This window comes from Acartia tonsa, chromosome 6 (assembly GCF_053477335.1).
Source record: "Acartia tonsa isolate MP-2025a chromosome 6, ASM5347733v1, whole genome shotgun sequence".
Lineage (NCBI taxonomy): Eukaryota > Metazoa > Arthropoda > Copepoda > Calanoida > Acartiidae > Acartia > Acartia tonsa.
Window position 1 is genome coordinate 1,304,817 of NC_137265.1, and position 140,615 is coordinate 1,445,431.

The 140,615-nt window shown below is 33.1% G+C and overlaps 9 protein-coding genes and 2 long non-coding RNA genes across 53 annotated transcripts; 2 read left to right on the top strand and 9 right to left on the bottom strand.

The window, feature by feature from the left end:
• Positions 1-32,811: 32,811 nt before the first annotated feature.
• Positions 32,812-48,957, bottom strand: LOC145321554 (uncharacterized). Of its 3 annotated transcripts, none has more exons than XR_013880310.1 (4): positions 48,660-48,957; positions 34,100-34,207; positions 33,497-33,622; positions 32,812-33,272 (listed from the first exon to the last, which is right to left on the bottom strand). It is a non-coding gene; the product is annotated as an uncharacterized LOC145321554 (long non-coding RNA). The 3 variants fall into 3 exon arrangements; XR_013880311.1 differs by having other exon boundaries at positions 33,509-33,622; positions 48,660-48,954; XR_013880309.1 differs by having other exon boundaries at positions 32,812-33,622; positions 48,660-48,939.
• On the bottom strand, positions 35,143-36,633 carry LOC145321553 (uncharacterized). Its single transcript, XM_080162975.1, has 2 exons — positions 36,262-36,633; positions 35,143-36,213 (listed from the first exon to the last, which is right to left on the bottom strand). The coding sequence occupies exons 1-2, from the start codon at positions 36,608-36,610 to the stop codon at positions 35,168-35,170; spliced, it is 1,395 nt and encodes a 464-aa protein (XP_080019101.1). The 5' UTR covers positions 36,611-36,633; the 3' UTR covers positions 35,143-35,167.
• Positions 45,554-48,230, top strand: LOC145321544 (uncharacterized). The gene is made up of 3 exons (XR_013880277.1): positions 45,554-46,292; positions 46,479-46,544; positions 47,366-48,230. It is a non-coding gene; the product is annotated as an uncharacterized LOC145321544 (long non-coding RNA).
• Positions 48,958-55,861: 6,904 nt separating the features above from the next.
• LOC145321547 (uncharacterized) lies at positions 55,862-61,530 on the bottom strand. Of its 2 annotated transcripts, XM_080162964.1 has the most exons (4): positions 61,451-61,530; positions 60,821-60,896; positions 56,528-57,989; positions 55,862-56,262 (listed from the first exon to the last, which is right to left on the bottom strand). In XM_080162964.1, the coding sequence occupies exons 2-4, from the start codon at positions 60,893-60,895 to the stop codon at positions 56,237-56,239; spliced, it is 1,563 nt and encodes a 520-aa protein (XP_080019090.1). In that variant the 5' UTR covers position 60,896; positions 61,451-61,530; the 3' UTR covers positions 55,862-56,236. The 2 variants fall into 2 exon arrangements, with proteins under 2 accessions (XP_080019090.1, XP_080019089.1); XM_080162963.1 differs by having other exon boundaries at positions 55,862-57,989.
• Positions 61,519-67,114, bottom strand: LOC145321461 (uncharacterized). The gene is made up of 3 exons (XM_080162882.1): positions 67,029-67,114; positions 65,267-66,377; positions 61,519-62,753 (listed from the first exon to the last, which is right to left on the bottom strand). The coding sequence occupies exons 2-3, from the start codon at positions 66,344-66,346 to the stop codon at positions 62,001-62,003; spliced, it is 1,833 nt and encodes a 610-aa protein (XP_080019008.1). The 5' UTR covers positions 66,347-66,377; positions 67,029-67,114; the 3' UTR covers positions 61,519-62,000.
• Positions 67,109-80,513, bottom strand: LOC145321462 (uncharacterized). The gene is made up of 3 exons (XM_080162883.1): positions 80,153-80,513; positions 77,658-79,105; positions 67,109-69,094 (listed from the first exon to the last, which is right to left on the bottom strand). The coding sequence occupies exons 2-3, from the start codon at positions 79,068-79,070 to the stop codon at positions 67,517-67,519; spliced, it is 2,991 nt and encodes a 996-aa protein (XP_080019009.1). The 5' UTR covers positions 79,071-79,105; positions 80,153-80,513; the 3' UTR covers positions 67,109-67,516.
• Positions 71,066-77,280, bottom strand: LOC145321548 (uncharacterized). 3 transcript variants are annotated; one of them, XM_080162966.1, is made up of 2 exons: positions 77,204-77,274; positions 71,066-72,764 (listed from the first exon to the last, which is right to left on the bottom strand). In XM_080162966.1, the coding sequence occupies exon 2, from the start codon at positions 72,720-72,722 to the stop codon at positions 71,220-71,222; it is 1,503 nt and encodes a 500-aa protein (XP_080019092.1). In that variant the 5' UTR covers positions 72,723-72,764; positions 77,204-77,274; the 3' UTR covers positions 71,066-71,219. The 3 variants fall into 3 exon arrangements, 2 of the variants coding, with proteins under 2 accessions (XP_080019092.1, XP_080019091.1); XM_080162965.1 differs by lacking the exon at positions 77,204-77,274 and adding an exon at positions 73,845-73,909; XR_013880278.1 differs by lacking the exon at positions 71,066-72,764 and adding an exon at positions 73,909-75,704 and having other exon boundaries at positions 77,204-77,280.
• Positions 80,514-82,625: 2,112 nt separating the features above from the next.
• LOC145321550 (NEDD8-conjugating enzyme UBE2F-like) lies at positions 82,626-87,388 on the bottom strand. Of its 34 annotated transcripts, none has more exons than XR_013880306.1 (9): positions 87,287-87,388; positions 86,258-86,387; positions 85,789-85,887; positions 85,394-85,468; positions 84,899-85,027; positions 84,253-84,332; positions 83,426-83,512; positions 83,097-83,127; positions 82,626-82,832 (listed from the first exon to the last, which is right to left on the bottom strand). XR_013880306.1 is itself a non-coding variant. In XM_080162972.1 (8 exons), exons 1-7 carry the CDS (start codon positions 87,304-87,306, stop codon positions 83,473-83,475), a joined length of 573 nt encoding a protein of 190 aa, XP_080019098.1. In that variant the 5' UTR covers positions 87,307-87,388; the 3' UTR covers positions 82,626-83,127; positions 83,426-83,472. The 34 variants fall into 34 exon arrangements, 4 of the variants coding, with proteins under 4 accessions (XP_080019098.1, XP_080019097.1, XP_080019096.1 ...); XR_013880308.1 differs by having other exon boundaries at positions 82,626-82,750; positions 83,095-83,127; XR_013880303.1 differs by having other exon boundaries at positions 82,626-82,854; positions 83,095-83,127.
• Positions 87,389-89,221: 1,833 nt separating this feature from the next.
• On the bottom strand, positions 89,222-113,762 carry Ube4B (Ubiquitination factor E4B). 5 transcript variants are annotated; one of them, XM_080162960.1, is made up of 28 exons: positions 113,619-113,762; positions 104,834-104,905; positions 104,597-104,656; positions 104,251-104,319; positions 103,380-103,506; positions 102,730-102,881; positions 102,296-102,402; positions 101,635-101,785; positions 101,267-101,319; positions 100,747-100,979; positions 100,312-100,382; positions 99,704-99,838; positions 99,273-99,397; positions 98,797-98,945; positions 97,970-98,109; positions 97,605-97,687; positions 96,187-96,228; positions 95,045-95,171; positions 94,252-94,329; positions 93,815-93,909; positions 93,217-93,426; positions 92,670-92,793; positions 92,098-92,263; positions 91,241-91,431; positions 90,677-90,814; positions 90,173-90,238; positions 89,787-89,812; positions 89,222-89,493 (listed from the first exon to the last, which is right to left on the bottom strand). In XM_080162960.1, exons 1-28 carry the CDS (start codon positions 113,760-113,762, stop codon positions 89,352-89,354), a joined length of 3,276 nt encoding a protein of 1,091 aa, XP_080019086.1. In that variant the 3' UTR covers positions 89,222-89,351. The 5 variants fall into 5 exon arrangements, with proteins under 5 accessions (XP_080019086.1, XP_080019088.1, XP_080019082.1 ...); XM_080162962.1 differs by lacking the exon at positions 89,787-89,812 and adding an exon at positions 89,847-89,872; XM_080162956.1 differs by lacking the exon at positions 89,787-89,812 and adding an exon at positions 89,907-89,932.
• On the top strand, positions 111,037-113,575 carry LOC145321545 (uncharacterized). Its single transcript, XM_080162955.1, has 2 exons — positions 111,037-111,241; positions 111,834-113,575. The coding sequence occupies exons 1-2, from the start codon at positions 111,237-111,239 to the stop codon at positions 113,179-113,181; spliced, it is 1,353 nt and encodes a 450-aa protein (XP_080019081.1). The 5' UTR covers positions 111,037-111,236; the 3' UTR covers positions 113,182-113,575.
• A 15-nt stretch (positions 113,763-113,777) lies between the features above and the next one.
• Positions 113,778-120,522, bottom strand: LOC145321549 (uncharacterized). Its single transcript, XM_080162967.1, has 16 exons — positions 120,391-120,522; positions 120,117-120,185; positions 119,772-119,849; positions 119,308-119,402; positions 119,159-119,223; positions 118,859-119,012; positions 118,517-118,631; positions 117,736-117,843; positions 117,076-117,149; positions 115,991-116,072; positions 115,421-115,533; positions 115,239-115,322; positions 115,034-115,070; positions 114,531-114,589; positions 114,249-114,365; positions 113,778-113,902 (listed from the first exon to the last, which is right to left on the bottom strand). Exons 1-16 carry the CDS (start codon positions 120,475-120,477, stop codon positions 113,839-113,841), a joined length of 1,401 nt encoding a protein of 466 aa, XP_080019093.1. The 5' UTR covers positions 120,478-120,522; the 3' UTR covers positions 113,778-113,838.
• Positions 120,523-140,615: the final 20,093 nt, after the last annotated feature.

Here is a 140,615-nt window from a genome sequence, read left to right on the forward strand (position 1 = left end):
TGTTTCTTAGCCTAACAATTTGATATATTTTTTTAACAAAAAATTTTGTGGATTAAATTAAACTTTAATACAATAGAAAAAAATCTTATAGAATCATATAGAACTTAAATCATACTCATTGTAATAAGTTATAAATATAACTCTTTGTAGAATTTAATTTTCACATCGCCATAGTTGTTCATTCAATTTAACAAAAAAGGATCAAAGATTCAGCACTTTTTCCATTTCAAATATTTGATTATGAGTCATGTGATTTATCTATATTTCATGTAGTGCCTGTATACCAAGCAAAGAAATCATTCTGTACAAAAAAAAAATTTAAAATCTTTCTTTATAAATCTTACATCTTTAAAGTTTAGAGAAGTAGCCGAAATTATGTATAACAAATATAGGATGTATGTCTGTGTGTGCGTGGGAATTGAATAGAAACTTCATTTGAAACTAATTAAGGCCATAATATTTTTTTTAATTCAAGCTAAAAGAACGATTTGCTGTTTTGAAAAATAACCAAAAAAATAATAAGGAAGTACAGCCGTACTACAGTATAATTAACCAATAGATATAATAGAACTAGATGGTCAATCGGGATCCATAATTTGTGAGACTTAATCCTTAACAGTTGGGCCCCTTGCCGCACCTTTATCAGTAGTTCAATGCTCCCCCCCCCCCATTATCTCAGCTCCTATTAAAGCTAGAGTGCTAAAAAAAATTGTGCAAGTCCCCTGTTTGATAATGAATTTCCGACTTTAAGTGAGTGAGAGTCAATTTTAGCTTCCTCCACACTTTTATTCAACAACCTTTGTTTTTACATCCTTTTTTACTTAAGGGGGGGGATCACCAAAAAAACATAAAAAAAAACTTGGGACAAAATACAACTTTTTGGGAGATATATTTTTCATCCCCTCCATTTTATTTTATTTGGGGTAGGGATTCCTGAACCCCATAAAACATCCCCCCAAACCTGTAGTAGTACATCCTCATCCTTATACTAAAGTAACAGGATGTTTGTGTGTCTGTCTGTGTGTCTGTACCAAAGGATCTCGCTAACCGCTGAACCGATTGGGTTCTCCTTAACAAGGTAGCTTCTCATAGGTCCCGGGAAGGTTTATAACTATTTTCTTGGGGGGTGGGATACCCCCAACGCCCCCAAAAATGAAAAATACCCCCCCCCCCTAAATTTTTTTTATTTTTTTAAATTTTTTAACTAAAATTAAAAATGATGATGGAGGGCACCCGGCACGCCCCCCCCCTAAAAAAAAAAAATTTTCTACCCCACAAAATTTTTTTTTTACTTTTTCTTATAAAATCTAAAATAAGAAATTGGGTTATCAAATTCGACTCCCCCTCCTCAAGTGCCCCTAGAGGCCTCTAGGGGCGTAGCCGCTGGTAAGAAATATAGGCATACAAGTCAATTTCAGGTTCCATGTATGATTCTGAAGGTACTGATCCTCCAAGCATAGACGTCCAAGGGGGGGGGGGTGAAGTGGGGATTACCCCCCCAAACAATTTGAGGAGGGATAAATACCCCCCCCCCCCCAAAATAAAAATCTCTAACAAAAAAATTTTTGCCGCGCTTCCCGCACATTTTTAATACTAAATATTTAATAAAATTTAAATTAACCCCCAAAAAATTTTACCCCAGGAGTAAATTTGGGAGGGGGGTGGGGTAAACAAAATTTACCCCTGCAAACAGATTTCAGTTGGGGTAATTAGCAAATTTTACCCCCAGGGTAAAAATTTTAAGGAGGTTAAAAAAAATTTGCGGCACGCTTCGCATGCCATTTTATCCCCCCTTAAAAAAAATTCCCCCCCCCCCCCCACAAAAAAAGCTTGGCCGCCCCGCTCCAGGTATCCAGAAATTTTTTTAAAACTCCTTTTTTGAAATGAAAGAAACAGAATTTAAACAAAAAAATTGTAGAGTGTTGTGCAAGGTTGCCCCAACCCCCAAAAAATTGAAAATTGAAGAAAAAAAATTTGACAAGAAAAATCTTTTTAGTGAGTGTGGAAGGTCACCCCTTTTCCAAAAAAAAATAAATTTGAAATTGAAGACAAAACATTTTTTAAGAGGGTCACCCCATCCCCAGAAAAATTAAAAGTGGAAGAAAAAAATATTTGTACCCGGGGGTGTGGGAAGTCACCCCATTTCATGGAAGAAAAATTTTAAAAAATTTCAGATAAAATTTTTTTAAGGGGGTGTGAGAGGTCACCTCACCCCCAAAAAAATTCAAAAAGAAAAGAAATTAAAAAATTGAAAATGGAAGTTAATTTTTTTTTTAATTTAAGGGGGTTTGGGAGGGTACTCAACCCCCAAAAAATATAAAATAAAAGAAAAGTATTTAAAAAAAAATTTAAGGTGGTGTTGGAGATCACCCACCCATGAAATAAAAAAGTTGAAAAATTAACAAATCTGTAAGGGTTAATTTCTTATTGCTCTATATGTATGACAGAATTTGGTGCCAGATAGACCATCTAGATCTTATATATCTATTCATTGGATGTCAAAGCTCTTCCCACCTCTACCTGCTTTCTTTTGAATTAAGAACCCTTAGGCATCGCTAACTTTAATGTAAGCCTACCTTAAAGTTGTACTAAAAAAGCTTACATAAATTTGAAAGTAACCTTTATCAAACCACCCCCCCCCCCCCCACCACCACCCTTCCCTATTAATTTCTACCTGCTTTCTTTGCAAAGAAAGGTTTAGGAATCCCTAACTATTTATGTAAAGGTAGCTTAATCCCCTCCCTATTTTCGATGCCCCTACCTTATGAATCATCCCTTTTGATCCACTTCTCCAAGTCAAAAATCCTAGGGTATCTTATCAAAAAAAGGTACCTTAACTAATTTTAAAAATAATAAGAAATAAAATTCTTTCTTAGGATGACAATTTGATGTTTTTTCAACAAAACTTTGTGTGGATTATTTTTAATTTTACTATAATAGAAAAACAAACTATAAGGATAGATCATATAGAACTAAAAGCTACTCTTTGTAATAAACATATAAAATTTGTTAACATGTGACTCTTTGTAGATTTTAATTTTAACATCTATATAGATGTTCATACATTTTAACAAAAAAGTATCTTAGGTTCAACACTTGCCTATTTCTAATATTTGATTATATGTCATGTGTTTACCTATATATTACATGGTGCCTTTACCAAGCTAAGAAATCACTCTCTACAAAACGTTTTTTTAACCTTTCTTTATAAATCTAACAACTTTAAAGCTTAGAGAGGTTTTAGCTATTAAGTATAACAAAGACAGGACTTGAATAGAAACTACTTAAAAACTAATGAAAGCTATATAATTTTTATGATTTTTAAGCTAAAAGAACAGTTAGCTGTTTTAAATAATAACCTTTAAAAAAATATTCTACCAAGAAAGTACACAAGTATAGTATAATGAACCAATAGATATAGTAGATCTAGATGGTAAATCGAGCCCAATAAGTTGTGAAACTTAATAAGGAATATCCAAAGAGGTAATTATCCCAAGAAAGTTAACTATTTAAAGATGACTTCTTATATATGGTATGTCATATGCTTTAAATCATGCGAGGGAATAAATTTTTAACCATATGATTAACCAAAGCAAAGGCTTATCCTATGAAAGACTATTTATAGATGATTCATTTTGCGAATGATATCAAAGGATAATTGCTCTTTCTAACCAAATTTTGTTTACTTTCTAACCAATATATGGTAGATTGATCCTCCCCTGTATTCCTGTTGGCTGAATTTGGGAGTATGTTTCTAGATTATACCTTTTAATAATTCTTACTTGATAATTTCTTTATTGGTGTTCCTTTTTTTCTTCAAATCTTGAATGACAGCTTTAAATGACTTATTTTTTATTACATTTTTTTACGGCAATGCTTCGCCTATCTATTATGAAGTGTTGATTTAGGGAAAAGAGAACACTGAAAACATTTTTTACTGTGCTAAGAAAATTGCTAATAAAACATCACATGTTTTATTTTAATAGAGAAAGAGGGGACAATGGGCTATTTATTACCAGCTTATACCAATAACGAAATTAATTTGAAAAAATCACAAACATTAACACTTGTATAGTGTCAGAACTGAATAATCAGAATATAAATGTATACGAGTCGAAGCAAAATTGTAAGTAAATTTGTTGAAAAACTGCTTGATACAGAATAATGTTTATGGACATACTTACATTTTAAGGACTTGATAGAGTTGCTTTGCTTATAATATTGTTCTTTGTTGTCCCAGGAATCAATATATCAAAAAGCAGATCAATCGGATAATTAGATCACATAAAAAATTGTTATTAAAAAAGTAGAAAAATCAACATGTTTAAAATGGACGTACGGACATTCTGGTGATGATTATAGAGTTGCTATGCTTTCTAAATCGTACCTAACTACTACAGGAATCATCATGCAAAGTTGGAAATCAATAGGACAATTCTAACATGCCTAAATTAACGAATAAAAGCTATCTATCTTGGACGGACCGACCCTAATTATAGAAAAGCCTCGCTTTTAAAAATCATCCTGTACAAAACATTTTGAAGCAATTCATATAAATATAATATCTTTAGAGGGGTAGCCAAAAGATATGGTGTATGTCTGTCTGTGTGTGTAGGACTGGACTAAGAACTACGCATGAAAACAGTTTTTAGTATCTTTAAAAGTTTTTTAAAGCAAGAATAAGTTTCCTTTTTTTAAAATATAACTAATGGCATATAAGAAGCTTCCATGAAAAGAAACCTATTCATTCCAGAAGCTTGCAAGATATTTTAAACATCCTTGATTATATCTCTTTTTTTATGACCATTGTATTTACCTTCACTTTTACTTTATTTCTAAAATAGCGGCTACGCCCCTAGAGGCCTCTAGTGGCACTTTAGATGTTTTTATTTGTTAAAGTCTCTACATTACTTCTTTATTTTACGATAATTCTCTTTATGTTACAATGAAGTCTCCCATATATTTTAAATATTATCGATTTTTTGTCATTTCTCTTGGGAGGTTGGTTGTACCCTCAGCGTTTAGCGAGATCCTTTTGTACAGACACACAGACAAACAAACATCCTGCTACTTTAGTATACGGATTTTAGCGCATATGAAGGAACATAAATGAATATATCAATCAGTTAAATGTAGATGAAATCAGGGATCTAAAGGGATACGACAATAGTAGATAAATTGATACCCCGCCCAAATTGAATTTTGGGATGCCTAGGCAAAATTTTTGAATTTTGATCTCCCCCCCCCCCATATAAAAAAGCTTGGACGTCCTTGTCCTGTACAATTAGTGGTTGAAACGGCTGGATATTAAGATTAATGAACATACCAATTAAATTTCGAAAAAAAGTCCCAAAAGTTATTAAGCTATTGAATAAGAAAACGTTATAATACAAATTTGGGGACTAATGTAATATTTTAGAAAGCCCAATGACCCCTCCCTCCCTGGATTGAATGAGAATTTGTACTTGCTTTCTACCTGACTTAACTAGATAAGATACCTTTTATATGTTAAGTATACCTAAGTAATTTTATGTAACCCTAATTAAATAATTAAAAAATAAAATCAAAAAATATGAAAGATAAGTCTTAATTAGAGTAAAGTTTTTTTCGTCTATATAAATAGAAAAAAAGAAACATTATAAATAACTAAAAGTGTACTCATTGTAATAAAATTTGAATTATAGCTCTTTAAATGTAGAATCAAATAATTACATCTATTTTGTTGTTCATTCATTTTAACGAAAAAAAATAATTTGCAAATGTTTAGCACACCTGCCCATTTCCAATATTTGAATATGATTTGTGTTTTTTTTATATATATTGGGGAGGTTAATTTACCATATTTTCTACTAAAAAAATCACCCTATAAAAAATATTTTTAAGTAACCATTCTTTATAATTATGAAAATAAAAAAATATCTTTAAAGAGGCCTTAGATGGTTAATTGCTATTATGTATAACACAGATAGGATGTATGTGGCAGAATTTACAAGGAACCGTGCTCAAAAACTTAAAAAAGATAGAAATATTTTTTAAAATCTTTAGTTAGAAAAACAATTGGCTGTTTTAAGACATAACCAAAAAGGTACTCGTGTATCAAACCTGCTTTTTCTTGACATAACTTAATGTAACTAAGAACAAAATAGGAACCCCTAGTAAACTTCATAAGGTACCTTACAGCTTCCCTAAGTCTTACTTAACATTACTACATTTAGGAATACTTAACAATAACTTAGAAACTTCATAGGAATACTTAACTAAAAGCTTACATAAGCCTGACATAAGAAAATACCATTAGGGACACTTATCTTCGTTCGTGATTCACACTATTGGATCCAAATCTTTATAGGGTTTCACTAATTACCCCAAGTTTAGATATCTTAAAGTCAAAAACAAAAAATGTCGAATTGACCGCCGTTTTCAGCCGCCGCCGCCAAAAATTTTATTTTGCATTTCTCGCCAAATTAGGTGATTTGGAATCATTTGAGACCATGTTGTTTGCTTTAAAAAAAAACTGCAGAGGGACCGCCGTTCGCCGCTATTTTCCGCCGTCGCTAAAATTTTTTTTATTGAATTTCTGGCCAAATTTGGCGATTTGGAATCATTTGAGACCATGTTGTTTTTTTGGCGGCGTACGGCGGGTCCCGCCACCGTTTTTTTTTTAAGATACCTAAACTTTGGGTAATTAGTGACACCCTATAAAGATTTGGATCCAATATCTTCAAAAGCATGGGAGGAGCACTGAATTTATAATATACCTTGTGATAAACGAGAATTTGAAGAAAGTCCCACGCAGGGTTGGTTATAAGAGAAAAAAATTTTAGGAAAACAAAACATGGTCTCAGATGATTCGGCGAGAAATGCAATAAAAAAAAAATTGACGGCGGCGGAAAATGGTGGAAGCGGCGGTCCCGCCGCCGTTTTTTTTAAAGATACCTAAACTAAACATAACATCAATTTAATCCATAAATTGGCTTTTATTTATACTATTGGCTTTAACTATATATCCTTATACTAAAGTAACAGGATGTGTGTGTTTGTGTGTCTGTACCGAAGGATCTCGCTAACCGCTGAACCGATCGGGTTCTTCTTAACAGGGTAGCTTCTCATAGGTCCTGGGAAGGTTTATAACTATTTTCTAGGGGGGTGGGACACACCCAACCCCCCCGAAATTTTATTTTTTTAACTAAAATTAAAAATGAGGGAGGGGCTCCCTCCCACCAAAAAATCTAAAAAAAGAAAATGGGTTAATAAATTCGACTCTCTCCTCCTCAAGTGCCCCTAGAGGCCTCTAGGGGCGTAGCCGCTAGTAAATATATAAGTTATGAAAAATCATACGTAAATTTGTTGCAAAACTGTTCTGTTAAAGGATATATTGACATTTTTAGGACTTGATTATAGAGCTGCTTCACTTATAATATTGTACATTATTGTAATAGGAATCGTCTATACTCCAAAAATCCGATCAATCGTATGATTATATTACATAAAAAATTGTTGTTAAAAATCTTAAAAACTCAACATTTATAGATAGACAGACAAACAGACAGACAACAATATATGTATATAAAAAATGTTGTACTTTATACAAAACTATTGATGCGCGCTCTAACACACACAGACATACATACACATACACTCCTTTTGCCTGCATGGTGAGAAAGAAATGTACTCGGTTAAAGCAAATAGATTTTCATAATTTTCTCCTTACCATGTTCTGAACTCATCTTTTACTTTTAACTTTTTAACTTTGATAATCTGATATTGCTGCTATGGACGTCCCAGGGGGATGTAGGATATTTTGTAATCCTCCAACCCCCCCCCCTAGATATACCACACTTTTCTGGGATCTTGCTGAGTCAAGTATCAACTGTTGGGAATATCAAAGGATGACTCCATGCAAAATTTGAGCCGGATCCGGCCAAAACCGGCCGTGAATTTTATGAAAAACCGGTTTTTTCCGGTTTTTAGGGGGTATCTGTAAATCGATTCAGCTGGAGCAAAACCGGTTAGAGGTACAAAAAATTTTACTTCACATGAAATTTAGCCAATGCAATTGCCTACAAAAATGTACTTCATCATCAACTTGATTGGACAACTCTTTCCCCTCCTAAATGTCCATTAAAACCTCGGAAACGGCAAAAATCGCCAAAAATCACGCCTTCGGCGGCAAATAACGGCTAAACGGTCAGCCGGAGGCGAATGAAACATAAATAAAGAAATGTCTGCCTCAAAAAGTTGTTCAACATCAAAGAGATGGTTGAAGTCTCTAAAACGACTCCTTCCCCTCCTTTAAGGGGAAAAACTGAAAAAACGTGATTTTCAAAAGTATGCCCACTTCGTGGGTGTGGGGGGCACTGAACCCGTCACCCCAGGGTCACCAAATATAAAGTCTAGGCGGCCCACAATGCTGAATTTTCACCAAGTGAAAGTCTTGTGTCATTATCTCTTATGAGAAAAAAGTTATTAATTAATTAAAATTTCAAATTGTGATTTTTTGATGGATTTCTTTGATGAAATGACAGGCTGGTCAATTTTTAGGCCATTTTTTGCGGTTTTTGGGCCGTCACGCCCAAACGGTTTGAGATAATCTCACGGGACCTTTTGCCCGACCTAAGCCTGGTTATTTGTGAGGTCTAAGAAAAAAAAAATCCCGGATTGGATGAAGCACGACGTCGCTGCGTGCCGTCAAAAATCGCTGGTCGGCTCATTTTGCCCCCTCAATCCCTCACCTCGTGCCATTTTTCTGTGTAAAGATTATAATCATAATCTTTTGCGTAAGTCTGTTTTTTTTTTCCTAGACCTCACAAATAACCAGACTTAGGTTGGGCAAAAGGTCCCGTGAGATTATCTCAAACCGTTTGGGCGTGACGGCCCAAAAACCGCAAAAAATGGCCTAAAAATTGACCGGCCTGTCATTTCATCAAAGAAATCCATCAAAAAATCACAATTTGAAATTTTAATTAATTAATAACTTTTTTCTCATAAGAGATAATGACACAAGACTTTCACTTGGTGAAAATTCAGCATTCTGGGCCGCCTAGACTTTATATTTGGTGACCCTGGGGTGACGGGTTCAGTGCCCCCCACACCCACGAAGTGGGCATACTTTTGAAAATCACGTTTTTTCAGTTTTTCCCCTTAAAGGAGGGGAAGGAGTCGTTTTAGAGACTTCAAGCATCTCTTTGATGTTGAACAACTTTTTGAGGCAGACATTTCTTTATTTATGTTTCATTCGCCTCCGGCTGACCGTTTAGCCGTTATATGCCGCCGAAGGCGTGATTTTTGGCGATTTTTGCCGTTTCCGAGGTTTTAATGGACATTTAGGAGGGGAAAGAGTTGTCCAATCAAGTTGATGATGAAGTACATTTTTGTAGGCAATTGCATTGGCTAAATTTCATGTGAAGTAAAATTTTTTGTACCTCTAACCGGTTTTGCTCCAGCTGAATCGATTTACAGATACCCCCTAAAAACCGGAAAAAACCGGTTTTTCATAAAATTCACGGCCGGTTTTGGCCGGATCCGGCTCAAATTTTGCATGGAGTCATCCTTTGATATTCCCAACAGTTGATACTTGACTCAGCAAGATCCCAGAAAAGTGTGGTATATCTACCCCCCCCCCCCCCAAAAAAAAAAGATAAAAAGTTTAGACGTGAAGCAGCTTATATGTAGAACCTATAAAAAAAACGTCATACAATACATGTGACCAATGATTGACAGTATACATTTTAATTGACTAATGGTAGGCCAGTTAAGAAAAGTAAAATTAAGGGCGTTCACATGATTTGGCAAAATAAAATATTTGGGAATTACGGGATTTGAGAAAGGGGGGATGGGGGTAGCATGAATAGATAGAATCTAACAAGGAGGGTAAAATCCATAAGTATCGGAGCAAGAAAATTATGTATCATAATTCATTGTCAAAAGCAAGAATATTAGAGAGAGAAAATTCACGAAACCTTTTAACATTTTTTTTTATATTTATATTTATTATATTTATGATGACTGTCAGACTGACGGTTAACATAATTACATACTGAATTTTCAAAACAAGGGGCAATTTTATTCTAATACTTTAAACCATAAGAATTTTGAAAATCGAACCAAAACCACCAAAGATATAGAGAAGTATGTGAAAAATAGCAAAAAAGATGCCTTAAACCAGTCCGACTGCCCTGGATATTTTATGCTTCATAATGCTCCATATTAATGAGAATGTTGACAAGAAGTTTCAGCCGTATATATTTTATAGGAGATATGAGGAAATATATTTTAAAAAGCCGTCCGACCGCCATAGATGTTTCATACAAAATTATGTTTCTTACGGACAGACAGACAGACAATTTAAATATCAGAGTAACTTAGCTACTAAAAATTATAGAGTAGCTTCGCTAATAAAAATATACTCTCCAATATGAAGTTGAATATTAAAAAATAAAGTGGTTATCATACATGGGACATTTTATATAAATAGGATAATACCTAACAATAATGTTTCATAAGCAGAGATGTTATATGTACATTCTTAATATATGCAGGGATACATGGAAAGGTTGATTAAATATAAATAATGTTCTCGCTATTTTAGCCCTGCAAAATTATTTATTAAATATCTTTTAAAAGAGCAAAGCATGATAATTGATTATTAGATCTTTTCATGAAAATACCCATTCTCGAATTTCATTCTTCTGCTAACCTAAAAAGTTACTTTAGGGGCCTAGAAATACATGTACAAAATTTCAACTCTTTATCTCTACTGGCGACCTAGCGCCAGGCATGTAAAATATCAACAGATAACGGTAGCACGGCGGTTTTAACAATATCTCAGTAATGTGCAGGTTTTAAGCTCTTCTGCATATTTCAATTTAAACACATAAGGCCAAAGATATTATATCCAAAAAATCTTTTGTCAAAGTCTACTCTACACCTAGCGCCAGTCAGTTTTCTAAAATCATGCATTTTATACCTGTGAAAAATGAAATCGCCAGCGCTAGGTGTAGAGTAGACTTTGACAAAATATTTTTGGGATATCATATCTTAGGCCTTATGTGTTTAAGTTGAAATATGCAGAACACCCAAATTCACCTTCCAAGCCAATTTCTATGCATTTTAAATTTTTTTATGAAATAACGGGATTTTAAAACTGCCTTTTGAAAAGGCCTAAAAAGTATCTTTTTTTGTCCCTTTTTTCACTGTTTATAGTTACAACTTATTAAGATATTATTCTCAGTTAAAAAAAATCGGCGCTTCCAGCACCAAAACCGGCAAAAACAGGCAGTTAAACTTCTGTACCCCTACTTAACCCCCTAACAGAACCCCCCCTCTATCTCGGCTCCTGTTACAGATAGAGACTTAAAACTTTTTTCTGGTGGTTCATGTGTATTTTTAGAGAAAATTACTTTTCTAGTCATAGCGGTCAGACCGCTCCTTATCCGCTTTTTAGCGGCCAGCCGCTAAATATTAAAACTGCTGTAGAGCAGCCAATTTTAAAGCTAAGAAAACCAAATTTTATGACGAACTATTATTTTTTATAACAAAAAAATACCTTTCTGACCATGGCGAAAAACGACAAATAACGGAAATCGCCAATTTTGGCGGTAAAAGGGCGGTTGGCGGCGCTAAAGAATATTTTTATCTGTTTATAGTTACAATTTATTAAGATATTATTCTCAGTTTAAAAAAAATTGGCGCTTCCAGCAACAAAACCGGCAAAAACAGGCAGTTAAACTTCTGTACCCCTACTTAACCCCCTAACAGACCCCCCCCCTCTATCTCAGCTCCTGTTACAGATAGAGACATAAAACTTTTTTCTGGTGGTTCATGTTTATTTTTAGAGAAAATTACTTTTTCTAGTCATAGCAGTCAGACCGCTCCTTATATGCTTTTTAGCAGTCAGCCGCTAAATATTAAAACTGCTGTAGAGCAGCCAATTTTAAAGCTAAGAAAACCAAATTTTACGACGAACTATTATTTTTTATAACAAAAAAATACCTTTTCTGACCATCGCCAAAAAACGACAAATAACGGAAACCGCCAATTTTGGCAGTAAAATGGCGGTTGGCGGCGCTAATTAATATTTTTATCTGTTTATGATCACAATAAAAGAATACAAAAATTGGCTGATTAAGGTCCAGAAAGGGGCAACACAGTTAATTGTTGAAACTAATGTAATAGATTTTTATTTTAGTCAGATGCCAGACGCAGGCAATTAAATAAATTAACATTTAGAAATAGGAAAGAAAACAAAGTCATTCCTAATTAGGACAGAAGTCACTGGAAATTGATCTAATTGATCTAAGGAAGGCTACTTATGTCCTTCATCTAACAAAATCTAACTTAAGGGAGATGACTTATGTCCTTTGTCTGACAAATTCTTACATTAGGAAGGCTGCTTATGTCCTTCATCTTGCAAAACTTAGCTTTTCTGTCCTTCACATAGCAAAACCTCACAAAACATAGCTTTTCTTTCCTTCACATAGCAAATTCTTGCAAAACATAGCAAATTCTTGCAAAACATAGCAAATTCTAGCAACACATAGCAAATTCTTGCAAAACATAGCAAATTCTTGCAAAACATAGCAAATTCTTGCAAAACATTGCAAATTATTGGAAAACTTAGCTTTTCTGTCCTTCACATAGCAAATTCTTGCAAAGTATAGCAAATTCTTACAAAACATAGCAAATTCTTGCAAAACATAGCAAATTCTTGCAAAACATAGCAAATTCTTGGAAAACTTAGAATACCCAGGTGACACCAAGCGTACCTACTGAGAGGACACAAGGTCGAAAATATTCTAAGTGTCAAAAAATTTTTGGACTTTGCCAAATTTACTAAGGATTCGAACCCTTTCCCAAATCTTACTGTCGGTACCAAGGACACCAGGTCACTGTATCTCAAGAACTGGTGGTCAGATCACGCTGAAACTTCACTATTGAGATTGGGACCCCTATTGCAAGAATTTGCTATGTTTTGTAAGAATTTGCTATGTTTTGTGAGAATTTGCTATGTTTTGTAAGAATTTGCTATGTTTTGCAAGAATTTGCTATGTTTTGTAGGAATTTGCTATGTTTTGCAATAATTTGCTATGTTTTGCAAGAATTTGATATGTTTTGTAAGAATTTGCTATGTTTTGCAAGAATTAGCTATTTGAAGGACAGAAAAGCTAAGTTTTCCAAGAATTTGCTATGTTTTGCAAGAATTTGCCATGTTTTGCCTGAATTTGCTATATTTTGCAAGAATTTGCTATGTTTTGCAAGAATTTGCTATGTGAAGGACAGAAAAGCTAAGTTTTGCAAGAATTTGCTATGTTTTGCAAGAATTTGCTATGTTTTGCAAGAATTTGCTATGTTTTGTAAGAATTTGCTATGTTTTGCAAGAATTTGCTATGTTTTGTAAGAATTTGCTATATTTTGCAAGAATTTGCTATGTGAAGGACAAAAAATCTAAGCTTTCAAATAATTTGCAATGTTTTGCAAGAATTTGCTAGGTTTTGCAAGAATTTGCTATGTTTTGCAAGAATTTGCTATGTGTTGCTAGAATTTGCTATGTTTTGCAAGAATTTGCTATTTTTTGCAAGAATTTGCTATGTGAAGGACAGAAAAGCTATGCTTTGTGAGGTTTTGCTATGTGAAGGACAGAAAAGCTAAGTTTTGCAAGATGAAGGACATAAGCAGCCTTCCTAATGTAAGAATTTGTCAGACAAAGGACATAAGTCATCTCCCTTAAGTTAGATTTTGTTAGATGAAGGACATAAGTAGCCTTTCTTAGATCAATTAGATCAATTTCCAGTGACTTCTGTCCTAATTAGGAATGACTTTGTTTTCTTTCCTATTTCTAAATGTTAATTTATTTAATTGCCTGCGTCTGGCATCTGACTAAAATAAAAATCTATTTCATTAGTTTCAACAATTAACTGTGTTGCCCCTTTCCGGACCTTAATCAGCCAATTTTTGTATTCTTTTATTGTCATCATAAACAGATAAAAATATTAATTAGCGCTGCCAACCGCCATTTCAATGCCAAAATTGGCGGTTTCCGTTATTTGTTGTTTTTTGGCAATGGTCAGAAAAGGTATTTTTTTGTTAAAAAAAATAATAGTTCGTCGTAAAATTTAGTTTTCTTAGCTTTAAAATTGGCTGCGCTACAGCAGTTTTAATATTTAGCAGCTGGCTGCTAAAAAGCGTATAAGGAGCGGTCTGACCGCTATGACTAGAAAAAGTAATTTTCTCTAAAAATAAACATGAACCACCAGAAAAAAGTTTTACGTCTCTATCTGTAACAGGAGCCGAGATAGAGGGGGGTGGGTCTGTTAGGGGGTTAAGTAGGGGTACAGAAGTTTAACTGCCTGTTTTTGCCGGTTTTGTTGCTGGAAGCGCCAATTTTTTTTTAACTGAGAATAATATCTTAATAAATTGTAACTATAAACAGATAAAAATATTATTTAGCGCCGCCAACCGCCCTTTTACAGCCAAAATTGGCGGTTTCCGTTATTTGTCGTTTTTTGGCAATGGTCAGAAAGGTATTTTTTTGTTATAAAAAATAATAGTTCGTCATAAAATTTGGTTTTCTTAGCTTTAAAATTGGCTGCTCTACAGTAGTTTTAATATTTAGCGGCTGGCCGCTAAAAAGCGGATAAGGAGCGGTCTGACCGCTATGACTAGAAAAATAATTTTCTCTAAAAATACACATGAACCACCAGAAAAAAGTTTTAAGTCTCTATCTGTAACAGGAGCCGAGATAGAGGGGGGGGTCTGTTAGGGGGTTAAGTAAGGGTACAGAAGTTTAACTGCCTGTTTTTGCCGGTTTTGGTGCTGGAAGTGCCAATTTTTTTTAACTGAGAATAATGTCTTAATAAGTTGTAACCATAAACAGTGAAAAAAGGGACAAAAAAAGATACTTTTTAGGCCTTTTCAAAAGGCAGTTTTGAAATCCCGTTATTTCATAAAAAAATTTAAAATGCATAGAAATTGGCTTGGAAGGTGAATTTAGGTGTTCTGCATATTTCAACTTAAACACATAAGGCCTAAGATATGATATCCCAAAAATCTTTTGTCAAAGTCTACTCTACACCTAGCGCTGGCGATTTCATTTTTCACAGGTATAAAATGCATAATTTTAGAAAACTGACTGGCGCTAGGTGTAGAGTAGACTTTGACAAAAGATTTTTTGGATATAATATCTTTGGCCTTATGTGTTTAAATTGAAATATGCAGAAGAGCTTAAAACCTGCACATTACTGAGATATTGTTAAAACCGCCGTGCTACCGTTATCTGTTGATATTTTACATGCCTGGCGCTAGGTCGCCAGTAGAGATAAAGAGTTGAAATTTTGTACATGTATTTCTAGGCCCCTAAAGTAACTTTTTAGGTTAGCAGAAGAATGAAATTCGAGAATGGGTATTTTCATGAAAAGATCTATTGATTATAATTGTCATTGTCCTTTCCTTCCCTGGAGTTACTTAACCATAGAAATGTTTCACCTGTGTTTCATAATTAACTTTTTTAGCTGGTTTTCCCATGACTAATAAATCTCGTCTATCTGAGCCCGAGGCAAAAAAGAGAGAGTTGGTTGGCTTAGTTTTTTCTGTGTCGTGATCTTGTTTACTTCTTCAAAGATTTTTAGTAGGGGATAGGACAATAGTGATTAAATTAATCTAGTATGAATTATTCTCCTTATTTGTTTCACAGCATCTCTATGATTATTAGTTTTTTAGCAAAGATAATTTATTTGTAGGGATTATATGACTAAAAATTATTAATTTCAATATTATAATGTTGAAAACTCTTTATTAAATAACTAGCGGATTTGCTCCTAGCCTCTAGGGGCTTTGCCCCAGGAGGTGATTTAAAAAAAATTAAGCTGAAATTCGTAAAAGGACCAGGGATATATTAAGCAAATTCTTTAAAAAAATAAAAATAGGGGAGGATTTTTTGTTTTTTTGGGGGGGTTGGGGGTGTCTAGGAATCGATCTAGCACCGCAATCAATAGACAAATCTTTTAAAAATTTGATTGAAATATGTAGAATATGAGCATATTCAATCCCTGATAATTTCAATCGTCCATCCTAAATAGTAATCGAGAAAATCACGAAAACCTAAAAATCTATGAATCGATCTATCACCCCAATTAGTAAACAAGTCTCAATAAAGATTGGTAAAAATATGTACAATGTAAAATTAATGAATCTCTGAAAATTTCAGCCCTCTATCTTGAAAAGAAGTAGGGAAAAAAACGAAAACTTGAAATCTAGGAATCGATATAGCATCCCAAATAACAGACAGGTGGACAAAACAAAGTATAGATTATATGGGCATATATTATAGGAATCTTCACTAAAAATTTCAGCTGTCTATCTTGAAAAGGAGCCGAGATAATCACGTTTCCCCCAATGTGTCTTTTAAGGACAGACAGACGGACATTTTAAATTATAGAGTAGCTTCGCTACTACAAAAAAGGCTTTAAACCATGTGGTAAACAGAAAAACCCTCTTTTTTTTATAAAAGGTTGTTTTTTAGTGGGGGGTGGAGGGAGTACAGTGGGTTGGGTAATATAAAAAAATACTTCCCTTAATTAAAAATCTGTTAAAAAATTGGGGTTGGGGGTTATTGATAGGCAAGCACTTTGAGGGAAAGTAACAGCTTTTCTTTTATTGATGTTGTCATCCTTGTTTGTATTGAAATTAATGAATTATTCTAAAATTTATTTTATTTCAGACAATAGGACAAAAATTACCATTACCAAAATTTGTTCTTAGAATTGAGATATGCATCTGAAGGTAAACATAAATAAATAATTAGATTATTAAAAGTGAAGTTTTTCTGTATTTCTGGTAAGTCAGTCAGTCCATAACATATTATAGCCCTTGTTGTTAATTTATACATGTTGGAAGTAGTGTGATAATTCTTGTAACATTTCAGAACAAAGCGTATCTATAATCATTACCAGATAGTCTGTATGTCCATTTTAACATTATGATTTTGTTTTTTTAAACAATAATGTACGCAGGGAGGAGTTTTATTAGCCTCATAACCCACTCTATAACGAGGTCTTGCTAGGTGCTCAAATCTTCAGGGGTTAAAATATAAAATTTGTTTTTCTAGGATTCAGATAAGAAACTATGGTATGACGCAGAGTCAAGAGACAAGGATTCTGACAATCAATTGTAAATGAAGGATTCTATCCTCCTTTAACTCTACCATTTACACTAAAAGTTGGTCACTTACACAATCATGGATTGTACTTTATGAAGGTAATAACTGAATTCTATATAATAGCCTTTATCATTCTTTCTATTTAATTAAGCACAAAATTCCAAAAAGTCTGTATGTTAATTTCAAATAAATTGTCAAAGTGTAAAATGATCTCTGGCTGTGTGAACTAAGGCTCTCATTGGCACCTTAACTTACATGGTTCACCTTTACAATGTAGCTTCTCCTAGAAAGATTTTAAAAATATTTTGGGGTAAGGGGTGTGGCCTCAAGTTCTAATATATTCTAAAATTATATTATGATCTGCAGCATTAGTAGTGTGGCCAAATATCACCAGTATCACATGGTGTCATACTAAAAAAATATTTCTTTTATTTATTTTATTTTTGCTAATAACCATTTTTCTCACAGTTGCAAAATTTAAGCATGAGATTGCATGGAAATGCAATCTAAAAATTGTTTCATATTTGTTCTTTTTAAACATAGCTGTAAAATACAATAACTTTAAATTAATTTAAACTAGATCAGAGACTTAATTTATTACAATTATCAAAATATAGCTTTAAAAGTTTTGTAATTTAGGGTTCAAGTGTGAAAATTGTATGAAGCAACTTATTTCCTAGAAATATACATAAAGGTAAATAGACAGTTTTTATCTCTTGGTATATCTTGTTTAATCAAACATTTTAGATTTTTATTATGAATTATTGGTTTTATTACGAGCAAAAATATATATATTTATTATTTTTATGACATTACCAGACATTACACGTAAAAAAGTTTATACTAGAGAAATGACAACTTATACAAGTAACAGGGTGTTTGTCTGTCTGTACCGAAGGATATGCTTCTTCTTTGCTGGGTAGCTTCTCATAGGTCCTGGGATGTTTTAAAACTATTTTAACAAGGGTTTTTTTGAGAAAATTAGATTTGAAAATTTCAAGTTCAATTTTTATCCCCTAGGAGTTAAAGCATAATCATGACAAGAAAAGCAAAGATTATTTATTTAAAATTTTGAACAACTTTGCTTTCATAAAGTCTTTCATAAAACCTCTAGATATATGATTTATTTAAGGCTGAATTTCCGTGACCTTATCGAAGCAACTGATAAAAATGGCCATTAATTAACTCCGTTCAGAAGTGGTTTTATGAAGAACTTTTTAAAAGCACAACAATCTTTGTTTTTCTTGTCATGATTATGCTGTAACTCCCAGGGGATGAAAATTGAACTTGACATTTTTAAATCTAATTTTTTTTAAAAATCCTTGTTAGAATATTTTGAAAATTTCAGGATTTAATCTTGATATAAATGTCTAAAACTTTTGTTTTCTTCTTATAGGGCAGACATTTTTTGTTTTCCCTTTACACTTCAAGAAAGTTGTGTGAGAAAAGAATATTTAGCAGGGAGGGAGAGGACAATGGGCAGTTTATTTCACTAGTCCCCAAAGTATTTTTAAAACATTTTCTTATTTGTTTGTTAGAACTACTATTGGAACTTTTACTGAATTACATTGGTTAGTTTATTAATTTGAGTGTCTTTTGGCCATTGTCTTTTTCCTTTAGATCCCTAAATATTTAGTATAAAAAAAACATTTTAAGAAGTTTTACAGATAAGATTTATTTCAACTTTTATGATTTCAAAGTTGGTAAGAGGGGAAGGGGGTGGGTTGGGTTGGAGTTGCATAATATCTATTAGTGATGATTTCTAATTTCATAGTAGATGCAAGAGTCAGAGGGTAATTTGGATTTCCAAGATATTTTTGATAGCAAGGATGCCAAAGGGGGGGGGGGGTAATTACCCCCCCCTCAATTTTTTTTTTCATTTTACCCGCTCCATTTAAAATCTACTCCTACCTTGGGGGTGCCCTCGGCACCCAACATTTAGGAGGGGGTATTTTTACTACTAAATATTTAATAGTATTTCATAATTTGGTAGGTACCTTTTTACATATTTAAATAACCCCCCTCCAAAAAAATTTTACCCCTGCCAACAGATTTACCCCCGGGATAAAAAAAATTGGCAGAGTGCTTCGTACGCCATTTTACTTCCCTCCAACAACAAATTACTCCCCCCTTAAAAATGTTTTACCCCCCCCCCCCCAAAAAAAAAGCTTGGACGCCCCTGTTTGATAGGGTTATTTTTATATCTTCACTAGGGGCTACGCTCCTAGAAGCCTCTAGGGGCACCTAAGGTAGGAGAGGGAAAAGTTGACCTCATCCCATTTAATAGTTGAGCTTTTAAACAGTATAAAATATTTTTTGGGTGTAGGGGGGTGAAGACACCCTCCCAAAAAATAGTTTAAAACCTTCCAAGGACCTATAAAAAGCTTCACTGTAATGAAGACAATATTGGTTTAGCAGTTAGCAAGATCCTGTGGGACAGACAAAAAACGCTTACTACTTTATATAATAGGATTAAGGATTCCGAATCAGTAATAAGGGGGTAGGGGAAATGTTGTAATTACACACACAAAGTGCCTTATTGTTTTGAGGGAAATAAAGATTTTAAAGATAGTTTTGATGATCTTAATATCTATCTCTTATAAAAATAATTATTTTAGTGTGAGAGATGGAAAGAGCTGGCCCAGCAACAAACTTTTCCTGCACCTGTGGCCTTCAACTTGGGGTATATCCTCTATCTTCACAAGATTCTCAAATCTTGAATTTGACTAAAGAATTAAATAACCTAAGTATAAACTTTCATGGCCCTGCAGGAGACAATAAAAGAATTTTAGCTAAAGAAAAGATTGAAGAGATAAAACAGAAAGTAGCTGATTATTATTATGATCCAGACTGTAAGGTTATAGCTATTCCAAATCATTTTGTAACACCCAAGAAACCAACTGTGCTAGGAAAAGAGGGCAAAGAACAGCAAGATGCTCAGATTTTGGATAGACATCTAGAAGAACAATTACACCATGAGCTTGTCAATGCAGCAAGAATATTAAAGATGGAATCATTCATAATGAATAACTTCCAGGCGGGGGATTGTATTCAACAACTAGTTAAGAAAGGAAAAGACACCAGAGGAAAAGATCAGACTGCAGACTTTAATGAGCATGAAAAAAGAATAAAGGCATTGTTGGACATTGAAGATATTCCTAAGAAAAAACTAGATTTATGTATAGAGGAACATTTAAAATGGAAAGAAAACAAGCTTGAATTAAGGGATTCAAAGAGCTGGCTGTTTAAAAAGGAATGTTTTATAGATATGAAAGTTCATTTGGAGGTGGGGATTAATAGCAGTTTCCTTTTAATTCATATTTCTTGTTATTTATTTTTTTCATGTAATATGCTATTTAACCCTTAATGGTCAGGCTATACCTTAATTATTTGTTGGGGGGTATTACCTCAGCTCCTATTAGGGCTAGAGGGCTAAAAATGTTTGTGCATGTTCCCTGTTTGATGAATTTCAGAAAATATGTGAGTCAAAATCAAATTTCACTTCCCTTTTATTTAACAACCTTTCTATTAAGGTCCTTTCTTAGGTAAAAATTTCAAGTTTCCAAGTCAAAAATTGCAGTCACAAGAGTGTTTTAAAGATTTCTGGAAACCAGGAGGATCATACTTGGCACCTGAAATTACATTAAACACATTTCATATTAAGATACACTACTAGAGGATATTTAACTATTTTGGTAACAAAAATTGCTGTTTTTACATAAAATATATTTGCCCTTTACCTGGATGACACTGCAAGGTTTGCTGGCATCCTGTGCCTGCCAGAATGAGGATATTCAAAAAATTTGAACTCTCGGTTTTGTGTCATACCAATATTTTAAAGTCACTCAGTTATTTTTCCAGAAAATGAAATAGAAAAAAACCGTAGGGGGGGGGGGAGCGTTTTAGGCCTCCCCTCCACATAAGGAATATAAAACATTTAATATCACAGGTGCTTAAACAGCAAGGAGGCAATAAGAAAAACAAAATTGAAAACACATTCTTGTATAAGTTTCCCACCAGAAATCTAGAGAAATTTTATACCTATCAATACTTTAACTACAGTCTACAAGAATCAAAAACAGAATGGGATTCTCTAATCATTATTCCAGAACACAGTACTATTATAAATATAGAGGTAAAACTAGGACCTAAAGATAGTGGTGATAAACTCAAACTACTAAAAGATGCTTCAGACCAAACAAAGCAACACTTTTCTTTCATGCAGAAATTATTTGGAGGAATGCTATCTAAAGATTGGGTGTTTGTCAGAGCTGCATGTGTTCCATATTTGAAGATCATTAAAGATACAAAAAATCCCTGTGTCAACTGTCAAAAATTCATTCTTCTAGAAAATGATATTAATGATGTATCACTTTGGTTAAAGCAACTGATAGAACACAAGTATTTTACTTCACAGAATAAAGATCATTCTTGGTTGAAAAAGATAAAGGATAAAATAATTACGTCTAAGAAACTTCACAAAAAAGCAAATGTAAAAACATTTAATAATTATGATCAGACAGCATATGAAGAACTCTTAGCTGAATTGATATATCACATTTCAATAAAGGAGTCCAGTAAATTTGATAAACTAATATTAGATCCATTGACAGTTAGCAGAGAAACTGAAAAAGCATTCACTGGTAAAACTGATGGAATTTCAGGAGAAAGCTCTATTCCTAAAAATATGCTAACTGATGAACAACTAGAATTAACAGGAAAAACTAATGGAATATCAGGAGAAAGCTCTATTTCTAGAAATATGCTAACTGATGAACAACTAGCATTAACAGGAAAGGCTGAAAAAATATCAGGAGAAAGCTCTATTCCTAAAAATATGCTAACTGATGAACAACTAGCACTAACAGGAAAGGTTGAAGGACTTTTAGGAGATGGTAATTTTCCTAAAAATATGTTAACTGATAAACAATCAAAATTAACAGAAAAGATTAAAGAGATATCAGAAGAGAGTAATGTTCATATGTACATGCTCAACAATGAACAGCTGCAAGCAGTGCACTCACCAGCTAAATTCCTTATCATAGATGGTGACTATGGTACAGGTAAAACATATGTACTAAAGGAAAGAGCTAAAAAATGTTCAAAAGATAATAATAAAGATCAATTATTTTACATTGATATGACAGCACTTTCACCTGATTCTCAGGAATTTTATGAAATAGCTGAATCTTCTGTAATGGGCAATATAGCTGAAGTAGATTTTGACTCTTATCCCAATATTAAAGTTATTACTACTAAATATTTAGGGATCTGGCAAGCAGTCCCTTATCAAACTGATGTAATAAATGCATTAAACAGATTTTTAAGAAAGAATCACTGTGACCATTTATTCATTGATGAAATGATAATTGGAGAAATTGATTTTCCTGATGCTATAAAGACAATTTGTGTTAACATAAAAGTAGATAGATACAGATTAGACATAGATCTTTATATTAAGAAAGAAGAGTGGTTGGAAACTATGAAGGGGAATCATAATGCTGTTCATGTTATTCTCACCAAAAATATGAGAAATTGTCAACAAATTATTCATGTAGCTAAAGCTTTCAGTTTGGGTCATACTCAAGAAATGCCATGTTCTCCTGTTACTAATGTCATAGGTAACCATAATTTTTACTACAGAAATATCCATGACATTAATTTGTTGCTGCTGTACAAAAATTTTTCCTACATAAACCAAAAGAAACTGTTGTTGTATTATCAGAAATAGGATATCGTACTGATGTGTTTGAATTGTTACACAAACACTTTTCCTCAACTACATCACTTGTCACAGATTTTAAAGAATACATACAAAAACCTGAAGGAATATTCGTAACAAGTATAGACAAATTCCAGGGTGCTCAAGCAAGGAACATTATCATATGTGAAAAAAAAAGTAAAAGATTCCATTATGCTGATTTAAAAAATGCTATTTTTAGAACAATGTCTTTTGCAATTATTATTTTGGAGAAAGATAACAATAAACTAAATAGTTCTGTAGCAATAGAAGATAAAAATCTACATAAATTTCTTCGAAGATGTCATCATTATCACAATAAAAATAAACATAATATTAGTTCCTTAACTATGGCAATATTAGATAAATACAAATTATCAGACCAGGCTGAGAGTATTGCAATCATAACATACTCAAGAATTTCTAAAGATATTATCAGAGAGGCAAATACAAAGGAGTTTCTTAGTTTACCTAATAAAGAAAGAAAGGCACTAATTGAAAAGAAAATTGAATTAGAAAACAAAGGACTATATGAAGATGTAAAGAGAAACATTTCTAGAAATTATGCTGAGGTTTCTTGGAGCTACTACAACATTGACAAAAGAGAATTAAAAGATATAGTAAACAAGCCAAGACATATCAATTTTTGCAATATTGTTTATTTCTCAGATTATAACCATTTCAGTGAAATAAAGAATATTATTGTATTTGCTGATGAAAATATTGATCATAAACATGAATTTGCAGCTTGGGGAGAATGGGAGTCACTAGATTATTCAAATAATAAGACAGGTATGCATGTTTGGTGGAGTAATAGGAAAAGAAGTAAATATGAGACATTTTGTAGAGAGATAATTATGTTATCCCAAAAAAAGTTTGCAATAGTTGTACATGATGACAATTTTCAAACATTAAATCTTAAAGAGACTCTAAATCTAATTGAGGATGATAATCTACATAAATACATACCTGTAATAAAGAACACTCCAGTGGCCAGAAAGAAGGGTAACATCTTCAGAACCTTGAATTCAGGTCATCAATATCACAATAAATATAAACATGATATTAGTGCCTTAACTATGGCAATATTAGATAAATACAAATTATCAGACCAGGATGAGAGTATTGCAATTATAACATACTCAAGAATTTCTAAAGATATTATCAGAGAGGCAAATACAAAGGAGTTTCTTAGTTTACCTAATAAAGAAAGAAAGGCACTAATTGAAAAGAAAATTGAATTAGAAAACAAAGAACTATTTGAAGATGTAAAGAGAAACATTTCTAGAAATTATGCTGAGGTTTCTTGGAGCTACTACAACATTGACAAAAGAGAATTAAAAGATATAGTAAACAAGCCAAGACATATTAATTTTTGCAATATTGTTTATTTCTTCGATTATGACCATTTCAGTGAAATAAAGAATATTATTGTATTTGCTGATGAAAATATTGATCATAAACATGAATTTGCAGCTTGGGGAGATTGGGAGTCACTAGATTATTCAAATAATAAGACAGGTATGCATGTTTGGTGGAGTAATAGGAAAAGAAGTAAATATGAGACATTTTGTAGAGAGATAATTATGTTATCCCAACCAAAGTTTGCAATAGTTGTACATGATGACAATTTTGAAACATTAAGTCTTAAAGGAGCTCTAAATCTAATTGAGGATGATAATCTACATGAACACATACCTGTAGAATGGAACCCTGAAAGAAGTGTAACATCTGCAGAACCTTGATTTCCAAAAAGAAAACTCAAGAAAAATGCATGGACAATGCATTACAGGCAGTATGTGCAAAAATCTACACGACCTCTGAGACAAAATTGACTGGAATATTATAGAACTCACGAAATTTTTTTTAATGCCTAAAAACCATCCTAAATAATTAAACATACATAAACAATTGATAGTCTTTCAAAAAAAAATTCATTTAGTCATTAAATAATACAAAATTAATTTTTTTCGTTTTGACTTTAGCAACGCCATCAATTTTAACACATTGAAGAGGAGATACTAATTTTGTTCTAAAACGCACAATTTTCAGAGTTAAAACATGAGTAATACCTTAATCTCTTCCTTTAAACTTGCTTGAAAATCGAAAACCTTTAAATCAACACATTTATTAATGTGTAGGAGTACAGCTCTTCACAAGTCATTTTTACCTGGAGGTCGATTGTGGAAAAACCCCTGCCTAATATCAAATTTTTTTTTCATAAATGGAATAGTCTATACTTGGGTAAAATATGGCATCAATTCTAGATTGGAGACGTTATTCAAACTAGTTCTATAACTGATTAATCTGTTTCCAAAAATTTAGCTTTCTTTCTTTACACTTCTTTGTACTTTTTTTTTCTTTTCAAAATGATAAAATGTTTTAACAAATAGTCTTAAATATATAAGGTAATATAGATAGAAAAGTATATCCAGGGAGGTTGGCTAAATTTTCCCTTATTACCTCTTGACAGATGAACTATCCCTTCCTGTTAAACCTACATAAATGGGACACAAAAAAATACATTATGCATGAAAACAACTTTACAGTAGCGAAGCTACTTGAAAATTAATTTTGTTTAAACCATAGGGTGTGTTTTAGTTAATTATGAGAAAATATATCAACAGTAACGAAAAACTGCTGAGCTGCAAAATTGTTGTAATATTTATTAATAGCCACAGCCAGCGGCTGGTAGTTTGCAGCTCAACAGTTTTTTGTTACTGTTGATATATTTTCTCATAATTAACCAAAACAAACCCCCCCCCCCAAAAAAAAAAAAAGATTGCATGTTCAATTTTACAAGTTTAGCTAAATAATTGCACCAGTGGTCAGCCGCCAAACCGCCAAATTAAAAGTTTTGCAGAATATTTATAGACTGACCCATTGTATTATAATTCAGAGCTCTATCTTGAATATGTGCCTCAGAGCGCACTGTTACTGTGAAAGTGTACAACCCCCTTCCCCTTATTTTAAAATCTATTCTGAAATAGACAAACGGACAAAATGAGTTATAGAGCTGATTATCTGTTATCACAAGAAAGAAAAGAAAGAGCAGTCTGACCGCTACAGATGTGTTCTACTTAATTATGCTCCATATTTATGTGAATAGCTACAAGAATTTTCAGCCTTCTATCTTTTACAGGAGCTGAAAAATCACGATTCCACCCCCCCCCCCCATCCCCGTTTTGTCTCTAACAGATGGACATTTCAAATTTTAGAGCAGCTTTGCTACTAAAAGAAATAATACATTGAGAAAATTAGTTGTGAAAAATATAAGCGGCTGAACAGCAGTCCGACTGCTATGGATGTTTTATACTTAATTATGCTCCATATTGATTGAATGTTTACGAGAAGTTTCAGCCTTCTATCTTTTATAGGAGCTGAGAAAATGATGTTTCCCCCTTTTTGTCTCTAAAAGACGGACAGACATTGCTACTAAAAAAATAATACATTGTTAATTTTTATTTAACCCTTAACGGTTGGGGGGGGGGGGGGCGTTGAACGGTATGATCCTGCAGGTCCTGATCCTCCAGGTCTCCATAAATCTTTAAAAAACTCCTGTGGCCGCAATTTTTGACTTAGAGACGTCAAATTTTAAACTTAGGCTTTTCTTACATGTCTAACGTATTAAAATTTCATAAAGATCCGCCGCCGTTTCCGCCGACCACCGACTGCGGCGGCTGGCAGCTGCAAAATACAGCTGCGACCGCTGAAATTTATGTTTTGACATTTCTAATATAAAATTTTACATAAAGAAAAAATTTCCTAGAAAAAAATGTTCTTCTAGCTTCAAAAATAAGAAAATTACAGCCGTTTGAAATTTTTAAGTAAAAAAGGACCTAAAAACAAAGGTTGTTAAATAAAAGGGTGAAGGAAGCTAAAATTGACTTTGACTTATAAAAGGTCGAAAATTCATTATCAAACAGGGGACTTGCACAACAAAAATTACCCCTCTAACTCTAATAGGAACTGAGATAATAGGGGGGGGGGAGCCTTGAACGCCCCCCCCCCCCAACCAATTAAGGTACGGCAAGGCGCACGACTGTTAAAAGTTAAAAGGATGACAATAATTATTAAAGCAAAGCTCTTAAGATCAAAAAGAAATTGATGTAAAATCATGGTTGCCGTTTAAGATTTGTAATATTTACTACTAGTGGCTTCGCCCCTAGCCTCTAGGGGCTTCGCCCTATATAGTTATGGGAAGTCAACCTTCCTTAATAGACATATTAAAGAAAAAATATTTTTTTTTTAATTACTCTGTGGTAAAATTAAACCCAGGTTGTGCGCTTTATGCATAAAAATTTTAATTTGTACAAATTAAACCCAGGTTGTTTGCCGTATACACAAAAATTTCAATTCGTAAAAATTAAACCTAGGTTGTTCGCATACACAAAAATTAAAATTGAAAAAAAAATATTTTTATTTTTTTTGTTGGGGGGGGGGGGGGGTGGATTCATGGGGGCTTCGCCCCATGTTGCAGTGGGGTTCCCCCACCCCAATTACTGGTTTTTGTTTACAAAAATTATAAATTTTGGAAGTTGTGATTTTTCTTATTTTTTGGGGGGTTGGGGTGTCCCACCCCCCAAGAAAATAGCTTAAAACCACCAAAGGACCAGTAGGTATATTCCCAGAAGGGTAGAGCCCAATTTGATCAGCAGTTACTGAGATTTTACAAAAAATGTAGAAAAAAAATTTTTTGGGGTTTTTTTTTTTTATTTTTTGGGGGGTTGGGGGTGTCCCACCCCCCAAGAAAATAGCCTAAAACCACCACAGGACCATTAGGTATATTCCCTGAAGAGTAGAATCTAATCGGTTCTGTGGTTACCGAGATCTTAAGGGACAGACAGACAGACGGACAGACATCAAGCTACTTTGTATTATAGATACCTTATACATATTGAGCTGTGAAGCATATCATGGATGCTTATATTCATCACAATCATTGGATCTTCGTTTAGGAAGGCCTAAACAGCTATTTGTTAAATCATTTTATCATTTTGGCAAGAAAAAAAAGTACAAAGAAGTGCAAAGAAAGGAAGCTAGATTTTTAGGAAAAGATTATTCAGTTATAGAACTAGTTAGAATAACGTCTCCAATCTAGAATTGATACCATATTTTACCCAAGTATAGACTATTCCATTTATGAAAAAAAAATTTGATATTAGGCAGGGGTTTTTCCACAATCGACCTCCAGGTAAAAATGACTTGTGAAGAGCTGTACTCCTACACATTAATAAATGTGTTGATTTAAAGGTTTTCGATTGCCAAGCAAGTTTAAAGGAAAAGTTTAAGGTATGAATCTCATGTCAACTCTGGAAATTGTTGAAATGAGAACAAAAATACGGTTTTAACATTTTTGTGTTGGCAGCCATGGCTTCACCATAGACGCTAAGAAAAATATAAAAATCTCTTTCAATTGTTGGAAAAAATATTTTTTTTCAACACACCATCATTTCTTAATGTATTTTTTATAATTAAGGATAGTTTTTAGGCTTTTTCCGTTCATGCGTGATTTTTTTGTATAAGGAAGTAAGAAGTGCTCCTCTAAACCACGTTGAGGATGATAACCTTCATAAACACATACCTGTAACAAACACTGACCAATCAAATCAATAATAACCCACATAGTACTGGGTTTCATATTTACTCCTATAATTTATAAAAAAAATATTGTTGTGCCATATTTTTAACTATAATGTATAAATACATTTAATTTAGTATAATAAATAATGATTATTTTCAGTATTTTTATTTATCTTTCTAATGCATCTACTCTATAATTAATTATCTTGCAAGTAAGATTTCAGAATAAAGATATAAATTCTTATAAACTCAGTAGTAAGGTTTTTTTTATCCTAAGCTTACGATTTCATACTAAATTAACTGAATTTTTTTTCTTTAGGGAAGCTATATATAGTTCAAAGGGTGGTTTTAGGATTTTATATTTATATTTAAGCCATTAGATTGTTTTAAGCCATTTTTTGCCCATTTTTACAAAGTTGTATACAGAGCCATTAGATGATAGGGTCGCAGACGCTAGTCCTACAATATAAGAAAGTAAGCTTTTTGTCTGAAGCTAAAAATCTTGGGAAATGCTGGTTATAATTTTTTATACACTTCAAGAAACCTTTTTAACTGTCTTTTGATTGTTTTAGGCTATTTTCCTCACCTCCCCGGCCCCGCCCTCTACTATAGGCCAGGCAGCCAGTATTGTAATCAACAATGAGATAAAAAAAATTTTATGCAAATAAATTGTTTCTCTATAATTTATCTTGTGAGTAATATAAACATAAGAATAAAGGTATTTATAATCTGTTACTTAAATAGTAAGCTTTTTGGTCTTAAGCTAAAGATCTTGGGAAATGCTTTTATGGGAACCTTTTTAATTGTCTTGGGGTTGATTTGGAGTATTTTCCTAACCTCCCCCGCCCTCTACTAAAAGCTAGGGGCAAGGCAGTCAGTATAGTAATCAATAATAATAAATTAATAATATTTTAATTCAAATAAACGGTTTTGTATTGTTAAAAGCAAAAGATGATTCCTATAGAAGTCAGGGGCAGTCCGTCTCGTCAACAATTCTTCAATAATTCTTCAACAATTCTTGGAAAATCACCAAACCTACCACGGTAATTGTCAGCTGATATAGCAAAAAGAAAGATGCAACTACTTCTATTATGTACTATTGTTCATTTCAGATAGTATAAATCATAAGCTATCACCAAACCTCATTAGCTTAGAATTTTAGAATTGCCGTCTGCTGGTGGAATCAAAACAAAGATTTCTTACTAAAGAATTTAGAATTAGGGAGATTAAAAAAATATTTTTAAAAACTTCTTAAAATTAAAATCTTTACTTATCCAAAATATTTGTAACTGTTTAAAATCAAAAACAAAATATTTTAAAAAATTTTTAATCCTAAACATTTTCAAGCACTTTGTTTAACCCCCTGAAGTAGGTTAACGCAAAAGTTTCAAAATGATTCAATAACTAATTAATATCTCACTTTATGAATCTATAAAAAATAAAATAGGACAAATTCAATCAAAACAATTTGGATCTTTAAAGAAAAATTGAAAATAATTAGAAAATAATCAAACTTATGCCTAAAGCTCAAAATTAAATTCATTTTTCATTATTTATCAAACAAGGATGACAACATCTATGAGAGCAAAGCTCTGATACGATAGGACAAATGGACATGAACTCTTATAGAATGTCAAGAACTGAATAATCAGAAGTGAAATGTATAAGAGTCGAAGCAAAATTGTTAGTAAACTTTGTTGAAAAACTGCTTAATACAGGATAATGTTTATGGACATACTCACATTTCTAGGAGTTGATTATAGAGTTGCTTCGCTTATAATATTGTACTTTGTTGTCCCAGGAATCAGTATACCAAATAAATAGGATAATTAGATCACATAAAAATTTGTTATTAAAAAGTAAAAAAAATCAACATAATGTTTAAAATGGACATATGGACATTCTGGTAACAATTATAGAGTTGCTACGCTCTCTAAATTGTATCTAACTACTACAGGAATCACATGCAAAGTTTTAAAACAATAGGACAATTCTAATATGCCGCCCTTTTGATCGTTTTCAATTTGTTTTACATTAATGGTAGGGAAAGGGGGGACTCTGTGCTCTACAAGGCACTTTGGGGGAAATTACCCATATCTTAAATGATTCAAATGTTTGTAAGTTGTAATATTCGGAGAAGATTAGAAGTTTTTAGGTTTGATTATTGCAGTACTTATTAAATCATGATTTCAGGAAAGCTTTTTTATTTTACTTCCCTAATTCGCCACTTTCCTCCAACGTGTTTAGCCATTAGAGACAAGAAGTTGCCAAGAAAGTCAAAATTAAACTACTACAAATATTATAAAATGTATGATTGTGAAAATTCATAGCTATGTAGTTCAGAATTTTATTGCTAGGTGTCGTAAAAACCTTTTTTGAATTAAAATATGTATATGAGATAAATTTTTAAATAATCTTAAATATTTTTCAAAGTATCACAGCTATTCACTCTTTAGGATTTTTTATAAATTTATTCACTCTTTAACATATAATTTACGAGTAGTTTATGATTTAGATAAAATACCTAAATATTGTAAAAAAGCTTTATTTCTGCCCATGCATCTTTAAACTGGACGTGCAGGCAAACTCTGTCTATCCTTTTAGCATGGCTTTCAGTAAACAAAGCAAAAAGTGTTATAATAATGCTTGAGTTTCTTATCAAATTCTGCCAAAAGTTGCTTTATCTCATCATCAAGTTTAAACTGGAAATCTAAGAAATCAGCTCTAAAGCATTGTTTGCCAGAATAGCCTTCCCTTGTCCCTGTATAGAAGTTAAGTACAATTAAGGAAGCGTAGCAACCTTATAATCGTTACTAGAATGTCCGTTTAAAACATGTTTATTTTAACTTTTTTGATAACAATTTTTTCATATGTTATAATTTTCTTATTCACACTATTTCTGGAATACTGATTCCTAGAACAACATAGTGCAATATTATAAGCGAAGATTCTCTATAATATTAATCAAGTACTTAAAATGTAAGTATGTTCATAAACAGTGTTCTGTGTTTTTTCAGTCTTGAAGCAAATTTACTTACAATTTTGTTTTAACTTAGAAATTAATATTCTGATTAATTAGTTCAGACATTTTAAAAGTGAATGATCGTTTGTCCTTCCATTTCAGATTTTTGCTTTTATGACTGTTATCAACCTTATTTAGTTTTTAAAATATTAAGAATTTTCTATAAGCTGTTAAGTAAAAGCTGATACTTTATTTGTTGTAACATTATTTATTGTTGAACAAACGTTCAGTTGAGCATACAAAACATATTTATAGAATAGCTCTGCCCATAATAATGATCGTAAAATAAAGGCAAGACTAAAAAAATAAATGATTCTAAAGGTTTCAGGGTTGTCGAATTGGGCACTTTTTTTGATATTGGGCGGCCCAATTGCCCAAAAGGGTTTTGGGCACCCTTTTTGGGCAAATGTCGTAAAAAGCATATAAAAAGGATATAAAATAGCCTAAAACCATACCTAGACTTATTATTAGAAATAAAATAGCCTAAAATCATCTCAGGACCTATAAAAGCTCCACTGGAAAGTAGAACCATATCGGTTCAGCAGTTAGCGAAATCCTCCTCTAGATACAAAAAAGCTTACTAATTTGTATAGTTGACAAGCGGCTACGGCCCTAGAGGCCTCTAGGGGCACTTGAGGAGGGGAGAGTCAAATTTGATAATCCAATTATTATTGAAAAATTGAGGGGGGGGGGGGAATAATTTTTTTTATTTTTTTGGGGGGGGGGGGGTAGGTTTCCTCCCCCCATTTTTAATTTTTAGTTTAAAAAATTTTTTAAAAAGTTTTTGGGGTAGTGTAATTTTTTTCCAGGGGCGATTTCTCTTAGGAGGGTGGTGGTACCCTCCCCAAAATAGTTATAAAGCTTCCCAGAACCTATAAGAAGCTACCCTGTTAAGGAGAACCCGATCGGTTCAGCGGTTAGCGAGATCCTTCGGTACAAATACACAGACACACAAACAAACAGACACACATCCTGTTACTTTAGTATAAGGATATCATCCAAAAAATAGGCCCCCCCTCTTTTTTAACCCCCTTCCCTTTTTCTCTTCCCCTAAAAGGGGGATGCCCAAAACTTACCAAAAGGACCTTATATTGGGCGGCCCAAAACCGCCCGCCCAAAACTGCCCGCCCAAAAGCGACCGCCCAAAATGACAACCCTGAAAGGTATCCATTAAAACAGATAAATATGGTGTTTGAGTGTATGTATGTACAGAAATCTAGTATAGAGCTGCAGAGATCATTTAATCAATTTAGTCAAGCAGACAGGCAGACAGAAGAACATAGTACAGGATTATTTATATAGTAATTCATTAAAAAAGATAATACTTAAGTATATTTTCAATTAAATCATTTATAAAAACATACATTCGTGTAAAAAATATAACAACTACTTGGATATTCTGAGTATAAAAATAATCATAATATCAAAACTAAATATGATAAATACAAAGGTAGAATTATGGAGTTCAATGTTTACACCAGCAATAAATACAGAAAGTCTAGATGATCAATCCGTTAGTTGGAACAACAGGAACACATTGTAAGAACATTCCGACCACAACATTGGTTAGAAAGTGTATCTTTATGTACGTAATTTTCAATCATCCATAAAATATATTGCTTATGACTAAACAAAAACAAAAATCTTTTTTCAGCTAGAGATTCCTTTTAAAAATGAACGGAATATTGTGTCTGATTAACCATCTAAAGGGTGTGCAAAAAAAATGCGAACATTATCTAAATTCAAATTGCGCGGCTGGTGTTAATAGTAGAAAACTTTATGTATATCGTTAGAATCGTCATAAACTCTAGTTTTTAGAAATATAAGTACTATTTTTGTGCGTTTTTGTTTACGAAGCTTCATTTAAAATGTGTGGAAATGTTAAAAAAAAAGTTTCAAGTCAGTTGGGACATTTTTCCACGTAGCTCCTTAACTATACGTCGCACATGAATCGTTTTAAAAATTTTTTTTAAAAATTGAGTTCTTAATGTTTCTTAACGGTATGCATAACATTTTTCTACTATTAACACAAGCCGCGAAATTTGATTTTGATCCTGGAATGTTTGTGAGAAATCAGAGATCACAGAATAAATGGGAAAATCGCTTTTCTTGTTCTCGGATATTCCTAGAAATAAAAATAATATTAACTTTTAAAATCAAAGCTTTTCTACATCAAGCGACTGACCGTCTGTTCTATAAGCTTTAAGTGTTGATTTAGGCATGTTAGAATCATCCTAGCTATTTAAAACTTTATGATGCCTTAAATGGTTAGGTACAATTTAGGATGCGTAGCAACTCTACAGTTAAGTTCTAAAATTTATTGAAAAAGGAGCAAAACCAAGGATGACAAATTCCATAAAAGCAAAGTTTTAAATTCAGACGGCAGGGCAAACGAACACTAAAACTTGACGAGTGTCAGATCTATATAAGCAAAATATTGAATTACGAGTCTAAACTAAATTAAATGTAATTTTGTTTCTAATTGTAAATTTAATCTAAATCGAATATAAATTTTTTCTTAAATTGCTTAAACAATATTCTGACTTGTTATACTAGGAATCATTATTACAAAAATCAGATTCGTTATTAGAAGAAATAATACCTTAAACTGTTTGTTGTACCAGGTGTGTGACATAAATGCGGCTACAGTTTGGTTGACACACACCCACACCCAGACAACAAGCATTTTGGTGTGGGTATATCCTAGCAACTAGAAATAATAATATTTACTATAGTTTGGTTGACACACACCCACACCCAGACAACAAGCATTGTGGTGCGGGTATATCCTAGCAACTAGAAATAATAATATTTACTATAGTTTGGTTGACACACACCCACACCCATACAACTAGCATTGTGGTGTTGGTATATCCTAGCAACTAGAAATAATAATATTTACTATAGTTTGATTGACCCACACCCACACCCATACAACTAGCATTGTGCTGTTGGTATATCCTAGCAACTAGAAATAATAATATTTACTATAGTTTGGTTGACCCACACCCACACCCATACAACTAGCATTGTGGTGTGGGTATATCCTAGCAACTAAAAATAATAATATTTATCGCATTGTATTATAGTGTGAAATTGACAGACTTACATAAGTTAATGATAGAGTAGACTTAATATTCAATTCAAAATGCAAACAGATTTTTAAGTATTTATTATATTGGATTAAATGCAGTTTTTTGAGTAAATAAGATTATATATTGATACTATATTTAGAAATGATTAAATATGTTAATAAGTCAAAACTACTGATTATTCAAAGCTGGAAAGTTCTGAAGTAGCAGGATGTCTGTCTGTATATCAGGACACCAAGCAACAGGATGACTGTCTGTTTAATTAATACAATGTATTAATTAACTATGCACTTTGAAGGGGTAGAATATCTGCCTATGCAAACTATCTAAAGTAGTAGGATGTCTGTGAATAGCTGTATTGGTCTTAATAAAGACTCGAACCCAAACCAGATAATGTTCTGTGTTAGGACTCTCAATATCAACTGACTTAAATATATTTTCTCTTTATTCTTTCTGAGAGCAACTAAAGAGTAATTAAGAGTAACAACTAACATATGTCTGCAAACTTAAATATATGACATCACAACATGAATATATGACATTTACCCCCTTCTGAAACCATCCAGCTAAGCATGGTTTCACCATCCATCAGGCTGATCCAATAAACTGGGATCAATGTCTTCACTGGGTGAACCTACATCGAAATTAACCCCGGCCTCAAGTTCTTCCTCTCCTTCACCCACTGGAGGAGGAGTGTTCAGCGCCCCTCCACCAACCTCAGCCGAGACACCCACTGTTGCCGCCATGACAGCATTACTCGCTGCAGCAGTTACGGGCCCTCCTACAGCAACCATCACAGCATCATTTACCGCTGAGGCGGTATCATTCGCAACAGCCACCTCTGCAGCAACCGCTGGCCCATCTGCCGGCATTGCCACCTCCATCTCAACACCACCAGTGACCTGAACACCTCCCGAAACCATCATCACCCCGTTGTTAGCCTCAGCACCGCCAGAAGTCCCAGCCTGTTGCAACTGCCAATATGCCGCCGCCGGTAAGTCATTGTTTATTCTGCGCCGGATTTCGGACAGCTCGCTAAAAATATTAGACAGGTGCCTTTGCACTTCAGCCTCTTTTTGCGCCATCTCAGAAATAGCCTCTTGAACCTTAGTTCCCTGCCCTGCCAAAACACTTTCCACCTGTTGGCCCACCTGCTGTCCCAACTTGGTTGAACTACTTTCCCAATTATCAGTCATTGCTGTCTGTACACGCTGTACCAGATAAGAAGCCTTTTGCTGTGCAGTAGTAGCCACCATTTGCTGCACCTCCGTATCTACCTTCCTTATACATTCCATTAGATCCTTCTTATGCGTGGCCAACATATCTTTAATCCGTTTATGACCGTCCGTCTGCCAAAGTTTCTGTGCAGTGTTCAAACTTTTGACTGATTCTTTTACAGCCTCACGAATTTTTTCCTCAACCATAGGCTTTAGAGTCACAGCAACAGAATTACTGATTCTACCTATATCTTCATCACTGAGCGGCGCCAAACCACGTCTGTCATTCTTGCGCTCAGCCTTATTTCTCTCAACCTCAGCACGCAAATCTGGTAACTCCCTCTTCTGTTTAGGCCCAAGAGAATCTGCCCCAGCAGGCCGCTTGACCACGCCCCTTCTGGAAGTACCTTCCCCAGCATCATCATAAGCCTTGCTGGCTCCCCTTCTGGACGTACCTTCCCCAGCATCATCATAAGCCTTGCTGGCTCCCTTAGTCCTGACCGACCCAGCAGCCTGATTTGGCACAAACTTACCAAACCTGCGCCGTCCCTCACCAGAACTAGTATCTGCCACCTTTTGTTCAGGCTTGTCCGTTGGAGGCTCAGTCCAACTGTCTAGCTCCGAACCACTCTGTTCACTAGGCAGACGATCCCTGGAATCAAGCTCAACCTCAAGGCTCACGTTGCCAACATCGTCTTCATCATCATACCCAGGCTCATACCTGGGCGATTCTACATCATACTGCCTCCTATCATCTCTTCTATACACAACATGCCGCCGATTAGCTCTACCAGCATCCAGCATCTCAACAGACGGTTCACGCTCCTCCCGCCGACCAGACGCCCGCTGATACCGCCTCTCGTTTCCATCTCCATTTCCTGATAATAATCAATAATTAAATATTAACATTTTAATATTTTAATATTTTAACATTTTTCATATATAAGACGACATTCAAAACGAAATACTTTACACAAATTATATTTATCAGGGATGCCAAATTTTAATTACTGTTTTCCCGATAACGCGAAAATTTAACGCAGTTACACAGTCTGCCCAAACAACCAACACACAGCAATCCAACAACCACCCCCGCAGCACCCATCACAGCCATAACAAAATGCTGCCAACTATTAGTCAACCAATCAATCGAGGTATTATACAAATGTACAAACCAATCTTCTGTAACCTCTACAACAAAAGCATTTGAATTAGCAGCCAATTCCGAAAGTTTAGCCTCTTCCACAGACTCCAACACCTGTCCTTTCTCTCCCTTATCCAACAGATGCTCAAAATTCAACGGTACTTTCAACCAACTATCCTCCAGCCGTTTAGTCTGAACCAGCTGCATTCCTGCCCCCTTGTTGCCTAGATATAATCCAGGTTTAACTCTCACAAATACTGGATTTTTCCTGCACTCGACAACCATCAACAAGGAAACATTTTTAACTAATCTTGTGAACGGTTCTACAGCAACAATTCTACCGTCCATGAACAAAGAAAAATGACCAAGATAACACGGCAAATTTGCTCCTAAAGTCACATTCAACCATTTTTTTTTACACACAGACACAAGTTCCATTTCCCCTAGATGTTGTACCAACAAATTTCCGACTTGTTTGATGTTAGAATGAAACAAATTATTCTCCCAACACCCCTGTTCTGCCTGCAAAATCCTTTCCACCTGATGGTATGAAGAAGTTAGCTGTAGTAATAAAGCACCATCCTCCTCCTTTCTTCGCATCCAAGGAAAAAAATTCTTTTTAGCTGTTGTAATCCACAAAAATACATCCGGAACGTTGGTATGAAAATAATGCAAATCAGTCAGAAAGTCAGAAAACTCCACTTTTTTCCCCAGTTTCAATCCCAACGAAAACTGTGGAGAAATCGCCAACCAACTTTGGCCACCCTGATTATTAGCATCATCCGCCATATTAGAAAATGTAAACAAAGTTAAATTTACAATTTCAACAGTCCGAAAATAACTAAAATGACGTCTATCTTCCTGTGATTTATTGTGAACTATCACTCGATCAAGCCCAAGCCGCAGATCAGACTCCAGACAATGTGCACCAATGAACTGATCCTCAAGAAAACAACTGTTATCAGGTAACATTGAAATTTGTATATTTTTCAAATAACTTGTAATTTGAACTTCTTGAAAAGTATTAGGCACAAAGGTATTATTTAAATAAATACCATCCCCTCTGCACTGAGGGTCAATCCCATACGTCATCATATCCTCATACAGAATGGTACCATTTATGAAATAAGTCATTGACCGGTCATAAAACGCTACAGGCAACCGTCGTCCATCTATGTCTAACACCCTCTGTTCCTCCATCCTTTTACAATCTTCACTAGAAATTAACTCATCACTACTAACCACAGCTGGTGCCCCTAAATGTATGTGGCTATATTTGCCACAATACCAGGTGTGAACCGTTCTGTCGACGTGACATTGTACCGCGGGCAAAAATCTCACTCCTACTTTTTTTAACAGATGACCACTGATTGTTCCATTAAACTCATGCTGTCCAAACACTGTACATTCTGAAGCCCTCAATTCAGGACCGTCGCCAACACACTCCTTTACTAGCACAGGTATCACATCAGCCCCACAGGGTATTAAACACAATCCCCAAATTAAAAAATATTTACCTGATTTGAATTTATTATTATGACCAGACATTATTAGCTGATAACTGTTCACCAATTCACCCGCAAATATCAACTGATTTAGCCTTTCATTGTAGAACAACTCTCCACCTACTAGCTTTGTCAGCACATATTTGTTATTAAAATAATCAAATAACAATTCATGAACTCTTATTATAATATACTTTTATAATATTTATATATATTTATATAATATTTTTTTCAAAAATAATTATTATCAGCTCTCCTTTCCCTACTTTCTCCGTCCTCGAGTTCCTATCTGAACATGTACCACAGGACCCCCTACCTGAGATCTTAACCTCCTCCCAGTGTCCCATAAATATTTCGCCACCCGTGATCCACTTTTCTTAATTGTAACTAATCTTTCAGGTGAAGATTGCGGCGGCGCCGTAGTCAAAAACGACTGTTCCGATGGAAGCTCAACCTCGTCAAAATTACCCTCAACTACAGGAGCAGGCACCACAGATTCATCTGTCACTCCCACCTCTACTCCTTCCCCTACAGGTATAATTTCTCTATTAACGTTCCACTCATTTCCATCCCCTGAAACTCTGTCATTATCAACCTCAACCTCACTCTCCTTCTCCTGGATCTCGTCACTCTGTCTTTCCTCTGCCAATTCAAAACCATCATTTTCAGATGACAAATACACAACATCTTCACTCTCTCTCTCCTCTACAGTTTCCCTCTCTACAGGCATATTATCAACCTCCAAAAATATCTCATCGGACGGACAAATTTCAGGTAAAGGAAAAACGTTAAAATTAACCTCCTCTCCTAAAACTTCCGTTCGAGCATGAATTTTTCGAATTTTATCTCTAGCCACAACCTGATTTTTCTTGATGGGATTATTCCCAAAAGGTGCCAACTCATACAATGCATCCGAAAATTTCTTAACTACAATAAAAGGTCCTCCATAAAAAGACTGTAATTTCTTGGACACGTCAGTCTTCACAATATTAAAGAAAGCATAACAAACATCTGTCACCCTCAATGCTTCCTTCTGTACTCTGTGTTTATTTTGAACCTCTAAATATAACTTGGATTTTGTAGAAATTCTCTTAATTACATCCTCCATATTTTTCAGAAATTCCAAATACGACCGCGAGGATGAAGATTCAACAGACGGGACTGGTGATAGAAAATCGAGGGGAATACGTGGCTGCCGACCGAAAACCAGAAAAAATGGAGAATAGCCAGTTCTAGAACTCTTGGAGCAGTTAATCACTAACGTAGCCAAAGGTAATTTTTTAGCCCAGTCCTTTGTCACAGCTAGCTTAAGCCAGGTACAGGTTTACCTGAGCACGCCAAAGAAACTGACTAGCAGGGGTGTTCTAGGAAGGTATTGTGAGTTCATAACCACTCTTACTTAAATCGTAGCTGTAGCTTCCCTACTATGATTTTTTTCAAAATACATTTTCTTGGCTGCTGGGTTTCAATATTTCTTTCATGAAATGAATTGCTTGTTTCAATGAGCTAGTTTACAAAGTTTAAAGAGCAAATCTATCTGTTAACTGGATATTTTAGTCATATAATCCAATCTATCAATGAAAAATAATAAAAAAATTCATATTCTTTTACTAATTATAAATTTTAAAGTAGATACTTTCAAGTTTATATAATCTACATTTAGGCTAATAAACCATCCTTATCTTTAATTTAATTGATGAAAGCAATGATAAAAGCCTGGTGAATCTGTATTGATTGTCCCAGAATATTTCTGAGACAATTCTGAAACACCTAGTATATTTTTAATTTCTCTACTGCAAATTATATCTTTGAAGTCAAAGATAAATAAGATTATTTTAAACTTAATCATCTAAACTATAATATGTCTGAAACAAGTAAACTGAAATAATCATAACACAACAAGAACAAACTTCTTAGTAGAAATTATATTTTGATTTATTCAAGCCTGCAAATTATATCTTCAAAGATAGATGAGATTATTTTAAACTTATCATCTAAACTATAATATGAAACAAGTAAACTGAAAAAATCCTTACACTAACAGGCAAATATGGCATGGTCTGTGTCCATTGTGACAAAAAAAATAATGAGAGTAGGTGATACTGAAATAGTTTACATGGTATGTTTATTTCTCAAAAAACGCGCGGTTAGAGCTATACTACACAACAAGAACAAACTTCTTAGTAGAAATTATATTTTGCTTTATTCAAGCCTTCTAAATTCTAATCATTTGAGAGCTTCTGTATATTTAGTGAATGTGAACTATAACATTAACAACCCTGTGTTTCCAACTGGCAAATGCAGTACTTGTTGAAATATCTTAAGTACTGCCAAAAAATACTGGTAATTTAACTGAATTACTTGCTAGCCTAATAATAAAGATCTTATTCTGCAAAGAAGTACCTGTTCAGATGATAAAACGGAGCAGAAATGCAATTGTAATATTTGTTTGACTGCAAGATTCCAAAGATAGAAAAATGCAGGTCTGTATAGATCATCTGAATTAGTTTATCAGATTTTAAAAAAGAAGAGACCTTCTTTAATAATTTGTTCAACCAACAAGAAATTGGTTCTGGTATCAATTATCAATGTAATTTGAGTCAATTATCTGATCTATTGTTAAACATGTACTGATATTACCAGTCAGTAACTCTCAAATGATCAAAATTGAGAAGGCTTGAATAAATCAAAATATAATTTCTACTAAGAAGTTTGTTCTTGTTGTGTTATGATTATTTCAGTTTACTTGTTTCAGACATATTATAGTTTAGATGATTAAGTTTAAAATAATCTTATTTATCTTTGACTTCAAAGATATAATTTGCAGTAGAGAATTGAAAAATATACTAGGTGTTTCAGAATTGTCTCAGAAATATTTTGGGACAATCTGATACATATTCACCAGGCTTTTATCATTGCTTTCATCAATTAAATTAAAAATAAGGATGGTTTATTAGCCTAAATGTAAATTATATAACCTTGAAAGTATCTACTTTAAGATTTATAATTAGTAAAAGAATATGAATTCTTATATAATTTTTCATTGATGGATTGGATTATATGACTGAGATATCCAGTTAACAGATAGATTTGCTCTTTAAACTTTGTAAACTTTGTAAACTAGCTCACTGAAACAAGCAATTCATTTCATGAAAGAAAAATTGAAACCCAGCAGCCAAGAAAATGTATTTTGAAAAAAATCATAGTAGGGAAGCTACAGCTACGATTTAAGTAAGAGTGGTTATGAACTCACAATACCTTCCTAGAACACCCCTGCCAGTCAGTTTCATTGGCGTGCTCAGGTAAACCTGTACCTGGCTTAAGCTAGCTGTGTTGTTCCATGATTTTCATCTACTTTCAAAGCAGCATACAAACTCTGATTTTGCCTCTCTACAGGATTCGAATTTGGATTCCTGGGGGGAATTAGGACAGTATCCACCCCCAATCCTTTCATCACACCTTTAAACACACTGCTTGTAAAATTTGTACCTCTATCCGATCTCAAAGCCCTAAATAAACCATAGGTAGGTACAAAATTTTCCAATATAGCCTTTACAGTTGTTTCAGTTTTAGCATCAACCAACGGACATGTAAAAACATATCTAGAAAATAAGCAAACCATGATTAAGACAAATTTAACCGTCTGTCCCTGATGATAACATGGAGTCCAAGGACCAACTAGATCCACTGACATATTAGCAAAAACTTCACTACTTTGAACAGAATGAGTTATAGGTGAAACATGTTTAGGATTACTTCCAGCCTTTTTCAAACATGTAATACAACTTCGCATTCTCGATTCCACAAACTTGTTCACGCCAGGCATAAAAAATCTCTCATTTATTTTACGTATTGTCTCCTGCACACCTCTATGTCCAGAACCATATCCACCATGAGCTGAATCAAATATATCATTGTATAAAGAAAGAGGCACTACAGGCCTCTCGACAAAACCCCCTTCGGCCAAAGGCTGTCTGAAAATTACAACCCCCTCTAGCACATACATATGGCCAATAAGATTGTACAATAGTTCTTTTCTGCCCGATAACTCCGCCCTCTCATAAGACGACAACTGTCTCCTTTCCAATATCCATAACCTTATTTCATTTAGGATCTCGTCCTGCTGAAGACTACTTTGCCAGACAAACTCAACATCCACCTCATCCTCTGCAGAATGTACCTGCATAATGGAATAGATTTGATCCAGAAATGGTGAATCATCCAGGTAAGGATCCAAAATTTTATTATCTGTCTCTCTACACTCCTGACAATCCTTCAGTCGATGTTCCTTACAATCTAACTCAGTTCTCGACAAATAATCTACATTCACATGCTTAGTCCCCTGTCGATGGATAACTGTAAAGTCAAAACTTTGCAAGAAAGTTATCCATCGATAGGTGACACCGTTTATTGATCCTTTAGCCCAACGTTTATAATGCACTAGTGAAATACTGTCTGTCCGAACCAAAAATTCACGAAACCTACAAAAGTGTAAAAAATTCTTTAATGCATATACTAATGCACCTAATTCTCCTTTATAGGAAGGATAATTTTGTTCCGCAGCATTACACTTTTTACTACAGACACCAAACACTCTCTCTACACCATCCTGTTCTTGCGAAATAATCCCTGCAAAATACTGAGAACTATAATCTACATCCACGATAAAAAGATTAGGATTATCCCATTGAGGATAGCCTTTACACATCTCAGTCTTGAACATTTCCATAAATTCAGTCCATACTCTATTCAATTCTTCTGTCCACTTTATTATAGTGTCATTCCTGTGACTATCCAACATGCACGACCTCTTGGCATAATCAGCAAAATATCCTCTGTAATAATTGGTAAATCCCAAAAACTTCTGCAACTCCTTCCCTGTTCTAGGCTTGCCCCAATCCTTAATCCGTTCCAAATATGCAGGATTCATTTTCAATCCATCGGCACTAATAATATGCCCCAAATAATGGCATTCTCTAGTCAATAAATCACACTTATCTAAATTCAATTTCAGGTTGACCTGCCTAAGAACTTGAAACAGTGCCTGCAGATGCTCTACATGTTCCTCTGGACTTGATGAAAACACGATCAGATCGTCCAAGTAACTGATACAGAATCCATACATACCTGGCAGGATAGACAGCACCTTATCCATCAGAGCACAGAACAGGCTGGGTGCATTACACAACCCAAATGGCAACCTGTTAAACAAATACATCCTGTTTGCTGCACTAAAAGCTGTCAACGGTTTAGAGTCTTCATCCATAGTCATCGAATGGTAGGCAGCTGTCAAATCAAGAGTACTGAACACCTTGCCAGAACCCAGCTTCGTCAGATTATCAGAAATCAGTGGCAGCGGCCACGCCACCCGCTTAGTCACGTTGTTCAAATTGCGGAAATCGATGACAAACCTCAACTTAGCCTCTGCTCCAGGTGCAGCCTTCTTTTTCACAGCAAAAATAGGACTAGACCAATCCGAGAAACCCTCTTCAATAATGCCGGCGTCCAGCCATTTGGTTAACTGTTCTTTCAACTTAGCATCGTACTCTGGATTCAATGGAATATTTCTGGCCTTCACAGGTTTAGCTCCAGGTAACAATTCTATATTATATGTCATTAATCGACAATCACCAATATCTGAATCATTCATTGAAAAGATATCAAAATTTTCCAAACAAATTTTAATAATCCTAGGTTTCAATTCTGGATTTTCCTTAATCATCTGGTTTTCATCTAACTTCAATTTTTGAATAATAAACTGTACCCGTTCATGCATTTTTTGCCCCGACAACTTTTCTGGCTTATCCAACTCATTAATTGTTTTATTACAGGTGACATCTTGATTATCCATGACGAATCTTCACATTTCTCAGCAAGGTAATAGGTTTTATTGACGCATTAACTACATTAACCACGCAGGACCCATCTTTCCGTGGCTGATACACCCCCTCAATAATCATAATCCCATTGCCACTTGTCATCTTAGAAGAATTAGGGGACACGTACCAAAGCCCATCATTCTTTAATCCAGTCACATGCACCACAGCTGTAGATCCTCCAGGATAAAAAATAGTTTTGTCCAGCAACTTCACATTATACTTCGTTGAATATAACTCTCCAAACCCACCCCCCTCCTTTATCCCTGGCAAGGTAGGTTTAGATGGAATTTCAGAATTCATTCGTCCGGACAAAATAGGAATTTTCTGTACCTCCGCCACCACCTGTTTCTGTAAACAGGAATTAATAGGAACAGATTCCCCACAAAATTCAAACTTATCCTCATCCAAACAAATGTTAATTTTATTCTTTTTCAGGAAATCAGATCCAAGATTCACCAACCTACTCGTCACCTCAGGTACATAAAATGTCTCCGTAAATACAGCTTGAGTTCCAGCAAATCTAAATTTCAACTCGACATATCCAATAATATTAACTTTCTTTAAATCTACTGAATATGCTGATAATTTAGCAGGACAAAACTCAATTCCATGTTTATCAAGAATTTCTCTAGATATTAAAGAATTAAAATTATTCCCTGTATCAATAATTCCTAACTCCTTCACCGTAATATCAGCCCCTGGCACAAAGAAATCTAAATCCGCACAAATAGGCATTTTAGTTATCTTCAAAAACTTCACAATCTCTTGAAAACACTAGTCATTTCTATCCATATATCTTCGAATTAAAATCTCCATGCAGGATTACAAATAATTAATATATCCATGTCAATTAATTTCAAATTTTAGATATACATCATTCCACTACACAGCAGTCAGCTCTCCATCCGTTACCAGCCGCCAACATACTGTTCGATTTATGAAATCCTGTACACCTTCCAGACTACCAGCAACACACAGCTACACACCAAGCCTTTTGCCATCCAAGTAAGTACCTCTCAAAGTTTTTAACATTTACTTCAACTTTGCATAGGTACCTATCAAAATATAATATATAGAATATATATATATATATATATATATATATACATATATTGTTTTCATTAACACGATCACACCTTGACTGAAGAATAAACAAGACAGTAATACTTTATAAAGTTGAGAGCAATTATCTGAATACAAAACAGCAAAATTAACTAATTACACATAGCAAACGCAGAAAAAATCAACTACAGTACTATAGCCTATATAATGAATACGAATAAAAGAACGATCTATAAATTTCATTCATTTCAAATGAAATTTATATATCAAATCAATCATATCCATTACATAGGATATTGCTGAAAATTGTTCCTAGCTATGTCAGCAATCATAGCCTCATACTGTTTCTCATCTCTGCTCTTTTCAGAATCCACAACAGGCCCCACCTGATTGACCGTCTTCTTCAGAAACTGCTCAGGTATTACCCTATTATTAGGCACCCCAGGACCTTCTTTCTTCTCGCTACCCGCTGAGAAAAACCTAGCTTTGGTCTTTCCTATGCGAGAATCAGGAGCTGGCGGCTTACCGTCTCTCTTCTGCCAGCAACTAGCCACTACATGACCTTTTTTCCCACAATACCAACAAATCATAGTTTTAGCCTTCGAATTCAAAGCCCCAATCACGTTCTCAACCTGATCCCAAGGAATATCATCATCCCCTTCAATCCACGCATTATTATCGCCAATCTCAGTCCTGCCCTCCATATCAGATACATGCACTTCACTGATTACAGGCCTAGCTTTTACCTCCCTAGAATCCTCTAGCCTCAACCCTTCCATAGCCTGAGAATAACAGGACGTTACATTTTCAGGTGAAACGTGTCCAGAACGGGCCCAGCTTATATAATGCTGACCTCTGCGAATCAAATAAGTCAAGAAAGCACTGTAATCTTCCAGGTAATGCATAGATTCAATGAAATTAGCCATATCTCTAGCTAAATCAGAAAACAGCAAATTCTTAGCCACATTATTGTAGAAATCACGCCAAGATTGTCTAGAAATTTGACCAGGATGCATAAGCCTAAACAGCCGTAACTTAGCATTGAAAAACACATCCACATTCTGACCACTCTTTTGTTTCAGGGCGTAGAAGAATTCGGTAGCCGACTCTGTATCCGCAAAGGGTATCACCAACCTTCTTATCAACAGGTAATAACCTAAAGCACTTAGGGAAGCATTAGCCTCCGGCGTAATAAGCCTCCCCATCTTCTTCCCTTTGCACTCAAAAATCCTATTGTACAGGACATCCTTGAAAAGCATAGGATCCTCAAACTTTGCGAACCGAGCAACCCTCCATAAGGATAAGAAATAATCCTCAAAATCAATGTTTCCATCCCAAAATGGAGCATCCCGCACAAAATCACTATCCCACTTGACTCCTCTTACAAGACAAAACTCCTTAAACTGCTCCTCTACAGTCTGTTGGCTTACACTACCGCCGGCCACCTTTTTATAGGCCTTAAGCACTTCAGCCCTTTCCTCAATTAAAGGAAATATATCCAACAATTGATTCTCATATTCGGTCAGACAACTCTCACGAACATTCATCCAATTTCCATTCCCAACAGGACCCAAAAACTCAATCTGCGAAAACTTCAAATGTCCAGGAGCACTTTTCACCCTTTTAGCCTCAAAATTTGTAGAATCCAATTTAGCCTCCACACTCAAACGATTAATAAAAGATGTATTAAACGAATCATCTCCCGTCGCTTTGACTGCAGATACACTAGCCCCCATACTTGTCTCATACAAAAAACCGCTAATATCCCCATCCGCTGGCAATTGCGCCACCTTTTTCTTAATAGTAGCCAAATCAACATCATAGCCTAACTTCTTATGCTCATCAGAATTCTTGAACTCTTTCACCTTATTCTCCAGCCGTTTATTCGACGCCGTTAGCTTATCCACCTGACCTTTGACAGTCGTATGCTCCTTTAACATTGCCCTAACATATTTTTTTATACTTTCAGGCACAACGTCATTCTCCACCTCGCCCAACGCCGACTCCACATTCGCATTGGCACCTGCACCAACATCCTCAGCCGCAGCATCATCCTCCTCCCAATTTTCGGGAGTTCCATCATCATCCTGACTGTCAGTCTCCCGCGGACGCTTAGGCGGCCGTCCACGCTTGCCTTCATTTTTACCCCGCTCTCCTTTTTCTCCATCAGCCATATCCGAGCACTAGAACTAGATCCGCCGTGAAATTTAGATCAGAAGAGTTAAAGAATGAAATTCCACAGAAACCTGAAATATAAATCAAGTTAGAAATATAAAAAATTAAAACAAAACTGTGAAAAATCCGAGATAAAAAAATCTCAAAAAGTGATTGACTTCAAATTAAACACCACTTCCCCCACCCTTAACTCAGCAGCAGGTCTAAATAACACGTAGCACAATAAGACTGCGCCAAATGTGAAATTGACAGACTTACATAAGTTAATGATAGAGTAGACTTAATATTCAATTCAAAATGCAAACAGATTTTTAAGTATTTATTATATTGGATTAAATGCAGTTTTTTGAGTAAATAAGATTATATATTGATACTATATTTAGAAATGATTAAATATGTTAATAAGTCAAAACTACTGATTATTCAAAGCTGGAAAGTTCTGAAGTAGCAGGATGTCTGTCTGTATATCAGGACACCAAGCAACAGGATGACTGTCTGTTTAATTAATACAATGTATTAATTAACTATGCACTTTGAAGGGGTAGAATATCTGCCTATGCAAACTATCTAAAGTAGTAGGATGTCTGTGAATAGCTGTATTGGTCTTAATAAAGACTCGAACCCAAACCAGATAATGTTCTGTGTTAGGACTCTCAATATCAACTGTCTTTAATACATTTTCTCTTTATTCTTTCTGAGAGCAATTGAAGAGTAATTAAGAGTAACAACTAACATATGTCTGCAAACTTAAATATATGACATCACAACATGAATATATGACAATAGAATGCTTTTCACGTATTGGATTAGCTTAGAAGCAGTTTTAATCAAGCGGAAATAAATGGGGAGGGGATAAAGTCACAGGGGAGGATGTTAGTATCGTTTTATTAGCCAGCTGGGAGAAGTATTTTATCTAGGTATGCGAGAATCTCTAACAATAGTCACGTATTCTATATCAATAAAGCTAAAGAAGGACCATATCGGTTATTGATTATTTGTAGTGTTTACAATTATATAGACAGATTTAAGTCTGTATGTGCTATATAAAATCTCTAAAACTGCTATGAAACAGTCAGGCTGCTACTAACCTGAGATATTCCGTGTTTGTTGGCATTTTTAGATTTCAATCCAGCGAATATTTTGTGGGCTCTGACAAATAATATCAATTTTATTTTTCCTTTTTATTAGCTTGGTATTTTTTTATGAAGATTCCTGTTACCATTGATCATCTACTTACTATGTGACTTCGAAAGTCTGTTCATTAAATGTCTGGAGCACTTTTTAGAAGATGGGAATTTCAGAGACATGCATGCAGGGGTGTATATTCTGCATAAGATTACCATTGTTTTCACCTCCTTGGGGGGAAAAACAAGAAAAATGTGTGGGAGAGAGAAAAAATGAATAATAAAAAAGTTTCTGTTAAAAGGGAAAGGTAGGTTGCAGGTAAAATCCATAAAAGTGTGTGTTTTAAGGCTTAAAAATAGTAGTAGAACGATAATATTCACTAAATATGTGTATTTCTTATTGAAAAGAACTATAGACAACAATTTTTTTTTAAAGTTAACATAAATTTTTATCGTTCTACTACTGTTTTTTTGACTTAAAACAGACAACCTTTACGGATTTTACCCGCAACCTACCTTTCCCTTTATTCACCGTTTCCTCCTTTTTTGTGGAAAAAAACTGGGGGGGGGGGGCAATATAAGAGCACATCTTAATTTAAGTATCTGAAAATAAATAATGAAAAATAAAGTTGTTCCAAAATTGATGTATCCAAGCCCAGGAGAAAATGGCCACACAGAGACAAGTCTTGAGGTTTAATAATTCACCCAGGTTTATATGTTCTTCTGTATTAGTACTATAATATAATAAATATAGAAATATGGTCATACAGAGACAAGTCTTGAGGTTTAATAATTCACCCAGGTTTATATGTTCTTCTGTATCAGTACTATAATATAATAAATATAGAAATATGGTCATACAGAGACAAGTCTTGAGGTTTAATAATTCACCCAGGTTTATATGTTCTTCTGTATCAGTACTATAATATAATAAATATAGAAATATGGTCATACAGAGACAAGTCTTGAGGTTTAATAATTCACCCAGGTTCATATGTTCTTCTGTATCAGTACTATAATATAATAATTATAGAAAATATGGTCATACAGAGGCAAGTCTTGAGGTTTAATAATTCACCCAGGTTCATATATTCTTCTGTACCAGTACTATAATATAATAAATTTGTATAATAGATATATAAAGAATAGATGAAGAGCTAACAGTAACATAGTGTAGTAACAATCCGACCGTATTATTGGTTCAAAAATAAACTCATCCAAATAAAATATTCCTGTATTCAGGTGCCTGACATAGTATCCCAGTAGCTATACAGAAATATAATGAGTATATCCAACTATATATATATATATATATATATAGTAAGGTATAAATACCTGTATTCAGGTGCCTGACATAGTATCCCAGTGGCTGTACAGAAATATAGTGAGTATATCCAACTATATATATATATATATATATATAGTAAGGTATAAATACCTGTATTCAGGTGCCTGACATAGTATCCCAGTGGCTGTACAGAAATATAGTGAGTATATCCAACTATATATATATATATATATATAGTAAGGTATAAATACCTGTATTCAGGTGCCTGACATAGTATCCGAGTAGCTGTACAGAAATAGTGAGTATATCCAACTATATATATATATATATAGTAAGGTATAAATACCTGTATTCAGGTGCCTGACATAGTATCCCAGTAGCTGTACAGAAATATAGTGAGCATATCCAACTATATATATATATATAGTAAGATATAAATACCTGTATTCAGGTGCCTGACATAGTATCCCAGTAGCTGTACAGAAATATAGAGAGTATATCCAACTATAAATATATATATATAGTAAGATATAAATACCTGTATTCAGGTGCCTGACATAGTATCCGAGTAGCTGTACAGAAATAGTGAGTATATCCAACTATATATATATATATATAGTAAGGTATAAATACCTGTATTCAGGTGCCTGACATAGTATCCCAGTGGCTGTACAGAAATATAGTGAGTATATCCAACTATATATATATATATATAGTAAGGTATAAATACCTGTATTCAGGTGCTTGACATAGTATCCCAGTAGCTGTACAGAAATATAGTGAGTATATCCAACTATATATATATATATATATATAGTAAGGTATAAATACCTGTATTCAGGTGCCTGACATAGTATCCCAGTAGCTGTACAGAAATATAGTGAGTATATCCAACTATATATATATATAGTAAGGTATAAATACCTGTATTCAGGTGCTTGACATAGTATCCCAGTGGCTGTACAGAAATATAGTGAGTATATCCAACTATATATATATATATATATATAGTAAGGTATAAATACCTGTATTCAGGTGCCTGACATAGTATCCGAGTAGCTGTACAGAAATATAGTGAGTATATCCAACTATATACATATATATATATATATATATAGTAAGGTATAAATACCTGTATTCAGGTGCTTGACATAGTATCCCAGTAGCTGTACAGAAATATAGTGAGTATATCCAACTATATATATATATATATATAGTAAGGTATAAATACCTGTATTCAGGTGCCTGACATAGTATCCCAGTAGCTGTACAGAAATATAGTGAGTATATCCAACTATATATATATATATATATAGTAAGGTATAAATACCTGTATTCAGGTGCTTGACATAGTATCCCAGTAGCTGTACAGAAATATAGTGAGTATATCCAACTATATATATATATATATATATAGTAAGGTATAAATACCTGTATTCAGGTGCCTGACATAGTATCCCAGTGGCTGTACAGAAATATAGTGAGTATATCCAACTATATATATATATATATATAGTAAGGTATAAATACCTGTATTCAGGTGCTTGACATAGTATCCCAGTAGCTGTACAGAAATATAGTGAGTATATCCAACAATATATATATATAGTAAGGTATAAATACCTGTATTCAGGTGCCTGACATAGTATCCGAGTAGCTGTACAGAAATATAGTGAGTATATCCAACTATATATATATATAGTAAGGTATAAATACCTGTATTCAGGTGCCTGACATAGTATCCGAGTAGCTGTACAGAAATAGTGAGTATATCCAACTATATATATATATATATAGTAAGGTATAAATACCTGTATTCAGGTGCCTGACATAGTATCCGAGTAGCTGTACAGAAATAGTGAGTATATCCAACTATATATATATATATATAGTAAGGTATAAATACCTGTATTCAGGTGCCTGACATAGTATCCCAGTAGCTGTACAGAAATATAGTGAGTATATCCAACTATATATATATATATATATATATAGTAAGGTATAAATACCTGTATTCAGGTGCCTGACATAGTATCCCAGTAGCTGTACAGAAATATAGTGAGTATATCCAACTATATATATATATATATAGTAAGGTATAAATACCTGTATTCAGGTGCCTGACATAGTATCCCAGTAGCTGTACAGAAATATAGTGAGTATATCCAACTATATACATATATATATATATAGTAAGGTATAAATACCTGTATTCAGGTGCCTGACATAGTATCCCAGTAGCTGTACAGAAATATAGTGAGTATATCCAACTATATACATATATATATAGTAAGGTATAAATACCTGTATTCAGGTGCTTGACATAGTATCCTAGTAGCTGTACAGAAATATAGTGAGTATATCCAACTATATATATATGTATATATAGTAAGGTATAAATACCTGTATTCAGGTGCCTGACATAGTATCCGAGTAGCTGTACAGAAATATAGTGAGTATATATCCAACTATATACATATATATATTTTCATTGGGCGCGCTATTCCAACCCATTCATTTTATGATACTAGAGTTGGCTCGATATAATTATCTCCCTATTGGCTAGTTTTCTATATGCATATCTATTTCTCAATAAATCTATTTTCCTCACCCGGCATTACTATCTAAAAGAAAGTAAATATTCAATAATTTAAATGATTTTAAAAAGATTTTTAAATTTATATTTTTTTCTTTACATTACCATCACCAAAGGGTTAATGATGATGATTACAATTTTAGTTTAATATTTGAACACACAAAGTGTCGCCACAATCGAATTCTTTTAAAACAGAGTTTTCTTAAATTTATTATATTATAAATTTAAATTTTCTTTTTTATGATTAGAAATTAAATACATCAATATAAGGTAAAAAGCAACATGAAATGAAAATAATGAATTTATTTTTAATAAAGTAAAATAATGGGTCTTATCGTTCTAGCCAATGAGAGTTTATTATGGATTATTGGAGCACTATGAGTTATATACATATATTCCTTGGAAAACTTGAGCTCGTTTATAGACATTTATTTCCTATATAGATCTGACATGGATCTTGAAGCAATTAAGCAGGCCGTTTTGTACATGTTAAAAATTGGAAGATTTCATTAAATAAAAGTTATTGCAAATATACTTAGTAAATAATGACTATTAATACCAAAAAAGGTGTTCTGGTAGCTTTTTTTTAGCAATATGTCAATTTCGATTTTTATAAAAAAGGGGAAGGGTTCCCCCTGGGAGGAATTTTTTTTTCTTTCAAAGTATGGCTTTATATACCTACCTTCCTGAATTCTTTTTGAAAAGTAGATTAAGAATCAAAAAACAATTTCTAAAAATATTGACCCTTGCAAGAGATATCCTCAAAAGACTTGACAATTTTGGCAGTTTTAGCTAAATAAGCTGATTTTGACGGTTATTTGAGGATAACTTTTGCTAGGGTCAATATTTCTCAAAATCTTTTTTGATTCTTAATCTACTCTTCAAGACGAATTCAGGAAGGTATATAAAGTCATACTTAGAAATAAAATAAATTTTTCCCCCCGGGGGGACCCCTTCCACTTTTTTATGAAAATCTAATTTAACATCATCATCAGGCGCATCTCTCTTTTTGACTGTGAAGTCCAGAGAATACGGACACCTTGTTCCTCCATGAATTCCTTTTTTTGGCAAGTGCTTCAGCTTCTCCCCATGTCAATTCTAATTTAATTAGGTCTTTTTCAGTGCTCTGCCTCCAGGTCATTTTTGGTCGTCCCTGTTTGCGTTTACCAGTGGTGGGGTTCCATTTTAAGCACTTTTTAGGAAACCTATTTTGTTCCATTCTAAACACATGTCCTAGCCACCTTAGTCTTTTAAATTTTAAATTTAACATATTGCTGAAAAAAGGTACCAGAACACTTTTTTGGGGTATCAATGATCATTATATCATAAAAAGAATGGGATGGAAGAGAGCGCCCATTGAATTTTAAAAAAAGTTGTAATTCTGAGTCGGTGTAATCAAGACAGAACACGCTTCGTTTTTTATTAAATGAATAAGTTGGGGTACAATGTTTGGCACTTTCGATATAAGTAAATGATAATAAAAAACCCATAGAATGCGATAATAACTTCAGAAAAATCGAAGAAAATAGTTTTCATACTTAATTAACGTTTTTAAGTTTTTCTTCAAAAAGTTTAGATAAGATGCCTTTAAAAGTCGTCTATGATTTTGTCAGGGATAAAAATGTAACTTTAAAATAAGAATTACAACATATTTTTTCAATTAGTACAACGTAAAATTTTGAACATTTTATTGATCAGTATATTTTTTAAAATGTGAAGTAGAAACCTGAATATTTTATCATGAAAATTGTGTTATGATTTGATTGTCTGCTAGATTACAAGAAAAAAGATACTGACAGTACTTGTTGGTTCTTTTAATAAAATTAGGTAGATTACTTTCAGAACCCCTCTTTTTGCAACGTTATTTCAATAGAACAGAGTCGTAGTCTTAGTGTTCTCAATATCTAGACAGCCAACCATTGTTTTAGAATTGTTCAATTTTTTTAACTTCTGATAAAAACAGAATTAATGGTATTTTTGTAAATATTATACCTCCAAGAAATGGCTATACTTCCCAATCATATGTTGTGTGATATTTAAGAGGAATTATTTTGATATAATGTCATTAAAATATTCGTTGAAAAAAGTGCTATTCTAGCTTATACTTCACATTTTAATGTGTATGATAATTCAAATAAAAGATAATGAAGATTTATATTATATTTAATTCTTAAAATTATAAAGAAAAACCTGGAAACAGTAAAAAACTGACTTTATTTTATTGACGTAGGGAAAATTATGTCAAATATTTGAATAAAAAAACAATATTAAACAAAATAAATTATTTTTGATATAGTCACAAAAAGGCTTAATGAGTTTAGGAAATATTTCATTCACTAATCATGTCATTTAAACTCTATTTCACAGAATACAGTGTAAAAAGATGTTCTCGTTTTAATTTTAAGTAATTTCAAATGCATTTTAATACCTTTTAATGATTTATTTTTTGAAACATCTTTTTATAAAATGTTATTGATTTTTGAAGTTATATGTTAGAATGTTTTTAAATTTTGTTAACATTTTGTTTTAAATGTAGAAAATTGGTAATTCTAAACATTCAAAAAATGATTTTATTAAATTTTCATCACTTAAATTGCATGTTTGATGAAATTTTCAACTGATAATTCAAGAAAAATCGTTTAAGTTTTATTATATTTTACTTTGAATTGTTAAAAAAATATATTATTGTCAAAAAAGGAGAAGTTATGTTTTCCTCAAAAAAAGACCTAAAACATGAAAATTAACACGTGTAATGAGAATTTTTTTCTTTCAGGTTTAATTTTAAGTAATTATTGATATTTTTTGTAAAAAGGATTTTATATAAAAAGTTTTAAAACTCGAGTTATGTAGTGGTTCTAAAAAAGGTTGCGAATTTATGCAATTTTCTTGCAAAAAAAATTTTCTAGGATTTTAAAAATAGCAAAGGGTGTTATTAGACGTACTTACAGATACAATTGCTAAGTCATTTTGGCCAAACACTAAAATAAAGTTTTGACATCTGAGGGTCCAACCGTGACAGGTTGATACTAATACTCGAGCAAATCTTATTAATAGTGACAAATACTTATCAGGCCGACAGAAAAGGTTTTTTTAATGTTATTGTTTCAATTGCAATTCAAGATCGACAGGTGTTTTTTTTGTGTAGATTTATCTGACCAATTAAGATTTTAGCCAAAACTTACTTTAAAACTCTCAAACAACTTGCAGTGCAGTTTCTGTGTTCATATCGGAATTAAAAGATTGTACCATTTCTAATAATCTGAAAAAAATAAAAAAGGGTTATAAAAATAGAAAAAAAACAAATATGAGTACTTCATATGTTGGCCAGACCAAGTATAATTATTGAATAACTTTACAAATAATAATTTTCTTAGAGCAATCCTTAACTTACTGACCACCAATATATTTTGTATTTAAAAAAAAAGAAAATTTGATAAATGGTATTTTACATTTAAAAAACCTTTTGCTATCAGTTGTATAATTGCAAAATTGTTGACTCATTAATAACACCTAAAAATTTCTTATACTTTTATTTAAAACATAGACTATACTATGCTTGTGCTTGTAAAATGCCAATGAAATTTTTATTCATATTGTTTGACTAATCTTCATCACTGTCGCTGTCTTCATCACTTTCACTGTTTTCATCTTTGATCTTTACAAGGCAATGTGGATTGTTGGCTCTAAATTCAAGAAGGACACTCAGAAAAGTAGAATCATTTGTCTGCACTCGTTTTTTAACATTTTTCCAGATAAACTTATTCAGGGCGGTCGATTGTTGCATAAGCAACAACTTTACAATTTCTGTTTCAATATCATCAGCTTCTAACATTTTCAGATTTAGAGGATTATCGAGTTCAAAATTACCATTATCTATTTTAGAAATGCTGACATCTTTCAGGGTCTTATATGAAATGTTGAGAATCTTAGAAACATATTCAGGCTTACCTCTATCACAATCGAATTCTATCAAATTTTCCAACTCATACTTGGGATATAAAGCACAGTTACAGGAGCGTGGAGAAAAAACTAACAATGTTGTTAGTGATAAGCTGGCAAGCTTGGTCAGGTTTTCCGTCAGATGTAGACAAGTATTCTTGCAAAATAATAGTTTCAGCTTGGAAAGTTTGTTACCAATTTCATCTGTGCACGAAATATCTGTCAGTTCCAATTCTTCTAAGTCCTCTGATACAGATATTAGCTTAGCAACAGTGTTAGCATGCACCTTCTTAAGGTATAACTCCTTTAACTGAAGCTTATCCACAATAAGATCCTGTATGTCACCATTTACTGACTCCAAATCTAGTACTGTCAATGTTTTCATTGACGCATTTATCAAAAATTTAGCCAGGTTATTAGTAATAGATTTACCTTCAAATGATTCCAATGAAAGTTGAAGATCATCATCAAACGTCAATGTTTCCTCGTGAAGAATAACATCAGTGAGTTCTAACTTTTTTAATGTTGAACTATTGGCTTTCAACATAAGAGGGAGATCTGCTATATTGGATTTGTTGTAAACTAGCTTTTCCAAACACATGATCTGAACAGAGTTTATTTTATCTTTAAGTTCAATATTTATATCCCAAAACGCCAATTCTTTCAAAGTGTGTTGACATGATTTCAGTATTAAGATCATATCTTGTACATTTGGTGAAAGAATTCCATCATCAGAATAAAACAACAACTCTCTCAAATTGAGCTCTGGACAACATATCATACTTTGACTTTTTTCAATAGGGCCACCAAATTTTAATATTTCTAGAGTCTTGCTTGTAGTTAGGAGAAGAGAAGATGCAGAATCAGGATTTAAACACACAAAATTAAGTTCCTTTAATTTCAATGGTTCTGTTATTGCAACTTTAAAATTCGTTGACAGGGTTTCCAAAGTATCTGCATTGTTTTGAATCAAAGCTGAGCTCATCAACATTCTATTGGTATCAATATCTTCTTCTGAGTTAGGAGAATAGTCACCAAAGAAAACAGACAAATTTTTCAGCTTAGGAAATTTCAGTTCTGGATCAAGCAGAAAAAACTCTACACCACAAATAAATGTTGTTAATTCCACAATATTATTTTTCCAGTTATTTAAGATGATTTCAGAAAACATAGCCATCTTCTCAAAATCTTCATTGATCATTTCTGTTTCATCTTTAAATTCCACAGATAGCTGAATGTCTGGAAAACCCCCATCTTTTAAATGTCTTAACTTAGCTTTGGCAAGTGGTAAAATTATTTCATTATAACTTTTACCACCACGTTCAACAACAATTTTCCATTTTCTCATTGCAGGATCATTAGCCATCACTCTTCTCTCACAAGCTTTAGAAGCAAGTTTCAGATTTTTCTTATCTTTAGGGCGCAAATAACCAAGCATCAGTTGGTATTCATCTTTAGGCAGTTTACTGAAGTTATATGATCATACAATAAAACCAGAATAACAACAAAAAAATATCAATTTTTGTAAAAAATATGACAAATTAAACTGGATATTTGATAATTTAAGGATATATTAACTTTATTTCACACAATTATCAATCGATAGGATTAATCATGACAGTTACACCTCCCCCTTTTTATATGTCAATCATTGTTTTATTATGCTTTTTAAAATAGAATAGGGGCGTCGTAGCTCAGTGGTAACGCACTGAGTTACGGTGGTGAGAGTTCGAGTTCAAGTCCCTATGTGGCAACTCGAATTTCTCAGTCGTTATACATTCACGCAGCTTCCCCTGGTTGTGTAAGAAGGGAGATTATTGAGTGGTTTGGATACTTAAAAATCAAGTACATAACATCTGTACAACCCTTATCCCAAGCTCCTCTGCGGAGAGCGTCATTCATTACGGTGACTTAATTTGGGACACCTGCCATACTCGGCGAGGGTGAGGTAATAACGAGTAGCTCCCTTGAGACAGCGGGTCAAGTCATAATGTACTTGAGCGTGGAGCTTGAGCTGGCCCTAGTGGCTATACAAAAGTGTCTCGTCCTCCTCCATGACTACTTAGGTCCAAACACTAAGAAACAATGGCTACACACACACACACACACAAATAGAATAACCATTATGTTGCAACTTATTTTGTTTCAATATTTTTTTGTTTTTTAAAGTAAGCATTATGAAACAAAAATAACTTTGATGCTATATTCGTAATCTTTTCACGCTTCGTTTTTTATTAAATGAATAAGTTGGGGTACAATGTTTGGCACTTTCGATATAAGTAAATGATAATAAAAAACCCATAGAATGCGATAATAACTTCAGAAAAATCGAAGAAAATAGTTTTCATACTTAATTAACGTTTTTAAGTTTTTCTTCAAAAAGTTTAGATAAGATGCCTTTAAAAGTCGTCTATGATTTTGTCAGGGATAAAAATGTAACTTTAAAATAAGAATTACAACATATTTTTTCAATTAGTACAACGTAAAATTTTGAACATTTTATTGATCAGTATATTTTTTAAAATGTGAAGTAGAAACCTGAATATTTTATCATGAAAATTGTGTTATGATTTGATTGTCTGCTAGATTACAAGAAAAAAGATACTGACAGTACTTGTTGGTTCTTTTAATAAAATTAGGTAGATTACTTTCAGAACCCCTCTTTTTGCAACGTTATTTCAATAGAACAGAGCCGTAGTCTTAGTGTTCTCAATATCTAGACAGCCAACCATTGTTTTAGAATTGTTCAATTTTTTTAACTTCTGATAAAAACAGAATTAATGGTATTTTTGTAAATATTATACCTCCAAGAAATGGCTATACTTCCCAATCATATGTTGTGTGATATTTAAGAGGAATTATTTTGATATAATGTCATTAAAATATTCGTTGAAAAAAGTGCTATTCTAGCTTATACTTCACATTTTAATGTGTATGATAATTCAAATAAAAGATAATGAAGATTTATATTATATTTAATTCTTAAAATTATAAAGAAAAACCTGGAAACAGTAAAAAACTGACTTTATTTTATTGACGTAGGGAAAATTATGTCAAATATTTGAATAAAAAAACAATATTAAACAAAATAAATTATTTTTGATATAGTCACAAAAAGGCTTAATGAGTTTAGGAAATATTTCATTCACTAATCATGTCATTTAAACTCTATTTCACAGAATACAGTGTAAAAAGATGTTCTCGTTTTAATTTTAAGTAATTTCAAATGCATTTTAATACCTTTTAATGATTTATTTTTTGAAACATCTTTTTATAAAATGTTATTGATTTTTGAAGTTATATGTTAGAATGTTTTTAAATTTTGTTAACATTTTGTTTTAAATGTAGAAAATTGGTAATTCTAAACATTCAAAAAATGATTTTATTAAATTTTCATCACTTAAATTGCATGTTTGATGAAATTTTCAACTGATAATTCAAGAAAAATCGTTTAAGTTTTATTATATTTTACTTTGAATTGTTAAAAAAATATATTATTGTCAAAAAAGGAGAAGTTATGTTTTCCTCAAAAAAAGACCTAAAACATGAAAATTAACACGTGTAATGAGAATTTTTTTCTTTCAGGTTTAATTTTAAGTAATTATTGATATTTTTTGTAAAAAGGATTTTATATAAAAAGTTTTAAAACTCGAGTTATGTAGTGGTTCTAAAAAAGGTTGCGAATTTATGCAATTTTCTTGCAAAAAAAATTTTCTAGGATTTTAAAAATAGCAAAGGGTGTTATTAGACGTACTTACAGATACAATTGCTAAGTCATTTTGGCCAAACACTAAAATAAAGTTTTGACATCTGAGGGTCCAACCGTGTTTTATTTGGTTGCTTTATCAAAATCAATTTGGCTTAAGAAGTAAGTTTTTCAAAATATCGTTATGTAATCTAAAAAGACTCCAAAAATATGTGTAAAAAATGTTTTCATCTTAAAACCTAATTTTTTAAAACACTTTTGTGTAAAGTTTCTGCTAGTAACAAAAATAAAAGGATTTTTAACTTAACTTTGCTAAAAAAAAAGTCGTCTCATGTAAAAATTTACTTTTTGCACAATCACTTTTTCAACACTTTGTGTAAAGTTTCTGCTAGTAACAAAATAAAAGGATTTTTAACTTAACTTTGCTAAAAAAAAGTCGTCTCATGTAAAAATTTACTTTTTGCACAATCACTTTTTCAAAACTTTAGCTTTAAAATCTCAGTTGTTAATGCAGTTGGCTGATACACTTAAGGCTGGAGGCGAAGCAACTAGTTGCTTTCCAAGAAATTACTGAAATTTGTATGAACATTCCTGAGATTTCCATCCTCGAACAATGGGTCAAGTTTGGGTTGGTTTGGTAAATTCTTGAATCTTTCTGGTCCAAGTTTCATCCTGAAGTAAAGAAGTCAATTACATATGATACTTCATTGTATGTAGCACACCCGTTTAGATGCGCCACGGTTAAAAAAGACATGAAAATAATAAAAGTGTTTCGCTTATTAATTATAACTTAAATCAAGGGAATTAAACAATTTTAAGATTTAACTACAAAACTTAAATGTATACACACCTAATGGATCACATAAATTTATTTTTTATTTATAATATTTAGTCGAGAGATAAAATTGGAATAGATTGGGGGAAAAAAATTGGGGAAGAGGCAAACGCCAAAATACGTTATTAAAAAAAACTAATGTCCGGGGTAAATGGGATAAAATAGGCAATAGTTTTGTTATTAAAAAAAACCTTGTAGAAAGTATACATACATCCTCTGTCGCTATGATATGCGTTCTGTTAGATTATCATTTCGGAAGACAATAGGACAATTCTTACATGACTAAATAAAAATAAGAGATATCCATTACGGACTCCTACGATTTATAACTTATAGGTGGCAACTCTAATGATAACTGACCTTTAGAAGCTAACCAAAGATTAAGATTTACCTGGCAGTTTACAAAAAAAAATTCTTTAACAACCAGACCAGATGCGACAGTCCTATTTCATTGTCAAATTCTGAAATTGACAAGTTTGCAAAATATTTGTATACATTTGCAATGAATGCAATTGATTCCATACCAAGTAAATGTTTTCATGAATAGACATGGCAATTGTACTCTAATAAAAATACAATCTAAAATAGTAGACAAAAATTACACAATTAAGAGGGGGGTATGTTTTGACACATTTGTGTAAACAGTGAGTATAGGCTTTATCTTTGGATTGAGAGGATAGATTGTAAAAGAAAAAATCATTCTTATATGATGAATTTTCCCAAGTTTGAAGATTTTTTGGATAGGCCTCCAAATTCAGGAGCTGGTCTCTGGACAGATAAAAATATTTTTTTTTTTTGAAGAGACAGAGGTCAACTTTTGATAACGTACAACAAAAATTTTTCTTATAAAAAGTTAAAAATAAGCTATAAAAAAAGATATTATTTATTTTCTATTAAAAGCTTTTTCTTTGTCAACTTTGTTTCAGAGGATCCTACAATAATCAAGTATCCTCTTCTATCTCATGATTTAATGTAGTTAAATCATTTTCTCCAGTCTCATCTTCCATCTGGACGGAGAGAAAATCGTCTGCAATAAAATCTTCTTTTTCTACAATACCTTCAGTATTCATCTTGATAGAAAGAGAATCATCATTAGCGTTTTCCTCTTCTATTGTTTCTTTTTTGATACCTGCTTCACCACAATCAACAAAATTTATGGAAGCAGAATGTGTAGATTCTAGTTTATTAAGATGTTGGATAGTTTTCTTGTGCTGTGACAAGTCTGAAGCAGATTTGAAAGATTTCTGGCATAAATCACATTTGAATGGCTTTTCACCTGTATGAATTCTCATATGTACTGTTAAACTACTTAGCGCTGTAAATAACTTTTTACATATATCACAATTAAATGGTTTTTCACCTGTATGGACACTTTTGTGTCTTGTCAAATCACCAATCTGTGAAAAAGATTTTTCACATGAATCACAAGAGTATGGCTTTTCTCCTGTATGAATCCTTTTATGTCTCGTTAAGCTTTCTAACTGCGAGAAAGTTTTTTCACAAATATCACAGTTAAATGGCTTTTCTCCTGTATGGACTCTTAGGTGTCTTTTTAAATCACTATTATGAATGAATGACTTTTCGCACATTACACAAGAGAATTGTTTATCATCTGTATGAATTTTTATATGTGCTTTTAGACTCCTCTTTGTAGAGTAGTTCTTATGGCAGAAATCACATGTGTTCATGTTGGGGTGTTAAATGTATTCTTGCACCTGAAATATATAATTTATAGGTTTTAAGAGGGAGGAGGTAGAGTTTATTTCTCGCCATCTCTGTCAATTTTGTTCCAGCGATTAAATAAAAAGGGACTTAGAATTATATTAGTCACTAATCCTATCGTATGCAGAACACTAGTTATGTATCAATATGTAAATTTTTTATGAACCTTGAAAACCGAGAAAAAATATTAAATATATTAAAATCAAATATTTTTTTGCAGCCGGTGGGAATAAAGTGAATATAATTACAGAGATGGGTTTTTAAAAGTGAATGCCGCGATTTTTCATTACAATTATTATGAACAATGCCCCGTAGGAACTAAACAGAGTATACAACTATTTATCTAATTATTTCGCTTTTGTTGGTACGGCCTTCATAGAAGAAAAACAAATTATCTTAAATCCATTTTTGCTGCATATTAATTAATGCATCTCTTTAGAGCTGTATTAGAAATTATACAAATGGCTAAAATAATAATTTTAAAACTTTGAATTCTTAAGTTGTATACTCTGTTGAAATCCTACAGGGCATTTTCATAATAATGATTGATTGAACGAAGACGATGTCTAAAAAATGTCGAAAAAACGCGGCATTCACTTATAAAAACTCATCTCAGCTCCAAAATTGACAAAGGGTAATTAGACAACCTTAGGGAGCCACGCTTCCTTGTTAATGTTAATGGGAAAAATGTATTGATGGTAATTAAAATATCAGTTAGCATGTATAACTTTTAGATTATAAAACTCGGACGAGGTAGTAAATAATAACACATCAAGGAAAATTTTACTTAAGTTGCATAATAGGAGAGTTTCATCCAGGTAGAAATCATACATGCATTAGTTCAGATTCTTAACCTGAAGTTAATCCCCATGAAAGGTAACCCCTAAAGTAACTAGACAACAAAAATTAAAGCTTTGAATTTATTTAACTTGATTTATATTCAAGAAAACTCTATGAGTAAAAAAAGATTTAGGTGTCCTCTCTTTTTTTTACAATGACTTCATTCCACCAACCCTAATAGAAGGGGGGGGGGGGGCCGACGAGTTGAAATGTAATGCATGCATAGTACAAATATTTACATAACCTTGGCTTTCATGGTATGGTTCATCAACTTTAACTTTGAAAATATATTTCATAGTTTTAACTCAACTTAATTGTATCTATGTTGTCAATATACTTATATCATTGTTTATTCCATTTTATCTGAAACGTAAGTAATTAAAATTAAATAAAATTGTTAGGTAGGTAGTTCATAAAAACTGACATCTTTTTGATTTGTAAAAAAAAAGATTACTATCCTTTCCTTCCTACGCAGAAATATAAACCCTTTAGAAGGCCAAGAAATTAATTTCTTATACCTTTAGCAAAAACATGAAAATCCGATAAAAACAACGACTGAAAATGTTTTTTCGCAAACAAAATTGGAAATTCGATGAAAATCTTCTAAGATGTGCCAAATTAAAATAAAATGGGACACATGGACAAACTTTTTATTTTTAGTACCGCACCGAAAGGCCATACAAATAAATGACTAAAACTCATAATAAAATTTAGATTAGTGGAAAAAGTAAATATATAAAAATAAAAGGAAAATTAGATTTTTCCATTCTTTTTAACTGTTGACAATCATTGTACAAAATAAAACTAATAAAAGAGGCAAACACTGTTATACAATTTATTTAAAATATCATTATATTAATTAGATTTAAATAAATATATTTCTATTGCTTGCAAAGTCTAAAAAATGAAAATCTTTTAAAAAATTTCAAATATTCAATAAATATCAGGTATAAACTTTAAAATACATTTTTTTTATCTCTGGATATTGATAATTTTAATCAAAATTTAAATAATTTAATTACACATTCATATTGTATTTACAGATTAAATAAGCGAAAATTTATATTTTCTATATACATAAGAATTTAAAAGGCAGCTTTTCTTTTATCTTATTAGCATGTCACAAAGGAAGGGACATGAATGCCCTGCTAAGGGGGGGGGGGGGGGGAGAATAAAAAAACACGTGAGAGGGTAAAAAAATAAAAAGTACCTATTGGAAACATTTTTTTCATTTTCTCCTCCTTTGGGAAAAAAACTAGAAAAATATTTTAAAATGTTAAATAGTAACGCGAAAAAAAATTGATGTTATTTTAAAAATAAAGAGAGGAGTAGGTTACGCTAAAAATACGTAAAGGTGTGAGTTTTAAGGCTTAAAAATAGTAGTAGAACGATAATATTCACTAAATATGTGTATCTTTTATTCAAAAGAACTATACCTAGCAAAAATTTCTTTTTTTAAAAGTTAACATAAATTTTTATCGTTCTACTACTGTTTTTAACTTAAAACTCACAACCTTTACGGATTTTAAGAGCAACCTACTCTAACCTTAATACATAACAATTTTGTAAAAATTAAGAAAATGGTTTGTTAAGATTAAAACTATCAAGTAATTTTAACTAATCATCTTTTAATTTAAATTTATTAGAATTCTTCTTTTTCTTCTATTTCCTGCTTTATCGTTTCTTCAACATTTTCAACCTCCATTTGGACTGAAAGAAAATTTTCTACCACAAAATCATCTTCATTGATTTCTTCTTTTATATTTGCTTCAATACTCTCAGCCTCGGTATTAGGATAATGTTCATCTTCAATTTCTTTTTTCACATTTACTCCACCACAATTTACCAATTTCTTAAGATGTTTAGCTGATTTATAGTGCTTCTTTAAATCTCCACTTTGGTTGAATGACTTCACACATATATCACATTGTAGAGGGTTTACACTTTCACTATTGAGGGATTCCAACTTTTTAAGGTGTCTGGCTGATTTATTGTGCTTTATCAAATCACCATTTTGGATAAAAGACTTTTGACAAATATCACATTGAAATGGCAAATCCCCTGTATGAACTATCTTGTGCCTGTTCAAAGCACTGCCTTGTGCGAATGTTTTACCACATACATCGCATTTAAATGGCTTCTCACCTGTATGTATCCTGTGGTGGAGGGTTAATTCTGTGCTAGTTCGGAATGTCTTTTCACATGTATCACAAGAGTATGGCTTCTCACCTGTATGAGTCCTTAGGTGCGAGCTTAGGTTGCTGTAAGAAGAGAATGGCTTTAGGCATATATCACAGGAGTATGGCTTTTCCCCGGTATGAACCCTCTGATGGAGAGTCAGCTCACCATTTGTACGGAAAGTCTTATCACACATCTCACATGAGAATGGTTTCTCACCTGTATGGATTGTCTTATGCACTACCAAAGACCTGCTGACTGAAAAAGCCTTTTCACAATATTCACATTTGTATGGCTTCTCGCCAGTGTGCATCCTATTATGTACAATCAGCTCGCTGCTTGATTTGAATGCCTTGTCACATGAATCGCACTTGAATGGCTTCTCGCCAGTATGAATTCTATAATGTACAGATAACTCACTGCTTGATTTATATGCCTTGTCACACTCTGTGCACTGGTATGGTTTCTCCCCAGTATGGATCCTCATATGGACTGTCAGCGCGCTCATGGAAATAAATTCCTTCAGGCAGATTTCACAAGATTTCATGGTGGATTCGATATATGTAATTATTTTTAACCTGAAATAAATACAGTTGAGTTTATACTTGGGTAATAAGACATTTAAAACCCTTTATTATAAAAATAGACTGAAATAGTGAAATATCCCGATCAATACATCCCCATAAAACAGCCAAGGGGGTTGTAAACTTAAAAAGGTCACCCCTTAAACGTAATGGGATGTTTGAAATTTTTTTTTGCGATTTACGCTCTTTGTTGGTTATCCTATTATATAAAGTCTGAAGCTTAAGATTTCAATAACTACTTTATTATAGGGAAGCTTCACATAGGTCCTCGGATGGTTTTAAGCAATTTTAATTTTAGATGTAATCCCTGAAATCATTATAGACTATTTATTCCCCTATATCTACTACTTTGAATATAAGGCCCCCTAGATGCTAGGGGAGCAGCCACTAGTGTAGATATAAAGGGACACATGATTGGATGAATCTACCCCTAACAATTAAAACACCCTCTTGTTTTCCATAATACGCCCTCCGGAAGCTCACACCTCACTACACCCACCTTTAAGACGGTGTTAAATTTCTATGTATGCTTCATGCAAACCCACTGCCTCCATCTTCCAAGAGAAATTGCCCCTGTAGAAATATCTATAGCTAAGTAACTTCTTAAAGGCCTCTAGGGGCGTAAATAAAAAAAATCATATTTACCTAATTTACCAAGATATTAGTTTCCTGAAGGACTTGAAAGCATTACATCCAGATCATTTTATAATTATGCATTTGCTATATCTGAAAAATTGCAATTTATTTACATTTGAAAAGGGGCAAAATTGAAGTTACATTTAGATAAAAAATCAAAACAATAAGAGAGACAATTTATATAACAATTCTAATAAACTAACAGACAATACAGACACTGAATGAGGGTGTAATTTGGGAGTTCAGATATTTTGCCCTAAAATGAATGGAATCAAAATCATTGGATTAAACAATAAAAAAGTTCTAAAAAGTAAAAGATCTAAAAAATGTAAATTTTTCTTATAAAATCTCCCCTGAGTCTTTAGGGAAAAGCCCCTAGATACTAGGGACGAAGCCACTAGTACAAATATATAATAACACAATGCAAACATAAATAGGATTAGTTTCATTAGAAACAAAAAAGTACTGAGATCCACTCATTTTCATTGTTTACTTGTCTACGCTTGTTCTATCAAACAGACGGAAAGCATCTCTGAATTCCACTCTTCCCCTTCTTCTATTTCCTGTTTTATGATATCTTCATGCTCCTTAGCCTCCACCTTGACAGAGAGAGGATCCTCTTCTCCAGTATCTTGATTAACTTTATCAACATTTTCCTCTTCTACCATCTCTTGTTTAACTTCAACATGATATTCCTCTTTCCCCATCTCTTGTTTATCTTGAATAAGAGTTCTCTCCTCCCCCATCTCTTGTTTAACTTCAACAAGGGATTCCTCACCTACCAACTCTTGTTTAACTTCAATAATAGAATACTTTTCTTCAGCTTTATCACAATTGGCAGCTTCTAACATCTTATAATGTAGTTCTGTTTTCATGTGAAGGGAAAGTCTAAAACTTGATTTAAAATTCTTCTTACATGGATTGCAAGAGTAGGATTTTCCTTCTTCATGAAATCTTCTCTTGTGCTTATTCAAGTCACCAATGTTTCTAAATGGCCTCTCACATGTATCACAAGAGTATGGCTTCTCTCCAGTATGAATTCGCTTGTGTGCAATCAAACTACTATTGAAAGTAAAAGCCTTATTACACGTGTCACAAATGAATGGCTTTTCACCGGTATGAATTCTTCTATGGTCTATAAGCTTTGCTTTACTGCTTAAAGCCTTTTCACAAATATCACATTCAAAAGTCTTCTCATCAGTATGAATAGTTTTAGGACTAGCCTCTATCCCCCTCTCTTGTTTAACTTCAACAAGAGTTTTCTTTTCTTGGTGTGGCTTTATTATACTAATATCATGAGTTTTCTTATGCTCTTTCAAGTGGTCCATACGTGCAAATGTCTTTTCACACTGTTCACATTGTAGTCTTTTAAAATCTGAGTGAATCTTTCTATGTCTAGTTAGTTCACCTTGAGATTTAAATGGTTTTTCACACAAATCACAAGGAAATGGTTTAACATTAGAATGAGTTCTTTTGTGCGTTGTTAACTGATGATTAGATATGAATTTGTTTTCACATAAATCGCATGAGAATGATTTCTCACCTGTATGGATTATTTTATGTTTTACCATTGAAATATTTGTTTTAAATGCTTTTTCACAGATATCACAAGAAAATGGCCTATCATCTGAATGAACCTTTTGATGGGCAGAAAGCAAATTACTAGATGTGAATGATTTACCACATGTATCACAAGAGTATGGCCTTTCCCCGGTATGGATTCTCATATGTTCAGTTAATGAACTATTGCGAATAAATGTCTTATCACATATCTCGCAGATGTAAGGTCTTTCATCTGAATGAACCATCATGTGTCTTTTCAGTTTAGAAGGATACAAAAACTCCATATGGCAAATCTCACAAGAGTGTGGCTTTTCCCCAGAATGGATTCTCATGTGTTCAGTCAGATAACTTCTTGTAATAAATGTCTTATTACATATCTCACAAGGGAACGGTCTTTCACCTGTATGAACAAACATGTGTTTTTTCAGTTTATAATTTTGAGAAAACTCTTTAAGGCAGATTTCACAAGAATGCATGATTAATTTCAGACACAGTTGATAAGTTTCTTGAAACTGAAAAAAAGAAAATTAAATAGGTCAATTTTGAAAAAATTACCTAGGTAGGTAATAAAGATTTAGTTATTTTACTCTGTGTCACTATAAAACCGTTTTCTGGATTTGGGAGTTGATTGATCAGGGGAAGCATGAGAAAAAAAATTATAGGTCAATATTGTCTGTTAAAATCAATATACATCAACTATGGCGAAAAAAAGGAGTTTTCATACCCTCCCCTAAAACCGCCTAGGGGAGTGTCAAGTTAATAACATCCCTCTTGTTGTCTATGATACGACCCCCTAAGGCTCACACCCCACTACAACCCCCTAAATTTCTGTTACAGAGTAATGTCAAGAATCATTACGGGGTGTCAACATTTTTTAGATTCGCTTCGCACAAACCCACCTCCACCCTTTCAAGAAAAATTGCGCCCTTAAAAATATACTTTTTCCTTTAAAAAACAGCATGTTATGTGAAGGGTTGACCCCCCCTCTCCCACATTCTATCCCTTAAGTGCCTCTGGGACGTATAAAAACGTCATATTTACCTAATTAACAAAAGTATTAGTTTCCTTAAGACCTTTTTTTGGAATTATTACATCCAGATCATCTTATATCTGAAATATTGCAAATTATTTACATTTGTATAGGTTTTAGCTTTGGGTGAAAAATGGGTACACCAACAAACCTCCTAAAGGGACAAGGGTACTAAAGGACAAAATCAGACATTTACCCTATGGAAAAGATTATTCAAGAAAGATTTTCGGTTTTGATTTTCGTCCCTGTGTTTTATCGCCATATTGAATTTGATTTTACATTGTTTCAATGTGTTTTTATTTTTAAAATTTAACTAATCCTTTTCAAATCCTAGAATGTATAACTTGAGATATGTCCTTTTAGGAAATTTGTCCGTTTAGTGCTTTTGTCCTTTAAGACCTTTGTCCCTTTAGGACCCAAAAAAAATTTAAATAACAATTCCAATAAACTAACAAACAACACTGACACTGAATAGGGGTTGTAAGTTTAGGAGTTAAGATAAACCCTCCCACCACCTCACCCACTTTATATAAAAACAATGATGACAACATTCATAAAAGCGAAGCTCTGAAACGGTAGGAAAAACGGACATTAACACTTGTATAATGTCAGAACTGAATAATCAGAATGCGAATGTATAAGAGTCAAAGCAAAATTGTAAGTAAATTTGTTAAAAAACTGTTTGATACAGGATAATGATTATGGACATACTTACATTTTTAGGACTTGATTATAGAGTTGCTTCGCTTATAATATTGTACTTTGTTGTCCCAAGAATCAGTATACCAAAAATCAGACCAATCGGATAATTAGGTCACATACAAATTTGTTGTTAAAAATGTAAAAAAAATCAACATGTTTAAAATGGACGTACGGACATTCTGGTAATGATTATAGAGTTGCTACGCTTTCTTACTCGTACCTAACTATTACAGGAATCACCATGCAAAATTTGAAATCGATAGGACAATTCTAACATGCCTAAATTAACGAAAAAAACCAATTTAAAAAAGTAAAAAAATCAACATGTTTAAAATGGACGTACGGACATTTTGGTAATGATTATAGAGTTGCTATGCTTTCTAAACCGTACCTAACTACTAAAGGAATCACCATGGAAAATTTGAAATCGATAGGACAATTCTAACATGTCTAAATTAACGAAAAAAGCTATCCGTGACGGACGGACGGACCGACCCTAATTATAGAAAAGCTTCGCTTTTAATATAAACAAACACTTATGGATAGGATTAGTTTCATTAGGGGTGTACTGTATATAATGTTCAAGTTTCCTTTTTTTTTTCCCCCGGCTGCAAAATATTTCATTTTTGCCTCCCTATTTTTCTCCCCAAGGAAGAGGAATAAATATAAAAATTTTCAAGTAAGTACCTGGGTACTCTTTATTGTATCCATTTTTTTACCCTCACACATATTTTTCCAGGTTTCCCCCCCCCCCCCCCGAGGATGGGATTGTGAAAAAATTTTACATAACTTTTAAAACTCTCAATATTTTTCAATTTCCCCCTCCCCCCTTTAGCCGGGGATCCAGTACAGAACATACACCCCTGGAAAATACTTGGATCCACTCATTTTCAATGTTTACTTGTCTAAGTTTGTTCTATCAAACAGACAGAAAGCATTTCTGAATTCCATTCTTCCCCTTCTTCTATTTCCTGTTTTATAAATTCTTCAGACTCCTTAGCCTCCATCTTGACAGAGAGAGGATCCTCTTCCCCAGTATCAAGATTAACTTTATCTAGATTTTCCTCTTCTATCTCTTGTTTGACTTCAATAAGAGATTCATCTTCTTGTAACTCTTGTTTAACTTCTCTATGAGATTCTTTACCTACCAACTCTTGTTTAACTTTAATAAGAGAATACTTTTCTTCAGCTCTATCACAATTGGCAGCTTCTAATATCTTATAGTGAAGTTCTGTTTTCATGTGAAGGGAAAGTCTATAACTGGATTTAAAATTCTTCTGACATGGATTACATGAGTATGATTTTCCTTCTTCATGAAATCTTCTCTTGTGCTTATTCAAGTCACCAATGTTTCTGAATGGCCTTTCACATGTATCACAAGAGTATGGCTTCTCTCCGGTATGAATCCGCTTGTGTGCAATCAAACTACTATTGAAAGTAAAAGCCTTGTTACAGGAGTCACAAATGAATGGTTTTTCACCGGTATGAATTCTTCTATGGTCTATAAGCATTGCTTTACTGCTTAAAGCCTTTTCACAAAAATCACATTCAAAAGTCTTCTTGTCAGCATGAATAACTTTAGAACTTTCCTCTTTCTCCATCTCTTGTTTAACTTCAACAAGAGTTTTCTTTTCTTGGTGTGGCTTTATTATATTAACATCATGAGTTTTTCTATGCTCTTTCAAGTGGTCTATACGTGCAAATGTCTTTTCACATTGTTCACATTGTAGACTTTTAAAATCTGAGTGAATCTTTTTATGTCTAGTTAATTCACCTTGAGATTTAAATGGTTTGTCACACAAATTACAAGGAAATGGTTTTATATCAGAATGAGTTCTTTTGTGTGTTGTTAACTGATAATTAGATATGAATTTGTTTTCACATAAATCGCAGGAGAATGATTTCTCACCTCCTGTATGAATTATTTTGTGTCTTACCAATGAAAGATTTGTTTTAAATGCCTTTTCACAGATGTCACAAGAAAATGGCCTATCATCTGAATGAACCTTTTGATGGGCATAAAGCATAGTACTAGTTGTGAATGATTTGTCACATGTATCACAAGAGTATGGCCTTTCCCCGGTATGGATTCTCATGTGTTCAGTCAGTTTACTATTGGTAATAAATGTCTTCTCACATATCTCGCAAGGGAACGGCCTTTCACTCGTATGAACAAACATGTGTTTTTTCAGTTTATAGTTTTGGGAAAACTCTTTATGGCAAATATCACAAGAGTGTGGCCTCTCCCCAGTATGGATTCTCATGTGTTCTTTCAGATCACTACTGGTAATAAATGTCTTTTCACATATCTCACAAATGAAAGGTCTTTCACCTGTATGAACAAACATGTGTCTCTGCAGTTTAGAAGGATAGGGAAACTCTTTTTGGCAAATATCGCAAGAAAGCATGATGAATTTTGAACACCAAGAAACTATCAACTGTTCTCGACACTGAAAAAAAGGTTTAAAAAATTATTTTGATATTTTTACCTAGGTATTAATTTTAAACACATTAGCACTAAAAAATGCGTTTCCGGTTCAAGGAATTGATCCTAAGAAGCAACACAAAAAAATAATTTTAGTTTCATATTCTCTGTAAAAATATTCATCAAATTTTAGGGCAATTTATAATATCTCCAAAAATAGAGAAAAAAAGCCCTATGCTAAAAATTAGATTCAAAACTTTTATATATTTTGTAACAAATTAGTTGAAAAGTCAATTATCAAAGTGTTTAAATGTTCAATAAATGTGAAGATTTTTCATTTCCTTTTATTCCTCTTTTTATTTTATTGAGAAATTAGTTTTTCTATATTTCCCTATGGCAAATTCAGTTTTAGTTATAATATCTCTTTCAAAACTGCACATTTGTTTTCAAAAAGGAATTAAAAATTAAATCTTGTGTTTGGAGGAAATGTCGTCGTCCTTGTTAAAATGTTGTTTTCAAGTAGGTAAAAAGAATATTAATTTAAACATTAATTAAAGAACAAAAATCTACTAGAATACACACGCCTTTTGACGTGTTTCAGCTCTAAAATGAGCTTTAGTTTGAGACATATAAAAAACACCTGTTATAAATTTGATGCATATTTTTACAGAGCTATTGAAAGCTAACATTTTTACTTTTTATGCTCAGGGGGGGGAGAAAAAAATTAAAAATTAGTGGTTGGAGGGAAAAAAAATGTAAAAATTAAGAAAACTGAAAACATTTTTTCCATTTCCCCCCCCCCCCTCCTTGGAAAAAAAAAAATAAAAGAATGTGTGGTAGGAGGGTTAAAATAAATAAAATATAGAGTTCTTTAAATATTTTTTGATTTTCCCCCCTACTTGGTGAGAAAAAACTAGGGGGGGGGGGGGGGGAAATAAAAAATTTTGTAGCCGGGGTAAAAAAATAAATCTTGTGCAGAATATACACCCCTGTCTACCTAGATAAAAAATTATCTACAAATACATTATTTTTTTTATGAGTTCGTTTTGTAAAATTATCTCTATTAAAATGGCTATACTATCAGGGTAAAAAGTTATATGTTTACCTGAGTTTACACTCACTTGTCAACAGATTAAAAAGAATTATTGGTTTTGTTTCATTGATTTATCTGAAAATAATAAAAATTAAAAAAATGGTGTCTTTTGATTGGAAAAAAGCAATGCTGAAAGAAGGTTTTCAAAAATAACTAAACATCAAATACTCTTGCTTTTACGTCTAACTCGTTTTATACAACAATTTCATTTTAATAAATCTAATTTAAATTAGAAGAAACTTATAAGTATTAAATCTGTGTTTTTTACCTTAAAATTACAAAAAAAAAACTAAAAAGAGGTAAAAATTTGCATAAAATCGACAAAAAATTCAAGGTATAATGTAAAAAAAAACAGCAATGTAGATAGGATTAAATTGTTTCATGTAGGATCCACTTATTTTCATTGTTCTATCCATATTAGACAGATAGTATTTCTGAATTCCATTCTTCCTCTACTTCTATTTCATGTTTTAGGATTTCTTCAACCTCCTTAGCCTCAATACTTACAGAAAGAGGATCTTCTTCCCCCAAGTCTTGTTTAAATTCACTAAGAGATTTATCTTCATCTATGTCTTGTTTAACTTCAACTTGAAATTTATATTCTTCAGCACTATCACAATCAACAAAACTCATGGCTAATATTTTTTTATGTAGTTGTGTTTTCATATGAGTGGAAAGTTTAAGACTTGATTTAAAAGACTTATGACATGTATTACAAGAGTATGATTTTCTTTCTTCATGAAATCTTCTCCTGTGCTTATACATGTCACCAATGGTTCTGAATTGCCTTTCACATATATCACAAGAGTATGGCTTCTCACCAGTATGAATTCGCTTGTGTGCAATCAAACTACTATGAAAAGTAAAAGCCTTGTTACATGTGTCACAAATGAATGGCTTCTCTCCAGTATGAGTTCTTCTATGGTCTTTTAACTGTACTTTACTTCGAAAAGCCTTATCACAAAAATCACATGGAAAAGGCTTCTCGTCAGTGTGAGTATTTAAATGACTTTTTAAATTAGAAATGCCAGAAAATGCCTTATTACAAAATTCACATGAGTGTAGCTTCAATCTATTTAAATCATGAGTTTTTTTATGGGATTTTAAGTGGTCCATACGCAAAAAAGTCATATCACATTGTTCACATTGTATTCTTTTAAAATCTAAGTGAATCTTTTTATGTCTAGTTAATTCACCTTGAGATTTAAATGGTTTGTCACACAAATCACAAGGAAATTGTTTAACATCAGAATGAGTTCTTTGGTGCATTTTTAACCGATAATTAGATATGAATTTGTTTTCACATAAATCGCATGAGAATGATTTCTCACCTCCTGTATGAATTATTTTGTGTCTTACCAATGAAAGATTTGTTTTAAATGCCTTTTCACAGATGTCACAAGAAAATGGCCTATCATCTGAATGAACCTTTTGATGAGCAGAAAGCACAGTACTAGTTGTGAATGATTTATCACATGCAACACAAGAGTATGGCCTTTCCCCGGTATGGATTCTCATATGTTCAGTCAGTTTACCATTGGTAATAAATGTCTTATCACATATCTCGCAAGGGAACGGTCTTTCACCTGTATGAACAAACATGTGTTTTTTCAGATTTTCCTTTCGGGAAAACTCTTTATTGCAAATATCACACGAGTGTGGCATTTCCCCATTATGGATTCTCATGTGTTCATTCAGATCACTACTAGTAATAAATGTCTTATTACATATCTCACAAGGGAAAGGTCTTTCACCTGTATGAACAAACATGTGTCTTTGCAGTTTAGAAGGATAGGGAAACTCTTTATGGCAAATATCACAAGAATGCATGATGAATTTTACACATCAAGAAACTATCAACTGTTCTTGACACTGAAAAAAAATTTTAAAAAATCATTTTATTATTTTTACCTATTAATTTTAAACCAGGGGTGTAAATACTGCAAAATTGAGGATAGTTTATTAGGGATAAAATCATTCTTGTATGCTAAATTTTCCCAAGTTTTAAGATTTTTTGGATAGGTCTCCAGGTTCAAGAGCTGCAGGTTTCTAGGTGGTCTCTGGAAAGGTAAAAACTAAAAAAATTTTTGGAGGTCAACTTATAAAACAAAATATGCATCTTTTTGAATGTTATTTTCATATTTGAAGATAAAAGATGCATATTTTGTTTTATTAGTTGACCTCTAAAGTTTTTTTTATCAAGAGATTACCTGGAGGCCTGCAGCTCCTGAACCTGGAGGCCTGTAGTTCCTGAACCTGGAGGCCCGTAGCTCCTGAACCTTTAGGCCTATTTAAAAATTATTAAAACTTGGAAAAATTTATCACATAAGAATGATTTTATCCCCAATAACCTATCCTCTCAGTACAAAGTTAAAGCCTATACACACGGTTTACTCAAATTTGTCAAAACTTCCTCTCCTCTTAATTATTAAGCTAATACTTATAAATACATATGCAAAAGTAAAATGATAATTTGTTTTAAAAAAAGTATTTAAAATTAAATCATGTGTTTGGTGGAAATTTCGTCATCCTTGTTAAAATGTTGTTTTCAAGTAGGTAAAAATAATATTAATTAAAACTTAAAGAACAAAAATCTACCAGAATACACAAACCTTTTAGTGTTTCAGCTCTAAAATGAGCTTTAGTTTGAGAGATATAAAAAACACCTGTTATAAATTTGATGTATATTTTTTAGGGATGGGAATCCGTCGAATTTTTGGGCCGGATTCGGATTCCGGATTCTGAAGGAATCCGTCAAAAAAAGTGACGGATTCTTGCGGATTCCGGATTCTTATTTTTGGCGGATTCCGGATTCGGATTCCGGATTCTAGCAGTATTTTAAAAGGCCGTCCGTCACAGAGGGATAGCTTTTTTCGTTAATTTATCACTATGTTACTTGGTTGAAGCCTTGATTTGTTTAAAGTGTTGACTTCCAGCATAACTAAAACATTTACATCACATTAGTAATTATTAAAATTTGTTATGTAGAAATTTTTTTTATCTTTGCCTTCAAACAGAGGGAGTTGTAAGAAAAAAGACGGTAATTTTAGCCTACCAATTTAGAATCCGGAATCCGCTATAAAAAACGGATTCTGGATCCGGATTCGGATTCCAAAATTGGCCGAAAATTGGGCGGATTCCGGATTCGGATTCCGGATCCGGATTCCCATCACTAATATTTTTACAGAGCTATTGGGAGCTAACATTTTTACTTTTATATCAAAAATTAAACCCTGAGTGAAGTTATTATCTAGATAACAATTTAACTAAAAAAAAAACTAGATTTTTTTGTTATGAATTCGTTTTGTAAAGTTATCTCTATTAAAATGGTTTCCGGCATAACTATCAGCGTAAAAAAGTTATATTTTTACCTGGGTTTACACTAACTTGTCAACAAATAATGCCACCAAATGATTATAATTTTTGGTTTTGTTTCATTCTTTTATCTGAAAATAATATAAATTAAAAATGTTGTCATTGATTAAGAAAAAGCAATGCTGAAGAAGGTGCCTTCAACAATTAAAATTTTTTTCACTTTTCAAAAATAACTAAACATCAAATACACTTGCTTTTACGTCTCCAAATCAATTGCAACTCGTTTTATGCAAAAATTTCATTTTAATAACTCTAATTTAAATTAAAAGGAATTTATAGGTATTACATATGTGTATTTTACCTTTAAATTGCAAAAAAAATAAAAAGAGGTAAAAATTAGCATAAAATTGACAAAAAATCCAAGGTACAATGTAAAAAAACCCAGCAATATGGATAGGATTAAATAGTTTCATGTAGGATCCACTTATTTTCATTGTTCTTTCCATATTAGACAGATAGTATTTCTGAATTCCATTCTTCCTCTACTTCTATTTCATGTTTTATTATTTCTTCAACCTCCTTAGCCTCTATACTTATAGCAAGAGGATCTTCTTCCCCGAAGTCTTGTTTAAATTCACTAAGAGATTCATCTTCATCTATGTCTTGTTTAACTTTAACTTGAGATTTATTTTCTTCAGCTATATCACAATCAACAATATTCATGGCTGCTAATATTTTCTTATGTAGTTTTGTTTCCATATGAGTGGAAAGTTTTAGACTTGATTTAAAAGACTTCTGACATGTATTACATGAGTATGATTTTCTTTCTTCATGAAATCTTCTCTTGTGCTTATACATGTCACCAATGGTTCTGAATGGCCTTTCACATAAATCACAAGAGTATGGCTTCTCACCTGTATGAATTCGCTTGTGTGCAATCAAACTACTATTGAAAGTAAAAGCCTTGTTACATGTGTCACAAATGAATGGCTTTTCACCGGTATGAGTTCTTCTGTGGACTTTTAGCCGTTTTTTAAAGTGAAAAGCCTTATCACAAAAATCACATGGAAAAGGCTTCTCGTCAGTGTGAGTAGTTAAATGACTTTTTAAAATAGAAATTTCAGAAAATGCCTTATTACAAAATTCACATGAGTGTAGCTTCAATCTATTTAAATCATGAGTTTTTTTATGGGATTTTAAGTGGTCCATACGCAAAAAAGTCTTATCACATTGTTCACATTGTATTCTTTTAAAATCTGAGTGAATTTTTTTATGTCTAGTTAATTCACCTTGAGATTTAAATGGTTTGTCACACAAATCACAAGGAAATGGTTTAACATCAGAATGAGTTCTTTTGTGCATTTTTAACTGATAATTAGATATGAATTTGTTTTCACATAAATTGCATGAGAATGATTTCTCACCTCCTGTATGAATTATTTTATGTCTTACCAATGAAAGATTTGTTTTAAATGCCTTTATACAGATGTCACAAGAAAATGGCCTATCATATGAATGAACCTTTTGATGGGCAGAAAGCACAGTACTAGTTGTGAATGATTTGTCACATGTATCACAAGAGTATGGCCTTTCCCCGGTATGGATTCTCATATGTTCAGTCAGTTTACCATTGGTAATAAATGTCTTTTCACATACCTCGCAAATGAAAGGTCTTTCACCTGTATGAACAAACATATGTTTTTTCAGATTTTCCTTTTGGGAAAACTCTTTATGGCAAATATCACAAGAGTATGGTTTTTCTTCATTGTGGATTCTCATGTGTTTAGTCAGATCACTACTGGTAATAAATGTCTTATTACATATCTCACAAGGGAAAGGTCTTTCACCTGTATGAACAAACATGTGTGTTTGCAGTTGAGAAGGATAAGAAAACTCTTTATGGCAAATATCACATGAATGCATGATTAGTTTTACACACAGTTTATGGTTTCTTGACACTGAAAAATAGGTTATGAGAAAATACATTTAAACAAAAAAAATATAAATGTTTTCATTTCTTATACTTAGTTAATTGTATCAATATGTCATTTCAAATTAATTAATTACTTGCTGTTTTTTTGTAAGTACCTACACTGTAGGTGATGTTTAGCACCTGTGACCTTTAATGTACTTTTTATTGATAATAAGGGGGGGGGGGAGTTCTGACACTTTTGTGTAAACAGTGATTATAGGCTTTTATAATAGGTGATTATAGGACTGAGAGGATAGGTTATTAGGGATAAAATCATTCTTATATGATGAATTTACCCCAGATTTAAGATTTTTTGGATAGGGCTCCAGGTTCCGGAGCTCCAGGCCTCCAGGTGGTCTCTGTACAGGTAAAAATTAAAAATAAGATTTTTTTTTTGAAGAGTTAGAGGTTAACTTATTAAAAAAAATATGCTTCTTTTTGATTGTTATTCACATATTTGAAGAAAAAACATACATATTTTGTCTCATAAGCTAACATCTAACTCTTAAAAAAAATAAATTCTTTTTTACCTGTAGAGAGACCACCTGGAGGCCTTAAGTTCCGGAACTTGGAGGCCTATCCAAAAAATCTTAAATCTGGGGGAAATTCATCATAAAAGAATGATTTTATCCCTAATAACCTATCCTCTCAGTCCAAAGATAAAGCCTATAATCACTGTTTACGCAAAAGTGTCAGAACTTCCCCCCCACCCCCTTTACATTTTCATTTGAACTCTACAAAACCGAAGTATAACCCAAAAATTTTCTTCTAGTTATGAGGGGAACATTAAAAAAAAAAACCAACATGGTCTCAATTGATTCCAAATCACGTAATTCCGCGAGAAATGTAAAAAAAACAATTTGGCGCCTGCGGAAAATGGCAGTCAATGATATTCTAAAAGTAACTTTGGCCCTACAGAAGCTTAAATCAGAAGTTAGCCCACTCTAGATCTCAGGGTTCTCGAGTAATGCCCCCCCCCCCCATTTAATATGAGAAGGCATGATTATCGTCGTCCAAAATAAAATATGTTTACCTGGGTTTACGGTTCACTGTCAACAAATAATGCCACCAGATGAATATAATTTTTGGCTTTGTTTCTTTGATTTATCTGAAAATATAAATTTTTATTTAAGCAAATCATAATAAAATAAAATTGTGGAAATTACAAATTATATCTCTAAATTGACTAGAAGCAAAGCTGATAGGTAACTATAACCAGTGTTGCGGAGCCGGGAGCTGTGGAGCCGTAATTTTCGTTAAAAAACGGCTCCGGCTCCGGATTAGATAAATAAAGAGATTTTTTATAAATTATAATTTGGTAAATCTGTTTTGTCATGTGCAAATGCCCCTTTTAAGTTTTTTCAAGTCCATTTTTATCAAAAATTGAACTTTTAAAACCTTCAAAAGTCAAAAAATATGTCGAGTTTTTCTTGATTTTAGGTCGGAGCCGCACCAAAATCAAACGGCTCCGCAACGCGGCATATAACAATAAAAAAGGAGACATTTTTGTGTTTGTTCTAAAACTTAAAACAGCTTAAAACATGGGTAGAACTCTAAAATTTGACAAGGCAGTTGTTTTAATGGGATATAACATGGATTTGTAAAAAAAAAAAATTAAATTTTTAAATATTAAAATAGTGGTGTGTATATTAATCATAAGGGGGGGGGGGGGGAATTAAAAATAGAGTATTGAAAACATTTATTGAATATTTTCCCCCTCCTTTGGGAAAAAAACTTTAACTAGAAAATAATGTGGGAGGGGGGAAATGTGTGTGTGTGTAGCCATACAGGGAGTAAGGGAGGGGACAATTGGCAATTAATTCAAAATAAGAGTTATCAAAGAAAGGGCATAAAATCCAGTTTAATCCAATAAATTTGTAGGAAATTATAAAGGGATTGTTAATTGAATAATAGATTTCCATAGCGTCTATAAAGTGAAATCACAACTTGGTTTTGATGAAATATATTGAGGTTTTATGGTGTGATTTTTATATTACAAGATTATTGAACCCGGCCAGCTGCTAGCAAGAATATGACTGCCCCTTTTTATTTTGTTTTTTCCCTTGCCCCCACCTCCCTTCTCCCCGTCTGCTACATTCTAAACTAACACAACGAGTAGTTATTTCCCTTGCCCCCAATTCCCTTATCCCTTCTCCCCGTCTGCAATATTCAAAACATACACAACGAGTAGCGGCATTTCATGCGCAAGTACCCAAACTCAGTCAGAAACTGCTAAATTCTTGCACATTCCCTTTAAGCCAGTACCCAAAGTCTGAGACTCCTAAAAATTGAATATTCGATCCATTGTCCCCTCCCTTACTCCCTGGTAGCCATAGTTTCTTAGTGTTTGGACCTAAGTAGTCATGGAGTAAGACGAGACACTTATGTATGCTAACACCAGGGCCAGCTCAAGGTCCACGCTTAAGTACAATTACTTGACCCGCTCTTAACTGTGCACTAACTTGTGCACTGTTAAATTAGCTGTGTGAGAACTCCTTGACAAGTTTCACAAGGTTTCATGATTAATAGTTCCGATATGGTGACGCTCAGACTGGATTTGATTCCTGTGAGAGAGGGGACAATGGGCTGTCTATTACACTAGTCCCCAAAGTTAAAGATAACGGTTTCTTATTCGTTGGCCAACTTTGGAAACTTAGGTGAATTTTGATTGGTTCTTTCATTAAGATGAGTGTTCAAACATTTCAACCACTAATTTATATCACTCACTTAAAGGGGTTATTTTTTGTTCCATCTTTGGGGATTTACATCAATTTATCGGCCATTGTATTATCCCTTCATATTCATGCTGTATTTCACTTAAAACCGCAATAGAACAGCCATTTCAATTCATAAAACTATCACGCCGCCATCGTCTATGACTCCATCATTTTAATTCTTGAAATACTCTGAAATAAAAGTTAAGAATAGGTAATTCAATTCTTAAAAATATCGTTTTTAGTAGCGCTGCAACTTTTTAGCTTGGCCCTTTTAGTAATAAACTTATCGATAACCTTATTTTTCTAGTCTTAAATGACAAAATTTCTACTAAAACAAATATTTATCCACCAGAAAACAAAACCACTGAATTAGTTTCAAATTAATGTTCTTAAAGATTTGTTTAAGTTTTGCTTTGCCACAACAGTACCAAAACACAACTGACGTAACGAACGTACGAATATGAAGTAGCTAAACTTATTGTCTTTTAAACATTAAATTTACAAACAACAGAAATACATGTAAAAGACAATGGATGAAAAATTATTCTTCCTAGCTATTCATTAGTGTAAAATCTGGGCTTGGAAGAATTATTTATATTCCATTGTCCTCTACTTCCCTGTGTAAGTGTACATATTTATTTTCTAATTACTATGTATATGCTGCACTACTTAATGATACAATTGTTAATATTTTATTAGTAAATTGAAATTACCTTTTACAAGTAAAACTGTTTTACATAGGTTACATTAAAGTGTATTAATAAAAAATTACAAGAAAACTTAGGAATACAAATTTCAGAATGTATATTTCACGTAAACAAAAATTACTATAAAAGTTGAATAATTTGAATAAAAGATACCAAGATAGGTTGGTACAAAATCACATCATTTTCAGGGACTTTATCTCAGTGTTTCTCTAAAAGTTTTTGATTTGAGGTTCAAAAAAGGTTAGATGAGATTGACATTAATTTATGTATGAAAGTATGATATAAAGTTCTCCATGGATGTATAATATATTCTGCACAAGATTCATCCCAGGCTGTAAAATATTCCCCTTCCCTCCTAAATTTTTCCCCAAAGAGGGGGAGAAATGTAAAAATGTTTTCAGTAATGTTTTTTAAATTTTCCCCCCAGGGAGGAAAAAACTCAGAAATTTTTCAACACTCTTTTTTATCTTTTTATTTTTCCCCCTCCTACGTATTTTTATTTCCACCGCCCCTTCCTCCCTTTAGCAGGGGATCCCATGCATAATATACACCCCTGAAGTTCTCTCCAGTTTAGAAAGCATTAACTTAACAATAACATGCCTTTCCACAACAAAACTGTTAGTAAAATCACTTATGTTAATATTGAACATACAATCCCCCCCCCCCTGTTGATAACCCCCTCACTTATTTTTTTTTGTTAAATTGAAAATAGAGGTAGATGTGTAGTTTCACTCTATGTTACCTTAGGTCAGATTAGGTTAGGTAATATTGGGTATTCGATAGAAAAGCAAAGTAAGCATTTACAATTTAATAGATAAGGAGGGGGGGGGGGGAGGGGGCAATGGCATATTTTACCAACAGTTTAATTAATTATGTTGATACAAGAAAGGTTTGTTAACTCAGAATATTTGTTGAACTGTTGAATACTGCTAAGAATGGAGGCTTCCATTGTGATTCTGTGCATACATTCTGATCATTTTCAACATTTAATAATCAAAATAAATTTTGTAGTGTGCATAAAATCGTATAGATACCGTCCTTTTATTCTGCTTTAAGACAAATCACTCCCTTCGCCCCTTTTTTTGTTTGTTTAAACTGTCCTGTTCATGAAACGGATTTGCTTAAAGTCAGGGAGGGAGGGAACATTGGGCTTATTATTACAATATTACCCAAAGTTTTATAAGAACGTTTTCTTATTCGTTGGCCTCACAATTTTGGGGATTTTATTGAATTTTGATTGGTTGGTTAATTAAGTTAAGTGTCAAAACGTTTCCATCACTAATTGTAATCTACAGAAGGGGTAATTTTGTGCAACATCATTGGGGGATGTACATCAATCTATCAGCCATTGCCTTATCCCTGTGTAAAATCTAGTACACAAAAAATATGAAGTTGCTTTTTAAACTTACGCCTCCCCCTCAGATCTTACACCAATAAAGCGGACGGTAATCTAAAGGGATAAGACTATGGCCGATAAATTGAAATACATCCCCAATGTTAATACACAAAATTACCGCTTCTGTAGATTACAATTAATGGTTGGAACGTTTGGACACTCAACTTATTACACCAACTAATCAAAAGTCGGCAAAGTTGTTAAGCCAACGAATAAGAAAACGTTATTACAAAACTTTAGGGACTAGTGTAATAAACAGCTCATTGACCACTCTCTCTCTGAATAATACATGTGTTTATATTAAATGTTTTGCCTGATATAATCTTTGACCCTGACAGTAAATCCCTTGCTGTCATGCTGGTACATTTCAGCTGCTTCCGCATTCAATGGATCCTAATAGTAAAACAAGATTAGCTTTCATAAAAACTGATGCCCTTATAAAATGAAGAAAACAAACAAAGCGCATAGTACGTCTGGAAATAATTTCCTGAACCTTTATTCAAAACAATTGTGAATCCGATGGAAAAATAGTCAATATAAGCAAAATTACATAAAGACAGGCACACTCGTTCTTACTACTTTGGCAGATGGACATCAACTATACAGAAAGACTTGAATAGTTGTTTATCGCATCGCATTTTATGATTTGATTTTATTATTCATAGAAAATTGTCTGTAATGTAACACGACACATAATTTTTCAGTTGGGCTCAGACCCGATTAAGTTTTTCAAGTACATTTTTATCAAAAATTGAACTTTTAAAACCTTCAAAAGGAAAAAATAGACTTGGCAAAAAAATATGTTGAGTTTATCTTGATTTTCGATTGGAGCCGGAGCCAAACTCGCAGCCGGAGCTGGAGCCGGAGCCGCACCAAAATCAAACGGCTCCGCAACGCTGGTTTGAAAAATATGAATTCTATGTGAATAATAAAATTAGTTTTCAATAGTATCAATTTACCTCAAAATTTAGCAAGTCATCGAAAAGTGAGTATAGTCCCCAGACGACATCCTTAATCCTCCTGGTGGGTGCCCAACCGTGACCGTCCAGAGAGTTCTGTCGCAGGATGGACAGACAAACATCTCCGTCCTACAATTTTAAATTTTCTTATAAAAACATTTTCTTATTCGTTGGCTAAACAACTTTGGGGACTTTAATTGGATTTTGATTGGTTGGTTTATTTAGTTAAGTGTCAAAAAGTTTCAACCACTAATTGCAATCTACAGATAGGGTACTTTTGTGTATTAACATTAGGGATGTACATCAACTTATCAACCATTGTCTTTGTCTCATCCCTTTAGATCCCTGGTTTAAGCACCTTTCCCACTTAACTAATGAAAAAAAAGATCTAATTAAAATTAATTAGGTACCTATAGCAACAGTTTAAAAATCCATAAATAGAAAGAGATTCTTCGAGTTAAGATCTAAAAAAAATAGTTTACAACATTTTTTCACCTGATTAATATTTGGATGCCATAGTTTGGTGAGGCAGTGAACAGTTGGAGGGCATAAATTGTACTCTAAAGGCACCTACACAACAAAATTTGAACTATTTTTTTAAAATTTTGTAATAGCGAAGCTAATCTATAGTTCATATTGTCTGTTCGTCAGTCCGTCCGAGGAAATAGGATTAACTCAACTAGTATTAAAACTATACCTCTTATTTTTCATGTCTACATTTCCATCATTAGGGAATTCAAGTACATAACAACCATAACAGTCTGGCTGCTTTAAAGCAGACCTCTGAACATTTTCTTGAAAATTTAAATTATATATCCATAATTTTTTTGTGCTTTACTACTTATGAATGTTGTCATCCTTATATTTTAAAAATAAAATCACCAATTTACCTTGATATGAAAAGTAAATGTTCCACCCTTGTAGATACCATCATCAGGAGATATGAAAACTTTAAAATCATGGAAAGCATCCGGGTCCTCAAACTTTACCTATAAGTAAAAAAGCCTTCTAATAAAAAGTATAATTTGACAAAAAAAATAATCTAATATAACATTACGAAGAATGCAGTTATGGTCAACTAATTTTGTACAAACGACTAACATTTCAACTATAGCCAGCAACCAACCGTTTGATTGCACGGCCTTTGTCTGGAAGTCCTAATGAGATGCGTCTGTTTTAGGCATTCCCCCATATTCTTAATATTATTACCATAATAGAGCAACTGCCATGCCAAACTTTAGAGTTCTACTCCTGTTTTAAAGTCATAAAACATTCATCTTTTCGGGAAATATGCGAGAGAATAAAAAATATAACCCACTTTATATAGCAGTGAACTATGCAGGTAAGTTCCATACTGACCTTACAGCCAGCTGGTAAATTTTCTTCCATTTCCTGAACCTCTTTGATTAATAATTTATCTCTGATAGAGACTCTTGTGATGTCTTTGTGTGGCGTTGTTCCATTGGAACCGGCATGTCCATTTTTAAGCCTAGAAAGTAAATGTAAACTATTTCTAGAATGGCTCAAAATTCAATTAAACCGGTTTTCATACAAACTAAAAAATTATGTTACGTACCTCGTACCACAAATAATAAAAAAATAATCTTAAACTCATCCTTGTTTTGATATTTTGCATTTTACTATTCGCAGAAAACTGTTTATAATACGATGCAATATCTGTTAAAAGTTTATTTAAACATTAAAACTATAAGTGGTTCAATTTATTATATCCTAAGCGGATTCATAAACCAGTTCATATTATCTTGAATTCTTTCATTAAACCAAACTGATAAGTAATTCATCTTAACTCTTAATTGTATAATAATAGTCTATTTTAAAAACCCCTAGCTAGGGTTGGCAATCCGTATCCGAATCCGGGATCCGCCCAATTTTTGGTCAATTTTAGAATCCGGATCCGAATCCAGAATCCGTTTTTTAATAGCGGATTCGGATTCTTAATTGGTAGGCTAAAATTAGCGTCTTGAGTTTTTTCTTTCAACTTCCCCTTTTTGAAGGCAAAGATTATCATCATTATAAATAAAATCTTTTAAAATCTGGTTCGATTCTCGGAAGTGATTTATAGAGAACACCAAGAACATTAATTTTTAGGACATATGTATCACTTAAATTTTAAAATTTTTAGAAAAGCCTTTTAAAATATTGCTAGAACCCGGAATCCGAATCCTGAATCCGCCATTTTTTTGGACGGATTCTTGTGAGAATCCGAATCCGGTCCAAAAATTTGACGGATTGCCATCCCTACCCTTAGCAAGATCCTATCCTCCTATAAACTCTAACAGTCCAAAGAAATTATTATAAAGAAATTTGTCATGAACTTATGAATGAGGTTCAAATTAAAAATCTAAAAACTATTATTTTAGACCTTACCTTTTAGAAAGGTTTATCATTCTTTCCGTTTACCATCAACATTAATCAAGAATTTAGTCTGAAATAATAAGAATACACTTACTAGATCACATTATCACAGTAGCAACATACTTCAAACAAGAAAAAAATATTTCATATGATGAAAAATCTATTTTGCCTCCAACTCGAGAGTCGATCAATAATAAAGGTTCATATCGTTTATTACGAAAAAATCAGGGGTCTAAAGGGATAAGACAATGGGCGATAAATTGATGTACATCCCCAATGATGATACACTAAATTACCCTATCTGTAGATCAAAATTAGTAGTTGAAACGTTTAGACACTTATCTTAATCAACCAACCAATCAAAATCTACTTAAGTCTCCAAAGTTATTAAGTCAACGAATAAGAAAACGTTATTATAAAAGTAAAACTTTGGGGACTAGTATAATAAACAGGCCATTGTCCCCTCTCTCAAAAAAAAATAAACCTTGTGCTCAATTATAGAAGGCAAAATAGATTCTCTTCGAATGTAATATCCATCCCTTGAAGCAAATATCCAACTCTTTTTAATCTGGTTCCATAAAATTGGAAAACTATTCAGAGGAAGTAGAGAGTGGATAATATTTAGTTGCTACAGAAAGTGTAAAAACTCACAGGCCAATAATAGTTATTTCTCGCATCGTATTATAGACAGCTTACATTTTTATATTCGTAGAAAGCTGGATATAATACGATGCTAGACATAGTTTTTTCGTATGGATGAGATGCGGTTCCTATCCACCGGATTCGAATGAATACGAGAAAACAATTTTCTGGTGTGGCTTCTAAACACAAATAAATATCCGCTGGATTAGAACCGATTATAAGCCATACTGAAAAATTATGTATCGTATCATATCCAGTTTTCTACGAATATAAAAATATACAATCATAATATCAACACCAGTTTTGTAAACCGAGGCCTTCAGCATCTCGGGGCTAACAAAACTAGTTTTAATCTAGTTTTTATATCCGCAGAAAGCTTTACATGATACTATGCGATAAATAACTATTATTGGCCTATAAAAGTGTACAGAATGTTATGTTTACTTAAATACAACACATTCACAGATAATTTTGTTTAGAATAAAAAAAAACTAATAATAAGTATTCTACTACAGCATAGTACATAATATTATACAGTACAACAACTAATTAATTATCAATTTAATAAGAAAATTTTCGGGTTTTTATCAATTTTTTTTTTCATAATTACATAGAGTTTAAGTTGGAAAGAACATTACTTTATGCAGCTACTAGAATTTTGGACAATTATTAAGTCGGAAATATTCTAATAAGAAATATTAAGTCTTTCTTTAATGGTACATTTTTTGTCATGTATTTTTCAGTATATTTTGGTATAAATATATTAAAAGAAAAAGACAAGACATAGCATATTTTAAACCCAATGTTTATTACTTTAAAAAGTTTTTAACGAAAAAAAAATTAACTAAAACTATTAGTTCAAGTCTTGATGAGAACTTTTTAACAAAATACATCGTTTACCCCATAATAAATCAATGAATCATTTAAATAAAAAAAAACTAAATATATAACTAAAAACCTTAGAATTTAAAAAGAATAAAATAAGAAGCTTTTACTTTAAGGGAGCTAAATGTAATTCTTAAAATTGATTGATACAGAAAATGTACAACCTTAAGTTATTAGGTACCTATCTAAAACGGAAAAAAAACTTTAAATAATGATTCCAATAAATTATTTTCTTTAAGTGTTATTTACCTAATAAATTAATATTAAACAGATATTCACAAGACTTATGTTTGATATAAAATTTAAGATTTGTCTAATAAGATATTTGAAAAGAAATATTTTTACTAAACCAAAGAAAAACTAGTTTGTCCATAACTTTTTGTTAACTTTTAAAAAAAAAGTTATCAAAGCCAATTCATACCTACTGAAATTGTTAAAAAGAAGTTTATTTTTTTTGACTGGCGAAAAAATTACAAACAGGTTTTAGTCAGTGTCTGAAATCCTCCCCATGTTTTTTTTATGTAATTTCCATCTACAGATTTGTTTCAAATTATTGATTCTTCGCATTTTGTTTCTGGATTTGATCCTTCTTCCATTCTTGAATTTTAATTTTCAGCTCTGTAGCAGGTGTTAACTGATCCTCTGTCAGGGGCTGTCGGTTGAAGGGGTCGTTTGGAGTTGAAAGCAGATGCCTGAAAAAAAAGATAAATATTTACTTGTTAGTAACGTTGGCTTAACAAATTTGGGGACTTTAGTACACAGAAGGGGTATTTTGTGTATCATCATTGGGGATGTATATCAATTTATCGAAAATTGTCTTATCCCTTCTAGATCTCTGGATTATATTAAACCTGTCACTTCCTACCTGATGATGTGCCTTCTATCCATAACCTTGCCACTGGTTGGTAAAACTATGAGGTCCTACCTGATGATGTGCCTTCTATCCATAACCTTGCCACTGGTTGGTAAAACTATGAGGTCCTACCTGATGATATGCCTCCTATCCATAACCTTGCCACTGGTTGGTAAAACTATGAGGTCCTACCTGATGATATGCCTCCTATCCATAACCTTGCCACTGGTTGGTAAAACTACAGGGTCCTACCTGATGATATGCCTTCTATCCATAACCTTGCCACTGGTTGGTAAAACTATGAGGTCCTACCTGATGATATGCCTCCTATCCATAACCTTGCCACTGGTTGGTAAAACTATGAGGTCCTACCTGATGATATGCCTCCTATCCATAACCTTGCCACTGGTTGGTAAAACTATGAGGTCCTACCTGATGATATGCCTCCTATCCATAACCTTGCCACTGGTTGGTAAAACTACGGGGTCCTACCTGATGATGTGCCTTCTATCCATAACCTTGCCACTGGTTGGTAAAACTACGGGGTCCTCCATCAATTCTCCCATAACAGCATCCTCGAACTCCTAGAATGATTTGGAATAAAAAAAATTCTGAGAATTAACAAGCAGGAAAGATATTTAATAAAATAAGACTAGTTTTCATGAAAAATTAATTTGAATTGATAAAAGATTACAGTAAAGACATACTAACGTTCAACATATAAAAATTAAAATTGCGAAGTTAGTTAGATGACAAGAGGCGCACGGCGTAGTGTCCTGGTCAGACAATCTTAATACCATAAAAGAACATTCTTCTAGCCTAACTTTATCCAGAGTTAGAGTTAGTGTGAAAAAGTGTAACATGTTACAAAGAGGGACACACAAAAGTACGAACAAACAAATTTTTTGGAGACCATAATTTTATATGTCCCAATGTACAAACTGATGACTAGAAAGCAAAAAAAGACATAAAAATCATCAATTATGATAAAATATAGTTTTAATACTTTTTCTGTTTCTTACCTCCGGTACATTTTCCCAGGTAAGTTCCTGCTTCATCCTTTCAATGACCAGAGCATTAGCCTGGTCCGCCAGACCTTTAAACTTTTGTACATCTGACTGAGCGCGGCTCAGAGTTGTCTCCATTCTTTTGATTGCATCCTTTAAAAAAAGAAAATTTACGTTTCCAGTCGTTATTATCAAAGCTAGCTATTGCTCTTTACAAGCAATCAGTAACCATATCCGGCCGTATTTATTTATGAAAGAAAATTATAAAAGTTACCTATCTTTAAAAAGTATCTCTGACCTTTTAACAAGCTGCGTTCTTCACAGGGAGGGAGGGGACAATAAGCTTTTATTACACAAGTCCCCAAAGTTTTATAATAACGTTTTCTTAACCGTTGGCTCAACAACTTTGATGACTTTTATTGCATTTTGTTTCATTTAGTTAAGTGTCAAAACGTTTCAACTGCTAATCATAATCTACAGATCTACAGGATTCACATTAATTTATCGGCTATTGTCTTACTCTTATTCCTTTAGATCCCTGGTTTTTCGTTAATAAGCTATATTTAGTTCCTGAATTACCTGGAAAGTTTCAATCTTGAATGAGCGCTCATCATTGGCCATAGCCTGCGCCATCTTATCACTGGCCAGGTGCAGGTAGATGTCTATGATGTGGGACAACAGCCACTTCGGCTCCCAACCATACTTCTCTGGATTCTTTACCTTCAGATTTCTACACTTTGGCCCGCTGGTCAACTGCTCTAGTACAGCGTCTAAATATATTTTTGAATTAAACAAAATCGAATATTAGATAATTGTTTTAATTAAAGTCTTTTTCTATATATTTCTTAGTTTATTGGAAGAAGGCATAGATTTAAGATGATAATTTGCTATTTCTAACTAAATTACAACTTGAAAAAAGGGGTAGTTGCAATAAATGCATTTAAACTAGTGAACTGTATATTTTTTATGTTCAATGGTTTAAACTACATTTATAGAGTATATATTTAAAAGATTTTAAATTTTCTACCAAGTACCTAGCTTAAAAAATATCAAGACTTGAAAATCGTATTCTTGAAATTAATTCAATTTATATTGTTGGCTTATTTTCACAAAAACAGCATGACGACTGAATTAGTGATGTCTAATTGTTTGTATTTATTATAATAAAAAATTATAAATGTTTGATGGTTTACTTGTAACTTATGCTTGAAATCAATTTTCTAAAATGCACTTCATGCAACTATCCCTTGAGGTAAGAATAGTGTTTCCCTCTCACAGAAACTTAATTCTTTTTTATTTTTTAGGGGGGGGGGGGGGAGAAGGAGATTGGTTTCGACAAAAAAATAAGTTGAGTCTAAATGTGATATTTTTAGTTATATTATGATTTTTAGGTGATTTTCAATAAACAGATTTTTATTGATAAAAATAAGATATACCTAACATAGCCGCGAGTCTGTCAGCCAACTCTGGGCGGAGGAAAACATCAGAAACCCCCTCCGTGAGATAGTGGAACATGTCAACAGTTTCTCTGGCCAGAGTGAGGTATGACCTGCACTGTCTCTCATCCTGGTTCAACTGTCTATGTCGGCTCTGTCGCGTCTCCTAATAATTAGAATTTTCAAAATTATTGGAAGCGATGCAAAGAAACTTGATGATATCAGTTGGGAGGTAAAATGGTTTTCCTTAGTTTATTGGCTACCTCTCCCCCCCCCCCCCCCGAGGCCTCTAGGGGCACGTAAGATGTTTTCTTTAAAATCTATGTTAAGATCAGCTGTTAACCAAAATATATTTTTTTCGCCGCTAGATAGGTTTAGTAATTTTTTTTGCGATTTCTCTTAGGAGGGTGGTGGTACCATACCCTTAAAATAGCAACCTTTCCATGACCTTTGAGAAGCTACACTGTAAAGGAGAACCATATTGGTTCAGCGGTTCATGAGATCCTTCGGCACAAGCAGACAGACATTATTGTGACATACAAACAGAAAACTAACACACATTATTTCCTAACCTGATCCTGTGCAGCCCACTTTGCTGGGTCGGCCATATCCTCCTGGACCTCGTGGATCCTGGTCAGGGCAGACAGAGACTCGTCCAACAAGAAGGTTGTGTCGTTCATCATCATGTTGATGAATCTGTTCATCAGAAAGTTTGGATTTAATGGATTTTCAAAAACAGTTTTATAATAAATCTTAGAGTGATAATTTCATGAAGCTTGAGAGAGGGGACAATGGACTTTTCATTACACTATTCCCCAAAGTTTTATAATAAAGTTTTCTTATTCGTTGGCTTAAAAACTTTGGTGACTTTTAATGAATTTTGATTGGTTGCTTTATAAGTTGAGTGTCCAAACGATTCAACCACTAATTGTAGTTTAAGAAGGAGTAATTCTATGTATTAAGATTGGGGATGTACAGTACACCAATCCATTGGCCATTGTCTTATCTCTTCAGATCCCTGTTCATGAAGTGTATTTAACTTATTTCTTAAAAAACCAAGACAAAATTTGCATGTTGGCATAAAATACTAGTCACTAATAATATCCAAACAAATCTTCCCTAATAAACTGTTTGCCGTTCTTTGACTCGGAGATGATGGCAATCTTGTGCACTGCCGACTCCCACATTGACTTCATGATGATGGAGATGTGGTAGCGAGTGGTGAACTTCTCGTAGAACTCGTTGCTGGAGCCGGTCTGCTCGACATCTGTGTAGAAGCGCATGAGTGCGCTGGGCAAGAACTCTTCGCAGATTGGGTGTGACATGATCCTAAATGGACAAACAATGAAGTCATTTTTTTGGGTAGAATAACAGATATAAATATAGTGATAACAGTGTGATTTTGTTTAAGGAAACTTAGTCTTTGGATGTTTTATCCTATGTTAAGTTAGCTTAGGTGAGGTTAAATTGGTACAAAAGAATAGCCCGCAGGGGTTGCATTTAACAGCTGAATGGACTGAATGGGTTACCAATACCTATTATAGGCAAATGAAAAATGTGGCATATAGAATCTATATTATAGATAAAAAAATTCAAAACATAACACAGCTATGCTAATAAATGCTTTTGGATTATCAGAGACAATAATGGGAGTTTTCTTGTCTGCAAGTGTTCTCCCCTTGCAGACATGAAAAAAAAACAAATTGATAAAAAATACCTTGAATAAATTTCCGTAGTTTTTTCTTGCACAACCGGATTCACAACAAATAACACCTCAACAAGTTTGCTTACAAGATAAGGGTTGTTGAAGTACTACAATCAAATATTTTATGTCTTTGTGATACCAAAATTACATTTTAGAGACCTAAAACCATTTTTTGAGCATTTTGAAGACTGGTGTTAAACAAAGAACCTAAATTTCATAAAGCCATGATAAACATACCTATAAGTTTTACAAAATCAATTATTAGATTTTTTAGGTTCTATGATCATTATTCAAAGGTATTTTAAATCTAACGAAATATTAGCTCTTTAGGTATGTATTTGCGCTCAAAGTATTACTCTATATTTACATTTTCTTTTCAAAGAAAGAAGATTTATTTAGTCACTATTGACCTTTCTCTTTGTGTTAAGATACGAAGACATAAAATATTCCTGTGGATGAGCGAGACAGGCAAGCAACCAGGTCAACATTGTATTATCCAAGCTAGAGGAGACTACCCAGGGTAGAAACTATAATAGATATAATAATATAGAGTAACCAATATTATATTATCCAAGCTAGAGGAGACTACCCAGGGTAGAAACTATAATAGATATAATAATATAGAGTAACCAATATTATATTATCCAAGCTAGAGGAGACTACCCAGGGTAGAAACTATAATAGATATAATAATATAGAGTAACCAATATTGTATTATCCAAGCTAGAGGAGACTACCCAGGGTAGAAACTATAATAGATATAATAATATAGAGTAACCAAGTAACCTAAACTCGTGAGGGAAATCTTTTACCAAGGGGTGTATATTGTGCATGGTCGAACCTGCTAAAGGGGTGGGAAAAAAATGTGGTTGGGGGAAAAATGTTAAAATGAAGAAAATTTTTTTTTCTATTTTTCCCCCCTCCTTGGTGAAAAAAAATAAAAGAAAATGTAGGAGAGGGGAAATGAATAAAATAAGAGTTCTGAAAATATTTTACATTTTTTTACCTTTCCTTGCTGGAAAAAACTAAGAGGAGGAAAAATATAAAAAATGGCAGCAGGGGGGAAAAATGAATCTTGTGCAGAATATTAACCCCTGCTTTTACCCCCAAATAAAAAGCCTGATAAATATACTGAATGCAGAATCTTCCTAAGCATGCATCATATGATACAACCATACAAACAACAATTAAAGCAGGGTAACTGCTTTTGCTTATTTCAGAGGATTAATATGAATAGGTTACCTGAACGCCAAACAGCAAGAAGTCAGCAATATCATCAACGACCCACTCTGGAAGCATGGCAAACAAAGGATTGGGCTCTGGGGCAAAGGGTACGCGAGGCTGCAGGGGCGTCACAGGATCAACAAATCTAAATTACCAAGAATAAGGTACAGCCGTATAAGCGAAATAAATCTAGAATACCTAATATTTTGGGGGCAGATAAAAAGGTCGTCAATTTTACTAAGTGTTGCCCAACAACGACAACTGAAAATCACCTATATGTTTCGTGATTTTTTTCCGAAATAGTTTCGTCGTTGGTATAAGCTTTTAATTACATTTTAGATTTGAATAGATATTTTTAAAGTTCCTATCTAGTAAAGGAGTCTATTAAAATTAGAACAAATACATATACCTTTAAAACAAAATTAATCTTATTTTTTAATTAATCTAATTTATCAACATCTTCTATAAAACAAAGTAGTCTGTCTGTCTGTCTGTCTGTCTGTCTGTCTGTCTGTCTGTCTGTCTGTCTGTCTGTCTGTCTGTCTGTCCGTCCGTCTGAAGCTTAAGATCTCGGTAACCACTAAACCGATCGGATTCTACTCTTCAGGGTATATACCTATTGGTCCTGCGGTGGTTTTAAGCTATTTTCTTGGGGGGTGGGACACCCCCAACCCCACCAAAAACAAAAAATCCTCCCCATTTTTTTTTTTTACGAATTTTGCAAATTCGTAATTTAATCGCTATTTTTTTTTTTTTTTTTTTTACGAATTTTGCGAATTCGTTATTTAATCGAGAAAATGTTTTCCTGCTGGGTAGGTGCGAAAATTTGCGATCTGTTCTGCTGGGTAAGTAATAGATTATACCTCTTGGGGCAAAGCCCCTAGAGGCTAGGGGCGAAGCCGCTAGTATTTTATAAAGTAGTAGGTTTTTTTGTCTGAAACTTAAGATCTTGATAACTATTAAACCAAATGAGTTCTGGAGTCTAAGAAAGCTTCACATAGGTCTTTAGATGGTTTTCAGCTAATTTATATTTAAGTTTTCGTATGGTATGGTTTTAACCTATTTTTCTACCCATTCCTATTCCTACAAGTACAAATTCCCTAGGTGCTATGGGCGCATCCGCTAGTTTTTTTTTTATTGATTTTAGTAACATTTCTTACCTGAGCATATGTTCGGCAGCACTCGAGTAAAAGTTCATGCATCTAAATTAAAAAAATCAACTATATTTTCATGATAACAAGATTTCAATTGCATATAATAATTTAATCCATTATTGGCTTTCATTTCTTTATATTTGACAAAAAAATCATTAATAAAACTTAACACATGGGTTAAATTCTGATATGTTTTCTTAGAACAATAATGTAAACTTAAGCTGCTCAATGTTATGAATAATATTCAAGCGGTTAAGTATCTTAAGGATGTCGGCTGAGAAGGGCTAACCTACAATAAGAATTAAATCGAAGATTTTTGAATTTAAAAAAAAAATAAAAAAAAAACATATTGTCTCACTCATTACAATGATTAATTGTTAAACATTTCCATTATAAGTAATCATTTAAATAAGTACAATTTTCGTATATCCCCTTCTCTCTATTGTTACTGAAGTTAAGGGAAAAGGGAATGTATCCAAGGGGCTGGGGTACATCAAGGGGGAATTGAAAAGGGGGGGGGGGGAATTATGTTTAGTCTAATTGTACCCAGTCGTTGGGAAATCATTTAGCTGAACGGGACTATTAAAGGATATTTTATCATTTTGTGTTTTAGTGAAAAAACTAGATAGGTAAGTTGATAAATGTTTCCTTTTCATATTTTATTTATTATTGAGATTATTGTTTTACTTAGCTGTCCCACCCACCTCTCCCATTTTCTTCTTATTGATTTTTGGCATATATATGTTTTTTTTTATTCTTATTCTTTTGGGGGTTATAAGTTGTTTTTTTTTAAATTTAGAAACTAAAAAATTTAAAATATTTAAACATATTTTTAGGCTTTAGGAATTTGTATAGTCACCTGGTATGTAATATTGGATGATAAGGGGAAATTAAGGGTTTGATATATTATTAGAATTCCAATAAAAAATAAAAATTTTATTGGAAAAATTAAATTAAATTTTGCAACCTGGTCAGTTATCCACTAGTCCTTGTTTCCTAGTTAGTCTAAGTAAGTACGGTTACAAAGGGGAAAATAAATGATATGGGTTTTATGTCAGCTGGGTAGGTATGTTAAGAAGTGGTTTTAGAAGGGAATGGATATTTTATAATTAGGTAGAATCTAGTGTAGGTTTGGTTCTGATCAGTTAGGACTGCTTAATGTAAAAGTAAAACCTAGACAAAAATGTGTTGGGGACCATTTTCGTCAGCTAGCAAATTGCTTTCTGCCTTTTTGTAGCGACTTGACTCTGTTTATAAATTCGACGCTATTTGCTGATATTAAAAGACCCAATTAAAAGTCGGCACAGGGTCTCCACCCCCAATTTGGTAGAGTTACATATACATCGTGCACCCTCCATTCTTTTACTTTTTAGAACACATCCCCAAAATATTTGTATAAGTTATAGAAAAATTAAATGACATACCTAGTGAAAAGTGTCTGATCAAGTAAGCCAATATCAGCACAGGCACGAGACCTTGACTGCTTCTTTATTTGGTGCTTCAGTGTCTAAAAAAAAACAAAATTTATTGGCAAAACAATTTTAAAAGTTGTCAATTTGATTTTTAAGCAAATTTCAAATCAATCCTAAGATATAAAAAAGTTTTTTTTGTCTGAACCTTTATTAAAATATTCTAACGGTAACGAAATCGTTCATAAATATGTGTAAAATACTAAAAATATTGTTTTAATCAACTATTCAAATTTTTAAAGTTTCTGAAAGGTTTGGGCTAGTGGGGATTTACACCCTTTCTGAACATATTTACCAATATGTAAATTTGATGATAATACCTTAATCATTTGTTTGTTTCTATGAGCCGAGGGATGATTTTTCCATGCGGGTTCAGACTTCTCTAGTTCATCCAGCCTGTGTTGAAGCTCACGAATATGTCTCAGTCTGCGCTGGTAGCGACGCAGGATCGGCTGGATGCCTGACAAATTTGAAGCATTATTGAGACAAAATGCACTGTTAACTACTGTACATTACAATACCGAGGGATCTAAAAAGGGATAAGACAATGGTCGATAAATTTATGTATATCCACATACCTAATGATTCACAAAATTCCCCCTTCTGTAGATTACAATTATTGGTTGAATCGTTTAGACACTTAACTTTACGAGAGAACCAATCATTTAATTAAAGTCCACAAAGTAATAAAGCCAACGTAATATATGGAGCTTTGGGGACTAGTGTAATGACCAGCCCATTACAATCTGCAACATGTAAAAAGGGGGGGGGGGCGAAAGTGACACTTTTTGAAACCAAAACTAAAAGTCAAAGGAACTCAACTAAAAAAAGAGTTACAGGTCTGACATTTTGCATGGCAGTTGCTTTATAGGGGTACAATATGGAACTGTGAAGAAACGGCGTCGCAACCGCCGAAAACCGCCGTGAAAAGGCAAAAAAAATTTCGGCGGGAAACGGCGGTTTTCGGCGGTTGCGCCGCCGTTTCTTCACAGTTCCATATTTTACCCCTGTAAAGCAACTGCCATGCAAAATCTGAGACCTGTAACTCTTTTTTTAGTTGAGTTCCTTTGTTGACTTTTAGTTTTGGTTTCAAAAAGTGTCACTTTCGCCCCCCCCCCCCCTTTAAATAAAATAAAACTTTACTTACAAATGTGATGTGAGTAGAGGGCGAGAAACCAACATTCTGTGGGGAAATTTGGGTCCTTGCTGGGCCCATTTTCTTTGGCCTGGGCCTCGCAATACTCCTGTGCTTCTTGACAACTATTCTTCAATCTTGCTTCATCAGTCAGTTCAAATCTGAGAAAGTTACATTGTTTTAATTCTTGGTGTCATGTAACATAGAAAGGAATTGCTTTGTGTATACATAATCAATATGAACTCCAACACGGGTCAAGTTAAATCTACAATTTTTTTTAAGTAATAGTTATGGTACGGTTTAAAGCTGTATCATACTAAGGGCAATATGTGATTGAGAACTCAGAAATGAAAAATTAGAATTTGAATTGGTATTATATAATATCTCCAACGGTCTAAAAATAAAAAATAATTTCCAAAAAAAAAGTCCTCCCTCCCCCGCCCCCCTTTCTTTAAATCAAAAACTCTTTAATATTCCAAAAAAGTTACCTGCATCTATCTGAATGAATATAGTTTGGGTCAACCTTGTCCATCCTGACCTTCGTTGATAATAACTGCATTACAGACATCAGGTTCAACATCAAGCCATCGCCAGCATTCATACGCTCATTTGCCTACACAATTAAATAGATAGAGAAAGTTTATTGGCTGAAACATTTAGGATAACTACTTCAAATCTACACACAGTAGGACACCAGCCATAATCGTAGATTAAAATTAGTGGTTTAAATGTTTAGACACCAAACTTAATGAACCAATCAATCAAAATTCAATAAAAGTCTCAAAAGTTTTTAAGTCAACGAATAAAAAAACTTTATTATAAAACTTTGGTGACTAGTGTAATAAAAAGCCCAATGTCCACTCCCTCTCAAATAGAAATCTATCTGACTGAATTTTTTTTTGTAAGTTTGATAACTAACCTGAAGCTGTTGTCTTTTACTGTTAATATTGAGAAGCTTGGCTATGTAGTTGATTGTCTGCTCCCTGGAGGAAGGGTTCACCACCAGGCAGTGCATCACTGCGTGCAGCTGGCTACGCAGGAAATCCAAGTCTTTCTAAAATTGTAAATAGACAAATTAAAATACAAAATATCATGATTTAAAATGTGCTTAATAAGCACTCCCGCTCATTATTAAAAATTTCACTAAGGTAGGGTATCTTTATTCGCTGTGCCTAACACCCAAACCTTGCAGGGCATATACATTCTTCATTGCCAAGTACCAGTATCTTGACCTTAAGTATAAAACAAACAAAAACTACCCTCCCTCACATTATTTCAAAAATAAGGGGGATGGTGGGTACAGTGCTCGACAAGGAACTTCGAGGAAAAAAAGACAAAAAATATTATATTTTTCAGGCAACAATATTACTGAACTTAAGCCTTATTTGATACTATTTACCAACGTATAGGCCGGACAAGAAACATAAATACCGAAAATTCGTTTCCTTTTTACCAATAGTCGGTCAACAACGATCGTCAATACCTGAGGCTCTAGAATCTTTTTCAAGAAATGTACTTTTTTCTAACCTGATATTCAGGGGCTATTGTCTTGACTTGAGAAGAGGATATCTTTTCTTTGAAGTACTTCTCAACTATGCCTAAACAGCAAACATTAAAAGATTGTACATCCCTGATGATGATAAACCAAATTAACCCTTGTGTAGATAAAAATTATTAATTAAAGTTTGAACACAAACAACCTAAATTCAATAAAACTTAAAAGTGCCCATTGTTTTGGAGCCAACTTATAAAAGAAATTGTAAAACTGTGGCCAGAGTATTTTACAGTTCAATGTTCCCTACCTCCACTCCAAGTATTGTATATATATTAGATAACAACGTGTTATATTTAACAAGATTAGGTAGGTATTAGTAAACTAAACATGAAGATCCATAAAAGAAAAAAGTAGCTAAGGAAATAAGGCTTATCTAAAGTCCAGAGGATAACAAAATCATTTAGTACCTGTATCCTCTTCTGGAAAGACACTGGGCGCCAGGAAGGCTCCCAGGAAGCTTGTTGTTGCCACCTGGAGGCCAGCAGACGGACCCAGACCCTCGGGCAGAAACTGTGGATGCTTGACAATGAGATCACAGACAGGGCGCTCTCCTGAGGTGAGCCTAACCTCTGTAAGCTGCCGCAGTACCAGTACGGGCTGGACACACTTCTCGTCTGTCAATTTTTTCTGGCTCATCTCACTACAAAGTTAAATAAAAAGATTTTAGAAACAGATAAATTAGCATACATTTAGTTTCATTACGGGGATCTTACAATGTTTTATGGAATAATTTAATGCTTATTTATTAATGAAGTTTAATTTCCTAACATTTTATCAATGAATTTCTATTGACATTATAAATGTTTTTAAGTTCCTTGATAATGACTAGGTATACATAATTTTTAAAATCACGTAAAAATGAACAATTTTCTAAAGAATGAAATATTTGATTATTATATAAGGAAAATATTACTAAACTTGACTTACTTTAGACAATGGTTTAACAGGGGACTAAAGACTGCATCAAATCTACTCTCATCCTGAATTAAATAAAATTTAGGTACCTATTCAAATATTAAGAAATATTTCGTATAAAAATATGTATGTAACAAGATGACCAGTGATTCAATAGCAGAACAGAAAACTTGACATATTCAGTAATATTGATTCTGAAGCATTCAAGTAAGAGGGAAGCTTTTTGAATATAATAAAGACTTCTACATATTCTTTTCTTACAGATTTCTTTGTATCTATTTTAATTACAATTTAAGGTTAAGGAAAACAAATCTCCTGTGTTAGCTGATAGAATTGGCCTAATATCTTTCGTATTTCAAGGGCTTACTAAAGAATCTTACCTTATAAAGCATATCAATAAGGGCAGGTAGAAAAGCTGGTGGAAAATCCTCCGCCTGCATGGCAGTGTACAGTGGAGAATAGTTGTATGGTGTAGCAGAATCCTGCCAACCACCTTCCAGGAACAAACTTATAAAGTTTAAACACTGGGTCCTACAAATATAGAATATATTAAGAAAAATTACTTTATGGAAATTTTGATTACAAAAGTATAGTATTTTTTCCATAGTAAAACCAACATTTAAATAAGATGCGTTTTCATGATGACTTAGGCTGTTTTTAAATGAAAAAAAAATGTTCTCTATCTAGTCTGTTTACTAGTGTAGACAAACAAACACCACAAACGTCTACAGATTTTTATCTAATACTTTAGGCGACAAACTTTACAAATTCGATGAAAAATGGTTAAGATTCGCAAAGTTGAGACATTTGTAGATGTTCGTAAACTATCTCGGCAGATCATGACATCAAACCATAGAACATAAATAATTTTCTTACACTTTTTGGTGAAATTAAAAAAGTGGGATAGGAAGAAAACTTTTTGGGGACCATTGTTTAAGAGGTACTTTCGGCCATTCAAATAAATAAAAGGCATTAAAAATGGCTAACACAAAAATTTCTCCACCCCCCCCCCTCCCCTCCACCCCAAAAAAATGAACTTACCTTATTGCTACAATAACATCAGATAAGGGAGGTACAGCTGCTCGGCGTCCCAAGTTTGCTTCCTCTGTATGTGTACGCTTGTAAATTTCTAACAGAAATTTTAAAACCTAAATTAAATAGAATTATGATTAACTTTACTTTACTAGGGATGGCAATCCGTAAATTTTTTTGACCGGATTCGGATTCTTACAAGAATCCGTCCAAAAACTGGCGGATTCTCGCGGATTCCGGATTCTTATTTTTGGCGGATTCCAGATTCGGAACCGGATTCTAGCAATATTTTAATAGGCTTATTTAAAAATTTAAAAAATTAAGTGCTACATATCAATGTCCTAAGAATTAATGTTCTTGGTTTTTTCTATAATTCACTTCCTAGAATTTACCCAGATTTTAAAAGATTCATTCTTTTCGAAACAGAAAAATAAAAAAATAACCTTTTCAGGAGGTAGATTAGAAGCTAGTTGAGCACTAATATCAGAGAGGACTAGACTAATAAGGTTAGGGTCAGCAGCTGTAACTATGCAGCCGTCCTCCAGCATCTCACTGGCGGCGGGACAGCTCAATGAAGCGGCTCGTGCTGTTTCATCTACAATAAATACCCTATTAAATGTGTGGCTTAAGTATAAAGAATGACATTCATAGAGCCCCCTAGATGCGTGCCGCAACCGCTATTAATGAATAAGGTATCTTGTATTGACGCAGTTCAGGACAGATTACAACCTGAGTCCTGACACCTAGAGAAAGCTTTTTCCGTGGCATTAGCATAATTCATAACGTGTCGGGTTCAACTCTGGACCAGATCACGTCACTACTACTACTATAGTTAAAAAGACTAGAGGGATTGCCTTGGCCCTAAAACAGGTACATATCATTACAATGCACAGTAAGGACTTTCAGACAAGGGTCATGCAATCAGTTGGTTATAAGTATATTTGGTCTTACTTAACCTCATACCCCGAGTGTTAGCTCAAAAAAGTTAGTTACCCATGGTTATTGTTACTGGAGTCATAGTGTTATGGAAAGCCCCATTGCCCACAAGAGGCAAAGAAAGCGTTACATTTCACGTCGAAGAAGAACCCCCTACCTGTGCCTGGCAGGGAAACATTAAGAATATTCTGGACAACGGAGCGAAGCATTTCCTCACTAATCTCATAATTAGCCGAGCTTGTCGTGCGGTTTCTTTTCATTGGAGATTCTTTCTTCTCGTCAACCTGCATACAAAGTAGGGTTGGGCCGGATATCCGGCCAACGCCGGATATCCGGAAAATATCCGGTTATCAGGCCAAATTGCCGGATATCCGGCCGGATAACCGGCCAAATTACCAGATATTAAAGTAGTAAAAAAAAAATTTCTTCAGAAATCTTATATAAATTTACATAAAGTTAAACTTATTCAGAAAAAATGTTCTTCTAGCTTCAATAATAAGAAAATTATAGCCATTTAAGATTTTAAAAAGCAGAGATTTTTGGTGTAAAGTATGAAAAATTATAGAGCCGGATATCCGGCCGGATAGTTTCAATATCCGGTATCCGGCCGGATATTGAAAATGGCCGGATATCCGGCCACACCGGATATCCGGCCCAACCCTAATACAAAGTATTAGGATTATAATTTTTGACATACCTAGATATTAAATATTGGTATTTAGCTTTTGCCTTAAATTATAAAAATTAAAAGATTAAAGTAGTTTATATTGATATCCTAGGAATTATTAAGCATGTATCAATGTGGATATTTTATAAAGATAATACCAGTAAACAATCTGCATATATTTAAAAGTAGACTGTAGTCTTGAACCTTATTTCTGTTGGGTATTCCTATTTCCTAATTTTTAATTAAAACAAATGTAACCATTAAGAAGCAAATACATTACACATGGAAAAACGAATAGGGTAAATAAAACCGAGGCATAAAAGTTGCAAGCTGTTTAAACAAGGCTTAACTAAGTACTTACATCCATGTTTTCTATGCCTGAGTCAAAATCTAGGGAAACTTGACTAGCTCCACCTTTCAATGAACCAACCTAAAATTTTTATAATTAAACACCATGTTATAGGTAATAAACTTTTTAAAAATATACACCTATTGGTTGACACTGTATAAATGCTTTATGTAAAAATTGTCTTGTTTTCTTTCCATGCTGTCAATATCATACAAGATGTTTCAATAAAAAAACGTCATTATAGGGGGCAATAATTTTATTGGATTGTAGGTAGGTAGGTAATGCTTTTTCAGAAAAATCATGCTACTGTTATTGACTTTGAAAAGTTTGAGGCTGTATTAATAAAAATGCAACCTACCTCCATTGCCTCTGGGCTGTCTTTCTCCATTGTCTTTGTAATATTTAGTGATGATGTACCCTGAATTATAAAGACAAATCAGGATTATTTTATATTAGCAAGATTTAAAAAATATGAACTAACCTGTCTTGTAAGTTGCATTTTTGTTAGTAATATTAATCATAAAAATCCATAATTTTGGGGTTTGTATTCGTCGGAAATTTGATATTAAAAATGTGGATAATAAACGAAAATTACCTGTTTAGAAGTAAAGGTAGAGGAAGATGTGTCCATATTCACAGGAGGACTAACTGAACCCTTTTCTGGACTCTAAAATATATTTAACATTGAAAATCTTCTTTTACAGGATCCCAAACTAACTTCAGTTTATTAAGGACACTTTTATCTACATGTAAATAACAAAAAAACAAGATGAAGCCAATAATTTTTTAGAAAAACTCAGATTTTAGGTAGGTAATAAAATAAATAGGTATATGAGATATTTATATTTAAAAATAACGAGAGCGAGTGATTTGTGTAAAACTGTATGCACCCGTGCAATTAAATGTAAAAATCAATAACAAAAAAATTGTAAAACGTAGAGACACCTTGGTAGTAACTTATACTTACAGAAAAAGAAATATAGAAATTGTTAAATGTCTAGTTTTATCATATTATTGATTTATTAAAATGTATTTATTTATATTTCAGTTTGTTTATCCATGGAAATGTGCAACTGTTCATTTGTCTATGAAGATTATTTATATATGAATTTTATCTATAATAAAATTAATATTAAATGTTTTGATGATGTTCTTTAATTTGATTATTAATTGCTGATTGGTTTATTCATATGTTTTTATGATTACAGAACATTCGCTCGTATTGAGTATCTAGGGTTTTTAATACTTTTGTCTTTATAATTGTTTTGTATTTCAAAGTTAAAAATGGCTGGAAACCTGTAGAGTGTGGTGTTACTTAAATAGTGTCCATTGGAGAATCTTAGGTATATATCAGTAGTAACAGAGCTTTAGTTAATTTAATTAGATTTAAATAATCGAATTAAATTAAAAAGATCTACGGCACTCTGCATATAAGATCTAAGATAATCCAATAACCACAAATCTACAATTCCAGAGAAAACTTAGCTATTCTAAAAGCAATAGTGTTTAAAAATACAAAAAGACCTTGTTTAACCTCCAAAGAGGTGTGGCTACAACACAACCGTATATAAGCATTTTTTTAATAAAATGGCAGCATACAGGTGAATAATACAAAGTTGTTGGGCAACGAGAACAAAGTTAAAGAAATAGTTTTCCTAAAGTGAAAGCTTGAATTTAACACAGTTAAGTAGCGCAACAATAACAACTAGAATAACAATCTCTAAAGTTAGATAGTTCATTTCTGGTGAATTAATTTTAAATAAGTAGTGTAGCAATAACAACCATTTAAATAGTGGTGCTGAAACAAGAGTTGAAAGACAAAGTTATTAAACCTTAAAGGTGTGTACAAAACCCTAGGTAAAGAGCAAAAATGTCGGAAGGAATGAAGATAGGGGCGGATCCGCCGGATTTAAACAAATTTGAACATTATGAAGATTACAAAAACAACGTACTTCTTTGGCAGGGTTTTTGCGATATAAAGAAAGAGAAGATGGGGCCTATGTTAGCATATGCGTTGCCGAATAAGAGCATCTCCTTTGGAGATAATATCCAGAAAGATTTCTTTTGCGCACACCCTGTAGAAACATTGATAGGAAACGCGGAAGGGGCTAAAGTTGTGATTGATTTTTTGGACAAACACATTGGTAAGGCTACAAGAGAGAGCGAAATCGAAGCTTTTAACAACATATGGTCCTATAGAAGGTCTAATGATCAAACAATCCTTGAATACCTAAAAGAGCATGAGCGTTTTTACAATAAATGCAAAACTCTAGGAATTACGTTTACTGACACATGCAGCGCTTTTATCGTTATGTTAGGGGCGAAGCTTAGTGCGGTACAATACGAATTAGTAAAGGGAGTGGTAGATATACAAAAAGAAGCTAAGACTAATACTATGTACACGGCTGTAAAGCAAAAGATGAAAGACATGTTATCCGATAGACTGGGTAATGTCGTATCGTCAGGGTCATCCAAAACAGGGCTAGAAGCCTTTGTTGCGGAGCACCAAGAAGCTTATGCAGCGTGGCAAAAGAAAAATTTGTATAAAAACAATTATACAAAGAATTACAATAATAATAATCATAAAAAGTCTAATAATAATGCTTCGAATGGCTACCGTTCTGTTCCTAAAGAGAGCAGGGAAGCCAACTCTGTAAATCCACCCAACCCCATTTCGGGGAAACCTTTAAAGTGTAAAACTTGTGGTTCCTTTAGACATTTCAACAGAGATTGTCCATATAATAGATTTAATGGCAATACCTTCAATTCAGGAAACAATTTTAACCGTAAAAAGGGTAAAGTTTTCCTGATAAATGTTGAAACGGCTGAAGAAGAAGAGGCACTTTTGTCCCAATTTGATAAGGTTGTGAGTGAAGGGGAAGATGAAGAGAAGGGAGATACAGATGAAGACCAGTCTGAAAGAGTTTTCTTTACCACAAACAAGGAAGAGCTAAGCAAATTTACTTCAGAGGCAATAAACTGTGCTGCACTTGATTCGTGTTGCACATCCTCTGTGGCTGGGGAAAAATGGATGGAGATATTTCTGTCGTCAGTTCCTGATGAGCTTACAAATTTGATCGAAGGGCCTTATGATAGCAAGAAGACATTCCAATTTGGTAATGAAGGAATATTACCTACAAGAAATGCTTACACAATCCCAATTATAGTAGCGGGAAAGCAACATCGCATTGAAGTTGATACAATCAGTAGTGATATTCCATTGCTGATGTCCAAGACACACATGAAACAGCTAGGTATTACACTTGATATGGGAAATGACACCGCTACAATAAATGGAAAGCCAATAAGAGTTGATACCACGAGTGCAGGGCACTTTATTCTAAACCTGTTTGGTGACAATGAACACAAAGACAATCATTTGATGCAAGAAATACATGCTGTTAACATGCTAAAGGAGAATGAAGATGTTCAAAACAGGATGTTGGTAAAGTTGCATAAGCAATTTGGTCACAGACCAAAGAAAGTCTTTGTCGAGTTATTGAAATCAGCTGAACAATGGGACCCGAAATTCAGCAAGATGATTGACACAATCATAGATGGCTGTGAGGGATGCATAATGCGCAAGCGGAATCCTGACAGACCAGCAGTTGCGCTGCCCATGGCAAAGGATTTCAACCACATGGTATCAATGGATCTAAAGAAATGGGATGATAAACATTACATACTCTACTTTGTAGATATGTTCACAAGATATACAGTTGGAACTGTGATTACTGATAAGAAACCAGAAACAATTGTAAACAAACTATTCACAGAATGGATAAGATATTTCACAGCTCCAGACATCATTCTTACCGACAATGGAGGCGAATTCATCAATGAAGCAATGATGGAGGCCTGTGCAAGCACCAACATTTATCATGCCACCACGGCAGCTTATGCACCGTGGCAAAATGGCATAGGTGAGAAGAATCATGATACCACTGATTCTGTTGTCATGATTCTAAGGAGGGACTATCCAAAGATGACGCTAGAACAGGCAGTAGCATGGGCATGTGCTGTGAAGAATTCACTCACAAATGTCTATGGATACTCACCATTTGAGTTGACTTTTGGGAGAGTTCCAAGGTTACCCAACATCATGACTGATCCAATCCCTGTCTCTCAGGTCAAGCCAAGGAGCGAGGCTTTGCTAGAAAGCATCAGAGCAATCCAGAATTGCAGGGAAGCTTTTGCTAAAGCTGAGAAGTGCGAGAAGCTGAAATTGGCTCTCAACCGCAAGATGAGATCAGCTAATCATGATTATAACCCAGGAGATCTTGTGTACTACAAGCGTGAGAAAGATGATCAATGGAGAGGTCCTGCGAAAGTGATTTTTCAGGATGGCAAGGTCATTGGAATCAGAACATCCATGGGTTATGTAAGGGTAAGTGCCAACCGCCTATGGCCAGCAGGAGAAACACTCTCTGAGAGGCTGCGAGATGAAGAGCAGCAGCTCAACAGGTTGATTAAGGGCAAACAGAGTGATGCTGAAGCAACTGCCGAGAAGGCAAAGAAGAAGAAAATCATCAAGGCAGAAGAAGAATCAGAAGAGGAAGAGCAGTTTGAAGAGGCAAGAGAGCAGCAAGAAGAGGTGCAAGCAGAACAATCAACCGATGTTGCAAATACAGCAGGAGACACAATTGAAAATGAAGTGTCTAATGAAACAACATCAGATGAAGTCTCATCAAATGAAGCTGCAGCTTCACCTAATGATAACAGAAACATTATTAGAAGCCCAGATAGGTTCAAACCGAACCAAAGAATTGAATACAAAGACAATGGAAAATGGGAGAGAGGAGTTGTCATTAGTCAAGCTGGAAAGAAAGCTGGGAAGTACAAACACTGGTACAATGTAAAGCTAGATAATGGCAAGCAATTCTCAGCTGACTTTGCACATCAAGAAGTGAAATCAGCAGAAAATGAAGATGAAGCAATGTTAGTGACAGAGGAAACTGAAAAAGTTGATGATACACATGTGGTTAGGTTAGACAATGGGAAGACAGTGAAAACTGCAGATACCAACAACATTATGGAACTTGATGAAGAACAAATCTTGGCAACATGGTTGCAAGAGGAAGTCTTAGCTGTAATGCTTCCAAAAGAGAAGAGAGATACACCAGAATGTCATGCAGCAAAGGCTGCTGAGTTGCAGAAACTAAAGGATTTTGACACATATGAAGAAGTTGAGGATGTAGGACAAACAAGGATAACCACTACTTGGGTTCTGACACAAAAAGGTTCAGAGGTAAAAGCCAGATTGACGGCAAGAGGGTTTCAAGAGGAAGATGAGTATCCTAAGGAGTCTCCAACTATGCAGAAGTACTCCCTAAGGACCCTGTTAGCAATCGCCTCAGCTAAAGGATGGGCGATAGAGACTGTCGATGTAAAATCGGCTTTTCTACAAGGCACAAGGCTGAACCGAAAAGTGTATGTTAAACCTCCAAAGGAAGCGAATGCACTAAGTAAACTTTGGTTATTACATAAATGCTTGTATGGTCTTAGAGATGCTAGCAGGCAATGGTACACTAAAGTTGAAGATGTGCTGACAAAGCTAGGATTCAAGAAATGTACCTATGACTCTGGTTTATTTTACCTGACTATTGATGGACAGCTAGAAGCGCTGGTTGGTCTGCATGTGGATGACTTCCTGAATGCAGGAGGCAAGCACTTCCATGAAGTTGTTTTGCCAGCAATACTAAGCACTTTCAAAGTTGGTAAGTCAGAGAGAGGAAGTTTTATGTACACTGGATTCCAGATCACACAGGATAAACATGGAATCACACTTGACCAATCAGAATATGTTGATAACGTTAACATTCCTGAGATTGAGCCTGCAAGGCTAAGGCAGCTGAAGTCTGAAATGAGCTTTGATGAGCTGTCTCTGCTAAGGAAGATGACTGGACAGCTAAACTGGACAGTGAGATCAACAAGAGCTGATTTATCATTTGACATGATTGCATGCTCAACACATTTCAAGGGTGGCACAGTTGCGGATCTCAAACATGCCAAGAAAACCTTGGTTAATTTGAAGGAAAGTAAAGCCATTTTGAGATTTTCAAACCTTGGTGATCTATCAAAGGCAGAAATATGGCTATTCACTGATGCTTCCTATGGGAACTTGAACGGTGGTACTGACAGTACACAAGGATATGTACTGTTTCTTGTCAATCCAAACAATGGCAAATGTGCACCAATTGACTGGAGAGCAAACAAGATTGATAGAGTGGTGACGTCAACACTGGCGGCAGAAGCTATCAGTCTTACAAGAGGATTAGATGCAGCGGTTGCATTTAAATGGACAATACAAGAACTGCTAGGCGAAGATTGTAATCTGCCTGTTAGAGCCATTATAGATAACAAGGACACTTATGAGAGTGTACATTCTACGACAGATGTGGCAGAAAGAAAGCTGAGAAGGGAGATTGGAGTAGTAAAGCAAATGATCAAGAGTAAAGAGCTAGATCAGCTGATTTGGGTAAGAGGACCTCATCAAATTGCAGATCCTTTAACCAAGCTTGGTGCCAATGCTGAATTGCTCACCAAGACTCTACAGGAAGGTAAAATTCCTAATGATGTGGTATTGGCTATGAGATCTTAAAAAGATTACATACACCATTTCACATACAACTGTAAATAATTTATTGTATAATAACAATTTTATTTTGCATATTTACTACTTGTAATATTTTAATAATGGCGATAAATTCGTAAACATTAAATATTCTATTTTAAAAAGAAACCCGCCGAGCATAAGGTGACAACTTTCACTTCAATAGTGAAATTTTGGGGAAAAATCATTTTTCAAATTTGGCGCGTATGGAAATAATTCCCGGAAAAACACCAAACCAAACGCGGAAAGAGTTTCAGTATAGAAAATATGGTGATGGCGTTCGAACGTTTACTTGTTGTCAAGATATTTTTAGAAAAATCATTCGGTTTTAACTGTTTATTTCCATCACTTATCCTTCTTTGTGCTTTAGCTACTGTTTGTTATCATGAGGTAATTAAATACTTATCATTTTAACACAATTATGTCGATATTTTGTTAGTTAAATACTATTTTTCGGCAAAACTCTAATTTTATAAAGCATTTAGGGTTTAAATAACCCAACGAAGGCTTTGAGGGAAACTACAAAACAATTTATAAAATAATTGTGTGGTTTTTCAAATTAATAGCATACAAAAATTTGCGAGTTTCTAGTTTTATTCTTATATCTAAATGATATTAATCTGCGACATCTAATACTATTTTATTTCTTGTTTTTTTTAAATAAGACTATTTGTTTATTTGCGTCGTTCTAGTAAGCAAATTTTTATTCATTTTTCTTACACAGAAAAATTTTTATTATGATGAAATTTGTTACAGCTTGATAAATTTAGCTTGTAATATAATTTTCTTTATTTTAATTTTTGTTTTTAAATTGACAATTCTTTCAGCAAAAATTTCTTTAAAAAGGATAATTACAGTTTTTGAGCAACATAACTCTTACAAATTCTTTAAAAGAGAATTAAAAGTATTAGTTAATAGGATTGCAATAAATAAACAAATAAAGTAAAGTTTGACACCTGTTAAATACAGTGTTTTCTTTCAGTTGCGACGCAGCGAGCCTGAAGTTTGTGCGAGACTTGGAGGTCAGCCCGGGGACGTCTCACTGCCATCTCAGTGACGTCGAGGAACCGGACAGCGTGCCACCTCAACTCAACTGGCGCTACTGTGGCGAGTTATGTCCGGAGAGGCTGCTGGAGCTCATCTTTTCCTATATGGAGAAAGGACAGCCGCAACGGCTGTCTATATCAGCCTTCCAACTTTTTGTTGGCTTGCACCCGGAGAGGGAGATCATCAAGGTGATAGATGAAGCGCTGGAGGCCGCCAAGGGGACTGCCCACATAATTTCCATTTGTACCCTGAGGTATTTACCAAGCTCGTTTGTTACTTGGGATACTGTCAACAATATCAACCGCCACATTGCTAGAAGGTCGCAGGAAGAGGGGCTGCCGATGTTGAACCTTCATAAGTCGTTCCTCCAACGACAGGGTTCGGACTGGGTCACCTCGGGGCTATGTTACCAGGATTTCGTGGAGAAATCAGCGCTTGGATCTGTTTTGTCAGCGATGGGAGTTTGCCGTTACCGGTCACGGATAATCAGCTTTCACGGTCATTTTGACCAAAACGTGGCTGTTGTGAAGCCGCTGGTGGACCAAGCTCCGCTCCCATTGTGGTATACTTACCAGTATACAGAGGATGATGTGGCCAGCGAACTTTTGACCTCGTTAGGGTACGAGTTAAAGACCAGGGTGATGGCGGTAAAGGAGAAGAAGAAGGCCAAGAAGTTGGCTAAGCGTGTGGAGGCGGCGAAGGCGTTGCAGCAGGAGCCTGTGAATGGTGAGGGTGTTGGTAAGGCTGGTGCTCAGCAGAGAGGTCGCAAGCAGGAGCGAGGTAGGAAGCGTGCCCGTTCCTGGGACTCTGAAAAATGTTCTGTTACCCGTCCCTACAACTACACCCTGATGTCCATCGACACCGAAACCTTCAGAGGTATGGTGAGTCAGATAGGAGACCTCAAGGAGAAGCTGAGGCAGGCGGTGAAGAAGCTCCAGGAGACGGAGGATAAGTTGCGTCAAAGGGACAATCATCTGGTTAAGCTGGAGGTGCTGAAGGACAAGCTGAGGTCTGATGCCAAGCTCAGTGAGCGGTCGGAGAAGGCGTGTGAATTTCGTTGTAGGGAGGCAGAGAGATATATCACACGCCAGGCAGAGAGGCATCATGAAGAGCTCCTTGAGTGGCGCGAGGCTCAGTCTGAGTGGCGCAGTGAAAAGAAGGAATTGGAGCGTAAGTTGGAGCAGGCAGAGGACAAGGTTCGAGTCCAGGGAATGCAGATGTCCGTGTGGGAGGATTGGTGCCGCAAACAGACTGCCAAGCAAGGTTCTTCTAAGAAAAAGTAAGAAGAAAGAAAACATCAAAAGAAACTGTATTTGATGTTAAATGTCTAGTTTTATCATATTATTGATTTATTAAAATGTATTTATTTATATTTCAGTTTGTTTATCCATGGAAATGTGCAACTGTTCATTTGTCTATGAAGATTATTTATATATGAATTTTATCTATAATAAAATTAATATTAAATGTTTTGATGATGTTCTTTAATTTGATTATTAATTGCTGATTGGTTTATTCATATGTTTTTATGATTACAGAACATTCGCTCGTATTGAGTATCTAGGGTTTTTAATACTTTTGTCTTTATAATTGTTTTGTATTTCAAAGTTAAAAATGGCTGGAAACCTGTAGAGTGTGGTGTTACTTAAATAGTGTCCATTGGAGAATCTTAGGTATATATCAGAAATATCTTAGCTGCCATTGAAAACAAAATCTCTACCTTAATTGTTTTACTAGGTTCTCCAGTTAATTCAGTCGTTGGAGATTTTGCGCCGAGAGCATCCGCCGACGGCTGTGCCGCCTCCAGCTTGGCGAGGCGGGCTAATCGTTTCCGCCGCATCTCATCCTGGTTAGGATCTGACATTTTATTAGCATCAAATTTTGGATCTGAAAGTATTCAATTTTTGAAAGGTATGTTTTTAATCCAAATGTACACGCGGTTAACCGTTACTATCGCCAGTATTATCAAGTTTCGCCACTTGATTTCTTAACACACTGGAACCTCTGAAAATAAATAAAAAACATTAATTTTTCTTTTTTTCAAGCCCTAAGAATATTTAACAATAAAAAAGATTTAGATCATGGAAATAAAACGAAGTAGCAGGTTTCGTCGTATTTTCACAATAGCTTTTCTCCTATTTCTAGCCCCTGATGCAGGGCCTAATCCCTAACCCTACGGGACAATCATTAACATTTACCTAACTTAACCTTACCTAACTTACCTGTCAAAAGCTACTGTGAAAATACACACACGCCACGCTACTTTGTTTTCTTTCCATGATCCAAAGATTTTATTAATATTTCAAATGCTTATTTTGATCAAATAAACCATAAAAAAAAACTTATTGACCTTAATATTCCAATCTTTCCATTTTTAATTCTATTAACACCAGAAGTACGTAGAATAGAAGTGGTGGGTGATTCTGAGATGTGTTTTAGTTTTCTTACAGTCTGCATATCTTCTTTACTGAAATATATGGACAAGTTTTTAAGTGTTTTACTTCCATTAAAATAATTACGAAAATGTTAAAATTAAATCAGTTTAATTTTGAGAATGATTAAAGAAAACAAAATTAGTTGACTAGAATACTCAATTTAAAAAAAAGGATAAGCTGAAATTTAAAAAATAAACCTCTGATTATCATTTTTGTGGTTAAGGGATACTTCGGCAGGTTCCAAATTTGTGACATTCTGAAAATTTTCATTATATTTCTTTTATGTTGCAACTTTATTAGGACAATAAATATCTGTTAAAAAGTAAACATGCTTTTAACCCGCGATCGTGGCTCATTATGTAGCACATCCGCTCGTCGCCGGGGAGGTGAAAGGTTCGAATCACTGACTGACACCGCGTCGTAACTAAAGACGTTAAATATGGTTCCTACTGCTGCTATGTCAGGTGCACGACATTAATAGTAACGGTGGGGGGAATGCCTTGGCCCATAAACAGTCGCAACTCTCTACCATCACAAAGGTCGTGCAAGCAGAGTTGTTTGTCTAATAGATGTTACTTAACCTAATGTCCTTGGGTGTCGCATCCCATTACACGAGGATGATGCTATGGATTCTCTAGATGATCACTTAAATCGAAGGAGAATCCCACCCTTACGATTCAATGGTAAATATGCTTTTTACCTGTTTATAATTACTACTGTTCAAAATATGCTGAGATCTATTAAATTCATATAAAATAAAGATTTTCTAAAAAGTAAAGAGGGTATTAAAAAAACTATTTTGCCAATCACTTTTCATCTTATAATGATTGAAATTAATACTAAACTAAGTGAATTTAAATATTTTTATATAAAATTTAAGACTGTCATATATTTTATATAATTTCCTTTCGTGGCGTTTCAGAGCATTCAAACTCAAGAAATGTTCTTTACAAACAGAACAAGACAATGTTTTTCCAGTATGTAACCGCCTGAAATTAAAAAAAAACGTATGAGTTTAATGAGTTGAGTATACGATATAATATTTTCATTATATAAAAAATAAGATATTTTAATTATAAATTATTGCCTGTGATGTTTCAATCCATTGTTTGACTTGAAATGTTTGTCACAAAATTCACAGGAGTAAACAGTTCCAGAATGACTTTTCTTGTGCTGGCCTAGGTTAGCCCAGGTGTTAAACTAAACAACAACAGAAATGTATATACCTATAAGGATTACTTAGTCCATTATTGGCTCTCAATAACAAATTCAGATAAAAACTAGAAAAGTAAATTGTAGCAAAACAGGTCCAAAGGCATAATTGCAAATGTAATAACAAAAATTAATTGCGCTATTACGTCACTTAATAAAAATAGGTACAACCAACTATGTTCTAATGGATAAAGAATATTCGTGGTTATCGTGAAAGGAGAAAATTTGTCGTGTTGATAACATGGAATTAATTTATTGGTCAGTTTATTCATGTAGTAGGAGGGGGGAATGTCCGTTGATGGAAGTTATTTAGCGTGCTGCGAGTTTCGCTTTATTAGAGAACATGAAAATCTGGTGTGACATCCAAGTAATAATATATCCATATATGTTCTGTGTTTAATTTACAAGAATTATAAGAGCATAGTTCTGAAAAAGAAGCACCTACCTTTTTATCACAGATATTACAATGAAATGATTTAGATTCAGTTGTTCTATGCCTACCAGCCTCGTGCTTTAATATATTTGATCTGATTCATAAGCAATTTTTTACTTCAGTAAAACTTTTATGCGAAATTGTCATGTTCACTTTTAGATACAATAAAGAACTAAAATTTCGTAGTTGTTATTTCGTAAATTTCAATCAGAAACGTGCATACTAAGTTTTTATCGTGTAATGTGTTATCATATTATATAAAGGAGTAAGTTTATTTGTTGTTTTTTATCTTAAGATTTCGATAACTTCATAACCGATTGAGTTCTACATTTTAGCAAAGCTTCCTATAAGTCCTTGGATGGTTTTAGGCTTTTTTATTTTAAGATACCTTTTTAGAAGTTTAGTAATGTTTTGGAATATTTTAATGTCCTTTTCTACCCTTTTGAATTCAAAGCACCTAGATGCTGGTATTCTCTAAAGGGTACACCGACAAACGTCCTAATACGACAAACGTCCTAATGCGACAAACGTCCTACGCGACAAACGTCCTAAGCGACAAACGTCCTACCGCGACAAACGTCCTACTGCGACATCTTTTTAGTAAAACGTCCTAAAAATTTTCAAAAATTATGAAATAAAAAAAATCTTCCAAATTTAAGGACAAAATCCTCTAATTGTAAGAATACTTATCAATATAAAATTCAAAATGGCGATAAAACACAGGAAAATAATCTTTAACTGAAATTTATTTTTTGAATAACTTTAACCATAGGCTAAATTTTAAAAATCTGTCCGACAGTTTTCCCAAAGTCTGTGTTGGCTATCAAATGGTATGGTTTCGAACCCGATACATCCTTGCATTACAAAATTCGACCTTTAAATTTTTAGGACGTTTTACTTAAGAGATGTCGCAGTAGGACGTTTGTCGCTTAGGACGTTTGTCGCGTAGGACGTTTGTCGTAGTAGGACGTTTGTCGCGGTAGGACGTTTGTCGGTGTACCCTCTAAAGGGCTACCTATTCTTTTTTTTCAAAGGGTACTTTATTATAATTTATGACGGTGACATTTATGTAGGTAAATAATAATAAAATTGCTTTCCTGTTGATACTTGTATAATCGCAGTGGCTACATTTGAAAGGCTTGGTCCAATCACTGTTGTGCTTATACATGTGCTAAAATATAAAAAAAATAAGATTTTTATTTTATAAGTTTGATGTTCTGTTTTTCTCATTATTAGAGCACTAAAATCTTATATAACCCTAGACTTAAGGTATAGCCGTGAAGAAAAGTTAAGAAAACTTTTGTCTTTCTTCATTTTGGCGTGATAACTGAAACATCAAGTAAATGCGCAATTATTTGTTAAATAAATCGTTGCAAAGATTATAAATATAATATCTGTAATAGTTAAATTTTTTTAGATATAAATTATACATATCTATAATACAAAGTAGAATGAAGTCTGTCCGTCCGTCTGTCTGTCTGTCCCTTAAGATCTCGGTAACCACTGAACCGATCGGATTCTACTCTTCAGGGAATATACCTACTGGTCCTGTGGTGGTTTTAGGCTATTTTCTTGGGGGGTGGGACACCCCAATCCCCCCAAAAATGAAAAAAAAAACCTAAATTTTTTTTTAATTAATTAAAATTTGTGGGGGCTTCTCCAGAGGTAATTATATTTTTTCTTTAATTACCTCTTGGGGCAAAGCCCCTAGAGACTAGGGGCGAAGACACTTGTCCTGGCTTTTTAATAAAACAAACCTGGGTAAGGTGTCCCCACGTATCACAATTTTTATTGCAAAGAGGACAGCTAAAACTGCCATCACTATTTCTGTGGGTGGTTATGTGAGCCCTAAATCCTGACAAATCCTAAATATTAAAATAAAATTATTATCAATTCTTTTTAGAATAGGGTTTAATTACAAAATTTAAAAATAAAATATGAATTAAAAAAAGAAAGGATAGTGCAATGTCCAAAAACAGAAGCAATAAAGGGGGGGGGGGGGCGAAAGTGACACTTTTTGAAACCAAAACTAAAAGTCAAAGGAACTCAACTAAAAAAAGAGTTACAGGTCTGAGATTTTGCATGGCAGTTGCTTTAAAGGGGTACAATATGGAACTGTGAAAAAACGGCGGCGCAACCGCCGAAAACCACCGAGAAAAGGCAAAAAAAATTTCGGCGGGAAACGGCGGTTTTCGGCAGTTGCGCCGCCGTTTCTTCACAGTTCCATATTGTACCCCTATAAAGCAACAGCCATGCAAAATCTCAGACCTGTAACTCTTTTTTTAGTTGAGTTCCTTTGTTGACTTTAAGTTTTGGTTACAAAAAGTGTCACTTTCGCCCCCCCCCCTTAGTATAATTCATTATATGGCTCGAGAAAAAGTCGTGCAATCAAAGAATACTTTTCTGCAAAGATACACGAGTCAATGGACTTATACGCATTTAATCACTTGCCTAAATTAGTAAATACCCCCCATTTTATCAAAGTTTGCTACCCTTTAATAAATATATATTAAATTGCCAAAAAAAGTGAATAAATACCTTGTTATTAAAAGACAGATTGCAAAGTTTGCATATGAAATTATTCTTTGTTTTTGGTTTAATGATGTGGCTTGTATTCACAATTTGATGTTCTTGCTTTTCATTTTCTGTTAACCTAAAGAACAATAACATATAGTTAAATGTTTGTATCTTTAAAATAACTTCAAACTAAATGTATATTTGTAAAGGGGTAGTTCCAATAGAGAATTTTTGTAACTTTCATAGAATGTACTTAGTTTCATTGCTAAAAAACTGAGATAACCAACTTTTAACTAAACCTCCGTCATAGGACTATCCCTTTATAATAAAAGACCATTGAAAAAATTAAGTTCATTTACTTACATTAAGGAACAATCTTGGCATTTGTATCTTTTTTCTTTATTTTCCATATAATCTTTCTGCGTCTGATGGACTGATATTGTGTGTTCAATGTTTGCAGAAATATTTTCTAATTTGGAAATGTTTTTTGTGCTTTCTTTTACCGAACTAATTTTGTCTAAATAATGTAAAAATTAATAAGGAAAATTATGGCTATGAAAGAGGAATATGTAAGATATTACCTTATTCCGAAATACTTAAATACTACAAAAAGCGAATTTTGTAGCAAAGTTCAATTATTGCTTGTTATAGGTAGGTACCTACCTGTTTCATAAATCAAACCAACATTATCTTCTGTATAAAAGGAATTTTCATCAAAATTTTCTTCCCTGAAATGAATTGCCTTTAAATCTTTTAATGGCTATAATATTTTATGGTTCTAGAAAATGAAATTCTAAATTATTTCACTATACCTTTCAATCTCATAATATATATCTAGAACATTGAGTAGATTTAGTTCGTCTTCAGAGAAACAATAGTCTTTAGTCAGAAACAGCTTTTTTAATGTCTGAAAAAAAATTATACTTAAGTTTATTAAAAAAATAAGTAACTTAAAGATACCAAGTAGCCAAATATTGACAATCTTATTTTCATCTTACAAAGTAACAGTAAAATGAAATACAGAGAATAATTATCCATAAACATAAAAGCCGTTAGCCGGTTCTTTTCCAACTTTTAATTCGATTTAGGGAAAATAGAACTACTAAGGACCAACTCATGTTAAGTTTCATAACAAAATTTGGAATCTAAGTTCCATTTGCGCATTGATTACGAGATGGTTGCATTACCGTCCCCCCCCCCCCCTCTATATAGTAAGCAGATACACTACTTTCCTAAAAGACAATAGGTATTGATAATAACCTATACCTAAACTTACTTGGTAGACAAATTCTTTTTGGTAATTAGGAAGATAAATAGTAGTGTGTTGATCAAACTCTTGATAATACATCAGGTCCTGAAACAATTCACAAAATCTAATTAGAAATTGCTTTCTAATGTAGGTAATTTGGTTAGGCTTTAATTCTTTGTATGGAAGTTATTAATAATAACTTGTTATTGAAATTAGTACTGATACCTATTTCTAAATGAAGAGAGGATTTTATTAAGAATGTAAAGCTTAATATTATTTTCATGTATAAAAAATAATAAGATTTAAATTAAATTTTTGTTCTAGATATCTAATATAAATGTTCTTTTCTACTCTTTTAATTGAATTACTTACTTGAAACATTTTACTGGAAGCACACAAGAAAAGAGAACTAAAGCTAAATTCTCCGTCTTCACAAAATATCTATCAAAAGAGAAAAAAAAGTATGAATAGAAATAAAATCGTGTTCAAATTATTGTTTTTATTAAAACACGGAGGATTAAACTAGGCCCTGGTAGGGTAAAGCCTTTGACTTCGTATAAATAACTCAATCAAAAATAGTAATAAAAAGTCAATAATCATCAATTTTTCAACTCTATTGACAAAAGTATTAAAAATCTGTTCTTACTTGAATATCTTGATAATGATGAATTATTGAGGTATCATTTAATAAAATTTCTAACTTTATGAGCAGCCCAGCATCTGGTACGTTCATTATTCTGTCTATAAAGCGGAAGTTTATAGGATCATGGAGAGGAAACGAAGTAGTGGGTTCTGTCGATTTTACACAGCAGCTAGCTTTAGATGGGTTATTTTAAGGTAGGTTAGGTAAATACGTTACTGATTGCCCCGCAGGATTAGAAATAGGAGAACAGCTATTGTGAAAATACGACAAAATCCTCTACTTCGTTTTCTTTCCATGATTCGAAGTTATTTCTATAAATTAACATAATATTTAAAATTGAAACTGATGTGACTAAAGATTTGTAACATATTGTTTAGAAATATAAGTCGATAAGATTTTAAAACTATTATATACTTTAATTTTAGTTTTAGAACAATTAAAAAAGTAGGGAAAGTTATATTATGTTAGCTAATATAACTTAATTATCTAAAATTGGACCAGAAAATTAATGATATTTTATAGATAAATATTTTCAGAAACTCCAAATAAAAGATTTGATATTATTAATTGATTACTTACTGCGTATATACAAATTTTTGATTACATGAAAGAAATTTAGGTATTACTGTTTGTGATGAAAAAAATAAAAATTTTTAAAATTTAGGAACTTCAAAAATGAATTAAATTAATAGAACCTAATCTTAGTTAAAACCCTAATAAAAAATTTAACAAAAATATGGACTTTTTACATAAAGTTTTTGCTGATTCTCAAATTAAATTAATAGAACCTAATCTTAGTTAAAACCCTAATAAAAAATTTAACAAAAATATGGACTTTTTACATAAAGTTTTTGCTGATTCTAAAAACTTTCTTTTTTTCCTTTTCTTTCTTTGACAGAGAAAAGTTTTTGTTGTATCACTGTGCGCAAATACCGCGTATCATATTCTTAACATGGTTGCCGGATTTATTTTGAATAATTTGAAAATAAGTAAAAATGAACGCAAATAATGTTTATTTATTTTGAATTGATCTAAGTTTAAGTTCTAATGATTATTCTTTAATGGAATAACCATTTTTAGTCTTAAACAATTTTTCCATGACAAAAAATATATGTATCGTTGATCTTACATTTAATCTGGGAACCATGGTTTTAAAAAGACGATGTCACATAAGGAAAAACGGGACTTTTTAAAATTGATATAATTTTATAAGGACAATATTTTATTCATGTACAATTAATATAGAGGAATTTCTTGAGTTTGAATAAGCTTAATATATGCACTATCTTTAATGAATTAGTTCATATATTTCTTAAATATTCTAAATAGTTTACATATCGGAAAATCTAACATCTTAGCCTTTTATTCCCATGGTTAATCTAACTACATATTGAATTAATAATGATATAGATGCATAAAAGCGGGAATGAGTCCACCTCCCAGAAGAAATTAAGGCCAAGGAATACAGCCAAGGATCCAACCCATCTACACTCGACTACTTTTCTTTTACAGGAGTCTAGACCATGATATATATATACGTCCCAAAATAGTAAAAAATGATTTTTTGAAAGACGCTCCCCCCCCCCCCCCTCCCCCCTTCGATTTTCTGTGGCTTATTCTAACTTGTTACCACAGCTGGCCAGCATAATTTGCTGGGTTTTCCAGTACAGAGCTTAAATAATGAAAGAAATAGATCAAGTCTCCATCGTGTAGCATTACAGATGGACAATATAATTTATAGAGAAGATGCTCAAGAATCTTAAGAAGAATCTCAACATAACTTGGCCATTTTTCCAAATTAATAGGAATCAAAAAAATTAAACCATAGAATCCATTGCTTTAAAATTACAGAATCAAGAGAAAATAAGTTATATAACCATGATAATATTGGAATACCACCATAACATTACAAACGGACTATATGACTGACTGACAGACAAAATATTATATATAGAAAATAAATGCTTTTGTAAAGAATAATTTGGTTAATTTTTTTGATTTGTAGAGATCCTACTCAACATGTCTTGTAATGCTTGCAACTGGGGTTTTCAATTTTGATAGTGTTTTACTTGATGATTTTTTAAAGGGAAGCTTTTCTATAATCAGTTTCGGTCCGTCCGTACGTCCGTTCGGAATGGATAGCTTTTTTCGTTAATTTAGGCATGTCAGAATTGTCCTATTGATTTTAAACTTTTCATGATGATTCCTGTGATTAGGTAGGATTTAGAAAGAGTAGCAACTCTATAATTATTACCAGAATGTCCGTACTTACATTTTAAACATGTTGATTTTTCTACTTTTTTAACAACAAATTTTAATGTGATTTAACTATCCGATTGATATGTTTTTTTGGTATACTGATTCCTGTGACACTAAAGTGCAATATTATATGCGAGGCAACTCTATAATCAAGTCCTAAAAATGTAAGTATGTCCATAAACATTATCCTGTATCAAGCATTTTTTCAAAAAAAATATTTACAATTTTGCTCCGACTCTTATACATTTATATTCTGATTATTCAGTTATACAAGTGCTAATGTCCATTGTTCTAACGTTTCAGTGCTTCGCTTTTATGGATATTCTTATCCTTTTTAATAAAAATAATTGTTTGTTTTACTTCTATCATTTTGTACACAATTCCAATCTACTCGGAGTAAATTGTATGTGAATATGTCCAGCAAGATCTCGTGAATGGCTGGAACGATCAATTTGCAATCTTTAGGAAAGATTGATATTGATCCTGAGTTGGTCTATCAGAGGTGGAAGTAGGCCAAATATGGATATATCAACCATTTAAAAAATTTTATCCACTCTAAAAATAATGTGGTATGTATCAAAAGATCTCGGAAACGACTCTAGATTTCCTAAACTTTAGTGAGACCAGAATCAATTAAAACTTAGATGGTTTTCACTAACTTTTATTGCAATATCCGTGTGTAGCCTAATTGACCTTATTAAGTTGAACATTTTGCAAATACAAATTCCAAGATTTGGACCAAGTCAGACACATGAAGAAGGAACAATTTAAAGATTCAAAAATACTTCAAAAACTTACAAGTAAACAAGGATGACAACATCCATAAGTAGCGAAGCTAAAAAATTATGAATGGGTATCTGGAAAATATATAGGTACCATAAAGCAGTGTCATACAAAAATCATTAAACTTGATAAAAGAACACAGTAAAAGTGTCTGACTGATTATGACGTAACAATAACAATTAGCCAATGAGAGGCCACTATAATTTTTACCATTGGTCAATAATGGCCCATCATTGGCTAATTTTTTTTGTTACGTCATAATCAGTCAGACACTTTTACTGTGTTCTTGATAAAATAGAGAAATCACGAAAATTTTAAAATCATGCAACCTTTAAATCACGAAAGCTTAAAAATCTAGAAATCGATCTAGCACCGCAATCAATAGACAAATCTTAACGAAACTTGATAGAAATATGTAAAATATGAGCATATTCAATCCCTGAAAATTTCAGCTGTCAATCCTGAATAGGAATAGATAAAATCACAAAAATCTACGAATCGATCTAGCACCCTAATTAATACACAAATCAAACTCGGTGAAAATGTGTAGAATGTAAAATTAATTAATCCCTAAAAATTTCAGCTCTCTATCTTGAAAAGAAATTGTAAAAATTAAGAAAACTTGAATATCTAGGAATCGATCTAGCACCCCAATTAATGCACAAATCAGAATGAAACGCGGTGAAAATATGTAAAATTTAAAATTAATTAATCCCTGAAAACTTCAGCTCTCTATCTTGAAAAGGAGTTGCAAAAATTAAGAAAACTTGAAAATCTAGGAATCGATCTAGCACTCCAAATAACAGACAAATGAACATAACAATGTATAGATTAGATGGGCATATGGCATAGAAATCTTCACTAAAAATTTCAGCTGTCTATCTTGAATAGGAGCAGAGAAAATCACGTTTCCCCCAATTCATTAATCACGGACAGACGGACGGACGGACATTTGGAATTATAGAGTAGCTTCGCTACTAAAAAGCTAAAATGTGATATGTTTTTTGTCAAGGTTGAAGTCTGCTTAGCTGAAAAAGCCTATAAAGAAAAAAAACTTTATATATTCATACCTGATATAAGATTCTTTTATATTTACAGAGAAAACATTAAATTCTAAAGTAACAGGATGTCTGTCTGTATCATATGTATGTATGTCGTCAACGGCTAGACTGATTATTCCAAAATTATTAGGGAAGTTTTTCATTGTCCTATGGAAGGTTTTACTCTATTATAATAGGGGGTTGGGGTGGAGGGAAGTGAAACCCCAAGCAAAACTAACCTTTTTAAGAGGAAACCTCCACGACCATATCCTATTTATGCGGATCCTCTAGAAGCTAGGGGCGCACCCACTAGAAAAAGGAATTAAGAAGGAATGAAGGCCATGTGCCCGAAATATATTTCTTTCCCTTTTCTCACATTTAGCATCTGAAAAATGCAAGCAATGTGACAAAATCTACCCTCTTTGGTCCAAGATCCCCCCCCACTCCACCCCTTATAGAAGCATATTTAGTAAAACAGGGACATTTTTGTTTATAAGAAGCGCAGCTATATAAAACTAAAACTAATATAAATTGTGTTTGTAAATACAAAATGATCCAATCTAAATATTTTTCTTGAAGATGAGAATGAAATTTTATGATGTATTTGAAGGATCTTTGAGGCGTTGCACTGAAATGAAGAAATGAAATAGTCTAAAACCATCCTAAAACAAAATCAGTTCAGTAACTTTGTGTAACAGGATAGCCAAGGTAAAGACAAAAAACTAGTCAATAAATCATTTATTAGAAATATATCTAAATAATCTACCTTTAAAGACTTAAAATGCGCCCGTTTTAAAAGAGGGAGAAGCATAGACTAAGTGATTTATTGCGTAGCTGCGCGACTAAAAAGCCAAACTGCAAGTATGTTGAATAAATTTTTCCCGATTCCAGTTTTTCACGGTGAACTCTGCGTCTACTTGTAAAGTAAGTAATACACACCCACACACACACACACACACACACACACACAAACACATACTTACACACAGACACTATACACGCATATTCCGTTCCCTTTTCAAGTAAGCTGCTGCCCTTAGTGTCTCTTTTTTCCTTCCCTCCGGCCGTTTACAACTCGTCCGCCCATTCAGTGAAAAAAGCCTAGGATAGAGAGAAGGCATGAAAGTTAGAGAGAATTGTAGTAAAAAAGAGAATTGGTGTGTAGCTTTGTGCGTGTGTGTGTGTGCTTTTGCGCGTGTAAGTGTGTGTGTATGTGTTGCTAACTTGAGATTAGATTAGTTTTAGTTCTTTCTGTATTGAGTTTCAATAGTAATACTTGCGTAAAATATATTCCATAGCATAATATATGTATCATAGAATAATTAGTGTTTAAAATAATGCAATTTTCTTTTACATGTTCTCATTTTTTTTTAATCTTTAATATTTTTATTCAGTTAAAATAATAAGTGTTTAAAGTGAATTTTTATTGTGATAAAAATTAATTAAAAGTGACTTTTTTTCAGGCATAATTTGGTTTCTTCAGCAAAGGTAATTAATTTTAAGTAATCATTTAGGATATGTTATGTAATATTTTTCATTATTTTCCTTGGATAAATTTCTTTGTAATGTACAAACAAACAATAATGACAACATCCATAAAAGCGAAGCTCTGAAATGGAAGACCAAACGAACATTAACACTTGTAGAGTGTCGAAACTGTATTTACAAAATAACAAGGATGACAACATCCATAAAAGCGAAGCTATGAATTAAACGGTAGGATAAACGACATTAACACTTGCAGAGTGTCAAAACAATCAGAATATAAATGAATAAGAGTAGAAGCAAAATTGTAAGTAAATTTGTTGAAAAATTGCTTGATGCAGGATAATGTTTAAGGACATACTTACATTTTTAGAACTTGATTATAGAGTTGCTTATTATATTGTTTATTGTTGTCCCAGAAATCAGTATATAAAAATTTGTTGTTAAAAAAGTGAAAAAATCAACATATTGAAAATGACGTACTAGCATTCTGGTAGCGATTATAGAGTTACTACGCGTTCTAAATTGACCTAACTACTACAGGGATAACCTTGCAAAGTTTGAAATCGATAGAATAATTTTAACGTGCTTAAATTAACGAAAAAAGTTATCCGTCACGGACGGACGTACGGACTGACGGGTCGACCCTGATTAGAGAAAAGCTACGCTTTTAAAAATGTACTAAGTATCATTTTACTTATTTACATATTTGAATATATGAAAATAAAACAGTTTTGCTTTTAGCATAAGAATTGCTAATTTAAATTTTACAGTGATATAACTAGAATATGTCAGAAGGGGAGGTTATTTATCTGCCATTGACCTCTCCCTTATTGATATATACCTAATGATTAACCTTAAGTGTTGGCAAAACAGACGAAATCAAAAATTGTCTCAGAGTTTTAAAACAATTTGATTTAAACAAAATTAAAAATTAATAAACCAACCTTTTAATTCCAAGAAATTCAAAAGTTCAGGAAAGATGGAACATTGGACTTTAATTATAATGTCCCCAAAGTTTTTTTTTACAAGTTCTACCATTTCTTGGCTTAAAGAGATCTAGGTTGAATCATTATAATAGCCTGTTAAGAGTATATATCACAGCTGTCTAACGTTTTCACGAATTATCTAATCTACATAAGGGGTAATCTTGTTTATCATAATTGGTGGGGGTTGGATGTTAAAGAACCCAGTAAAAGTGTCTGACTATGACGTCAGAAAAAATTAACAATAAACCAATGAGAGACTGCTATATATTTTACCATTGGTCAATTACAGTGAATACTGGCTTCTCATTGGTTAATTGTTATTTTTTCTGACGTCATAGTTCGACACTTTTACGAGGTTCGATGTTAAATTGAATTTTTGTCAATTGCCATATGCCTTTCTTTAGTGAGTTTTACCTTTATAAGTTATTAACAATCTTTCAAATAAAGAATCTAATTGGAAAAAAATATCATAACCCCAAAAAAATGTTTACTCCTTTTTTTCTGGGGAAAAAAATTCCTTGACTGGCAGAAAAGAGAAAGGCAAAAAAGTTTTTCAGTGGGCGAAGTTTCCTTCCATATAAGAGGAACAGAAATAGATTTGATGCAAAAAAATTGTATTTTCTCAAAATAATTTGAAAGCACATTTCTGGATCGTTGAACCTAAGAAATTTTAATCCCCAAATACGCATCTCCTGACCTTAAACTTAAAACTGTTTATTTTTACAAGAAAACAATTTTTCAAACTTGTCTATATTTCTAAGTAGCGAAGTCACTCTATAAAGTATGTCAGAGCGTTCTTACATTACTTAATTACGTCGAAGCATTTATTTTGAGAATTATTTTTTACAAAACTAGCAAAGGAAAATGAATCTCTGAGTTCTTGAGTAAGTCCCAGGACAAACGCAGGAGTGACAAACGTCGTGGTGGACAAACGCAGGAGTGTCTAAGATATTAGGTTGTTAAAGTATTTCTACACAGGTTAGGTTAGGTTAAGATAAGAATATACATATAAGCCCCCCGCAGAGTTAGTGCATTCAAAAAATCTGTAAGATGGTTTAAAATAGATAAGGTTAGGTTAAGTATAAAGTACAACGTTTGTCGAACCCTTGGGAATACAATAAAATGTAAAATTTATATGTTTAATTTCATTTTAGACCAACAAAAATATGTTTTAACAAACTGCCACTACTTGAAGAAACATTTTTAATGTATCTTTTAAAATGTACTGAAAAGTACATGATCTTGAAAAGTTGAAATGTCTAATTAAAGCTTCAATTACTTTTAATAATAAAAAGTCTTCTTTCATAATTATATTAAAGTAACAGGATGTCTGTCTGTTTGTACCAAAGGATCTTGCTAACCGCTGGACCAATATGGTTCTCCTTTACAATGTAGCTTCTCCTAGGTCCAGTGATGGTTTATAACTATTTTTGGGGAGGGCACCACTTCTACCCTCCCAAGAGAAATGTTTAGAATAAAATGACCCCCAAAAAAATATATTTGCTTTTTCTTCTTTAAACTGAAATTGAGAATGAGCTTTGGTCAACCACCCTCCCCTAAGTTCCCCTAGAGAGCTCTAGGGGCGTAGCCGCTAGTAATTAATATAAAGAAATAGGCAAGTAAATTGTAAAATAGCTAAGCTCCTTCTCTTACTAATAAAATATGAATAGAATGTGGTTAGCTAGGCAAATTTATGCTTGAATCTATTCTGTTTTGTTTTGTTGTATCTCATTCTAAATATACATACAATAAGGGAGGGTGGGGACAATAGGCAGTTTATTAAACTCAGGGATCTGAAGGGATAAGACAATGACCACTTAATTCATGTACATTACACACAAAATTATCCCTTCCTTAGATGTAAATTAGTGGTTGAAACGTTTGAACACTTAACTTAATAAACCAACCAATCATAATTTAGTAAAATTCCCAAAGTTTTTAGGCCAACGAATAAGAATATGTCATTATAAAACTTTGGGGACTAGTGTAATAAACATATCATTGTTCCCTCTCTCTTTGATTACACTAGTCCCCAAAGTTTTATAATAACGTTATCTTATTTGTTGGCTCAACAACTTTCAGGACTTTAATTAAATTTTGATTGGTTGGTTTTTAAAGTTGAGTGTCCAAATATTTCAACGACATATAGTAATCTACATAGGGGGTAATTTTGTGAATCATCAATTGGAATGTACATCAATTTGTCCGCCATTGTCTTATCCCTTTAGATCCCTGACATACAATGCTGCAATAAAATTAGAATAATATCTTCTTGTGTTTTATTCATTATAAAATAGAACAAGAATAATGTAAATAAGAAGCGCAGCAATTAGAAACTAGTTTATTCTCGTATTCATTCGAATCCGGTGGATAGGAACCGGTTCTCATCCATACGAAAAAACTATGTCTAGCATCGTATTATATCCAGCTTTCTACGAATATAGAAATGTACAATCATAAGATTAAAACCAGTTTTTTTAGCCGGTTTATATTTTGATTTTTATTTAAATAGTTGTGGAACACTGGCTATAATACGATTCGATAAATGATTTTTTAATATGGCAGAGAACCGGTTCTAATCCAGCGGTTATTAATCTGTTTCGAAGCCATACTGGAAATAATTTTATTATGCGATTAGACAATAAACATTTCCCATGTAGATTCTAGAAGTGATTCTACACAAAGAATATCATATCATAAATAGAATCCGAAAAAAGCCTGTAACCACTAAATATGCTATTAAAAAAGATATACCTAACAAAAATCAACTAACAAACATTAAAAAGTAAATTTGATAGATTTTCTATACCTATCAAATATTTTAGATGATCTTTCTCATTTTGTTAGAACCCAAGAACCAGAAATGCTAAAGAATATGATATTATATAGATTATTGACTCTATGCAAATACATTTATTGCAATTCTTGTATGCCAATAAAATTGCATTATATTGGCCCCACTGATACTTTTTATTTCAAGATTTACCTCATTTATCTATCCTTACGTAAATAGATTTATAACCCTAGATGGGTTATCGGACACAATAATACGTATAACCTAAAAAGAATTTCTAGAAGACGAACATAATTGTTTATGTTTAGACACATATGATCCAATCAAAAAGAGCTTCCAAACTATGTACACGTTCTAACCAATAACATGACGGGATAGTTCCTTCAAGGAATCTAGATATAAATATTTATTCTTACATAAATAGAGGCATAATATTGAATTTACGAGGACATGCATTGATGTAAGGACAACTTTTTTTACTTGAAATGAATTCATTAGAATTTTTGCTAGGGTTGGCCGGATATCCGGTTTGGCCGGATATCTGTTCGGATACCGGATATTAAAACTATCAAATGCCAGATATCCAGCCGGATATTCGGTAATTTGCCGGATATCGAACGTTGGAACTTGGCCAGATATCCGGCCCAACCCTCAAATTTTTACCCACTCAAAAAGTTAAATATCTGCATTCTAGCTTTAAATTTATTTTAGGGGGATTTCCTTGTTTTGTAAACTGAGTATCTTAAACCCCACTTCATAAATTCTTATCGTGTATAAGAAGCCTTATATTGGTACATCTTTAAGGTTAGGTTAGGTAAAGTATCGTAAGACACTAAAGAAGATTCCGTAGGCCGGCTCAATTAGAGCTCACTGGAGGGATTAGAAACAAATTTTGATAAAGTAATTAAATCTCCACTTGTAAAATAAAGGATTTGAAGCAGTTTTTTTCAACGTGGGAAGAAAATCAGAAATGTACAAGACACATGGAATATTATAGAACAAATATATAAATTGATTTGTATTGGCGGTTTTTAAAAAGCTAAAAGCCTACAGAAAGCTTCGTAAATATGAACCAAATAATTTTAGCAGTATGCAAAGTCTTATTGGCACGACAGTCATAATTTTGACCAAGGACGTCCAAAGGGGGGGGGGGGGTGTGTAAAGGGGTGATTAACCCCCCCCCCCCCAAATAAAAAAAAACTTGGATGCCTTTGATTTTGAAATATTATCTACCTCATCACTTATCTATTTTATGGGTCTATGAAAAGCCCAACAAAAAATGCATAAATTTGTCACATGTCATAGATACTATAAACATAAACATTTTTGGATAAAAGGGACTAATTCATTTTTTTTAAATGATAAAAATTAATGTCAGGACATATTGAATTGAGCTTTCAAGGAAGCTTTCTAATATCATAACAAGGATTTATGCTATTTTAGATTCTATATGACAACCATTAGCGATAAGAAAATACACCTAAGACCGACCAACTTTTTTTCTACTTTTTTTATCATTTATTTCTGTATATAACCACAATGGATATACAACACGTGAATATTTTGAGAGATTTTCGCATAGCCTGAGAAAATGTTTCTCCCGGCTGGGTAATATAAAATATAACTTTATCATCCCACCCTTTATGACTTTTCCACATCCCCTCCTCTGACCATGGAGGAACGTATCTGAGGACTATACTAGCAACCTTAATTGACGACTTGAATCAATATCCACGTATTCTATATCCATTATAAACACACACACACACACACACACACACACACACACACACATACACCTCAACTCTAAAAATGTAACATAGACGCACATGTCCCATAAAGTGTCAAATTTACGAGTAAGAGGTTTGTGTGTGTGTGGAGCCTGGTTGTGGGGCTTATTACAGTTAGGGAGTTGAATCCATTTTTATAGAAGCAGAAATATAATCTATGATTATGGTTTGGACCCTCTAAAACTGTAATCTACCCTTCCACTTTCCCCTCTCTTGGTGAAGATATCTTCAACAAGAGAGACAAAAGTGGAATCTTATATTTCAAAAATCGTATCGGCGTTGAAGATATCTTCACCAAGAGAGGGGAAAGTGGAAGGGTAGATTACAGTTTTAGAGGGTCCAAACCATAATCATAGATTATATTTCTGCTTCTATAAAAATGGATTCAACTCCCTAACTGTATTATGCCAACCTTGGATCTTTTATTTATTATTTTGGATTGTCCCTCCAAATAGAATGTAAATGACTAGTTGCTATGCCACTAGCCTCAAGGTGCTCTGTTTAAGAGAAGGCTGAGAGGGACTAGAAAAATAGCTTTAAACCCTCCCAAGAAAATAGAATAGCCTAAAACCATCACTGGACCCATGTGAAGATTCCCTCAAAGGGAGTACGCAATCGGTTAAGTAATTTTTTGATATGTTAAGCTACATGTTCAAAAAACTCTTTTTACTTTTTAAAATTGGAAATAATTAAAACACTTTTTAGTGCTTAAATCAATCATATCAACATTACCTATAGCCATGATATCAAAAACAAAATATTGTTGAAGATGTATCAGTCATTATCACTTTTATCCAGAAATTTTTGAAGTAGAACATTAGCAATGCCAATAACTCAGTATATCTGATTTTTCGTGCATTGGGATATATTTAGGGTTTAAAAAAACTTTATTACACGTATATGTCATTGTACCTTTAAGTACAGACAAACAAATTATTCATTTTGGCGTCTTTTATTAATTTATGTATTTATTTATAACATTTATGAACACTGTTTACATAAGCAATGCAAATAAATTACATACTCAATGCCAGCAACAGGGAATAGTTATTTATCGCATTATATTATAGACAGCTTTCCGCGGATATTAAATCAATAAGATTAAAACCAAGGGGTTGAAGGTCCGATCTAACAAACCTGGTATAAATTTATCATTTTCATTTTATTTTAAAAATGTCTTTAATACTATACTTTACATTATTTTTCAGTAAAGCTGAGAACCGGTTCTAACCCAGAGGATTTTATTCAGTTTCTTAAAAAAATTTAAACATGTTAATTGGTAATAGAAAATAAGAGATATTTTACATAAAGAAAACTTTTTGAGTTCCACGTATCTACTAGTAACAAAGTTTAAAGATCTTGCCTCTTTTTCTTTTTACAATATATGCATGATTGACTGACTTAAAAACTATAAGTTTTACCTATTGTTTTGCCTGTATAATATCATTTTTTAGGGAGAGATGGCCGAAAGCTTTTAAACCTTTCACAGCTTGGTTACATATTTCTTAATTCATGTTTATTTGTGGTGAAAATTTAATATTTGTAATGCATGCATTCATTATATAATAATCAAATGTTTTAATTAGGTCTAGTTTATTAATTAGATATAAAAGTACATATGTTATATTAATGACTCCTAGTTGCTTAACCTGTAGCATCTAGGGTAGGGCGGCGAAAGTCAGAAAAGTAGCCTAAAACCACCCAAAGATAGTTATAAAGCTTCCTTGAATAGTACAACGCTTCCTAACCAGTGATTTAAGATATCTTAAGCTTCAGACTAATAATCTTACAACACTCCAATTTGTAGACAATGTACAACCGAAGTCGTCAGTTATTTATTAATCTATAGCAAAGTCTTTGCCTAATATTTAACATAAGCCAACTTGGTTTTTTTTGCAGTCGCATATGAACCTGGTGATGACAAGCAATATAAAAACAAAAACTATTGTTTTGACGTATAGCCTTACAGACCATGATTATAGAAAAGTTTGGGTACAACTTGGCACGTTTTTTATTCCACGTGTACGTTTCAATTCAATTGCATTTTGTATAATTTCTATTTTTAACTAATTGTTATTTATGTATAGGTCTTTCATTTTTAGATATTCCTATTGTTGTTCACTTGCAGGTCTAACAATTCTTTCTATTTTAAGCAATTCAAATTTTATTTTATATTTAGGTTCAGCAATTATTATAGTTCCCTAATTTATTTATCACAAAATAAATATAAAAAAAAACTGTAAAAAGTAGGTATTAAGAAATAGATTATTAATTTTTGAATCAGTAAAACTTGACTTAAGATTCACTTTTTAAACTTAAGGCTGCATTTAAACCTTTGTAAGGTGCAATCTTTACTGATTATTACGGATGATATAGCCAATAATAGAATCATCTAGGCCAAGAGTGTTTAATTTTATTATATTATCGTTTGGCAGTAACCACCAAAATCTCCTCGAACATTTCATTTTGCAAGCAGACAAACTAAGGGCCATAGCAACCTTTCTAACTTGATTCAGCCAGTATTTATGTTATTACATGGCAAAAAGTGGACAAATGTTCAAACGTTTGGCTGATTGACGTCATTTTCCCTTCTACTATGACGTCTTTCGGTATACTTCGGCCAGACGTAGGAACATTCTTCTTGTCCATTCTTTCGAGACACTAAAAGCTTCTTCTTAAAGGTATGTCCTTTCATTAATAACCTTGACAGAGTTAAACTCTTATCAAGAGTTTATCACGTTAAGGTTTCCCTATTTATCTTTGTCAATTTAAACCTACACACACACACACACCCAATCACACACACACACATACATATATGCCTAACTTCTATTTTGAATTTTAATCCAGGATTATTTTTTTATGGAAATAACAATGACCTTATAAGGGCTATTATTATAATATGACTCTTGTATAAAAGCGTGCATTTATATTCTGATTTTTCAGTTCTGACACTCTATGAATGTTAATGTTCGTTTGTCCTACCGTTTCAGACCTGCGCTTTTATGGATGTTGTCATCCTTGTTAAAAAATATAAAATAAACTATTCCTTTGAAGAGATCTTTAAATCAGACACAAATCCCTACTTTTTATTAGCAAAGTTACTATATAATTCACTTTAAAGATTCCTGTAACACATGCGCATTTAGTATAAACATTGTTTTTTTTCTGTTTGTCTGTCGATAATATTTCAAAATATTTACATAAACCTTTATTTTAAAAGGCTTCATGATTTTTAGAGATTTTGAAAATTCCTACTCTTTCTTTTCCATGTTAAGACTACTGTACGCCTGCTCTATAACTCACTTTGTATATTTGTCCATTTCACCTCGCTACTTATGGATGTTGTCATCCTTGTTTTTTTTTGTATACACTCAAATAATACGTATTTTCTTACATTTCAGGTAAGGAGAGATTAGGTTAAATCGAGATGAGCCATGCAGGTTGAAAGCTACCTATAGGGGCTATTAAGAGGTGATATGAAAGCCACTACATAAGAACTATTTAATGCGAAGCCATCTTTATTATTTAAAGTAGCATGTTTTTGTCAGAAGCTAAGGATCTCAGAAATTAATTTTCTTATTGGGTTGTTCTTATTAGGGGAGATTAATATATGGATATATATGGTTGATTTTAGGCTACTTTTGATATATCTTCCCCTAACCTAGGGGCTAAGAGCGAAGAGATATAATTTAGCTGAGCTACAAGTAATTCAGACCTTTTTTTAAGGAATGAAATTTATTTTAATCCAAGATGAATGACAAGTATAAAAATATTCGTCGTGTGTTGCTATGTCACAACTCACACAGGTCTACCCTGGGATACAGGGATAGGGCATTGGAGGATAAATTAATCTTTCCTCCATTGTTTATGGGTAGTATCAGGCAATAGTTTCTTGTTTATATTGCTTGGAAGCTTTGGGTATCTAGTTACTTGAAGTGGGGAGTGGTGGTTTCCTCCCCTAAAATATTTATAAACCTTCCCAGGACGCATGAATAGTTACATTAGTAAAGGAGAACCAAATCGGTTTAGCGGTTAGCGAGATCTTTTAATATACATTGACAGACAGATACACAAACAGATGTATAATATAGATGTATATACATACAACTAACTCCCTTCTTCATCTGCTTCTAAATTAATTTCTGCTACTTGGCTGTGTTAATATAAGCGACACCATTGGTTGATTTTCAATGACTCAATAGAAATACACACAGACATCCTGTTACTTTAATATAAGCATTGTTCCCTCCCTCCCTGATTCTATCTAAATTCAGACTATAAACATTAAACATGCCCACATTGATTTAGGTCCTAAAGTTATCTTATATTGGGGTATCACACTAGGTTTTCTGCTTGGGGGGGCTTATCATAGTAAAATGTTACTGTAGTAACTTAATGACTTAAAAATACTGTCATTCTGATTTCTAGGTCAGCTGAATTCTAGTTTCCGATTGTGTACATAGCACCCTCATCCTATCTCAAAATTTACTACTAGCTAAAAAAGCTAAAAACTTTTTTTTTTTAAATCAAAATTTGAAAAATTAAAATTTTGAATGTATAATACATAAATCGTTTATACATCATATCGCTTTTCCCTTTGACCGGAGTAGCTGAAAATAGCTTTTGCAATAGTTGGGTTATCCGTTGTACAACTTCGGAAATTAGGCAAGAAATGGGTAATCAATTTTCAGTTAATCGATTTCTAAACAAATTTGTGGGGGATTGAGTTGATGATTAAAATAATTTCATTCGATTATTTTAAACACTTTGGTAACCATTGTTTGTTTTTATGCTTGCGGATACGCCCCTAAAGACCTCTAGGGGCATTAAAAAAAGGGGGTGCGGGGGGGTAAATCAATCCTCTACTTTATACTTTAGATTGTTAATTTTTTTGGGGTTGGTATTTTTTTCAGGAAAGATTTTTCTTGGAGTGTTTGTGGTACCCTCCCTAAAATAGATATTAACATTCACTGGACCTATAAGAAGCTTTACTGTAAAGGAGAACCATATCGTTCCAGCGGTTTGTGAGATCTTGAGCTACAGACAGACAAAAACAAAGATACACAGACAAACAAGGATAATTATATAAGGATAAAAAAATAGGAAACGTTAAAATTTAAAGATTTTCAAATTCTGGTTTTTATGACTTTAACATTTAAAGCTACATATAGACCGGGTTAATGACCTATAAATTACCAAGCGATTATAAAAGAACCTAAAATTACTTTTGATTAGTTAAAATTATAGGTAAAGAAAGTTATATGAAAATTACTTATAGTTTAAAAACAAGGATTGTACTGTTCATAATTGGCATAGTTTATTATTAATTTAAAATTATTTTGAGATACAGGAAAAGGACATTCAACTATTAATGAAAACTTGCCTTTAGATGTATTGCCTGTAAAAATTGGTTTTGAAAAGGGTATGTTGATTAAAGCGCCATTGTCTTATCTCTTCTTGGCATAAACATTGTCCTATCCCTCCCTTACATAATCAAATCATTAAAAACGTTTTTTAGTCATTGAAATTTAATTTCTTATCAACATTATTTCATAAGTAACTTTTATACAATTTCATACATTGCATTGCAAGAATATATTTTTTAAATAAAATAAATCATTAATATTTTTTCAAAATTTTTATAGAATATTTTTACAAACAAGGAAAATGCAGTTAATTTACGTTTATGTTGATCAACGGTTGAATTAAGTACAGATTAATTTTAGAACAGCAGCGCTACTAAAAATACATTATTTTTAATAACACATGTATTATTTTGTTTCTTTGTTAAGTAATTAATTTCAAAAAGTAAAAAAAAAGTTTTCACAACAAGTGTTTAGAAAATAATTTATGATTTCAGTGACATTAAAAGTTTGGAAAAAACTTTTTTATTCTAAAACAATGAAAATATTGAGTAAATGCACTTCTATTAGAATTCTGAGCACGCCTCATTCTGTTTAAATACATTTACATTAGAATTTAGTTTCTTTAGAAATACACAGGATAAAACAATGGAATATATATCTAATATATATTTATAGTGCAAAATTGTTTCATAGAGGAGGAGCAAGGGCGTTTAAATCTCCCACTCCTCCCAACTTTATTTTGGAGTTCCTATACCCCCTAAAACTTTTAAAAGAAATTTTATGGTGTGGGGGGTAAACAAAACAATACAAACAAATTTCAATAAATCACCCCCCCCCCCCCCCTCCTAGACCTCCTTTAGGTGGAGAATATCAATATGTTTTTAAATTCTTGTCTACGATTGTTTATTAAAATCTAAAGATTCATTTAGCCAAAAAAATAAATGTCGAAAGTTATCAGAACTTCAAATCTATAAATATTTAAAGGAAAATAATCAAATGACAATAACTTCAATCAGCTAATCTCATTGAAAAGTTAGATATTATTTATGTGATTTGGCAGTGAAAACGTTGTCTAATGTGATATTAGAGCAAGAATTCAAATGATAATCTAAAATCTGTGGGTTTGATAAAACACTTGTCAAAGTTTCTGTCTGACAAAAGTCAGGGAGGAAGAGGACAATTGCAGAAGCTTTTTACAATGCCTATAAAAACTGACGTCATACTTGCCTATCATTGGTCAATTAAAATGTATACTGGCCTGCCATTGGTAATTTAGTCTGTGTATTGGGCCATTGGCCTATTATTGGTCATTTGTATTGTATGACGTCATTTTTAAAAGTTCTATAAAGAGCTTAACAATTGCACATAAATAAAATTAAATTTCCCAATGGAATAACGTCATATTGATAGTTAGACATCTATGTCCACATTTATTTGTAGCTAAATAGTCGTCATTAAAATCAAATATAGAATAATGTTATGTTGATAATTAATCAGCCTTGACCCTCTTTTATTTAATATCATAAAGTCGACAAATTTATTTAAAATTGTTATTGGACTTTGACATAAATAATATATACATACATGCTATCAAAGGCATGCTTTTACACTTAAGTATTATCATTATGGGGCATGTTAACTTATTTCCCACTGACCTATCCCTTTATACCGGAAAGAAAGCACTAATAGACCGGAAGAAATTTAATTAATTCAACAATTTCAAATATTCTTAGCAATTAATTTTGTCAGACTTTTAAGTTTTTTTTACAGTTCTTTGATAATTTTATAACTAATCTGTAACTTTTTATTATTGATAGGTTGATTTACAAAAAAAATAAATTGTTATAAAATCAACTTAACGAAAATTTCATTTATTAACGTTTCTTCTTGTCGATTTTCTTATAAACCTTATTTTTTTCACCGAATTCTCGTTGGCTGCTCTTGTTGCGCTACATATAGCACTGGTACAATTGTCCTTGTTAAAAAAGGGCTTGTTTAAATATGTTGCTGCTATGCTTAGACTTTTTTTGAAAAATCCACACACAAAATTTCCAAAAATATTGTAGCTTTTGGCATGAAAGATGAAAAGTTGAGATAGACAACTAACCCAGAGAGAGGGGATATTGGGCTGTATATTACACTAGTCCCCATGGTTTTCTAATAATGATTTCTTATTCGTTGACTTAACAACCTTTGGGACTTTAATATAATTTTAATTGGTTGTTGAAACGTTTCAACCACTAATTTTAATCTACAGAAGGGATACTTGCATCATTATTGGGGATGTACATTAATTTATTGGCCATTGTCTTATCCCTTTAGATCCCTGCAACTAACTATCTTCATATTAGAAGTAAAGCTATTCTTTCAAATACATAAAAAATGAGTTATTGGAACTATCTATGAAAAAGCTGGACCCAAAGTTCTTAACCTTTCTTAGAAGCTTTGTTCTTTGAAGTTGCCCAATGGAAATTAGAATTTATCTTTAAATCATATAAGATCCAACTAAAACTATCAAAATGGTTTCATGCTTGATAAAATACCTACTAAAAACTGCCCATTAATAGATATTTTCACATTTTCATATTTGCCAAAAAGAATTGAAGTTTTCACAGGGAGGAAGGGGACATAGGATTATAAATTATACTGGGTCATTGCATGGTTGAAATAAAAACTTTAAATACTTTTAATAAATCTAATTTGGATAGTAAGAACAAGCAATATTCAATCTTTACCCCAATATTCTTAATCTAAATGGGGTAACTTTGCTTAATTGGGAAAGTACATTAATTTTTCATCCATTGCCCTAACCCTCAAGATTTCTGAAATACCACACCTCTAGCTTTTTTCTTCTGAATAATTTACAATCTGTTACGTAGGAAACTTCTTTCAAATATTTATGAAAGTTTACTGTTTGTAGGGATATATGGATAGTTAAATGAAAGATGAAATAATCTTTCATCCAAAATTTAGTTTAGAAAGCAAAGTTCTTGAAGTACACGGAATGACAAACGAACATAAACACTTGTATCTATAATACAAAGTAGAACGATGTCTGTCTGTTTGTGTGTGTGTTTGTCTGTTTGTTTGTCTGTTTGTTTGTCTGTTTGTTTGTCTGTTTGTTTGTCTGTTTGTTTGTAGCGAAGGATCTCGCTAACCGCTGAACCGATCGGGTTCTCCTTTACAGGGTAGCTTCTCATAGGTCCCGGGAAGGTTTATAACTATTTTCTCGGGGGGTGGGACACCCCCAACCCCCCCAAAAATGAAAAATACCCCCCCCCCCAAATTTTTTTTTTCTTTTTAAAACTAAAATTAAAATAGTGGTGTCGACTAATTCCCCCCCCCCCAAAAAAAAAAATTCCCCCCCCCCCAAAAATTTTTTTTCTTTTCTTTTTTATTTTAAATCTTAAATACGAAAAATTGGTTTGATCAAACCTCTTGGGGCAAAGCCCCTAGAGGCTAGGGGCGAAGCCGCTAGTAGTTAATATAGCATGATATTAATTTGTAAGTCTAAACAAAATTGTATTTAAATGCGATGAAAAATTACATACTGTTAGGACATACTTACATTTTAAGGACTTGATTATGGAGATGCTTCGTGAAAAATATTGTACCTTGTTTTTCAATGAATCTATATTCCGAAAATCAGATGGGTATGATAAAAATATCATACAAACAAAAAAGCTGTTTGAAAGTTAAATGTCAGAATGTTTTAAATG

Coding starts and splice junctions, on each gene's coding strand:
- LOC145321462 (XM_080162883.1), bottom strand. CDS start 79,070: ATGCATTCATGTGATATTTGCCATAAAGAGTTTTCTTATCCTTCTCAA. Junction 69,095..77,657: donor ATTCAGAAATACTATCTGTC/TAATATGGAAAG, acceptor TCTTTTTTTCAG/TTTCAAGAAACTTATCAACT.
- LOC145321553 (XM_080162975.1), bottom strand. CDS start 36,610: ATGCTGGATGCTGGTAGAGCTAATCGGCGGCATGTTGTGTATAGAAGA. Junction 36,214..36,261: donor TTATGATGATGCTGGGGAAG/GTACGTCCAGAA, acceptor ATGCTGGGGAAG/GTACTTCCAGAAGGGGCGTG.
- LOC145321550 (XM_080162972.1), bottom strand. CDS start 87,306: ATGATAAACCTTTCTAAAAG. Junction 86,388..87,286: donor ATGATAAACCTTTCTAAAAG/GTAAGGTCTAAA, acceptor TTTACTTTCTAG/GCTTAAAAATGGACATGCCG. Junction 85,469..85,788: donor CATTTACTTTTCATATCAAG/GTAAATTGGTGA, acceptor TTTGTTGTGTAG/GTGCCTTTAGAGTACAATTT.
- LOC145321548 (XM_080162966.1), bottom strand. CDS start 72,722: ATGCTTTCTTGCGATATTTGCCAAAAAGAGTTTCCCTATCCTTCTAAA.
- LOC145321547 (XM_080162963.1), bottom strand. CDS start 60,895: ATGAAACTTGGACCAGAAAGATTCAAGAATTTACCAAACCAACCCAAA. Junction 57,990..60,820: donor CATTGTTCGAGGATGGAAAT/CTCAGGAATGTT, acceptor TGATCATATAAC/TTCAGTAAACTGCCTAAAGA.
- LOC145321549 (XM_080162967.1), bottom strand. CDS start 120,477: ATGAACGTACCAGATGCTGGGCTGCTCATAAAGTTAGAAATTTTATTA. Junction 119,013..119,158: donor TGGTTTGATTTATGAAACAG/GTAGGTACCTAC, acceptor TACATTATTTAG/ACAAAATTAGTTCGGTAAAA. Junction 117,150..117,735: donor CGTGGGGACACCTTACCCAG/GTTTGTTTTATT, acceptor TTTATATTTTAG/CACATGTATAAGCACAACAG.
- Ube4B (XM_080162960.1), bottom strand. CDS start 113,762: ATGTCAGATCCTAACCAGGATGAGATGCGGCGGAAACGATTAGCCCGC. Junction 100,383..100,746: donor CTTTCCAGAAGAGGATACAG/GTACTAAATGAT, acceptor TTTGCTGTTTAG/GCATAGTTGAGAAGTACTTC. Junction 91,432..92,097: donor CAGACTCGCGGCTATGTTAG/GTATATCTTATT, acceptor AAATATATTTAG/ACGCTGTACTAGAGCAGTTG.
- LOC145321461 (XM_080162882.1), bottom strand. CDS start 66,346: ATGAAATCTTGTGAAATCTGCCTGAAGGAATTTATTTCCATGAGCGCG. Junction 62,754..65,266: donor TAGAAGAAAAAGAAGAATTC/TAATAAATTTAA, acceptor TACATTTAACAC/CCCAACATGAACACATGTGA.